Source organism: Lineus longissimus, chromosome 19 (genome assembly GCF_910592395.1).
Source record: "Lineus longissimus chromosome 19, tnLinLong1.2, whole genome shotgun sequence".
NCBI lineage: Eukaryota > Metazoa > Nemertea > Pilidiophora > Heteronemertea > Lineidae > Lineus > Lineus longissimus.
The window spans coordinates 5,740,074-5,861,969 of record NC_088326.1 but is presented as its reverse complement, the minus strand read 5'-3'; the positions used below and the strand labels follow the sequence as shown (position 1 = coordinate 5,861,969).

At 41.3% G+C, this 121,896-nt stretch overlaps 2 protein-coding genes across 2 annotated transcripts; one reads left to right on the top strand and one right to left on the bottom strand.

Moving 5' to 3' along the window:
* Nucleotides 1-909: 909 nt before the first annotated feature.
* Nucleotides 910-92,475, top strand: LOC135502846 (ionotropic receptor 25a-like). Its single transcript, XM_064795960.1, has 5 exons — nucleotides 910-1,150; nucleotides 78,586-78,680; nucleotides 80,283-80,492; nucleotides 81,796-81,902; nucleotides 83,333-92,475. Exons 1-5 carry the CDS (start codon nucleotides 1,114-1,116, stop codon nucleotides 83,910-83,912), a joined length of 1,029 nt encoding a protein of 342 aa, XP_064652030.1. The 5' UTR covers nucleotides 910-1,113; the 3' UTR covers nucleotides 83,913-92,475.
* On the bottom strand, nucleotides 35,472-37,609 carry LOC135503377 (uncharacterized). The gene is made up of 5 exons (XM_064796936.1): nucleotides 37,110-37,609; nucleotides 36,674-36,759; nucleotides 36,351-36,461; nucleotides 35,947-36,042; nucleotides 35,472-35,675 (listed from the first exon to the last, which is right to left on the bottom strand). Exons 1-5 carry the CDS (start codon nucleotides 37,537-37,539, stop codon nucleotides 35,472-35,474), a joined length of 927 nt encoding a protein of 308 aa, XP_064653006.1. The 5' UTR covers nucleotides 37,540-37,609.
* Nucleotides 92,476-121,896: the final 29,421 nt, after the last annotated feature.

Sequence of the window (121,896 nt, the reverse complement as noted above, 5' to 3'; positions counted from 1 at the left end):
CCGCTTGCACCTCACAGCTGGCTTTCTTTATCAACACAAATACCCCATCAAGATGGCCTAGTTATCTAGGACACCGAGGTGCATGTACTCCAGGAGAGTGCATCCTTTGATTGAAAATCCCAAGGGGAAAAGGACGCTTTGAAAAGAATGATGACAAGTTAGAGGATTCTCGGGGGTTTCCCCATGTTAGGTGCTTAATTCTTAGCACCTTTAATCAGCTTAAATATTCAATTTAGACATCGAGTAATTGAACAAATTTCAACAGAAATTTGTATTTGAGAAGCTTCTGTTGTGAGTACTTTTGACCTCATACCCGGACTATGGCTGACAAGGCCTTAATCAAGCCTCTCCATTCACTATTACCCTACCCTTGCTGTGCCTATTCAACTTGGTAATCCATTTGCCGAGAATAAAATCAGGTTTCACAATTTATTCATAATATGCAGGAAGTTCACAATTAAATGGTTTTCCTCTCAATTTTTCTAAGTCCAATTCAAGACCCACCAAGGGGTTTGTCAGTTTGCCAAATCTGCACCATCCCTGATGACCTTCAGGAAAAACGCCCATCTTCTTCAAATAATGCCACATTGTTACATTACATTGATTAGCTGATAGTAAGCAACTAATAATAGTATTTACAGATGATGAATTGCAAGCTTCCTCAAATTGTCTGCAACTGCTCAGAAATACTGTTGTTGAAATCAACTTGCATGAAATAGCGTGTAATGGAAGTCATCCTTTCAAATGCAAGCGGACGAAACGAGGCGAGCTTAGCAACGAGTCAACACTGTATCAGAACCTAGCGCTTGTGGCTTTCTGTTTATCGAAGTTTGTAGTGAATGGTGCCGTGGTAACGCTTCAATCAGAGTACTCTATTCTCAATGGTAAAGCGAGTCTCTGTGTCGCGCCGCGTGGAGTGTCAAGTTGCTTCACATTCATGATGCAACGTAAATCACGTTGCACTGGTTGGAGTGTACTTCGGTGAGGGCTCTGTCAGGTTACGGATCTGTCACAGCAACGCAATTCCCTGGGTACGAGATTGGTTTGTTTACGTTTTGCAGTGTCGTCAGTGGATCTACCTTCTGTGAAATTCGCGAGGAAATAAGGCAAAAAATGGATTTATTCATAGGGATATTGCTCCTTGTGCTTGGTAAGTCAACTTACGCTTATTCCAATGGTCTCTGTAGTTTTACCAATGCTGTGACAACACAGTGCCCGCGGAAATTGTGCGGGAAAACACCGTTTTGGAAACGTATGGAAAATCCGATATTAAGCAGAATATATTTTGGCAAACGTGGTCAGTTCCTGATGTCAATGAAAAGCTGGTTTGCAATTTGGATAAAATGATTAAGACATAGGCCTTACTGTATTTCGTCCTTTGAGACTGTTAGAATTCATTATGATTTTTAATGACTACGACGTAGACTGTCGCAAATGAAAATCGTGTTCTGGGCCAGCACAGTGGGTCCAGTCATTACTTACGTCTTGTTATTTTCCTGTCTGCCATGGAGTGTATGTTTATCATCTTGCATTTAATTTCGATCATATACTTGTATTACTGTTGCAATCAGTAAGTGAGCGAAGCGCATCACCAGAAATTTTATCGGATTCCGAAGAGGACCTTGAAATATTTACCCGAAGCGCAGAATGGCGCTGAAAGCGGACACTTCGCATAATTAATGGTTTGCGGCCACCGTTACAGCAATATGCAGCGCAGGTCGCTCTGACTTCCTCTCATGTCAATAGCGAGCTGAGCGTATTAATCACTCCCGGAGTATTACAGCTGAATCTAATCGTGCCGGCGATGTATACTCGGTTATCAAAGTGCAAGACAACGAGAGCAAAGAACCCCATGATGCTTCTATGCTAAGCAACTGTAAAAAAGGCATAAATAGGAGGGGAGGGGGCGGGGATAACAAAAACTGTAAAAATTGTGGAAATAGTAATGCAGTGCTCAGTAGAAAACAAAAGTGTGAGTGTGAAAGTAGAGCATGTCCCCCTGGAAAAGTGGCTTACACTATTCTATTTTGATAGACTGTGGTATATGGTGAGAGGCCATGAAATTTAAGTGCGTGATATATAATCCTTATATAAGGCCTGCAACAGTGAAAACCCAATGGAAAATATTGCATAGTTTCAAATCAACGTGGGTTAAAAGAGGCAAGAAGCTAAGGCGTAATTTCTCCTGTGCCATTACAACATGGTTAGCATCGTCATTGCTTGCACTCTGAGAAGTTCTCCTTGAATGTTTCATAATCCAACCAGGCATGTCCTAATGCCGCATTTCAACCTCGAGTGCATGCACACCTAATTATGCATGTGATCGGGAACACGGTTAGCCTTTCTCCCATTTAATGATGATGAGCAGGGATGATGAGATATAAGTAAAGCGTCATGCAGCGAGATCGGAAGAGCATCTAATTGTTCAATAATTGTTCGAATTTGTTGCATTCATTGTTTTCGGTCAAACATGCTAGATGCAAAAGTATTTGGTTGGCTCTCACCAAGCACTGTTCGCAATCGATGATGGTTCTGGGGCCGAAGAGCGATGAAAGATCTAGGGACATCTTCAGAGCAAACTCCAATGCGACCTGTTCTATTTGGCAAAGCCTGTCCAACATTGTTGATTGCAGGGTTATTTTGGGAAAAGAAGATTACTTTTCACTTCTCTTTTCTGGATCGACACAGACTCCTCAAAACACGTGCTTCTGCTCGTATGATGACTGCTTCGTCTTAGCAAACTCTGCCCTTCTGCGATCTACATGAAAAGGCATTAATTGTGTTGTTGAGAAAGGTCAGGGTCGTTGTCCTTTTAATCTGTACCATTCTTTCTTTGATCGTTTCCAGTGGTCAGATTATGCTTCTCTTGTTGTGCCTTTAATCGATTAACAGCTGCAAGTGTCACACGATGTATGGTTGCTAGGTCGATCGGGAGTGTCCCTTTGGCAGTTGCTGGAAATGAGCTCATTTTCTGATGCTAATTACTGATCAAGGGAGACAGTTTTCATGTTGTTACATTTTGTCCGTAATAGCAAAACAGACATTACCAGTGCTTCAAGAATGCTACTGAAACTGCAGTTTGTAGTATGTGTGAATTTGTGTCAGCAGTGCATTATCCAATGTACATTCATACAGGTCGTCAGGGTGCAGATATTAAGGCTTGCTAGAAAAGTGGCATGTTTGACAGAAAACGACCGAGTTGTGCCTGAGCTTCAAATCGTTCACTGTAAAAACTGAGAACGGCTAGAACATGTTCCAAATCAGAACATTTCGATTTGAACCCGTTTTTTTTAAAACGTTCTGAGAACGCGTTCTTCAAATTCCTGGTGTTCTAGTCACAGAACATGTTCACAGCCAAAGACGTTCTACCATGGAACATGTTCTACCATGGAACACGTTCTACCATGGAACATGTTCTACCATGGAACATGTTCTACCATGGAACACGTTCTACCATGGAACATGTTCTACCATGGAACATGTTCTACCATGGAACATGTTCAAGAACACGTTCTTCTGCCGAGATTTGAACCCATTTTTTGAACATGTTCCTTAAAACATGGAGTTCTTTGAATGATACACAAATTGAAAACAAAAATCATATCTCCAAAAATTACAAACTTTATTACAGAAATAGAATAATGTTGAAGATTCTTCTCCCTACTGAGTACAGTGCAATTAACCCATCCACTCTGTCTGTGCCTTGTTTGTCACATGACGCAAAACCACAAATTGTTCGAAATTAACAATAATTCTACCAGAGATTACACCATCGTGACACTGAAAACACTTGGTTCAGAAAGAAAAAACTTGTCGTATTTGGGCGTTTTGTCAAATTTATCATCAAGACCAAAACAGACCTCCTGAATTTGCGAGATACACGAGGGATAAGAACAATCCAGTACGTAGAAAAGAGCAATAAAGGAATAAACTTCATGCTCAACGGTTTCCACCCCAAGGTCAATCCAAGTGCTCCCGATGACAATGAAGGCATTGTTGATAACGGAGCCAGCGACATCTGTAACAATGTAGAGGACTGGATAGGGCTGGTTTCTTCTTTTGCATCACCTGCTTGAGTTTCTTAGGCTGGAAGAATGCAGCAGCAGTTCAATATGACACTGACAGCGATAATAATGGCGGGTGGCGTTGACTTGTGATGGTCTCAGAACATGTGCGGCGTGCCGGGAGGAACACCGGACGCGTTCCCAATATTCCATTTTCAGCTTGCACATGATCACAGAAAATGACGTGTTCTGCGCCTACTCTGAACACGTTCCGAACACGTCGCCTCCAAATTCCTTTTCAGCGCGTGTAGGGAACGTGTTCGGTATGTGTTCTGAATTTGTTCCAAGTGTTCTCACGTTTTAGAGTGTTGCCAGTTATCCTTCCTACAACCATCAAAGAGTTGGTTGCTCGGGTAACTTCCCTCTCCTGTGGCATGCCAAAGCGGAATTTATTCAGGACAAATTTTTTACATCAGGACTGTATTCTCACCCCAGAATCAGGCTACAAATTGCGAAATTGTACAATAATTTATCTCAGGACAAAGATTTTACAACACCAGGTAAAATATTCATATCAATTTTCTTTTCCTTTCAGAATAATTTATTTTCACGTTTTAAAAAAAATTGTCTAGACGAAAAATACGGCAGGACTCTTTTTCCTTCAGAATTTTTTCGACGCCAGGACTCACGTGACTCCTGGCAGAACGCACGTGACCACTTAAACCGATGACGTCATATATTATATTTTTCGCAACTCACGAACTTTTCTGAAGTTTGGCGATTTTGCTATATGCAGCAATGGACAAAAGAGGTATCATATTATTTCTCTTAACCGTAATGTGTAATCAAATCGGCATTAAACCCTAGTCCTTAATTACTTTTAATGATAAAACACCACCAAACTCAGCCAAGCCACTGCATATTGGATAATACATATTGCATTGGAATTGGGGTTTCCCCGGTAACCTGGAGCTCAGTGAAAAATCATTGATACCAGGGCGCCGAGTATCAACATGCATGAACATGCAATATCGTTCGTCCACTGTAAATCAACGAGGCGTCCTCGACCCCCCGCTGCGCGGCGGATAGGGTCGAGATTACCTGGACTAAGCGAATTGGCAAAACACAGAAATGGCAAATGGAAACGCAGCGATGATGCGCGACTTCATCGTTTTCGCGGTCACGTGATTTTTGTCAGGAGTCACGTGAATTTTGCGAGAATTTTTCGTTCTGCCCGCAAAACGTCCTGACGTCGAAAAAATTCTGTAGGAAAAAAGTCCTGCCGTATTTTTCGTCCTGACAATTTTTTTCAAAACGTGAAAATAAATTATTCTGAAGGGAAAAAAATACACGGATTGGAATATTTTACCTGGTGTTGCAAAATATTTGTCCTGAGATAAATTCTTTTACTATTTCGCAATTTGTAGCGTGATTCTGGCGTAAAAATTCAGTCCTGATGTAAAAAATTTGTCCTGAATAAATTCCGCTTTGGCATGCCATACTCTCCACATGCACACCCTCGATCACAACTGCGAAGAATTATGTGGTTTAGCATAATTTCAATAATAAAGGACATCACGAGTTCAACTGCACATGTATCGACATATATCATGGGAATAGTTTGAACCCCTCGGACTCCGCAACGCAACAGATAAACAAGAATGGGGTTTGTCGCCACACCGAAAGAGAGGATTCAACTGACTGGGTCTCAATCTGCAGCCGATATTCAATACATCGTTCGTGTCATTGCAAACATGGAACCTTTCCAAAATTAGCAGGCAGGCCTGGCCGTACTCAATAAATTCAGCATCATGCGTATACGTGGCATAAGCGAGTTTGCCGCCCTGTCATGCATTGCATTCGTAGGTTGAGTATACCTTGTTACCCATGACGCCAACTGATCTTTATCCTCGATAATTCGAGTACCGATCATGAACTGCAACAAGAGGTCATGAAGTAAATTTTGAAGTCAAATGGTTTGTCCGGATTTGAGTCTGGCGAGGTCTGATAGCGTAGGGAATTCTGATGGTCTGGCTGGTCTGCAGACCATGGACAAGACCGATAAATTTTGAAAATAATTGTACACACGGGCATGACGGTTGTACTTGCAGGCTTTGTAGTAAATACTTTATTCTGAATTCAAATTTCAAGAATAGTTAATTATCAATTATTAATTTGACGAGTCCTTTGTATATGGAAATCGAGTTCTAAATGACCCATACCTGCTGCTTCGGGACTCGACCTACCTTGTGGGCACAAATGTATAATGTGACAATAAAAATTCGCTACGTGTGACTGTGAAGTAGAAAAGCTACATGTCATATTTCTGAACGTGCTGAAATTTACTCCTGTGGAGGCCATGACTGTCAAAACATGCGAGATCAAAATCGCACAATAGAATCCCTTGTTCCCCTGACATTTTGTCCTAGGTCATTTCAAACTTCTTACGGAATCTTTTCAGATATGATTCACTAATCCAACGCATATCTTTAAAAAAGGCGCACTGCCCCCAATGAACGGACAAAATGGTAGTTGCACCAATATTCCGATTTGAAATTTGACGTGGCATACTTGTCTTGTCGTTGTTGTTCTTTCTTCTCTTATATTACCCTGAAAAGACGGCGTCAACGTTTTAATAAAACGTGCGTAAGATAATGCAAAATCGCCATATATAGCCGTTGACAAAGAGTAATTGAGCTGGTTGCAAGAATCTTATTGGAAACAATAAGACTGTGTTCTTTATTGCAAACAAGAATGGACCACTCTATTTGCTTGCCAACCCTCAACAAGGCATACATGCTATTCTACTATATGAACAGTCCCCTGTTTCGCGTCAATGAAGATTGTGTTCAAAAGAAAGCCTCTTAAGGCCTCGTCTCTCATTTATATCAGCTATACTGTTACATTTGTCGTCACTCGATGCCAGTTAATTAGGAAGGAGATTTGAGAACTGAGTCTGAGTATTGATCTTGGACATTCACCCCGTTAATAACATAAGTGAGCAGTCGCGCTGTGATCAGCTATGAGTCATGTTAATGGGCCATTCCATTTCTACCACCAGTTTAAAACAGTCCGGAGCATTTTTGATCGGGCAGGCCATCCTAGAAATGTCAAAAAAGTGATTCGTCAAAGCTGGGCATCAGGAAACTAAAGTGAACTTTCCTCCTGCGAAATATTTATTATAAAGGAATGGGCGGCTTTTTACTGCATTATGTTTGTTCCAGTCAACTATTTTTCTGAACGTGTTTAGTGCTTTTCCAATTTCGTTTCAGCTCTTAGATAATAACGAATAAGGCGATTTTCTACTATTAGTACGCACAAGTCCTGGCGCGAAATACCTTTCTTGCCACGTGAGTGCACGCCGAGATCCGCGTTCACGTCATCCCGCCATAGCGACGCAACGTCATTTCCATTATATCGGGGTAATCAAGCGCCATCAGCGTGAGTCCGAAAATTCGATATACTCTAGACTCACCGATCTAAGACCGTTTTGGAATAATGCAAGCCAAGCCCCATAGTTGTAATGCCTGTTGTCGTTCGATGCCATTCAACATTGTTCAATCAAGATAGCCAATAAAGGGAGCAACACCAAGTTGTCTAACATTTCTGATGGTCATAACATCATGTCCTACCATTGACATTTTTTTGGGTCGATTTCACGGCAAGGGTTCAGAATGACAGGCAGATAGGCCCTGAGTCAATTAGGTGTGAAGGGGCTTTGCGCATTGTGCTGAGGGTGGTCATGCCTCGAGATAATGAACCGGAGTTAGATAGGTGAGTCTATAGTTGTGACGGAGCGGGGATTTAGGCTATTGCACGGGCCTGGTCACAAATTAGAAAAAGACGGCTGAATGTATAATTATTTACATGTATTAAAAATTAACAAGAACAAGAAAAATATATTTATAAAATTAACATTTCACCGCTCAAATCCAACAACTAAAAGTCTGTTTACACATTACCAAAGTCCAAAGCTCCCTCCACTCCGGCTCAACTCCCTGGGCGCGGTCAATTCCCAACAACAGCTCCTTCACCTACCACCGGTCTCCCAACACGTAACACACGCAACACACGTCTCTCCGAACTCCTCTCCCGTTACCACACGACAACACACGACACAAAAGTGTCCGTCCCGACACGCAGTCGGTCCAAGGCTACTCCAGTAGCCACCAAGCACGTAGCTGGTTTACAAATTAACGGTCTGGCGACACCTTGGCCGCAAAACCAACTCACGGTTCGCCGACACGATGGCAGCAATGCCAAGGCGCTCCAACCCGCGGCTGGACGCAAATAACAGGTGAGAACACCACGACTCTCCGACACACAGCCGGTTCACATTCCACCAGGAATGACGACCACGTTGGTCAAACGGAATTGAGTTCGGCACGTACGATGTACAACTTCTCCTTACAGAGGCCAGCCAGGAACTGCCCACACCCAGTCCAGCTCCAACTAATGAACCCAAGAGTTATATAAGTCTATGTCCATGAGTAATCACACAACGTCCTGAAGTTACCAATGTCCTATTCAACACACTCAAGCCAAAGGTCTAAATTAACATGTAATAATATGACTGAAATACCAGTTACACATTCAGCCTAACCAGGGACAAATTATGAATAAATAAAACTATTAAGGCCAACAACTCAGGCCTAACACAAAGGCCTGTGATGCCATTCATCACATTCCTTCCCCCTTTAAAAGAAAAACCTGTAATGAAAATACAGTTTTTCCAACCAAAAGCAAACAATAAAATGTCCATCAATCACAAGATGACGTAACCCACACATTCAAACACAGACAAACTCCAACTTCCACACGAAAAATATCCACTCACACACGAGATAAACAATCCGGCGCAACATTATCTGAACCTTTCTTGTGAACTATGGTCAAATCATACTCTTGTAGGGCTAAACTCCACCTAAGGAGCTTCTGGTTCGAATCCTTGACCCGGTCTAACCAAACTAAAGGGTTATGATCCGTTTCCAGAATTGTCTCATGTCCGAGTAAGTAAGGTCGTAGCAACCTTACAGCCCACACTATTCCTAAGCATTCCTTCTCGATTGTCGCAAGATGCGCCTCACGGTCCAGAAGCTTCCTGCTCAAGTAGGCGATGGGATGTTCCAACTGATCGTCTCCGACTTGTGCCAACACCGCGCCCAACCCTCGCTCGCTTCCATCAACCTGCAATAGAAATGGTTTAGAGTAGTTTGGGGGTGATAACACCGGGTGCATCTGCAGAGCTTGTTTCAGATTCTGAAATGAAGTTTCACACTCCTCTGACCACCGGACCTTATTGGACCTCTCTTTCTTTGTCAGGTCAGTCAGGGGGGCTGCTAACTCTGAAAAACAAGGGATGAATCTACGGTAGTACCCTGCCATGCCCAAAAATCGTCTCACCTCCTTCTTGGTCTCTGGGATCTTGAACAGGGCAATTGCTTCAACTTTGGCTTTTATCGGTTCAATCTTCCCTGAACCAACAACATGTCCTAAATAATCTAGTGAAGCATGCCCAAGGAACACCTTGCTAGGCTTTGCTTTCAAATTCGCCTTTTTGAGGCGCTTGAAAACCTCCTCAAGATGTTTCAAGTGATCCGGGAACGAGTCAGAAAATATTGCCACATCATCAATGTACACGACAACATAGTCTTCAGTACCATCTAAGACTTCATTCATCATTCTCGTGAAGGTCATGGGAGCATTTTTCATACCGAAAGGCATTACTCTAAAGGACCATGAACCAAACGGACTCACAAAAGTTGAAGCCAATTTTGCTGCATCCGTCAAGGGTATAGCGTAATAGCCCTTGCAAACATCGATTACTGAAACGAATTTTGCCCTACTGACCTTCTCAATCAGCTCTTCAATACGGGGTAAGTTCCCGCCGCTATCGGTCTCAGTTACCCGGTTCAAGGCTCTAAAATCAACACACATTCGGATGCTACCATCCTTTTTAGGAACTATCACCAAACCAGAACCCCAAGGGCCAGGCTTTGCTTGCTCCAGTATCTGGGCCTGCGCCAACTCTTTGATGTGTTGCCACAGACCAGCCTTCTGAGATTCAGGACAACGATAGGCTCGGGTTCTCACAGGCCTTGCACCTTCCACTAACTTCACATCATGGACTGCGGCATTAGTGGCCGAAGGGACATCTGAAAAAATAGCAGAGTATTTAATCACAAGTTGCTTAATTTGCTTGTTCTCTGTAGCAGACAAGCCTTCAGATATATGGACGTCTTTCCAAGTCTGAGTGGGCGTTTGCTTTGGAAGATAATTATCAACGTCAATTTCACTCTCCCCAAAGATATACGCCTGTGCATAAAATGCAACCTTGTCTCTATCCTTCCACTTCCTGAGCAGGTTCACATGGAATATACGAAGTTTCTTCCTGCGTTTCCCAGTGTCGACCTCAAAATCAACAGGAGAAACCTTTCGGACAATGGGATAGGGTCCCTGCCATGTTGACTTCAATTTACTTGCAGCTGAAGGGAGCATGACCAGCACCTCTTCTCCAACTTCATAAGTTTTTTTCCGTGCATTACGATCATAGTATGTCTTCTGTTTTTTCTGACTCTTTGTCACGTTTTCCTGTACCAAATCTGTCATAGCCGCCAGGCGATTCCTCGCAGACAGAACATATTCTACAATGTTCTCATCTTGCGGGGTCTCCTCAGTCCAGCTTTCCTTTAGAACCGCTAATGGCCCCCGTACTGCGCGACCATACAGCAACTCGAAAGGACTGAACCCGGTACTCTCTTCCGGCACCTCCCTGTATGCGAACATGAGATACGGAAGAACCTTGTCCCATTCTTTCGGTTCTTCAGAAACAAATTTCCGTAACATACCTTTTAGAGTGGAGTGAAAACGTTCCACCAAACCATTTGCCATTGGATGGTAACACGAGGTCTTCATCTTCTTAATCCCAAGCCGTGGAAGCAATTGAGTCATCAGTTCGCTCACAAAGTTGGAACCCTGGTCGCTGAGTAACTCGTCGGGTATGCCATATCTGGAAAACATTTCTATTAACCCATCCGCTACCGAAGCGGCCGTCGTGTCCTTAAGAGGGATGGCATCAGGAAATCTAGTGCCATAATCCACCAGAGTCAACAAGTATTTGTTGCCTTTTGAGCTGCGTTCCACCGGGCCAACTATGTCGATAGCTACCTTGTAAAAAGGTCGCCCGACAACTGGAACACTTACCAAGGGAGCCTTTTCAGAGGCCAGTTTTTTTGAACACTTCTGGCAATTGGGACAAGTGCTGCAGTACTTCTCAACGTCCTTGTGTAGACCAGGCCAGAAATAATGCTCAACCAGTCGACCTTTGGTTTTAGTTACACCTAAATGACCTGCCAATGGAATACTATGAGCCAAGTCTAACAAATCTAACCGATACTCCTGAGGAACTAACAACTGGTCAAAGTATTGTTGTCGGCCTTCCATAAAAGAGCGTCGATATGCCAAACCATCCCTCCAGAAGTATCCAATGGAGTCCTTCGGCAACGACCTCTCACATTTTTGCAAAACTTTCTGAAGTTTTACGTCAGCTTTTTGCCGCTTGGCTAACTCTGTGGGGCCCAATCTCCACATATCTAAATGAGGCAAGTCTACAGGGACATTACTCTCCCCCTCCGCTATCTGTACATCACTCAAGAACTCGGCGCTCAAAATATCATCAGGACTTTCAACATCTCCTGACGAATCTGCAACGGGAGTTGAGTCTAGTGACTCTGATTTTACATTACCCTGAACCAAGTCTCCAACAGCCTTTGGCTTCGCTTGTGGCTGTCTACTCTCCCATTCTGCTACTGCTTCCTGTTCTTTCTGTCTGGCCCTGGTGGTCACGGCAAAAGCTGGAACACCATCCAAGTCGCGAGCATCTGAAACTAGAGACATAGGTGAGAACGGTTCTTCATTTAAATCACCAATGACAACGAAATCCTGCTGAGACAACAAGACATCCACAGGTAACCGCTCAAGCACTCCTACGATGCACTCCTTCTTGCCCCGCGTACCAGACAGTACCACCTTGGCTGTGAGGACCTTTTCCGTCGTACCATTGGCCAACAGAACTTCGAAGCTATTCCCATCATATGAGTCGTCTGAAACCAAACAGGATTTAACTAGAGTATTAGAGCAACCTGTATCCAGCAACATCAAGACAGGGATCTCACCAACATACCCTCGAAGTTCAAACTGCTTGTGATTGACAAACCCCGGTCTTGATGGACTCAGGCAAAGATACCCTTTCTTAGGTTTCCTTCCTTGCGTGTTAGCACCAGCGCCACTACCGCTGGCATTCTCCTTCTTATCAGGGCAGTCCGAAGCATAGTGCCCCTTTAAGTTGCAAGAAAAACAGGTAACATTATCTTTGGAGGGCTTACCCGCACTGCCTGGACACTCTGCAGCATAGTGCCCCTTTAGATTGCAAGAAAAACAGGTAACATTGTCTTTGGAGGGCTTACCTGCATTGCCGTTTCTAACTTTCTTGAAAGACTTACCACCCGACCCCTTGGCTGGCTCAGTGAACTTAGCGATGTGAGATTTCTTTCTTGAATTGACATACAACTCTGCCCACTCTGTGAGCCTCTCTACAGTCTCAGGCTTTCTGTCTTTCATCCAAACCTGCAAATCTGGAGACAACATGTTAGTTATTTGTTCCATGATCATATGCTCTCTAAGTTTTTCGAAGGTTTTAACTTCGTTTATTTCTAACCATCTATCAAAATAGCGGGACACTCTAGTTCCCCATTCCTGAAACCTCTCTTTGGCTTCCTTGTTTGAGGTTCTGAAGTTTTCACGGTACGCTTCAGACCCAAGCTGGTACTTTTTTAGAATGGCGAGCTTCACCTTATCAAAATCACCGATGTCCTCAGTTGGCATGAGCGCATAAGCTTCCCTGGCTTTACCGGTGACTACAGCCGCCAACCTAGGTGCCCATGAGTCTCGGTCCCACTCATTTGCTGTAGCGAGGCGTTCGAACGTACCTAAGTAGGCCTCGATGTCCTCCCCAGCTGCCAGCTTTGGGATCTTTGGCCCATACTTGCCATACCTTCCAGCCATGTCCGACCGGGAATGATCAGCCGCTCTCTGTGTTATTTCTTGCTCGCGCATTCTGGAGATTTCAAGTTCCATTTTTAACCTTTCTTTTTCTAATTCCAACCTTTCCCTGTCTAGCGCCCTAGCAGCCTCCTGCTGCTCGCGTTCAAATCTCTGTCTCTCACGCTCAATCTCCACGTCACGCTCTCGTCTCTCACGCTCAATCACGGCGTCGCGCTCTGCTTTTTCCCGCTCAATTTGTGCCATGCGAATGGCATGAGCCATTTTCTCACGCTCCAATTCATACAGCCTTACATCCATACTACCATTTACCTTGTTCTCTTTTACAGGAGATAAAGCGACACCGCCACCCTTTGTAGGCGTGGACTTGGCTTGAGGACTGGCCATTACCTTGGCCTCATGAAAACTCTGTATAAATGCCTTTACCCGAGTCTCTTCTTGTTCTTCATGCTCTTTCAGCATGTCTATAACCTGTGACTTAATCAACCCAGAATAAATTATCCCTCGTTCGTCACACAGCACACGCAACTCAGCAACCGTCAGCTTGGTTAAGTTTTCAGGCAACATCTTTCATGCAGCTGTAAGATTCACACTCAACATATACAGTAATTCAACAGGTTACACATATTGTGACCAAATTCGTCTCAAGTTTGCTTACTACCAAAATACAATTAAAAAAACTACAATTTAGCAAATTTGCTACATATATGTGACCAGACCCCACTTCTGGTACCAATGTGACGGAGCGGGGATTTAGGCTATTGCACGGGCCTGGTCACAAATTAGAAAAAGACGGCTGAATGTATAATTATTTACATGTATTAAAAATTAACAAGAACAAGAAAAATATATTTATAAAATTAACATTTCACCGCTCAAATCCAACAACTAAAAGTCTGTTTACACATTACCAAAGTCCAAAGCTCCCTCCACTCCGGCTCAACTCCCTGGGCGCGGTCAATTCCCAACAACGGCTCCTTCACCTACCACCGGTCTCCCAACACGTAACACACGCAACACACGTCTCTCCGAACTCCTCTCCCGTTACCACACGACAACACACGACACAAAAGTGTCCGTCCCGACACGCAGTCGGTCCAAGGCTACTCCAGTAGCCACCAAGCACGTAGCTGGTTTACAAATTAACGGTCTGGCGACACCTTGGCCGCAAAGCCAACTCACGGTTCGCCGACACGATGGCAGCAATGCCGAGGCGCTCCAACCCGCGGCTGGACGCAAATAACAGGTGAGAACACCACGACTCTCCGACACACAGCCGGTTCACATTCCACCAGGAATGACGACCACGTTGGTCAAACGGAATTGAGTTCGGCACGTACGATGTACAACTTCTCCTTACAGAGGCCAGCCAGGAACTGCCCACACCCAGTCCAGCTCCAACTAATGAACCCAAGAGTTATATAAGTCTATGTCCATGAGTAATCACACAACGTCCTGAAGTTACCAAAGTCCTATTCAACACACTCAAGCCAAAGGTCTAAATTAACATGTAAGAATATGACTGAAATACCAGTTACACATTCAGCCTAACCAGGGACAAATTATGAATAAATAAAACTATTAAGGCCAACAACTCAGGCCTAACACAAAGGCCTGTGATGCCATTCATCACAATAGTATACACCAAGTCGACACAGGGTCGATCAATGGCTCCAGGAAACGCCTTATATACTAGTGTATCGTCGCACATGGAAAGGATCAACGCATGAAGAGGTATCACGTCAAATCGGAGTCAACATCAGAAAAGCATGATAATCAGTCAGATTTAGAAATTGTGACCCGCTCTACCAAAACTAGGCGCTTGTCACATCTGAACTTGACAGGTTGATACGGACTTGTTGTTCATTTCCCTATTGTAGACCTTTTGTGAAATCTATTACAAACTGATTTGGTCACATTTCACAAAAGGTCTACAATAGGGAAATGAACAACAAGTCCGTATCAACCTGTCAAGTTCAGATGCGACAAGCGCCTAGTTTTGGTAGAGCGGGTCACAATTTTCCTTTTTTGTCCAATTTGTTGATTTTATCTAATTATGTAGAATAGGAGGTGACTGGGCAGCCGACAGCTTGGTAATATTGCCTTTAATAATATCGATGGTCAATCAAGGATATCGGGTGGCTCCAAAAAGAAAATGTATCGATGACTAAAATCGTTTTCCACCAAATGATGAACTTATCATTTTAGACAAAGTTATCAGTTAATGTGCACTATATACAACATACATATTATATAATATACGACTATGCAACACATGTGAGGTCCTCACAGAAATACAGTATCAGCGATTGATTTATATCTGAAGCTAGTAGACTGTTACTGATGTTGGGTTGCTTGCAAAAGAAAGGACAAAAGCAAACATAGATATATATATAATAGAGAAAACGCCGGGTTATTCTCTGGATACACGCCATCATTGTACGGTATATACTGGGTGTGAAAAACAGATACAGTTCTCGTTGCTCATTTTCGATGTATGAAATACTAAAAACGACAAAAGCGAAGATGTTTTACAACGCCAACAGAGTTGATAGGCTGAACATTATTTACATAACGTTGTACACAATGTTTGCTTAAACAGCAACTTATGTCATGTGATAAACGCAAACAAGAGCAAACGAATAAGGCATAGTTCTCACCGTTCACACACAGACTCCAGACTATTGTCTGTATTTGTATAAAAAAGTCGTCTCTTTTTGTCTTACATTGTGATCACTTCTACGTATATCAGGTGACCCAATAACATTGCATCATCTTCTGGCGCGTTATAACGTGAGAGGCGTTAAACCGACGGCTATCGAGGCGACTGGGCAAGGCTCTTGTCTATCAGTGGTACAGTTATGAAGTGTCCATCTGTACCTACTAAGGGAAAAACAAGATGACATGCAAGCAATGATTTGCCAGGAAGACGCTTTTCTTTCAAATGCCGATCAACTGATATAATTGTAAGTCCCTTACACTGATCATGAAAAAAACAACAACACATACGTTATCAATACTATGTAAAGACCAATTAAATGAAGTACATGTATTTGTGCATTCTTGATGTAATGTATACCAGCACCGCATTACAACTACCAAATATCTAAGTTAGTTTTTCGTCCAATCAGGCAAGATGAAACACTGGCATTTGTTTGGCTGCCATCAGTATGTCATGAAATAACTTCCTGATTGCAGCAAGGAGCAGCGTGCCTGGTGTTTGACTCTGGCGTTGGTGATTGACCTGCATGCCCTACTCTGTTTTCTATTCCTATTTAGTATGTGACGATTCTATTATTCATGTTAGTTGCTGTCCAAAAAGAAACAAAAAATCAAAGAAAGAGAAACGAACATATGTGCTGGGGGCTTGTGTCATGGTAGCACAATGTTACTGTTTTCTTTTTGCCGGAGTTAAGCTAGGCACGTGCATGCTTTTTTGGCCAGGACAACAATTTGTTTTTATGAACAGAGGCATGGGTTATCTTGAAGCGAGCTCGAGGGTAAATGGCATTCCTTAATCATGTTCTGTTTGAGTAAGAAAAGGATTATCACCTTCCTTGGACACTGAGCGTTTTTTCTCATTTTCGCCCGTTTGCTGAGGTTACGCCCCTTTTCATCTTTTTTCAGATAATTGATAAAAATAGAAATAATAAAGATTTCTACCTGTAATTTCTGTGTTGTTTTCCCTGTCCTTAGTCAACCTGGGTCAAAATCATTTTTTTTTACAAAGAGTTTATTCGGTTTATATTGTACATGTATTTTACAGTTAAAAGCCGAAGGCTTAAACTACTGCAAAATAAAAATATATGCAAATAGTTACGTTAGTTTATGAAGATACGAATAGTGACATAAGTTTTTTAAAGATAATTTGAAGAGATATACAGAATATATAATTGAGAAACATGTGAAGTTGATATGTAGTGAATTTCGCAAAAAAGAGAAAAAAAAGGTCAAAATCATTACTAACCTGCTCGTCTTCTTCATCACTATAACTCTGATCTAAATCACTCAAATCCGAATCCGAATCTGCTACCAATACTTGACTTGCCAAACTCAGCTCGACGCCGAACTGCAGCGCCACTCGCGGACAAAGATAGAACAACTCGACATTTTTTTCACCGGTTTTCTCGCTGCGCATGCGTACCAGCGGAAATCAACAAAAGATGACGCTGGTACGCATGTGCAGCAAGGAAACCGGTGAAAAAATGTCGAGTTGTTCTATCTTTGTCCGCGAGTGGCGCTGCAGTTCGGCGTCGAGCTGAGTTTGGCAAGTCAAGTATTCGACTGACGAACTGCTGAAAAGCGCGACCGAAATTGAAACGTGTGATTGTTCGCAATCGGATCGTCTGCGAGGCTAAAAATAACCCCGACCTAACTGTGCGATCTTGGTTGAATCGGTAAACGTAGCAGACGATTTCGTCGAGGGAAGATTGCTTCGTCATCACTGGTGGCAAATTTAAATTCATGACGGAGATCTCCATCGTTTAGCACACTAGCGTATACGTCATGGAGTGGCACCGAAAGTGTGTTCATAGATCAGCACCTAGAACATGTAAAACTATATTTCGCGATGAATTGAGAACTGTGTTTCTGATAACTCTCCCCTTTTTTTGCGAATGGCTTTGTTATGTTCATAGTCCTTGTCAATGTTTTTGTCCGGATCGTTTTGGGTTTTAAAGCACGAGCTACTGATCTGATGTATTTATGACTCCAGCTCTCGAGCCGGAGTCAGTGTTGTTGTTGCGCAGCTGAGTCGAAAGTTTCTCGTACAATCTAGTGACCTCCAGCGCTCAGAAATGCACTCGTTTTCGCCAACGTTTTAGGTCAATCTTTGGCTTGGACATAAAATCTAATAAGCTCAGTACTTTACTATTTAGTATCTATTTAAAAATCATATGTTTCTCTTGCCTTGAAAACATTCCTGGCTAATATCCATGGAAATTAGCGGTGTTAATCAACTTTTGCCGTGGACATAAATCGCACCCACTGAATTCTAAACGTTTAACATTGTGGCGGTGTGGTTCCCATTGTGTGCCCTCCCACTTCAACGGACTCTAAATAATCAAACTGAATAAGAAATAAATGCGTTGCAGATCTTCCCTTAATCTGAATGCAAGCATTTAAATCACGAGAAATAATGGTTTCTTGCACTACAAGGCAATTTTATGCGACTTTATAGAACGTTTCCCATTGTGTTTAATGACCCGATCGACTGTACGTGACTGTCTGTGACTCTGCAGACAACTAACTAGGCTAGACCTAACGAATAATCTAGAACAAGAGAAAACTGAAATCACAACGGTTTATGCCTGTTTCGCCTATTCCTGTTTCGCCTATTCCTGTTTCGCCTACAAAATTCCTGTTTCGTCTATTCCTGTTTCGCCTATTCCTGTTTCGCCTACTTTCCAGTACCCCTACAATAAATCGACTCTCCCACGGGGAACCTTAGGGATGCATGTCCATTTTATGGGGAAAATGTGAGGGGACAATTGGATGATGTTAACGATGTGATGACAATTTGACTAATCAAATGCCATCAACTTTGTTATGCCATGACCGTTTTGAAAGAGTCACCTTGAAAGCGGGGACAGTCCGGGACTTATTTGACCATAGGACCATAGGACCATACTGACACACAGTAAAAACTAATAGATTAAGTAGAGTAAAGCAGTCGTTTATTTTATGAAAACTGAATTCATGAGTTTTTGATAAAAATACATAATATTGTACATTCTCATAATTATTTGATCAAAATCAGCTGTAAAACCCATGTCATAATATACATGTAGGTACAGCACATATAAAGTCAAACAAGGTGGAAAATACATATCATGATATTATGTCAGACAGGGTAACTGATGGCATCAACGTAACTCATTATGTCCCTCTCTCCATTGACGTATTGTTTCAATGCGTACATATGTGGCTCTCCTCGGGTTTGGTCGGTCAGTAAGGGACGGTTCATATTCCTACGTCTGTGGGGAGGTTAGCAATACATTTGAATAGGCGAAACAGGAATTAGGCGAAACAGGAATAGGCGAAACAGGAATAGGCGGAACAGGAATAGGCGAAACAGGAATACACCATCACAACAGTAAAATTTGTGTTTATAGACTTTCAATAATGACCAGCAGCTCAAATTCCTCAATCTATCACGTGCCACCTCCATTTCCCCGTGGCGCAGTTGGTATCTTTAGCTTTCAGTTGCCACTAACAAGACCAATGAATTCTCAGTTCTAGTTTAAGTTTGGCTTTTATTGACTGTGGGTTCAAATGCAAGCTGGATTTCTTAGTTTTAGTAGCCATATTTTTTCGTAGCGCAATGCATTTGTAATTTTTCCGCTTAGTAAGGGTTATTTTTCAACCAATTTTGGTTCAGGTAATAATCGTTTTATGTCCATCTACTCATGCGTCAAGAATGAAAGTGAAACAGCCAGAAACAAAATATGGCCTATTCATGTGGCCCTAAAAATGATCATGAGGCTCATCTAAAGAATTTGTTTCCGAACTGACAATCCTTTACCTCAAACATCTTGTTTGGTTTCGGACCATAGATCAATAAAACACATACTTGTATACACATACAAATGGCTGTTTGACGTGTTCTATTTGCATTCTCAGCTGACAAGGCTCCTATAATGGAAAAAAAATATCTTATGGAGCGAATCCACTAGAGCCCAAAGCTGCCGTAGTTCGCCGTTGCGACGAAATTTGAAATGCAAAAACAGCAGACTCTGGCGCAAAACCGCTCTGGTTTTATGCTTATAAGGCGCAACAATCGACTTTGATGTCGGTTTAACATATGTGTGGTTGTTCCCAAGATTTCATTTCTTCCATAAAATAGACAGCCAGAGAGGCCATGACTTCCTATTACCGGTAGCAGGAGACGCTGAAAAACATGTCAATCTGTCTCTCAGCGTTACCAAACTACATGTATAAGGGGAAAACACTCATAATCATGTTAAAAGGAAAGGAAACGTTCAAAATGTATTACCGGCACAGCCTGTATGGATGATGTATATGAATATCTCTCGTTTTTGCAAGCAACTTTAGTGATAGTGATATTTCTTACGATTACGTCAACGTTACCCTTTAAATATAAACTGTCAGTTAGTTTCCCATGATGTTAACTGTCATTTTCTCATAATGAAATTGTGAACCGTCGGTTTCTACGGCTTTTCTGCGCAAATGCCTCGACTGAAAACTACAAGGACTACACTTCAATCTTCTTGCATCGTCTCCAGGTGCGGAGTGTACTTGGTCGTCACCTTGCTAGTGGGTGCCATCAGGCTGATGGCCTGTGTCTGTTGATGATGTGAGCTTTTTCTCTCAATAAATGCCTGAGCCATTTCAATTTCCCGGCCGCGATTTGTGTGAGATCCTGCGGTCTCCTATTGTGGTCATCCCAAATTTTTATTTTTATCATAATGTAGGCATCCGTTTCCTTAAAACTTTTGATGTATGCATCATCGTGTATCACCACTCCTCCTTTCATAACTAGTATTTTGGTAGATTATTTTCACTTAGATGTTAGACGTTACGGTTAACATTTTTTTATTGTTTTACGCGGCTGGGTTGCCCCACTCTCATTTCCCAAACCTGATGAAGGATCGGGAATCTGGCGCCATCCTGTTGTATCATGTGGCATGGTCAGACCTGCTGGGAGAACTCCCGCTAGTAAGCTCTCAATGTCAGCGAGGTACAAAAGCTGCTCACAAACAAGGTCACTGACTCGGGTTGTAGCAGGCTTACATAATTTTTACTTTCTCTAGATTCCCTACAATACAAACATCTATAAAGATTTATATTATCCTCTAAAAAAAGTATATCAACAAAACTCTGGCAGAATTACAAACAAGATCAAACGTTCTCCGACGGGATTGGATTTGTCACGTTCTCATTACGTCATAGAATAACATGTAATTATACGGGACACCACCGTTTACTCGAGGCTTGTTGTGCCGTGAAAAGACTTACAAAATCTATAGATATATCATAATCATTGGTAATTCCAACTCTTGCCAATACCTCCCCTTGGCGACATTTATTGATTTCGACATATCAAGTTTTGTTTTAACTTTGATAAGAGTTTTGCTGCGGGCGACATACTATTAAACTGATGCAGCAAGATCTAATTCCTAATTACGAGACATTATTTTTGGTATGCGATATCTTTATCGCCATGTCATGTACCTTTTTTTCTGTAGTGTTGGAATGATGGAAAGGAGTAGCATAATAGGTTTTGCTTAAATCCGGCCCAGGGGCAAAGTTGTTTTTTTAAACCCTAGTCTCCGGAAGTCATCACAAGCACCTGCGATAGCTCGGTCAACACTGCGACTGTTTGATGTTATCGCAGATCATTGCGATGATTAATGTCGCCCGAAGACAAGCAATCATGTTTACGGCACGATTCAGGCCCGGATTGCATTTTCACAAATGCTGTGCTGATCTACTTCATAACATTAATTACTCTTATATAAGTGTGAGAATGTCATGCAAGGCCTGAATCATTCACTCCTGACCTTGGACCAAGATCTTGCAAGAGAGGTTTAAGGAAGTTTACTAGAATGAGGACGACTTGAGCTTCAAATGGCTGTCCAAGAATACTTTCACTGGATGCTTTTTTTATTTTGCGAAAATATACAGATGAAGAACTCCACTGAATTTGTAAATTCGTGTTTGAAAATTTGATTACGAAGAGCCAACGAGCAGTCGGGAAATTATAACGACATGTTAGTCGACCATGACACTAAGACGACTTCTTTGGCACGTTACTTTTCTTTCATTTAAAATCTTTGTGGGCAGATATATGTATTCTCACTTTGGATATGATCACAAATTAAACGTTAGAGCCGAACCTTGTGCGACTGTGGCGCCACTGCCAGTTCAAGTCGTTCTCGTTCTTGTCGTTAGTCCCTTAACATCCATAACATTTAACGCCTGCACGGTATGAGAAAGACAACAGTAAGTTTTCGCAAATTCCCCGAAAGGCCAACGCGAACGCCCGTCCCATCGTGATGATCAGGAGCTTGAACAATGGAATAGGCGTTTGCGTTTGCAGTTGGGGAGAAAAAACTCAAAACACGCCCCCTATTACCCAATTAGCAAAATTCGAAATTAATTTTTTCAGCAAATAATTTCTTTATATCTGTAGACTTGCCACAGCAAATATTTTTTCAATACCTCTCCAAATATGTACTTGAGAGTAAAAAACATGCACTCGTCTAATTGATAGGCCTCGACCCTCCAACCTATGAATATTCATTAGTGGTCTTGTCTCGTATCGTGCTGGAAGTTGCTGTCAAAGGGTATTGATGCTATGCACTTTCTGCTATAGGTGGCGTAAGATATATACATGTATATGATACAGCGTGAGGTTAGCCTAGTCAATCGCTCATCTATAGTAGGAAGTTCACTCAGCATAATTACCCTTTAACAGCAATTTCCAGCAAGATACCGCTAATGATACATCCTGAGGTCAGTCTAGTCAAGCGCCACCTTTCGCAGGAACTTCACAGCATCATTACCCTTTAATAACAACTTCCAGCAAGATACGCCTTTAAATGATACAGCGTGAGGTCAGCCTAGTCAAGCGCTGGAGGTCACCACAGTCAAGCGCCACGTAGGACGAAGTTCCCTGCAACATAAGCAGTCAAACAGCACATACAGTTGGCACACACTCCACCCAGGCTGATTTATAACCTTTAAAACAAGATTCCAATCAAGCTCTTTTCTGCAATTCAGGTTTTATACCTAACTTGGTTACCTAACTCATTTCTCATTTTACAAGAATTCATTTCTTGATTTCTTGATTTCTCGTTTTACAGCCACCTCTATTTTCGAAAAACATATTTGCGTTGGGAACTAGTCTCATTAAAGAAGGCATTGACGTATACTATGAATTAGTCAATAATTTTGAAAAATGCTTTCATGCTGATTATCTTTGATGTGACGAGGAAGGACTAAGCGAAGTATCTATTTCAAGCAAACAATTGGACATCTATTCATATTCTGCACCTTTGCTACATCATGTTTAACACCTTGGCTGCCAAGCCACGTAAATCTTTGGAAGAGAACTAACTTGTTCAAAAGTGAAAGATACATGTGCCTTCGTTTTTCGATAGCTTACCCTGTTTAGGAGATACTGTAAGAAGCTTTCAAAGTAGTTGGCATTTTCCACCAAATATGACTCTACCTAACAGTGAACCAAGATTATCATCACCCTACCGCTACTACGGGCCACTTTCAATAGCTGTGCAGACTGTCCATGCATGAAAGAAGTTGACATGCTGGCCGTGTTTTGAATACATGCCGGCCTAATTTGATTGATTTCTGGCCCAGCTATAGCATTTCTTGCAAATGACACCATAAATTAGGTCCAAGACGAAGTACCCAACCAAAACACCTTAGCCAGAGAACAAGGTGTTAGCTCTCTTTGATGTAGACAGTAACTCAGAGGAGCCAAATTGCTGGGACATGAGTCTGTCGAAATCCAAGTAGTGGTCGTGACAGTGGGATAACAGTTAGTTGTGTGGTTTAGTTAACTCAAAGGGATATTTCAGTGTATCACCAAAGTATGTTTTACGCCATCGACACATCACACACCATGGCTTGGCTATGGTATAATTATGAAGTGCACTTTAGATTAGTTATGTTAAAAGTAACTTTTATAAGAAGCCCTAAAAACATGGCTGAACTAAAGCCATGAAATGTATCTTCCTTACTGATACATGCCTCACTACTACATGCAGTCGAATCAACAAAGTTCGTTGATTAAGAAAATGAGAGAAACCTTTTATCTCGACTACGCTCAGTGCTTCAGCATGTCAAAGAATGTCAACTCAGATAATCGTTCGACTCAATCACAAAAAATCTAAACATGCCTACGGCAACCTCGCGCGGCAGAAAAACAACACAAGCATTTCAGAAAAATATCAGGCCCCCCGGCGCTGTGCAAATACTTATCAATGACAGTAGCATGAACATGCTTAAAAATGATCAAGCTACTGAATAAATGATAACTTTTGTCAACGATTGTGGTGCAAACTAAAAGCATATTTTCAGGATAAATTGTCAATAATGTATTCGTTGGTTTTCAAAAGAATTTCTCTACCAATGGCAAGAGTAATAATAGATCTGACGAGTTTATAGGCTCAATACCGCATTTCGATACTTTTCACAAATATAAGAGACCTTGTTATTGTTAATTCTATAGATTTTGATACTCGGATTTGCTTAAAGTATGATGTTTTTAAGTAAAGTTGTATTTTCTATTTCCTTTTCAACAATTTAACAAAATGAACATAAGTGGAATCCTATTCATCGTATACGTAGGGTCTCTTTTCACATACACTTAAAGACCTCGACATTATAATCATATGTACTTTAGGGCTATGTGTAGTATGTATAGCAATATCACTAAAAAGGATATTTGAATAGACCGAGTAGATTCTGGATATACCTGGAAATGGATTTCATAACTTTTCCAAAATCATTTATTACTAACACCGCTCCTCAATTTGTCAGTAGTGTTAAAACGAATGTTTTGTTTGCGTGAGCCTCGTCTGCAGGCCACATACATCTCCCGGACAATAACTTTGGATATGTAATGTAGCGTTAACTTCACCAGGCAAATCATCAAATCGCACAAAACTTGACCGACCAAAATAAGATGGATCGCCAAACAGGCGATGCAATGATGTCCTCATAAACAGTTAAAAATAAGAAAAAATATTTGTTATGAAAATATATTCGTTGATGAACTTTGCTTCCTTAAAAGCATCACAGGAGAATGTTTTACCTCAGTCTCCTTTTAGCGGGTATAAAATATTCCCCAAACACACAAACTGAACGGGCAATCCCAGGGTCACCAAGACACACGATTTGCAGGCGCTCTTAGGCCTGAAGGCCTTGCCACATTATACGACTCGAGCCCGACGCGATTGCTTAAGACTCTGCCGATCGGGTGGGATAATGCGGAAAAAAATATACGACCTACCGTAGGCAGTAGTCAGCAGTCGATCACACGAACCAGTCTTACAAGACTGAATTGATCCAGTCTTATGAGGCCGAGTCGCAGTCAGTCATGAAGTGCGAATACCCCTGCGATGCGGCCCGATCTTCAGGTCATGAAGTTGGGGAAGGTTTCCGACGCGATTCACCTGCGATAGCCAATCAATACATTTCATTTCGTCACATGGTTACAGTAATCATGGCAGACTTCTGGACTGATGAAGGTGAAGATCGTCCCATTGAAATTAAGAAACTTTATACCTGTCGATCATGCATTCACGAAACTTTGAAATTTGTAGTTTTGCACATTCTAACGATCCATGTCATCAGCAACCTCTCAACAGTAATGAATAATCACTAGCAGGAGACTATTTTCGGTTTCTCTAACTTTTTCCTGATTTATCCGACAAAAGTTCGACGCTGTCCAACTTTTCCCTGAAAGGTCGGATTTCTAAAAAACCTGTGAAAAATACCAAGTCTTCCCTGGTATATAGGGCAAGGGCAATAAAGATTAAAGCCCTTTGTTGAATTGGGTAAATGAGGTGACCTTATTGAGTGAGCTAATTAGTATTCACACTCAGGGTCACTCTGAGCTCACACCTCATTAACCCCATTCAACATAGGCCTTAACATAATGTCATATTTTGGGAAGCCCTCTAGTATTTTTCGCAGGTTTTCTTGAATGTTGACCTTTCCGGAAAAAGTCGGACAATGTCGGACTTTAGCCGGATAAATCAGGAAAAAGTTAGAGAAACCGTTAAGTAGTCGGAAAAAGCCTCCAACTAGTGAATATTCTCTGTCTTTCAAACGTGTACATGTAGTCAAAAAAAGGGTTTGTTCATATATACCGTATATTTACAAAGATAACAAAATCATTTATCGGCTCAAACATATTCAACGATCCTAAATCATTATGATTAGAATACTTTGCAAGAGGCCACACAGCGAAGATAATCCTTCACCGCTTTAGATGCCTTGAATGGATGACAAATAGTCTGCGCATGTATTCGTAATATTGGGCATTATCAGGGCCTGTAATTTTCCTTTGCATCCTGCAGTTTCCAATCTCAATCTTCAATATTGGTTAATGCGTTTCAGCATCCTATCGATGCTGTGCTATAGACACGTACCTATGTTCCCTCAGTCCTGTACGGTCCCCGGTTCTATGCGCCCCGTTTATTCCTCGAGCTCTATGTTGCCCAATCCGCTGTCAATGTTCCACAGGTGCCTAAAATTCTGTAAATAAACTTTGAAGGGCTGACTATTCATCACTAGCAAATAATAAATGAAATAACTCTGACCCTGACAATACCCCATATGTGCTAGTTCCAGCTTCTATAACCATGACCAGCCCTGGCCCTTTTCCTCATCATAACTCAAACTTGCTATATATAAGCCTATGTATGTAACCAATGCCCAACGCCATCTCTGTCATTTTTAATTGGAGATATTTCTACCAATACCATTAATCTTGTATTCTCTCGTGATGGGCGAACATAGACGGATACATAGAAAACGGAGAGCATAGAACATAGTGAACAGGGCCCCGGAATGTAGGGATTACGCACGAAACACACCCACCCACCTACGATAAGAAACGATTAGGGGGGGGGGGGGGGTCTTAGTATATAAATCTGTTCATATTTGCTTGGTTCCAGTTTGGTCGTATTTACAGGGTAGTGATGGCGCATCATTCGCTGGGCTACAGAAAGAACCTAAACAATCTCAGTCACTTCAGAACTGATCTGATAGTTCTTACGCGAAGGTATAGGCCTCCTAGTTTTCATGGAATACTCGAATTTCCACAAAACATCAAGGAACAATGATGAAATACCATGGCACACACATGACATGTAAGAAAACCCATTTGTAGCCATGTCACGTCCATTGCTTTGATCAGAGCATCAGTCCTATCCCAAAGGTACTATTTCCGTCGCTACCGTAATGCACGGGGAGGTAAGCTGAAAGCAGGAAGTCATACTGGCGAAAGATCAGGTGACATTCTGCTAGCAATAATTGCTTTGAATGGATGATTTGGTTGGGGGGTCGAGACCCGCATTAGCAGTCTTTTCATACCTTGATTAGGGAGGTTTGGCAAGCCTTGATTGCGAAACCCTCCTTACTGTACAATGGGTGATATCAAAGTTAGTTTTGGTTTTATTGTTGGATGTTAGTGTCAGATTTATTCTTAATTTCTACCCCTAAAAACCTATGTCTTGATAAGACCAATTCGAGGTTTTTGTTTAACACCAACACTTGGTTTTATCTAAACACCTAAAACCTTGGCTGAAACTAAGAAGAGGTTTTATTCTGCAGGTAAAACTGACACCAAGATGGACAGAGATAAAACCTTGGAAAAACCAAACATGCATGATGTTGTCATTGTTACTGTTGTTTCCCTATTGTAACCACTTCTGATCTTGCCTGACAAGAATTTTAGCAGACGCCTGAAATAAAAATTGTCAAACATTGAAAACATTTGTCAGAAATACAAATTTGGTGGTCTTCTTTCATGTCCATCATCATTCCCATCAGCGTTCAAAATACCAGCAACTACTCCTTGAAATGGTACGAACAACATGATTTTTTCCCTTCTTAACACCAACACCAACTTTGAAATCCACTTGGTGTTAATGCCTAAGGTGTTAGTTTTATTGGTGATACAAAATGCACTAAATATCTTCCAAATATAACACCGAGCTGGGATTAAGATCAGAACATGTTGTTCCAACTGGTTTCAGTGTGAAACTAAAACCTAATTTGAAATAGGATAATGCTAAAACTAACACCAGAACTGATTTCATTTCTGGTGTTGTGGAGAGTTTTAGTTTTAGTCCCGGTGTTTGTTTTTGACACTAAAACCATCCCTTAGCTTTAAGCTAAAACCGGACATAATGCTAAAACCAACAAACACCGACTTTGAATTAGGATGAAACTTAAACCCACTTCATTTCAATGCTGGTTTAATCAAGGGTTTTAGTGTTCCATTTAGTTTTAAAACTAAATATAAAAACTGACTTTGAAATCGCCCAATGTGTATAATATGTTCTCCACTCCGTAGAATCAAAACCCTGAACTCTGGCATTGTGCGCCAAGTCCAGGTTCTGAGTCATCTGGTAATCCTAAATTTCGAGGCCCACAATGGTCGTTTTTAACTGACGCGTACATTCGGACTCTGAGTTACTGGGCCTGCTATGGACTGATTTCAAGCATCATATATCTGCTTGATAGTAGGTAAAACCTGGACACATATTTGGACGGTGGACGCTGGACGCTAAGTTTTGTATTATTGGATTGCACTGCCTGGATTCCATGAACCTCGCCTGCAGTTCAAGATGAATCGTTTATTTGATTTGGTAACCTCAACATGTGAACAGACTTCCAACGACACAGAATCAACCAAGGTTTGTAGCGTTGGCTTCAATAACTTGCACTGTAACGGAGACGACCATCCTTCAATGAACTTCCTCAGTATGAGACAAGACCACTAATGAATATTCATAGGTTGGAGGGTCAAGGCCCATCAATTAGACTAGTGCATGTTTTTAACTCTCAAGTACATATTTGGTGAGGTATTGAAAAAAAAATTGTTGTGGCAAGTCTACAGATATAAAGAAATTATTTGATGAAAAAATTAATTTCGAATTTTCCTAATTTGGTAATAGGGGGCGTGGTTTGAGATTTTTCTGCCAGTTGGCTGAAAAGAGTGGAAATATCAATGTCTGTCTAATTTGTCGATTATCAAAAAATTTCCACCATTTACTTGCCCGACTGTCCGGAATATCATATCAAAATTTCAGATTCGCAACCCCACGCAGTATTTGATGCGTCGCGGTCAAACATTGACAATTTAACTGTTAAAAGGCTTAAAAAATCAATTGTGGTCTTGTCTCGTATTCGTCTAGACTATAGTGCACTGACATCAAAGGGACACAAGTGGCCCGACGGAGTATCATCGATTTCACGGAACAAACCTGACTGGAATAGCTAGGATATCAAACTTTCAGTGCGTTTGATGATGGGACCGTACTTATCCGAACGCGACTTACTGATAATAGATTGAACACGTCTATTTGTTGATGAGCTGAGCAATGTCTTACACATTGTTGCTGGCTAGTGGTGCAGTGTTTTGTTGAGGTTCGACTCACTTGGATTTTTTAATTCCTGTACACGTTGGGTGACCAACGCGTTCATCACGCTGACCCGTTCGGGTCAACTGCTATGTGACACTTGAGATTTATTCAAGGCTGGATTCTTCGGTTCCACTCTGTGATAAATGCCCTAAGGTCAGCCCCACCACCTACCACAGTCATAACACCAGGTTTAATGCTCCAGCGGCCCACCTGGTAATCGATCCCGCTGTGCACTAAAAGTCCAAAACCGTTCCAGTCGAGTCCGTTCCGTCAATTCAATAAGGCCTACTTCAATTCATATAACTGGAGGCGAGATTTATTTAATGCAGGTGATGCGATCCAAAGTTGCAACACTTAGCGTCCAGCGTCCAAAATCTGTGTCCAGGTTTTACCAACTAAACTGTACCTCTCTATTTGGGCGGCGTGACGAAGCAAAATATCGTAAAGCAAGCATAAACAAAAAAAAGCTTTTCACAAATTGTGCCTATCGGTACCTTCAATGTGAAACTTCATCGATCGTGTCCACCGAAATCCCCAGATACGAATGCATTAGTTGAATCAGAACTTCAAGGAAGCCTCAAGGAAGCCTCAAGGAAGCGCTGTTTCCCTGGACGCATGATCGAGGGAATCGGAATTCAGGAATACGAGATGACTTGAAACCTGGATTTGGCACGTATAATGCCCGGAGGGCTGGGATCACTATTAACTGTTCAGTAGTACCATGGGACAAATGTGATGAAATTTAAAAAAAGGCCCTGTCATGCCTAAATACTGCCTGGAATGTTAGTTATTTGGTTTGCAAACATCATTTTAGTCTTTTTTGATTTTGAATGATATCAACTAACATGATTCAGGTCGCTTTTGAAATACGAACTCCTTTTTCTAGATTTTACGGGGTCGGAAAGATCTTATCTCACAGACAGTAAACACGGCCCCGCATCGTGTCATATTCTCGCAGGTCTCACGAAAAAGCTTATAAAACAATTTGTTATCATTGACATTTTCTAAAATTCACATTGACACGATATAGGACTACATTTCTGCAAAGTTTGATGAAAATCGAAGCGTCGATTTTTTTTTTAAATCACGAAAATGTATGTACACAAAATGTACACAGATCCTATAGCAGATTTAATAGTCTACTGAGCCCCGGAGTTGATCAGGATTGTGATTCTCCCGGTAGTCCTCTATCTCCGTGTTTTACACCTTAGTTTTGTTTAACAAATTGAGTGAGCATTAGCCGGTCAAAATCAGTTGTTAAAAACGAAACCATTCTTAATTAAAGGGAATTTTATTTGATAGATCTTCCGACGTTTTTGGTTTGACTTATAACTTGTTAAAAAACAGGCGGCGCCACCAATTCGATCATACGACACTGACAGACACTAATTGCCCTCTCTACGCTCTTGATATTAAAGAGTTATCATAACTATCTAATAGTTGTATTGTACTACTCTGCTAGTTGCTATTCCACCGACTGTGAAATTAGTTTAAATATCAAAATAGTAATTCTTAACCATCTTAATGGTAGTTTTTACTGCATGTACTTTTATAGTTGGAACAACTAATTGATTGTTAGCTTTTTTTCTAATTTCACAGTTGGTGCAGTAACAACTACCAAATTAGTTGTTTTACTAAAATAGTTTAAGAGTGTATTAAAGGATATTGTTAAAAAAAACAAAAATCTAAAGAAATCTAAAAACGTACTGTTTACGACATTATCCGCATCCGTATCCCGTGTCCCAAGGAGGCAAAACACCTGCGCGGTTTCCAATATGTTTCAGAATTTCATTGCAACCGGTATTGAAATGTCACTTGACCCTGACGACAACGGCAAGAATAACATCATCACGGAATATAGTTGAAATCATTACACACGTCACATGTATATCAAAACCGTTTGAAATTTGACTTATTGACATATATTCAACAATGGAAAAATCTACTTGGGATCGAGGTTACAAAGTTTTCGAGAAATCAGCATGAGAACTTGACGATGAAAGCTAACAAAACCATAAAGAGCCTGGAAAAAACCCACCTGGGATCGGACCATTCCCCAAAAATCAGCACAAGGAGTTGTCGATGAACAATCTGTGTGGCATAAAAACGCAATGCAAAAAAACGGAAGAACACACAGGCTCAGCGCGAATCGGTCAACGCGAATAGCACAAGTTCATTTATCAGCAAACTCAATTTAATTACCTTTGGGGGTTAGTAGTAATTGACCGGTCCTCATCTTGCTTCTTATCAACATAACCTCCCTTTTTAACCAAAAATGTAGATTCCATTGTAAGCCGCTCTCTGATTTCATTGCAAAAGTTGCTGTTCCATTAATCATAAGGCAGTTAGTTATTCAAAAGTTTTCGACTTTTCAACTTTTGTTCTAAAAAACCCTTGAACATGTTGAAAGCAGAAAAACATGATGTTTGTTATTTTCAGCACGCACGAGATGCGTTAAATCTCAGCACGCCATTATAAACAAACTTGTCTCGACATTGGTAATGGTTGCTTTGCGGTACTTGCATCGTATACTGACTCTGACCCAGATTGGCTAGCTACTGCTCCGAAGTAAATGCTAGGTTGACTCTTATTCGGAGATTGGTAATCCTAGTGCTTTAATGCAACTCATATAGCATCGGTGTCGTCTTTTTCCGGAGGATATATATATGGTAGCCGTGTTCTCGCCAGTTAGCCATCTTGCCATGACGTCATTATTGTGAGGTGATATTAACGAGCTCTGCAGTGCATTCTATGCAGTTTGTGTACGGAGACATTAACGTCATCCTGAGTAGATTATCTCCTGCACAATAAATAAATTATTAACGGTAGTTCCACTGACATGACATTTGGAATTTAAACATTTTTTTTATGTTGAGCTAATGCTTCCCCGGTCTAATCTGTGGTATTTCGCATCACGTTTGAATGGTATGATCAAGTTTGATTATATTTAAAAACAGGTATTCTATGTTTGACAATCCTTACCTTTATTTGGAAAGGAATAAAACGGAAAAGCTCATTTGAAGTAAAGCCGCGCCGAGTTAATCGAGGCTTTGGTATTTTAAATTCTTTCCGTTTAGGTGTTTATTATTAAGTAGATTTTAGAAGATGATTTTAGAGCATAATGCCCGCAAAAAGATCATTTGAGTACGCAGTACCCATGTCAGTTTACATTTTTACCTTTGGTGTATGGCCAGAGTCCTCTATTAAAACATGTGTACATTACGTGTACATTGTTGTGCATAGGTTTTGGTAAAAAAAGTAATCATTGGACCAATCAATCTGCACAAAATTTTATATGTGTCAAGAAGAACCCTTTGCCAATAGCATAATAAAGTTTTAAAAAATTCCAATACCGATTGCCTGAGAAAAAAAGATTTCCGTACACCATGTCCATCAAAACGTCACTGGCGCATTGATATGGCCCTGTCAAAGTACAAGTTCTAAACTGACCAGTGAGACCACATTTTCTTAAATATATTATCAAAAAGCATATTTCTGTGATGGCCTGACTCTGTAGATTAAGAATCAACCACAGATTGAGAATTAATTCCACTTTGGTCCATCCCAGCCATGTATTTACCACAACTTGACATTTTGATAAGCTCTATGTGACTTCCGGTCGTGGATGAATACAGGTCTCTGCCCGTATGTTGGTGTATGTTGGTGCATACAAGCTGATAATCCAGCTGTCAGTACGCCTGGGTTAAACTTAAAGTCGGCTGGTCATCCTGCCGGAGCTTATCCCGGTTTCCGTAGCATTAAGCATTAAGTGATAAGGAGTATTACTCCCTCTGGATAGGATGCTGGTCTATCGCAGGCAACTTCCCATGCAAGACTGGTACCCATTTACTCCTGGCTAGAGAGAAGCAAGTAGGGTTAAGAGCCTAAGAACACAAAGATGAAAGAGTGCTGATCCGTCCGAGTATACCTACCACCTCCCGGTCGTAAGCCCGGCACTCCATAACCACTCTGCCACTATTGATCCCACGTATTCATGGTTTCTTCTCAGTACAATGCAACTGGCTGTTGGTAAACGAGAGTTGGCATGCTAAGCGGGCTTACATGTCGAGTCGATATGTCATCTCGGGGATAGTCAAATGTGATTTTCTGGCAGCATGCCTAGCTGTGCTTTGAGTGCTTTCTTCTTTAATCAACACACATGGTATATACTTTTTTCCGATGGTCCTTGATCTGGTATGGTTCATTAACAACGTTCTGGGGTAAAAAAAATATGTGACCCACTCTGGCCAAAGGAGGCGGAAGTCACTTATAGAGCAAAGGGAGAAAACGTGAAAAAGGGAAGAAGTTTTTTTGAAAGTCATTTCAACTATGTCTGGAGGTGTTTCGAGGCCACTAAAGCCATGAAATACAGCAAATAAGTTGCTCCTTCAAATGCTTGTCCATAAATAACCTATGTTTGGACAAGGTTCTCTCACCATTTTACTTTAGAGATTAAGTGTCAGTCCATGATACCACCATGCAGAGGGTGGCAAGGTGGGGGTCAACCGTTTTTAACGAGATTAGGTATGCAAGATCCTTCCACTAAGACATCATTACACAGCAATTGATGACTCTCAAAAATCACTAGCAACCGAGTTGGGGGCAGGCCTAGTTAGGGGGCTTGTTTTAGCTTTTTTCCCCCTATTTTTTGTGTATTTTTGGGTCAATGTTGGGCACTCCTGCAGAGACTAAAAAAAATAGCTGGATTTTCCCCCTTTGTATGATGGAAGTATTTGATGAGATCTTCCATTCTGCAACAGGTCATTGAGTAACACTTCATACTTTGGTCGTGCTAGGCCTAGTAATTATGCATACCTAGGGGTAGTGCTTAGGAAGAGCTCTCTATCGACGCTCATATCTCCAACACTGCAGGTCTTTGAATGCTGTGGCTTGCACATGATAAAGGTAATGATACCTACTTTCAAAATCAGAAATAAAATTTCCGGCCGCTTTTACTGTTTTCCCAGGATAAACCAAGGAAAAAGTGCTATTTTCCACCAAAATGACACTCATTGGCTAGTGCTGCCACCTTTTGTACACTTGATGAATTATAAAATAAATGCATAATGAACACATAATTTATGCTTGGTGCTGGCCATGAGGATTAGTAGTTACTGTCAACCACCATGATCATCCCCCCCCCCCCATGCCTAGGCCTACTAACCTATTTTAAGTAGGCCTACCGGTAAATAACTCCACTTGCATTTTTCCCCCCAAAAAAGAACAAGCTCATCACTACAAATTTGCCCTTGATGAAAGCCCTTTGGGGAATTGGGCCCCATAGGTCCTGAAATGCTGATTTGAATTTCAAATAACATTTCGGCCTTGGCCTACCTGATGGCAACGTAATTGAATAAGCTACATGTAGGCCTTCTTACAGTCCGAAAACCTAAAGAAACCCCCCTGTTGGTGAGGATGCTAATGTTGACCCATTCATTAGCCTGTGTCATGCTGCCAGAGCATGTTGTAAGGGTTGGACCCCCCCCCCCCCCCCATGGCTAAGGCACCTGAAGGGCATGTGGTATGACCTACTAATACATCTTTATCAACCCATGCAGGGATCATCCTGTTCCTAAGAACCTTGCAGAAGTGCTCATTTCACATACTAGTAACACCTTCCATTGCTAAGGAGCCAATTGACCAAAGGTGCAGTTCCTACTGTAATTACTGTTTGATGAGGACAACCCTGCAGTTGGCTGCACCGTCAGAGTACTGCTATTGGAAGTTTTTATCTCCTTGGTTGGCGGTGAAATGTTCTCCTGGAGTTGCTCTAGCATTGGCTAAATTGTACATATACATGTACTGGAATGGAGAAGTTTTTCATGAACTGAGTTACGGTACTGTCCAGTCCCTTAGGAGAGATCACAACTTTCCACATGCTACACTTGTACCTGTCTGCAGAGGACAGTGCTGCCACCTAAGAAGCAGGGACACTTTTTTTTACAAATGGGTGATTTATTTACAAGCTAATATAATGATACATAGCAAAAAGGCTATTTTGCAGACAATAGCCAAACCACTACTAACCACTACTAGGGAGGGACCAATACTAGTAACACCTCATTTACGGTACTACATGTCAGGCCCAAGTGCAGGATAGTATCAGGAGAGAGTCCCACTTTCCAGTAGCAGGCTTGGTTGTTCAAAACTGACATAAGCGCTACTAAGTATACTGACATTAAAAATCTATCTTGGCATTTACAATTGTTTACTGAAAGCCAAAGTTCAAATTTATCCCAAGATATCGCTATAAAATCATTTTTTAACCAATTGCAGTTTGGAGCTGGCCTTCTACTGGTGCACATCCTCCCTGCTGCAGAAACCTATTCAGTGTGGCAAGCTCAAAATTCTTTGGCGCTGGGGTTGGGGCCCACGTGATGTCTAGTATATCACGAGCATCATTATTCCCACTAGTGGTCTCTGTGCTAGGGCTCGAGCCACCATTCCCTGGTAAAAAGTGGCGACCCTGAAAAAAACAGATAATACATTTTATAAGATAATATTTTTTGGAAAGGCCGCTGTATAGAGGGTGGCCTCTCTGCAAAGAGTCAACATAGGTCTTCAAATGGCAATCATGCACTATGAAGTTCTCATTAACAGAGCTTCTGATACTGTTCATTTACCAATTACGTAAAAAGTGACACACCTCATCTCGTAAAGTGGTCACGAAACTTTAGAAGCAGAAAGGATAATTTTACCACCCTATCAGACTGTGCTCTCAGTAGTTCATATCTCACCTTGATAAGCAAATCTGTTTCAGAGGAAGATCCATCACCTTCACCACCACTTGCTGATTGAATCTTAATTGGATACTGAACATCTCCAACTCCTCCCTGAAAATATCAGCATAGTATTTGGCAAGTATGTGTATGATATATAACAAACTCAGAAATGCAGCGCCTCTCGCGGACAAAGATAGAACAAATCGACATTTTTTGCACCGGTTTTCGCTGCTCTTGCGTACCAGCATCATCTTTTGTTGATTTCCGCTTTTCGTTCGGCTGGCTGTGAGTATTGGGATGTGTACCTAACCAATTTTCAGTTTCAGGCCACCCTGTATAGTACTTGGTGGTCCAGTCAAATCAGCTCGAAATGCTTGCAGTAAAAAACTTCATTAACCATGCGATGACTGAACACTTACCTCATGGCCTACATTTACATGTATATCTGACTTGAGAGATTGCCCTTCTGTCCCGTCTGCTGGGTTTTCTAAGGCGTCGGCTGGTTGAACAGAGGAAGAGGCAACAGCGGACTGAAAAAAGATATTGATGGAGAATCAGGTTTAGCTTAGAATCCCTCATTGCCAAGGAGATGGGAGCCAGAATGGCATCAAGGTTTTCAGCTTAGTCCCTCCTCTCTCATCAGTGACCTTCTTACATGTAAGTCAGTCGCTGCAGGCAGAATTAACCAATATGCACTTTGGCTTGCCCTGAATCTTCTCCCCTTTTTTTTCATTCAACTCACCTCTGTATCCATGGGTGCTGGTTCTACTTCTGGTTCTACATTTGCCACAGATACTCGATGTTTAGCCTCACATCCTTTACACAGAGCTGAAAAGGCACCAGATTATGGGGGTAATGATAATATGATGACTGATGTGCAATATAATAGTGTGAGGACATGATGATGATGATAGACTTGTTTTGATAATGCGACCGGCCATGCTGATTTTGTACGGCAGTGAAGCATCACCTCCAGTGGCACTGGCAGGGAATCATAACTGGGACTTCCTGATCATTAAGCCAAGGCTCCAATCAACTTTCTAGGAAGAACACAAGTGAAGTGGTAAATCGTTATCACTCAGTTGGTTTTGCACCAAAGTTAGGTTTAGTCAGAGTGGGTATCATTACAGGCCTACTGCTTCTTTTCTACTTCAGTGATTTTGAGACTGATCCCTTACCTGAGCCAACTGGGACAAAAACTCCCCACTTGATGTATATTTCCCGAGACATCACTCGATGAACTGAACCACCATCTTTTCTGGGCTTCCGACTTGTTTTAGAGGGTTGATGAAGTGGGTGCTGGCATCTCCTTTGCTGATTCCATGATAAACTCAACTTGTATCGGTGGTTCGGGCATATTGTGGTGTCCAGAACTGGAGAACTCATATCAAACACGCCAGCACGAAGTGCTATGAGCTCCCATTCACTTTTGACTTGACTGGCTTTCCTGGAGGACATCCAACGCATCAAATGGGAGTGCACGTCCTTCTTACATTGTTTCAAGGGGATCACACTCTTGTCATTGGGGTATGAAGCGTCAGTACCACACTCGATATCCTTGGATATGACAGCAAATCCACATTTCAACTGTGATTTTTCAGGTTCCATTTTCAATAGACTATCACACAATGTACACGTGCATGTACACAATGCATTGTAACTGTAACTGTTGTTGTTGTTGTCGTTGCTGGAGTTCGTTTCCGCCTAGACCGCTAAGCCTCCACAGGGGTAATAAAGGCCTCTAGGTTGTTTGAGGGAGTGTGTGGGAGGGGCAAGGGAGAGGGGGGTTCACTAACATCTAAAAATGTAATTTCATTTGGAAAGCATGTGTATTTCGTCAGTTATCTGAGGGAATGGGCAAAAAATGGGCACCAGTGAGAAGGGCGCGACTCGACCCCCTCACCGGAAAACCGTAAGGGCGGCCGGATCTTTTTCTTTTGCAAATTAAAAAACAGCATTCTGACTTCCTTACCTGGAAGTGGCATCACCTAAAAAACTGCAGTGTTGGAGCTAAAGGAGAGTTAAAATTGCCTTTTTACTGAAATTTGAGATTGCATTGTTTTTGGGACGTACTGTACCTGTCATTAAATGTACCTGGGGCAAAACAAAAGGCATGAAAACGTAGTTCAGATCATGTACTTTCAATTTCAATAGGCGGTGTTAGTGATAATTCTGTTTGATGCACGAAAATTGACAAAAGACTTAGCCTATTTTGAGGGATAATGCATGTTTTTTTAAAAGGAAAATGAATAGGAAATGGTTAACAGCCGTACCCCAAAACTGTGGGGTTATTTTCGAAACCAATCCACCAGCCTTCATAGTACCCTAGGACAGGTCTGCGGTAGAAATTACAACTAGATCTGTTGACCCCCCACCTTGCCACCATTTGCATGATTCTGCATGGTGGTATCATGGACTGACACTTAATATATTCTGAAGTCCATATCTCAGCCTGTCCTCAGGAGTTCCTTATGTATCAGACATCATTGTAAATATAACTTTTTGCCAAATAAGCCAGTAACAATAACTCATTTTCAAATACTTTTACCCATCAGCCTCATTTGACCAGAGTGGGTCACATATGAAAAATAGCAATCTATCGAGGAAGCATGTGGGCGAAACGAAAACCAGCGAATCAATGTAAAGCCATGCTTTGAGATGCCTTTTTACTGGGAAAGGCTGTATTAATCGACTGTCGATTTGTTTTGATTATGATCTCAAAATACCTTTGATATGATATTGAATGACAACGTGAGATCGGAGCCCAAGGCGCAGAATTATTCTGCTGAAAGAGTATCATTGATGAATCGAGTCGTATAGACTGTAAATGGATGATATTATAATGTCCTGGGGTTGCGGCTGATTCGCATGCCACTGGCATTTGGTAACTTAAACTGCCATGCATAGCTTTGACAATTCCATTTGAAACTGAGAGGCAATCCATACATTTTTGATGTTTTGGTCCCGTCGTCGTTGATACACTTCGGTAAACAATCTTCGAATCAGATATTTTTTATACTATTCATTACTTGGCTTTGAAAACTGGTTTAAAAAGTACATATTATATACTCAAATTATCGTTGCCATGGCTGGAAAGGACATCATGACATTGCTTTTTACCAGTGTATCTCGGAATTCTAACTTTTTATCTTTTTGGATTTTCTGACGTTTTCGGTCTGGTTATAGAACTCCAAGGGTTTGTTAAAAAGAATCCTGCGATAAAAGGTCCGAATTCCGAGATTAATCCATAAAACAATTACCTGATTCCTTTCCAGCGGCCGTACTGTCTTGGCGTCATACCAAAATCCAATGAGTTGCTTTAACTATCAAGATTGTTTGGTGCATCGTTTTCTAGCTGGTTTTTGACAACTACAGAATATTTAATCGGTTTTGTATTATCATGCCTTATACGCCACAAGTGAGGCTTTATCTCTTTTGTTAAAAAATAGGGGCCATTTATAGAGCTAATTTTAAAAGTTGAGGTTGATGTGAAACGCAAATGATCTCAATTTCTTTTTTAACGAAAAGCTTTAAAACGAATGGAAGATTCTGGTCATTGTACAAGTCTATGCTGCTGAGCAGGTTAAGACAACAGATATTGCCAGTAAGTTCGAATCACGCGATACACCATCCCTCGTCATTTTCAGCGCTTGTTTTCAAAGCTACAGGTAATAATCGTATTGAAACGGTTTGCTGATTGAAACTGTCTTTGTTGTTTTTATCATGTCTAAACAATCTCAAATTAGGTTTAGATAAAACATCGATTATAGAATACCGGTATGTTAATTAGCTTTGCTGACACGATGAACCAGTGTTATACACGTACCTAATTATCCAACAAGATGCGCACCTGCATATCGTACTAGTATCGTTTAGTATATCTGTGTACCGGTTTCACCAGTCTTAACATGATAAGTATTGTCCTACGCTGTGTATTATGTTGTTTTTTATATGGGATCGAGCAATACAACTTTAACTTACTTGCTTACCTACAAGACATACATTTGACCTATCGGCGTTGCCGCGAGCCAAACAACTGACGTATTATATAAGTCCGAATAAAAATGAACAAACAAAAAGCACGTGAATCATTATCCGGATAGAATTCAGACACTTTATTTAGCTTTTATAATGTTTATGGTAACAACATCAGAATGTCGAACGGAGTCAGATTGTCGCATTTCCAACCTCATCATCTGACATGCAATTACTTTGATATGCGCTGATGACAATTCGATCCGGCGATTTTTTTGGATATAATTCTATGTTATTTTCGTCGTTATATTGACTTGAAATTCTAATCTATAAGGTGATTAGTTATAAAAGCTATATTGACTCTGGCTTTGATAATTTTGACTTGATCATGGGCTATTGCACTGAAGAACAGAACATTTTCGCGGTTTTCAAACGATAGACATATTCGCAGCGGCATATTTTTGCGAGTCAAGACAATTATTTTTCAATGAAATTGATATTGTCTGTTTTGAAATAGAACTCTTAGTTTATTGGCGCTGTAGTGTAGATGTCTATATACTCATAACTATCTACGGTGGCTGGGAAAGGACATGGCGATTTCTTTAAATTTAATGACGACATTTATCTCAGGCGCCTGGCTTACGAAAAAGAGGCTGGTGAGTTCAAGATGGATGCCATCGTAAGTCAGTCGTTTGAGTTAGTAGGTCAGGCGCCTGGGTTACTATGTCAGGCGTCTCAGATAAAAGATCAATGTCGTCACTTAAGAAAAAAACCGACCATGTCCTTTCCCGCCCACCGTACATTTATCAAGTGTCAACAGGTCTCAGTGTGTCGAGTAATTAAGCACACAGCGCACAAAGATGGGCATTGATTAGGCAAAAGTCATTTAAGAGATGTGGAATGTGTGTTATAGTGAGATGTAATAAGGATACACGCTTATTGTGTCAGCTTCTTCGAATGGTTTACCATGCTGAGACCGACATGAGCATAGCAAGACTACAAAAACTTCAAATGCCTATAATTGTCGTCAAGCCGATAGACACTATTTCACGATGGGCAAGGAACAAGAGGATGGTAAATAGAAAAAATCCTGTTTATAGCGAAGTACTAACTTCCTATAATATATGATAGCTGCCTTTGTCATGTAAACGAAAATCTAAAGTTATTTCAAATTATAGATTATGGTTTACACTGGGACCCCTATAATCAACCTTCTGGCTCCAAGGGCGGTTGCAGTACGTAGCTTACCGGCTAGAGCTCTCACGCAAGAGACGCAGGCAGGAGACATTTGCCAACTATTCGTTGTACCGCCGTTCCGCCGTCCAGCCCGTCTTCCTCCAGTTCAATTAACTATTTAACATATCCTTAGTTCACTTTAATTTTCATCTTTCAAACAAACAGAAGTTATAATGGATAAGATACGTGTTTGTGTTCTTAGCAGTCAGATGACCAGATACCATGTGATACGTCAACAAACTGTGTTGCTCATCTAAAGTTGTTGGAAAACGAGTGAGAGATATACTCATCATATAATAGTGGCAAGGCAATATTCACACCACGTATAGAACGTGCAACTGCGCATGCCAATCCAACGTCGTTGTGCGTATATCCATTCTTTACCGCCGATAACTCCCCCCTGATCGGCCGTTACTTTATCGGTAGTCTCCCTGCATTACCTTCCTTTCACACGCGTCCTATGTCGCGACAACACTAACATTACACTCACTCGTGATTGTCGCACGAGACACGCACTGAAAGCCATCATAATTGAAGACCAGGTGTTCAATGATCGAGTAACGGTTCCAGGGATGCTGACCTGACCCAAATGCACAGTGCGTGTTGTATAGGAGAAGGGTAACCTAATCCGGAGGTTGGCAAGGGTAGTTGTAAAGTAAGAAACACAGAAACACAGAAACACAGAAACGCAGGAACGAAACACAGAAACGCAGGAACCGCCACTCCTATTGCCATGGTTGTTGCCGCGAAAGCGGTTGTAACAAAAACAGGTACTCAGTCGGAATAGAAAAAGGTGCTCATTTTCCAATGTCGCTTCTAGCCTCCGCAAGGCAGCAATAGCGGCGCTCCGAAGTTCATACATTATGCAAATGAGTAAACCTCCCTAAAAATGTTTTTTTCCGGATTTCCCAAAATCGCGAGCTGCTCCAACAAGAAATTGAACCCGCTCTTTCTGGCAGTTTTATAAGGAGACCAAATAGGATGACGCGATGGGCTGCACAGGGAGTCTATAACTACCCATGACAAAAGCAAACACCCGACACAAAAGCACCGCAGACGGGCTTAAAAACCAAAGTACCACACCACAATCTCAAGGGTAGGAATCGAACCCATGACCAAAACACGACACCACTATCTCTAGGCTGAACTTCGACCCTACTTTGCATATGTTAATGAAGGCGATCCCTTGAACCTCATTATCGTAAACCAGATCTCTAAAGACAGACTCTAAGAATTGAACCCATGAACGAACACTGAACCACCAAGACATTGCACTACACCACCATTTGAAACAACAGGCTGTAGGAATCGAACCTACTAAAGCTCTACACCATCATCTCAAGAAGACTGCACCCCTTCGTGCCCCTGATGGAGTCATCCACTCAGAGTTTACTTTAACGACGATAACAACGACGTGATCATGGAAAGAATCGAGGTGCCGCCTATGCCTGCGCCACAATTCAAACTTTTATGAAAACCCGTTGCATTTTCGTTTCTGTGTTTCGTTCCTGCGTTTCTGCGTTTCTGGTTTCGTTTCTGTGTTTCTCGATTTACAACTACCCGGTTTGCACTATAAATTCAGGCTGTCATTCAATTACTATGTGTCGAGAAATTTGATTGGCCACCCGTTTATGATGGTGCGTCCGACAAATTACCTGGCGGGAGTTATCGGCGGTGAAAGGAGGGGACTTTAGAACTGATATTCACCGCCGATAAGTTAGCATGCAACTGAGCTGTTACCATTGCTCTTCGTCACCCAAGATTGAAATATGACAAGATGCAATAAACTGTAACGAATAAATGTGTTTTGCATGCGATTATTAGCTTCATTGTGCAGCGTATTTTTGGCTCACCGTAAGGAAGTCTATACACACACCGCTGTGTCCGTCGTCGTCGTCATTGTCTGTATCTTGTTTCGAAAACAGTGGCAAGATTCTTAACCGCTAGAGCTATAAACTTGAAACTTTGTACACATGACGTCCCAGGTCAAATGGCGTAAATTGGCTGTTTGCGTGTAACTATGGCACGTTTCTTAACCGAAAAAACTATGAACTTGAAATTTGGTACGCATGATTTCCTACGGCTTATAACATCTGACAATGAATTTCGGTCTGATCTGATTCTCGACTTGGCCACCAGGGGGCCAAAACTAAAAAAGGTAAAAAGTGCAATATCTCGCTTATACGTGACTTGTTTTTGATTATGTTTTTATGGTGGATACTCCGAGTAAGGATGCATCACATATTTTACCGGTTTTCGATTTGACCCAGGTCACAGAGGTCAAATGGCGTACATTAGCTGTTTCAGTGTAACTATGGTACGTTTCTTAACCGCTAAAGTTGTGAACTTAAAATCTAGTACATATGACTCTCTATGTCATGTAACCTCTATCTGACACTGAAATTTGGTCCGATCTGATTCCTAATCTTGGCCACCAGTGGAAACCTAAAAAGTGTGCGATAAACTTTTGTGGTAGGTTACAAGGATACATCACAAATCGTACGGGTTTTTGATGTGATCTAATTTTCAAGGTTACAGAGTTCAAATGGATTGAATTTGCCAATTGAGTGTGACTATGGCACGTTTCTTAACCGCTAAAGTTATGAACTTGAAATTTGGTACACATGACTCCCTACGTCATGTTCCCTCTGACGCTGAATTGCGGTCTGATCTGATTCTCGACTTGGCGAACATGAGGCCATAACTAAAAAAGGTAAAAAGTGCAATACCACGCTTTTTAGTGACTTGTTTTCGATGATATTTTTATGGTAGGTACCAAGCAGGGATAAATCACATATCATCCCGACTTTGGTTTGACCTATACTATACATGTAGCATGCTTCTTAACCAGGATTAATTCCTAACCACCAAAATATATATTCGGTGAGCACAATGGTCCCTGGCCGTTTCATTTCTGCTCACGATATCCAGGTGAGACGATGCGGAGCGTTTACATTGTAAATGAATGCCAAACGGAGACTCCAAGTTGCAAATATAAAGTATAGTAGAACCTCCCTTAGCGGACACCTCTCTAATAAGGACACCCACTATATTAAGGACACTGGTTTTGGTACCAAATTGGTTGTTACCATTCAATTTTACCTCTCTGATCAGGACACCTCTTTATTAAGGACAGTACTTTTCAGTCCCAAGGGTGTCCTTACTAGAGAGGTTCTACTGTACACTAATCGTCTAATAGATGTTGGCGACAATCATACCAATACCAGTCCTCGCATTCTTTTCTGGACCTTCTTGAAGGTCAGGGAATCACTCACTACCAGTTGGCGACACAGTGACTATTAAATGTTAATGCATTGGCTGATGCATTCGAGAACTTAATTCGATGACGTGACTATTTTGTGCAAAGACAACAAAAATCAAGCAGAGCATATGTTGACGTGGTCAAATAGTGGGAACTCTTTCCTGGGCTTCAAAGTCTTCTAGGAATATAGCATGCTTCTCTTGCATTAAGGGAATATTTCTACAATTTGGCTTGAATCATCCAACGATGCTTAATAGTTTACGTCGGCCGTTATTTGAATCATAACGCAAGTTAGCCAAAAGATAAACGACTCATCATCCTCTTGCAATCGTTTACTGATCATCACAATGCACTTTGGCAAGCTGCTGCTGATCCATCCACTCACCAAGGTCGTTCGGCACACGTGCATCAGACCCAGTACAAATTTATGTCGAGACAGCGGCGCCCGCTTTCTCCGTGACACCTTGTTGATCAAGATGGTATGCAATATGAGGAGATGTACAACCATGTAGCCTGCAGGGCATATAAATGCAATGAGACGATGGCTCTATTGTACAGCGTCTTCGCATTATCAGCTTGAGCTACTGAAAGCTGAAAATGTGAGACTCGCTCACTGATGAAGTGGTACAGGAACCTAAAATATTGAGACATTGGTATATTTGAAATATACAGGGTGATCCAAAACGATTCCGAGCCATTATATTTATAGATGGTAAATAAAATAGTTAACAGATTATATTGCCATTATACATTTGTACCATATGGTATTTAAGTTCTTCTGTTCAAAATATCTAGTCTTTATCACCGTTCCAAAGTAATCTCAAAATAAGGGTCTCTGTTCAGCACTTTAACTTTGAATGTTATTCTTATAGTACATGTCTCATATCATCATGTAGTCACTCCTTTATTCTTGTGCAACGCTATTTTAAACATGAAATGTGATATGTACAAGCAAATATAAATATATATTTTTAACAACGATGTCATAACAACTGAAATGCCCAAGATGGCTCACACAGCGTTGTCACAAGTCAGTTTCAAGACTGTAGTGACAGAGAGCCGTCTCCTCCAAGGAGAATGTATCTACAAGAGCGTGTACGCCGATGTTTTCTATATGTACACATGCGCAATCACGCCCGTCGTTCTCATAGGAATGTTTCTGAACATCTTAAACCTGGTCATTCTACGTACGATGCAAAATGTCGCCAAGACATCAGTTTTCCTTCTGAGGGTCCTTGCCGTATGCGATCTAATATTTTTGACCATTTGTTCCATATATTTTTTCATACGTCACATGATCGTGTATTTCACAAACAGGATCGAACTTTTCGCGAGGCCTGACAGCCGTATTGGATCAGTGATATCTTTCACGACAACTCCACTGTATTACGCCTCTCTCATGAACCGGAACTGGCTGGTTGTCCTGATCACGTCAGAGAGATTTGTAAACATTGTGTTTCCACTCTGGGCAAGAAGGTATTGCGACGAGAGCAAGCTAGGCAAGATAGCAGTCGGAATTGGTTGCTTGTCTCTTGCATGCTATGGCCCGCGCTACTGGTACGGTTTTCTAACCGTCGGAATCAACCCGTGTACCGGTCTAACTGAAAAGATCGTGTCTTGGCGAAAAATTTCGCAGTTACTTGACACAATAACCTACATGGTGGGACTATATTTCACGCCAATGGTCCTTATTTACTCAATGAACATTATCCTCATCATCTCCGTAAGAAAATCGATGCATCGGCGACTAAAAATGGCGGAAAACCGGGACCATGCAGAAAAGAGCCAAACCCAGGCCACCGTCACCATCATCGCGTTGGTAGGTTTATTCACAATATGTGAGACCTTACCTATTCTTGATCGCCTGATGAGTATAGCTGGTGTCAAGTTCGAAGATGACAGTTTATTTCACAACTACGGCAGAAAGATCGGCTTGGTACTCATTGTGTGCGATTCAGCCCTAAACTTCGTCGCCTACTGTATTTCTAATCGAATATTTCGAGAGAATTTCGTTACAATTTTTTCTCCTTGCAAGTAGTTTGCTGTGCCACGCCTATACGGATATACGCCACGGTGGAATATCTCCCAATATTATATCAGTCGTTCTCTTGTTCATACTGGGATGATTTGTCAATCACCTGCTTATATTTCTGCGAGCAATAACAAGGAAAATAACTTGTTGCTTGCCGATACGCTTCTTAAAGGTTTGCCGGTGAAGAAGCTCGATCGGCATTTGCCAATCAGGTCTGCACTACATAAGCTGGTCAATTTGGCAAATTAAAGTTGAATCAAAGTTGGTCAAGGACATATGTCGTATTGACTACGAAATTAGTTAGATCACAAATTCACTTACCACTGGACCAACTGGCTTGAACTTGTTATTCATGATTTTATTGCCGAGGTTATTTACTACGATTATTTGGGGCACCCTGTAATTTGACAATGCTTGTAACTTCTCTGTATGATTATTAGTATATCTGTCGTTCTGTTGGTCCTCCGCGAATCTCGGTTAACTGGTGCACGAATGCAAACTATCAAGAAAAGTCAAGATGAAAAAATACCATTTAAACAGGTTTAAATGTGTCAATAAAAAACAAAAAAAACATAGTCTAATAGTTATCTTGAGTATAACCAAACATGTATTTACAAAGGATATTTTCACATAATTCATGATTGCTTCGGATAATTCACTTCTTGCACTGCTGCAATGGCGCAATGCGTTCGATACCGATACGCGCATCCTGTGAAAAGGGAGACCATGACAATTTAGTGCCCAGGGGAAAATGTGGAATCTGCGGAAACTGGGCAGAAATGGCCTGAATTCCGCATAGGAAATATCGGTGTCATATTTATAATATTCGTCATGTATGGTCTTCTCCCCACCGCGGCCGATGTAAAAATAGTTTCAGAAAAAATCTGACTATTTATTTCATCATGCATGTTCGGAATTTTCCAAGTGCTTGATAATATTGCGGAATAACTTGATACTTATGGAATTGAATGTTAGTATTCATCTAATAAATAAGATCAACATTTTCATGCTGATTTTGGTGGCTGCTTCCGCCAAAAATGTCTGCATAGTTCGCAGTTTTTGTAAATTCACCCGAATCGCCATGGCCGAAAACGGATGCATGAGGATATGATGTGTTTCCCTCTCCCTAAAGGACCAATGGCATTATCAAGGGCAATATTACGCAGCTGTCAGATGCACAATCACCTCCTGTCCTACATACATGTAAGTAATGGCCTTCAACAAATTGCACAGAAAAAGGGGAAAAAAATCGAAACTGAATGATCACGCTTTTCTGATGTTGAATCCGATTTGACTCGAGTTGGCTCTCCATGCGTCGATCCTTTCCATGTGGAACGATGCCGTAGTAAAGTGCTTCCTGGAGCCATCGATTTACCCTGTGACGACTTTGTGTAGATACCGTATTTTCAGACGTCACGCTGATGGTGCTTGATTACCCCGTTACTGCGACGATAATGGAAATGTCGTTGCGTCGTAGTAGCGGCTGACTTGAACTCCGAACTCGGCGTGCACTCACGTGGCGGGAAAAGCCTTCCGCGCCAGGACTTGTGCGTACTAAAAATAACGAAACGATAACGCGTTTTTCTACTATCTGAGGGCTGAAACAAAATTGGAAAAGCATCAAACACGTTCAGAAAAATGGTTTACTGATGATCATGAACCAGAAGAAGAACAAGTATACTGCAGTAAAAAGCCGCCCATTCCTTTAAACACAGATATTTCGGACACTGGCCGATTTCTGGGGTGAAAATGAAAACTCTCCCCTCAACAAGTAGCTTCAGAAACCATGTACTGCCGTATCTAGTTAAGAAATACCCTGCTCAATTTGGAACAAACTAAGCAGTTGTTAGTGCAGCCGGCCGTTATAGCGGATGTTGGGGCCGTGGTTTATCAGGAGTCCAAACGGGAGTGAAACCCTCTCCATGCGAGGGTCAATAACTGCGGTCAGTGTTAGTACAAATATTTAACTAGTATGAATGACTTATCAATAAACTTACATGAGTATGGTTTATTTAGTTCATATATCTGTTGTACTTGGATGCACCTAATTCCATCCCTTCGCTATGTTACAAATATTTTTAAAAAAGGTCAAAAAATCACTTGTTTTATTTCCTGTGCCTTTTCAAAAATTCAAATGAGCCCATGAACTGTGCTTTATGACAATCATTTTTTGGCAATGGCAATTCCATATAGTGTGTTCGATAGTCATGACAGATGCACATTTTTGCTTAGAATATTTATGCTATTTTTTCAATCTCTTCCATAACCTTTGATAAAGACCCCCAATCCTTCATGTATGAGCTGAGTTAGCCTTAAAGACCCTGACTGACTGCATATTGCTGACCATGAGGGTTGTTCTCAAAGGTCACCAGATGTCTGCAAAAACAATCACCTGTATAGTAGCGAGCAAAAACTAATCTTCAAAATGAAAGAATTTAGTAGGAATTTTCTAGTAATGAAAGCAAAAAACCTTTGTTGCATCGTAGTTCAACTTATACATTGTGAAAAAGACCGAACATAAAATAAAATAAAAAAGTTACTTTTTGGACATTTTAAAAATTGCCTGTTACATGATGAAGAGACAGGATTAATTGGGTCCAAATACAACATATACATATATATATAATGACGAACTCAATATACATGACGAACTAGATATACCATTCTCTGCTGATAACCACATTCAATTAACTTATTCATCTCTGTGATATTAAAAAAACCGTGGACATTTACTTTCTGTAGGACTGTACCTCTACATCCTGCTCTTTAGCCAAAATGACCAAACCCCCAAGCTGACGAATACAAAATCAATGTTTGAAAAATAGTCCCTTGTTTTTGCGATTTACCAAAAACACATACTTTGTATGGTATCAGCAACTTCTTAATTCCTCCTTTGCCAATCCAAGAACTATAATTTGAGGCTTAAAGTATAGCAACACATACTGTAGTTTCATGAAAATAACACCACTTCGGGATATTCAAGGCCCGGCCTCTTCTCTCGAGTCTATTCACCAGAGGTAACCAATGAGTGACTTCGCTGGCCCTTGTGATGGCTCAGCCGAGCTGTCACGGTTGCGCTAAACCACTTATTACCGCAGCCCTATTGCTTCGAAGTGTTGTGGGCCTACTGGTCGATGAGTGCGCATGTGGAATGACGTAAATGGTAAGGCCACTCGCCGACCGTTTATACAGGTTGTCTCATAAAACTGAAGCACCTTTTAGATTGATCCAAACCCCCCCAAAACAAAAAAAGTCCTTTTTGAAACTCTGAAGAAAAATCTACAAATGCTTGCATTAGTAAAGCAAAGTGATATTCAGGCAATGATAGTAGTCACGAAATTCCGAAGAAAAACGAGGAGCTCATCCTCTGTTTTTCTACAACCCTCTTTTTTGATTTAGACTCCCTAGGCCTACGTGGGAGAAAACAGAATCGAAGTTTCTAGGATGTGTGGTTTTCTTGAGGAATTCTAGGGCCTCCTAGGCCTATAAATGAAGCCCCACTGAGGGTACCCACATTGCAGACAACCTGTGCGACAATGGATGCTGTAGAGCTGCTGAGAAAACGACGCCGGCGCTACACCGTTACAGAAAATCTTGCCTACCTGAGAGACCAGAAGGAGGCACTGGTGAACGGTACGGTGCGCAGTATGAGAGAGTTCTCCGCCCACTATAACATCCCCTGGGAGACGTTCAGAAGGTGGAATCTCGAGGACCTCGAGCAGAAGCAAGAAGGGCATGGCCGGAAGAAGACGATGATGGAGCCCCGTGATCCGTTATGGCCACAGGTTGAGGGCCAGCTTTACCAATGGCTGCAGCAGATGAGAGAGCGTCGCCTCGCAGTCTCCGTTCTCGACATTCAAGATAAGGCGTTGGTAGTGTGGAAAAGCTGGTGGAAAGCAAAGCTGGTGGAATGAGTTAGCCCAAGATGTCAGAGAAGAGATTCAGCATTGTCGCCCTCAGCTATGGGATTTCAACGCATCCATAGGCTGGGTGGAGTGCTTGATGAAGAGACGCCACGTGTCCCTACGGAAGGTGACCAAGGATACAACGACCATCCCCGCTGATGCTGCTGCAAGGATCCAGACCTTCCGAGATGCGGTTACTGGGAGAATCGATCGTCTTGATATACAGATGCGGTTCTTCTTTAACATGGACCAAACCTTTGTCCTGTTTGATATGAGAACCATGTACACGGCCAACATCACGGGGGAGAAGGCATTAGACGTCTGATCATCCAGGTCCAATACTAAGCTGGGATGCACCGTCACCCTCTGCATCGCAGCCTCTGGAGCAAAGTTGCCGGCGCACATCACCTTCCCCAGAAGAGGTTTCGTCCGGGTGTTTGCAGCCCTCCAAGACAACCCACCAGCAGATGTAAAGATTACCCTATCGGAAACTGGTTGGATGAGTGAGGAAACGGCGTACAACTGGTTAGATGAAGTCCTATCACCCTACGTCACCGACAACGAGACCGACCAGTTCCTGTTAATCGTCGATCATTATCAGGTCCACCGGACAGAGAACTTCCGGAAGAGAGTCCGCGACATGAGAGGCAGCCTGGATTATGTACCTGCTGGTTGCACATCCCTCGTACAACCGTTAGACGTTGCAGTCATGAAGTCCTTCAAATGTCACGTACGGCGACAATGGAAATCGTGGAAGAAGGAGGACCACACGGACGAAAGAGGAGACTGCCCTCACATCGGCCTGAGAGACGTGACCAACATCATCAGAGATGCCTGGGATGGTGTTGATGAGGACGTTATCGTCAACTGATTTGAAGCATCGTTTCGACCAAGGCCAATCGAAGCTGGACCACATGCTATCTTGGAGGAAGAAGAGGAGACTGCTGTGGATGGACCAGAGTTCGTGAATGTAGTCGAGGAGGACATTGTGATGGACTTGAATTGACTGTGGGTGTTGTGAATGATTGTGGGTACGATTCTGAAAGCTGGACAATCTAATAATGTGTATCTTTAGCTTTGAAAATAAATTGAATCGGGATTTGCATCGTTCTTTTTTATTCCTTCACTGATCACTTCGGACAAGACTGTACATTCAGAGGGATGTTCGTTTTGTTCTCCAGATATGTGACGGACAACTTCTCATTCTTACCAATTTCGCACTGCAAAGTATATTTGAAAGCCCGAAGCTGGTAAGGAATGATGAGACCCGAAGACATGCTTCATTACCTCCCTGAGCAGTGCCTCACTTTGAAAGGGCAGGTCAGTCCCTAAAACCAGCAGAAGCCAATATGTCAGTTGGACTTTTTTCATGGACACCCTGTACACTATCAGCCATTAGCACTGGGACACCCTTTACACTACCAATGACGATTAGTTGAAAATGTTCTGGGACACTCAGTACAATGGCCGAAGGCCCGATCCCATTATCCCATTCATAGGAGACCTACGAATCGGTTTCAACAACCCAAACAATAAGGATTGGACTCGAAACTGAAGTATATTGGATATGAGGCCTGGACAACCCTCTCTGGAATACCAGCCAATGATCGGCCTTCTCAACAGCTCTGTTCGCCACCCTATGCGTCAGGGGCGGCGACACCGGCTGTTAATGAAGTGGTGTTATTTTCATGAAACTACAGTATGTTTATACGCTCTTCTGGGTAAAAATTATCTTCGGTAAGCGTGGGCGCAACTTAAAATCATCGGTCCAAAACGAGAGCGCTCTTCACTCTCTCAGAGTTATTTTTATAGTTCATGTATCATATCATCAGGTTAAACACTCCTTTATTTTTGGACTTGTAAAGTAATGCACAATAGCAAATATAACTATTTATCTTTAACAACGATGTCATAACAACTAAAATGCCCAAGATGGCTCACACAGCGTTGTCACAAGTCAGTTTCAAGACTGTTGTGACAGAGAGCCGTCTCCTCCAAGGAGAATGTATCTACAAGAGCGTGTACGCCGATGTTTTCTATATGTACACATGCGCAATAACCCCTGTTGTTTTCATTGGAATGATTCTGAACATCTTAAACCTAATAGTTCTAGGTAAGATGCAAACTGTCGCTAAGACATCAGTTTTCCTTCTGAGGGTTCTTGCCGTATGCGATCTAATATTTTTGACTATTTGTTTCATATATTTCTTCATGCGTCACATGGTCATGTATTTCTCAAACAGGATTGAACTTTTCACGAGGCCAGACAGTCGTATCGGCTCTGTGATATCTTTTGCAACGACTCCACTGTATTACGCCTCTCTCATGAACCGAAACTGGCTGGTCGTCCTGATCACAACAGAAAGATTTCTGAACATTGTGTTTCCACTTTGGGCGAGAAGGTATTGCGACGAGGGCAAGCTAGGCAAGATAGCTGTCGGAATTGGTTGCTTCTCTCTCGCATGCTATGGCCCCCGCTACTGGTATGGTTTTCTAAGCGTCGGAATCAACCCGTGTACCGGTTTAACTGAAAAGATCGTGCACTGGCGACAAATTTCGCACTTGATCCACACGGTAACCTACATGGTGGGACTATATTTTACGCCAATGGTCCTTATTTACTCGATGAACATTATCCTCATCATCTCCGTAAGGAAATCGATGCATAGGCGACTAAAAATGGCGGAAAACCGGGACCAGGCAGAAAAGAGCCAAACCCAGGCCACCGTCACCATCATCGCGTTGGTTGGTTTATTCACAATATGTGAGACCTTACCTGTTCTTGATCGCCTAATGAATATAGCTGGCGTCAAGTTCGCCGCTGACAGTTTATTTCTCAACTACGCCAGAAAGATCGGCTTGGTACTCATTGTGTGCGATTCAGCCCTAAACTTCGTCGCTTACTGCATTTCGAATCGAATATTTCGAGAGAATTTCGTGACATTTCTTTTTCGTCACAAGTAGCTTGCTGTACCGCGCCTATAATACGGATATACGCCACGGCGGAATATCTTCCAAAATGAATCGTGCCCACATGAATTATGTGGTTTGTCCTTCAACTGATATTTTTCTCTCGAGCAATACAACGCAAATCGCCTGTTGTTTTTGCTGAAGCGCTTTGTATTTGTCAATTCGCAATTATGCCTGCACTACAATCATAGATGTGGTCAATTTGGCCAATCTAAGTTGGTCAAGGACATATCGTATTGACTACGAAATAAGTAAGTTCACAAATTCATTTACCAACTGGACCAACTAGCTTGGACTGGTTATTCATGATTTTAATGCCTAGGTTATGCGCTGCGATTATTTGGGGCGCCCTGTATTTTTGTTTTAAAAATTTGACAATGCTTGTAATTTCTTTGTATGATTACTAGTGTATCTGTCGTTTTGTTGGTCCTCCGCTAATTTCCGTCATCTTTAAATGTGTCAATAAAAAAACCCAACATAGTCTCATATTTATCATGAGTATAAAGATTTCTTTTCACCGATAATGTGTTATCAAAAATCGTACCATATTTACAAAGGATTTTTTCCCATCATTTATGATTGCTTCAGAGAATTCACTTCTTACATGGCTGCAATGGCGCAAAGCGTTCGATACCGATACGCGTATCCTTTGAAAAGGGAGGCCACATGGTAATTCAGTGTCCAAGACATGCCAGAGGAATATGCAGAATCTGCGGAAACTGGGCAGAAACAGCCTGAATTTCGCATGGGGAATATCAATGTCATGATTATAATATTCGCCATGTATGGTCTTCTCTCCACCACGGCCTATGTGAAAATAGTTCGAGAAAAAAATCAGACTATTTCATCATGCATGTTCGGGATTTTCCAAATGCTTGATAATATTACGGAATAACTGGATTCTTATGGAATTGAATGTTACAATAGTATTGTCATTATATTAATATGATCAACATTTTCATGCTGTTTTCGGCTGCTTCAGCCAAGTGTCTGCATATTTCGCAGTTTCTTCAAATTCAGCCGAATCGCCTTGGCCGAAAGTGGATGCATGAGGACTGGATGTGATGTGTATCGCTCTCCTCAAAGTAAAAGGACCAATGGCATTATTAAGGACAATATTACCCAACTGTCGGATGCCCAGTCACCTCCTATAGCATTCCGCGAAGTTACTTTTTATAGCTCACAAGGTCATTTGCATAAGACATTGATGACGTTTTAGTCACGTGACAGTCGGACATCGACACTTATTTCTACGCATTTGAGCTTATTTCAAAGTCAATTATCTATGACCCTGCATTGTTTTTAGCATGAATGATACCATAGAGTCAGAGAGAGAAATATTCAGAACAATTATGTAGTGTTTCCAACACTCGGACATGTGCCAGATTGAATCTAACTGCCCTAGTTAGGAAGCCTGAATCCATTACGAAACCGCATGTTCGTCCGACATTGCCTGTAATTCAGCGATGGGGAAATAGAGGGCAGCAGCTGCAGTGACCTCATCTTCGCGGAGTGCTATTCCACATAACTAATTTCCATCAACAAATTGCACAAAAAATTGAGAGAAAAAATATAAATCTGACTGATTTATCACGCTTTTCCGATGTTGTCTCCTATTGGACCCGAGGTAGCTCTTCATGCGTGGATCCTTTCCATGTGGAACGAAGGCACTTCCTGGAGCCATGGATCTACCCTGTGACGAATTGGTGCAGATATAGATTTTTTTCCGACGTCACGCTTATGGAGGGCATGGCGATTTAGCAGATCCTGCGGATTCTGCGGATTCTGCGGAATCTGGGCTGCAGCGGATTGGTATCCGGTCGTTTCGCTTCCTGACGTTTTCGCCCCCAGCATTTTCGCCCCAAACTTAGCCTAATACCATTAGGCCCCACGTGGTGGCACTGAAGGTGGCCGCTGCCGTGATGTAATGTAATCAAGCTAAATCAAGAGAGTGTCTGAGAGTCACTCTACCCAAAAATTAGTCATTTCGCCTCCTGGGACTTGGTGTGGTTTAAGGATCGTTGCCAGGATCTCGGGCTTGTCACCTGTCATCGCATGATCTTGCTGGCTGTTTGGTCATCAAGAGTGGGATGATTGACTCGGGTGGACGTTTTAGTAGAAAAATCTTTATTTATTTATTTATTATCATGAGAGTGGGAAATTCTCTGTTTAAACTGATTTGTCATCTGGGAGTCCTGGACATCATCAGTCATCATGTGACTTGAATATCTTAATGATGGATCATCAAGGCAATCGTATGTTGCTCGTGCACAATTTTGCGATGTTGTAAAATAAAGAGAGACGTGTCAACCAGGCCAGTGTAGAAGTTTGAAATGTCCCCTGGAAAAAGTGTCCGTCCCTATTGTATTCTGCACGATATTAACAAATTAACGAATGAGCGAAAATGACGTGTGTTTTTCAGGTGCGTAACGACTTACACGATTACGGGCCAACTCGGCGGCCTATTGCCAACTCGGTCTGGGTCTCATTAGGGAGGGTTTTTTTTATTCATGCGCGGCCCGTAGTTCCTAAAATCATTGATTTCTCGGTCCTTACAGTATGTCAGTGTTGATTCAGCAGTTGTTTTGGCAAAGACATGTTTTTTTGGAGTTTCTGAAACATAGAGCGCTACTCAATAGGCGGCTAACAAGAAACTACGCATTTATACTGTTGTTGCCGACGTATGTGTACACTGAACTTGGGATGTGCGTCGGCCCCGTGTTGAAATGCCGTCCAGTGCCAGTTGGTGCGTTTTTCGCTGATTTATGCAAAATTCAACATATCTCAAAAGTTCAATGGTTGACCCTCGATTTTTTTTGATTTTTGTGTAGCGTAAGCAACTGTCTTTCATGGGAGAATGGTCACTGTAAGAATTATTCAGGAAGAAATGTATAATATTTGGGGTTTTTCGTGATTGTCCGGCCCAATTGGCAATATTGCCATTTAGGATGGTGAACAGAGCTAGGAGCAAATGTGACGCTTATGATTTATTTAAAGAAATAAAATGCCCGATTTAACATCCTGCAGAATCAGGGGAATCGGGCGTTTCCAGTGATATACGACACAAATGGGTTGTCCTCATGCATTCACTTTGGAAACGCATTTTAAAATAGATGTTACGTCCTGTTAATGGGCACGTCATCATCGCGTACATTTGGGAAAAACTCCCTAACGAGACCAATGTGGAAATCGTCCGATAATAGAATGCGGACATTTTTTTCATGCATGTTGGGGTTTTTCCGAAATGCTTGATAATCTTAGCGGTTTAGACAATTTAACAGTTATGGAATATTACAAATATTTATTATAAGGATAATTTATCATAATATCGATATTCTCGAGCTGTTTTTATGCTGATTCCGCCCAGATTCCGCAGGTTCCGCAGAATCCGCAGGATCCGCTAAATCGCCATGCCCGCTTATGGATGGCCCTTGATTACCCAGCTGCGACAATAAATGGAAATGACGTTGCGTCGTAATAGCGGGTGACGTGAACTCAAATCTCGGAGTACACCCACGTAATGGGGAAGGTCTTTCGCGCCCGGACGTGTGCGTACTAAAAAGACTGGTTATAAACCGCGAGACGATCGAGAAATCATTATTTTCTGCCACAAGATTTTCGACTTCCCTGGACAATGACAATCACCATTTCTGATGCTGTTGTCCACTTCTCCATTCAATGATAGTAGGGCTGAAGACAATACACAAAGGTTTTTGCAACTAATCAAGGTATACTGTGAGTATAATACCACGAGGTTCAGGATGCTGCATGTATCAAGATAATTTTCCTCTTACGCCTGGCGGTACAAGGCACCATATGATTGACCGATAACACAGGGCATGCACTAAGTGAACGTCTGGTCATCCCTAAAAATAGCACGGGATAGTCTGACCACCGAAACTAGGCTATAAATTAGGTTAAATTCCACACATCGCACATGCAGCGAAGTCTATTTCAATGGGCCAATCAAAACAAGGATAGCTCCCTACTACAGACTCGGTTTAATGAATGTTCGCCTTTTCAGTTTCCATATTTGCAATACATCATGTGGCACATGGTACCCTCACCGAGGTTGGCATCTCGTGATTTCGCATTCAGCATCTCGCGGTTTACAATAAATCTACTAAATATAACGAATAACGCGTTTTTCTACTCTCTATACGAGCTGAAACAAAATTGGAAAAGCATCAAACACGTTCAGAAAAATGGTTTACTGATGATCATGAACCAGAAGAAGAACAAATGTACTGCACTAAAAAGCCGTCCATTCCTTTAACCACAGATATTGCGGACACGAGTGGACTTTAGGGGTGGAAATTAAAACTCTCTGCTTAGCAAGTAGCTTCACAAACCATGTACTGTCGTATCTAGTTAGGAAATACCCTGCTCAGTTTCGAACAATCTATCCAGTTGTTGGTGCAGCCGGCCCGTTATGTAGGGGCCATGGTTTATCAGGAGTCCAAACGGAGGTGAGACCCTCTCCATGCGATGGACAAATTGCGGCATTGTTAGTGCAAGGATTTAACTAGTGTGAACAACTTATCAACGAACTTACATTTGACCCTTTGCACATTAGTAAAATTTCCGCCTCATCAATACATTTACCTCTATGTCTTGCTATTTAGCCAAAATGACCAAACCCCCAGTCCGACGAATACAAAATCAATGTTTGAAAAGTGGTCCCTTGTTTTTTGCGAAATACAAAAAAACACCAAACTTTGGATAGATATCTGCAAATTCTTTTGCCAATCCAAGAACTATGGCTCAAAGCATTTGTTTATTTACTCTGGGTAAAAATTATCTTCGGTAAGCGTGGGCGCAACTTAAAATCATCGGTCTCAAACGACAGCGCTTTTTACTCTTAAAGTTATTTTTATAGTACATGTATCATATGATCAGGTTTAACACTCCTTTATCTCTGTGCATGGCTATTTTGGACTTGTAGTGTAATACACAGTAGCAAATATAACTATGTATCTTTAACAACGATGTCATAACAACTGAAATAGCCAAGATGGCTCACACAGCGTTGTCACAAGTCAGTCTCAAGACTGTTGTGACAGAGAGCAGTCTCCTCCAAGGAGAATGTATCTACAAGAGCGTGTACGCCGATGTTTTCTATCTGTACACCTGCGCAATAACCCCTGTTGTTCTCATAGGAATGATTCTGAACTTCTTAAACCTAATAGTTCTACGTAAGATGATAACTATCGCCAAGACATCAGTTTTCCTTCTGAGGGTCCTTGCCGTTTGCGATCTAATATTTTTGACTATTTGTTTCATATATTTCTTTATGCGTCACATGATCGTGTATTTCTCAAACAGGATCGAACTTTTCGCGAGGCCAGACAGTCGTATCGGCTCTGTGATATCTTTTGCAACGACCCCACTGTATTACGCCTCTCTCATGAACCGAAACTGGCTGGTCGTCTTGATCACAACGGAAAGATTTCTGAACATTGTGTTTCCACTTTGGGCGAGAAGGTATTGCGACGAGGGCAAGCTAGGCAAGATAGCTGTCGGAATTGGTTGCTTCTCTCTCGCATGCTATGGCCCCCGCTACTGGTATGGTTTTCTAAGCGTCGGAATCAACCCGTGTACCGGTTTAACTGAAGAGATCGTGTCTTGGCGACAAATTTCGCACTTGATCCACACAATAACCTACATGGTGGGACTATATTTTACGCCAATGGTCCTTATTTACTCGATGAACATTATCCTCATCATCTCCGTAAGGAAATCGATGCATAGGCGACTAAAAATGGCGGAAAACCGGGACCAGGCAGAAAAGAGCCAAACCCAGGCCACCGTCACCATCATCGCGTTGGTAGGTCTATTCACAATATGTGAGACCTTACCCGTTCTTGATCGCCTAATGAGTATAGCTGGCGTCAAGTTCGCCGCTGACAGTTTATTTCACAACTACGGCAGAAAGATCGGCTTGGTACTCATTGTGTGCGATTCAGCCCTAAACTTCGTCGCCTACTGTATTTCGAATCGAATATTTCGAGAGAATTTCGTGGCATTTCTTTCTCGTCACAAGTAGTTTGCTGTACCGCGTCTCGGCGGAATATATTCTAATATGGATCATGCTCACATGGATGCTGTAGTTTGCCCTTCAACTGATTGTTTTTTGAGCAATTAAACGAAAATAGCTTGTTGTTTTTGCTGATGTGCTTCTAAAAGGCAGTAGAATGGAGATGCTTGGTATTTACCGATGAGGCCTGCACCTCAATCATAGGTTGGTCAATTTGGCCAATCTAAGTTGGCAAAAGACTTATGTGGTTTTGACTACGAAAATTGGTCTGTTGACAAATTCTGTTGCCAAAGTCAGACTTCGGCTTGATCTGTTTTTTTACGATTCTATTGCCTAGGTAATGCGCTGTGATCATTTAGTTTATCCAAAGTAGTTTAAAAACTTTTGATCACAGCTTATAATAGTCAAAAAATAGTCCAGAAATTCTCGAATCAATCTGGATTCTTCGTCAGCTAAAGTCTGATGTCACTGATCGGAAGTGACGTCAGAGCGCACATGAGAGCTTGGTGTAAATCTGAGGCAGCTGGCGGGTTATCTCCCCTCGTCTCTGTTCAGGATCGGCTGTAGGTCACGGATATAAATGGCCTCTTTAATGCCCCTCTCGAACCACCTATACATCGTTGATACATCTACACAGCAATATAAATAAAACATAACATAATCGGTACAATAAGTAAAATGCGCTTTTAAAAATACACGTTGGTAAAAAATGCATGCACCACTGGTAACTATACAGTTCATAATGATTTTGGGTCACCCTAAATTTTTGTTTTAGAATTTGACAATTTAAATTGTAATTTCTATAGGCGTTTGTGTAAGTCGTTGCGTTAATTGGTCTTCGGTCAACTTCACTGACTAATTTGTTTCGCTGAAACAGTAGTGGTGAAAATACATTTTTATTTCTTTTCGTGTTCAAATTTGGCGCCTAGTTTAATTCGCGCATTAAATTGGATTTTCATTGTATTCTTTAAGCTCTCGCGATTTCTCGTTGGTGGAGCGCATTTCTTCACTTTGCCGCGAAGCGTTAGTTTAGTTTGGCGTCCCGGTGTAGATGGAATGGACGTCCTAGGAATGCAGGAGCCCAAACAATAGCTGTGTATTGTCAACGAATGTGGTTAATGGTTTGGTAAGGGTTAGCTATATAATCTTCAACAAAGGAACTCGGCGACTTTTACTCTATTCACTTTAACAAAAGATCCGGACTTAGATTCCGGGGGGACTGGCATTACACCGGTTATGTGCTCAGTCATCTTATTTCGGACTGTAGCCTGATGTTCGTAAGTTTTTAATACGCTTTGAAATTATCGATTGAATTCATGATTATAATTATAATTGCTCATTTTAGCACGTAAATTACTGAGACAAGACCACAATTGATTTTTTAAGCCTTTTAGCAGTTAAATTGTCAATGTTTGACCGCGACGCATCAAAGAATGCGTGGAGTTGTGAAACTGAAATTCGGATGTGATATACGGATTAGTCTTGCGAGTAACTGGTGCGATTTAAATTGGTGATTGACCACGGAAATTTTTTTATAATCGACAAATTAGACAGACTTTGATATTTCCACTCTTTTCAGCCAACTGGCAGAAAAAACTCAAAACACGCCCCCTATTACCCAATTAGCAAAATTCGAAATTAATTTTTTCATCAAATAATTTCTTTATATCTGTAGACTTGCCACAGCAAATATTTTTTCAATACCTCTCCAGATATGTACTTGAGAGTTAAAAACATGCACTCGTCTAATTGATAGGCCTCGGCCCTCCAACCTATGAATATTCATTAGTGGTTTTGTCTCTACTTGTGTAAATGTTGAGCGAAAAGCACTACGCCTTAAATCAAATGGACAATCAAAACTGGCCAAAAAAGGTTATTGTTTGTATTGCACTAATTCTAAAGCGTAAATTAACACGATTTATTCAAGTTGCAATTAGTTCTGTTTTGTCTTGATAACTTATGATTTATATTTGGTGCAAAATGTCATGTATTTTTACAGGTTTCAAATAAAAATATCCAACTTTATGAAACGGAATCAGTTTTTTCTGTGCCCAGACACCGGGCACAACACCATTTAGTTTATTGTTGATAGCTCAACCAAAAATACCCGGACGACGGTGTTTTGTGGTTCAATATCAAAGCTTCCCGACAAGAAAGAAGACCAGATGAAAAAAATCCATTTAGCGTGTGAATGAAAAAAACGTAGTCTCATATATTTGTCGTGAGTATAAGGATTTACCGATAATGTGGTATCTATGAAGTATCTATGAAGTCGTATCATGTTTACAAAGGGTATCTTCCCATCATCTGATTTAGAGAATCCATTTCTTACATTGCCGCCGCTGATGATGCGATGCGTTTGATACCGACAAGCGCATCATCTGAAAAACGACGCCTTGGCGATTCAGTGGAATCTGCGAAAAATTCGTAATCTACCGAAATGGGCAATATATATAAAACAGTCCAAAGTCAGTAGGGGAACATCGATATCATAGTTGGACACTTTATGACCTGATAACTCTGGATAATATTGGTCTCATTAGGGAGGGTTTTTTTTATTCATGCCCCCCCCCCCCCCACCGTAGTTCCTAAAATCATTGATTTCTCGGTCCTTACAGTATGTCAGTGTTAATTCAGCAGTTGTTTTGGCAAATACATGTTGTTTTTGAGTTACTGAAACCTAGAGCGCTACTCAATAGGTGGCTAACAAGAAACTACGCATTTATACTGTTGTTGCCGACGTATGTGTACACTGAACTTGGGATGTACGTCGGCCCCGTGTTGAAATGCCGTCCAGTGCCAGTTGGTGCGTTTTTCGCTGATTTGTGCAAAATTCAACATATCTCAAAAGTTCAATGGCTGACCCTCGATTTTTTTTGATTTTTGTGTAGCGTAAGCAACTGTCTTTCATGGGAGAATGGTTTCTGTAAGAATTATTCAGGAAGAAATGTATAATATTTGGGGTTTTTCGTGATTGTCCGGCCCAATTGGCAATATTGCCATTTGGGATGGTGAACAGAGCTAGGAGCAAATGCGACGCTTATGATTTATTTAAAGAAATAAAATGCCCGATTTAACATCCTGCAGAATCAGGGGAATCGGGCGTTTCCAGTGATATACGACACAAATGGGTTGTCCTCATGCATTCACTTTGGAAACGCATTTTAAAATAGATGTTACGTCATGTTAATGGGGCACGTCATCATCGCGTTCATTTGGGAAAAACTCCCTAACGAGACCATTGACTTACATTTCATAAGCTTTCGGACTCAGCTGAGTCCTTGGTCACATGATCACTTGTGACGTCATCGGGCGTAGTGATCGGCGGGGATCCCGAATTCGACTGTGCCCCCCTCCTGACTCTGGTCCTCAAGATGTTACTCCAGCAGATTGGAGAGAGATTGTGTCGGCCGCCGTCCTTGTTAAGAGTGGGTTGCAACGTACGAATGTGAATCGCCTCCTTCACTCCTCGTTCGTACCACCTCGGTTCAACCTCCAACACTTTGGCGCTTTCAATGTCAATGTTATGTCCTGGTTCCGCGGTGGAGTAACAATCTGGAGTAACATCTTGAGGACCAGAGTCAGGAGGGGGCACAGTCGAATTCGGGATCCCCGCCGATCACTACGCCCGATGACGTCACGAGTGATCATGTGACAAAATACTCAGCTGAGTCCGAAAGCTTATGAAATGTAAGTCAATATTATCCAGAGTTATCAGGTTATAAAGTGTCCAACTATCAATCTACCTGGATAGATGAGTCTCCATAGTGATAATCGATATCATACTTGTAATATTCGTCATGTTTTGTCCTCCCCACCTCGGCCGATGTGTAAATAGTTCGAGAAAAAATGCAGGCCATTTTATCATGCATGTTTGCGCTTGATTTAGGACCATTGGTATTATTGAGGAAATATTACTAAGCTGTGGGCTGCCAGGTCGCCTCCTATTCTATATAAGTAGTTACCATAAAAAAATGGCAAAAAAAGGGATATGCATGAGACATGTAAGAACAAGCATAGATTGATCTTGTCTATGCTTGATAAAAAGTATACACTCTTTGCTAATACTTTAACTTGTTACTACTTTATACTACTATATTTTTACTCTTTGCTTCTACTATATAGCTAAAACACACGGCCAGTTGATAGCGTGTCAAATCACAATTTTTTAAAGATTTTAAGATGCCAACGAAAGATCCCTCTGAAGTCTTTGAATACCATATAAATGTACTAAATTTGTTACATGTAATGGGTTGAACAGATGTGGATCCAATGATCCCTGTGATAAGTGCGATTCCGTGCATATGATTGGCCAATACACGTCACGTGACCGTGTGATATTCGCAATGTTGCCCGCTCCTGCCGGTCGCATTTGCCATGTCTCCCTGCTTGACGACATTCGGCATGTTACAATATCTGTATAAAATGCCAAGAGTGTGTCGTTTCTCGTGGCAAAATTGACAATCATACGATACTGCCAAATACACACCGACATCATGAGCTTTTCTGTCGAGTTTTGATCGCATAGTCGATATGGTTTACTTGTGCCGCGACCAGTGTTTTCTCCGACGTCGGCATCTCTACGTAAATAGTCGATTCTTTTTTAGCTCACCTCTTAGCAGAGGTGAGCTTATCCCATACCGCGGCGTCCGTCGTCCGTCGTCGTCGTCGTCGTCGTCGTCGTCGTCGTCGTCGTCGTCGTCGTCGTCGTCGTCCGTCGTCCGTTAGCAGGGCACGTTTCGTAACTGTTAGAGCTATTGAGTTGAAACTTGGTACACATGTACCCTTATGTGATGACACCTTGGAGACCAAGTTTCGGTCCGATTCGTTTCATGGTTTGGCCACCAGGGGGCCAAACGTTAAAAGTGAAAATATGCAATATCTCCCTTAATAGTATTCGGGAAATTTTGAAAAAAATATGGTAGGTACTTCTAGCAAAGGTGCATCATATATCCTCCGGGTTTTTGATTTGACCTCCTTTTCAAGGTCACAGAGGTCAAATGGTGTAAATTGGCCGTTAGGATGTAACGATGGCACATTTCTAAACTGCAATGACTATTGATACCAAATTTAGTACACATTTACCCCTTAGTCAGGTGATCTCAGGGACCGAAGTTTGGTCCAATATGATTCACCACTTGACCACCAGGGGGCAAAATCCAAAAACCTTAAAAATGTGATTATTCCTTAACTTCTTGCCCGATTGCCACCAATTTGATATCATGGGTACATCTAACCACCATACAGTATATGTCACACAGGTTTTTAATTTGACCTTCTTGTCAAGGTCACAGAGGTCAAATGGCGTAAATTCGTCGTCAGGCCGTAACTATGGCACGTTTCTTAACTGCAATGACTATTGATCACAAATTAAGTACACATGTACCCCTTGGTCAGGTGATCTCAGGTACCGAAGTTTGGTGCGATCTGATTTGCCGTTTGGCCTCCAGGGAGGGGGCCAAATCCTAAATTCTTCAAAATGCCATTATTCCTAGTAATGACTTGCCCGATTGGCACCAATTTTATATCATAGGTACATCTAATTCTAACAACCATTCAATGTGTCACCCGGGTCTTCTTTGATTTGACCTACTTTTCAAGGTCACAGAGGTCGAATGTACTGTAAATTGGCCATTTTGGGGAAATTGTAATTGCTTGGACCTACATCAAACCTAACACTACATGACACAATACCATGCTCTTTATCCATCTTTCCTCCACATGAGGTGAGCACAATGGCCCTGGCCATTTCATTACCTTTTTCTTTTTTCACTTGGAATTTAAAAAGAAGGTCACCTGATTTCATCGGAATATCTCGTTTAACATGATTGGAAGTTATAAAATACATCAAAGGCTTCGGAATAGGTCAAAAGTCTTGACTGCGCCAAAAGTATCTTTCATGAAATCCATCAAAGGCTACGAACAGTTCGATCAACTGCCTTGATGGTGCCCAAAACATTTTTAAGTAGGTCAACGGCTGCGACTGATGTACAAACAATCTTTTCTCTGGGATAAACTTGCTTTATTGTAGTTATCATCAGACCGGGGAGCGGTTCCAACATCCAAATAGGCAAACTAAGCGGTGTTACTAAGGACAAGGGGGAAAACTACTGCTGCATATACATGTATATAGTGCATACCAGTATCAAATACAAAGCCTCAACGAATCAAAAGTTACCACAGAAATGTTTTGGTGAAGTACGGTTTGGATTGGACACATTGGTTTTGTCATCACACACTCACCATGTGATCGAAAGTGACATTGTAAAAAAAGTAGCGAAAGAAGAAACTCTCATGAGAGGAATTGCTATCGAATCGTACAGGGAGGTACGCTAAAACCGTCAGATCTTCGATTATTAATCTTGATGACTTACTTGCAAACCTACATGTAGATTAATTATTAATTATTCTTTTCAATGGAAAACAAAGAAAAACTTCATAATTCACCGAAATTAATACTAACTGTGAACAATTTTGTCTTAGAAGTTTTTTCGAATCGTAGTAAGTAAGTCATGGGCGCGAATACTTTGAGGCGGCCGTATAACATGTGGTATAAGGTAGAATGGGGGTAATTGTACTTAGCCCCGGTTTAATTGTAGCCCCTGCCTATGATACTGATTGATATCCCCATGCATCAAACATTGCAGGGGCTATTAATAAACCGGGGCTACAATTATCCCACTCTACCTTACTTTTTTAGTACATCATCCAATGCTGTTGGCTCTGTGTGTTGGTTAAACTATGTGATCAGTTGACATTCACCAGCTGTTGCCGTTCAACCAGAATAACTGAACTGAAGTTCAAGATTTGTGTTGTGATAACACAATAATGACATGCGCGCCTGTGTATCGTTTTGGCTGTCCCCAATTCTAGTGTTTTCATGCAATTTAATAGGCATCTAGAGAGACCATGAGTTTTTAGTAGGGAAAATAGTGAAAAACGTTTTATCTGACTCTGTGTTCCAAAACAATGAGGTGAATCGAAAAGACTCAAAAACTTTACACCGGTGAGTTTAAGAAATCGACATTCTATAACCTGGGTAACTTTCTGCTAAGACCCTTCGATGGTTAGTTACAAAAAGGGGGCTAGTATTGTCAATTAAATGAGAGTGCTGGTTACTCAGCGTCGTATACTTTTTGTCAGTCGATCTGCGGAGGCGTCTTATTTGATCAACAATCTTTTGTTAGTGAATACAGAAATATCGGGTACCAGATAAAACGTTACACCGGTCCGCGCCACTTGGTTCAGCCGACTTATGTTTTCGAGAAACATGTGGATAAGTAAGAACTTTGGTTAGATCAATAGAGCTATATGTATTGTACATAACAGTCAAGAACATAAGACGTTTATGTAGTGAAAGAAGCGAATTATTCTTCCGAAAGTAAACAAGTATAAAGTGAACAAAAGCTATTGAACTCTGAATGTTAATGGTATATCAGGATATGTATACACAGTACATCCATGATGTATATCTTGCATTCTGTTTTAAAAGCAAGGAACACTTTTCTAGAGCTAAAGTCGGTCTGCATTGTATTCATACCCTGCACGCGGAAAGTAAAATGTCACGAGATTTAACAGGATATCTTGGAAGATGTTTGATATTTCTCGCTCATAACTGCTTTTAACAGCTTGTTTTAACGATCCCGTTCCGAAATAATAGCATGTATTTGTGTAGCGGGTTCCAATAGCATTCCGCGAAGATGAGGTCACTGCAGCTGCTGCCCTCTATTTCCCCATCGCTGAATTACAGGCAATGTCGGACAAACATGCGGTTTCGTAATGGATTCAGGCTTTCTAACTAGGGCAGTTAGATTCAATCTGGCACATGTCCGAGTGTTGGAAATACTACATAATTGTTCTGAATATTTCTCTCTCTGACTCTATGGTATCATTCATGCTAAAAGCAATGCAGGGTCAAAGATAATTGACTTTGAAATAAGCTCAAATGCGTAGAAATAAGTGTCGATGTCCGACTGTCACGTGACTAAAACGTCATCAATATCTTGTGCAAATGACCTTGTGAGCTATAAATAGTAACTTCGCGGAATGCTATTTGAACCTAAGGGAATGTATCATAGATGGCTTTTATGTACTGGATGACTGCTACTATAAATAGTCCAGCCGTGGTCTTCTAGTGTATGTTCGAGATTCTATTTCAGTTAAATGAAGATGTGACTTGGAAAGGGGTGTTTATGGTTAGACGAGTCAAAAAAACTACATTATTATTTGGTGGTGTTTATCGCTCTCACAAAAGACGGAAGCAAGGATAAACTTCTTTCGGCAGTTTGATAATTGTAATGAATTAGCTCTTAAGTCCAAGGTTGATGCTGTAGTATGTGGTGGTGATTTTAATGCTAGGAATAAATCATGGTGGAATGGCGATATCCGGTCCGTACTCGTGAAGGTGGTATGTTGTATGAATTGTTTGTAAAACATTCTCTGTCGCAGTTTATTCACCAACTCACCAACTTTGCAATCAGAATGTAGTTTCTCTGATATCATGAATTAAATTTGTTTCTGGGAACATTACGATGAACTTTGAGCATCATATGTTCACCGGCGTAGATTTGGGGATCCAATTAAACCCGCTGAGCCGTGAAACGTGCTGGACGCGTGAAATTAAGACAAAAACGACCCCAAAAACTTCAGACCCCCTAAACCCTGAAATTATCATGGTCATGACCTGTCAAAAATGCTATGGATGCATGCCCTGGGTGAGGTCTTTCTGCCCTGCAAATATTAGGTTCGAGTTTGACAGTTGATGTCTGAAGAAAATGGCTTAAAACCTTTTGTTGGTGTGTAGCCCACTATAGTGCTTCATTGGCGAGCAACTCACGCGTGCGTCGCGCGTCACTGACGCGAAGCGGGACGGATATCAGTTGTGATAGAGAATTTGTTTTGCGACTAGCGGTTTTTATCGGAATCCGACTGTGTCATCGTCAATCACATTTTATCGATCCAGCAGTCCAAGCCAATTATAAGCCATTCCATCATCTGCCTTGGGTTAGTAAATCGTTTTCTGTTAAAGAATGTAATTGAAAAGTGGAATAAAGCAAATATCGCTGAATATCCCTATTGAAAAAACTTCAAAAACTGCGGAAAATATTTGAATAAAGTAAAGTTCGACGCAGTAAGAGATATGAACAGAATTTCATCCTGGATTATAGTTATTGATATCAACCTTTATAATTATCTACATCAGAAGTATTTGGAGAAAAGTAAGAATAAAAATATTCAGATTGGTTGCTGTAACTATGACGATATCAAAACAAAGCTGAATTACCCTCACCTGCTGAGCTTTTAGTAGAACATGCGTATCACATGTTTCCATCGCGTGTAGTCACGCGAATTGATATAAAGTGCAACCAATAATTTGAATTTTAGTGCCTTAACTGTTCTTATAATTCCTCACAAGTAAAAAAAAGTGTACATTATTGGTACATTTTTACAGCCTAAAAACTTGCACTTCTGAGGAATGTGTGAATGGGGGCGGGGGATAAAGATGCTTTAGGAGTGTTGATTATGAAATGTATTGTTGGAGGGGATGGTTTTTGGCTACGTTCTGCCACTGAACAGCGATTTCGGCAAATGAAGGTTTCGTTTAGATTTCAGAACATTTTGCATGCGAATCAATTTTGCATGCGAATCAATTTTGTGAACCCCATTCCACTTCGTCGTGCAATCACACGCCCATGAATAACCTATCACCAGCGACTACATATTAGCCAAAAGCAAGATCCTTCCTCCAGAGAAATGTTTAATAAAATGTTTCCTGGTTGCTATGGCAACTTCTAAGATCCTGTCCTTCTTGTATTGTGGGTTTTAGTAAGATTCGTCCACGGCGAAATGCGTATCGTCTCAGATCTGCCGTGTGAAAGGAAAGGAAATGATGATATGTTGCATCGGGTGGGTTTAAATTAATAAAATTGAACGATAGTGTTGGTTCCTTTGTTGCTATTCACACGTCCGTCAGTCGAACAAGCCTGCCTACAACTCACGGTCCCAGGTACGGCGATGATAATGTTATGAGTCTGCTATGAGTAGGTGGCTACCTGGAGATAAGCGATGCAATCCTATAGGTAGCTATATGCAGTAGTGGTCTGACGTCACTGGCGCGAATAAACCACATGGCTATCATAGCATAAAATGTAAAAGGTTGTAGTTAGTAACAAAGGGCTTGGGATTTTTCTCACACTATTTTTGTTCTTGACCACCTACTAGGCCAGGGTTCAGGGCCAGATTGATGAGTTGCACATATGTTGTTACACAAGAATTGGGTTCAACATGGTTTGCTGAAACCTCTGTATATCAAACAGAGTCAGATATACAATGCTCTCTGTCAACTTTTGGGTGAAGTAAACTTGGAAGATGAAATTAGCTGATGGGTCACTACACCACCAGTCAGTACCTAGCACAGATACCAGGAAGTACTTCATAACTGCGATAAACCATGATATAATCAGTTCCAAAGTTAATTTTCAAACGCAAACATGAATCCAGAAAATGTCCCTCAGTTGGTGAGACTCAAAGATTTAAATAGATCACAGAATCCGCGAAAAAAACGTCCGTCCGATAGCCCAAGCAAGCAGGCACTAAAGAGGGAGAGGAGAAAACAGGAGAGTTCAAGAAAGAAACGAGGACAGATCGAATTTACTTGTGAAAAAGATGAGGAGAAAGCCATATTGATGAACAAACTCGATCACATCAAACTTGAACTTGGAGGAGGTCTCATTTCCAAAGTCACTAACTATGCATTGCTTTCTCAAGTCATGGATTATTACATTGAAAATAATTTGATGAGGAAGGAGGAAGGCAAGGTGGATGATAAGGAGGAAGATGTTGTCTATTCCGGTTCATACCAGTATTGTCCCAAGAGTGCAACAACGGAACCCATATTCCTTTGTACTCAATCGGCTGTAGACAATTTGGTCACCAGATTGCAGGAGCATAGTGCAGCTTGCCAAGAACGCCTGACTGTGAAGGAATTATGTCGTGATGGTGGGCACACGGGTATCTTTGACGTTATATGTGGGGACAAACGTCATTCGTTCCATTGGTATTCCTCCCCACGAATTGAGGGTGGAAAGTTTCTTGTAGACGCTAGGATGGCGCATGGACATATTGCTGCTGGGATTCAGCCAATCCAATATCAAAGGCTCTGTGACAGTTCTGGTATCGGGAAAATTGGGGACACATCTCTTGATAGTTTTACTGAAACCTATTGTAAAGCTGTCCACCAGTGTGCCGAAGAATCCCAGAAGGATGCCCCCCAGGAGGAGATTGCTTCAAATGAAGTTTTGGATGATGGCATCAGCATCATGACTGATGCAAGACACAATTGGCGCAAGAATGCACGCTTCTCTGATGTAGTTTGCCTGGGGGACATTTCACATAAAGTCCTGAGAGTTGAGACGGTTTCAAAGATTACCGATGATCCATGCACACAACGTCATGAGATCCTTGGGACTAAGAGGATCTACGAGTATTTTGACAATGAAACTGTCCCGATAAACGTACACTCACATGACAACAATGCCTCTGTCATCAAATTTGTACGAGAAGAGAGGAAACCTACTCGTAATGGAAATGATACATGGCATGCCTGCAAGAGTCTTGCAAAACAATTCAAAAAGCTCATGACCGACAAAAAGAAGGTGGCTGGTGTTTCCCAATTCAAGGACAAGGCTGCTTCCATCAGGACACATGTGTACTGGGCTATGAAGACATGCGAGGATTCACCAGAAAAATTAAGAGCTAATATTGGTAGCATCATCCCTCATTATAAGAATGATCACCAACATTGTCACCCAGATTCAAGATGTCGCAGCGACCCTATGTATGAAGCGAGCAAGGAGAAGATAACATCAGATTCTGCAGAGGAAGTACTTGCCAAATTCCTCAAAGGAATACCGATGTACAAAGATGCCCAGAACTATTGCGCATTCAAAAACACGCATTACGTAGAGTCATTTAACAATGCCTTGTTGATTTATCAAGACAAACGGATTGGTGGAATTGGTCAACAGAGGTACCGGATGAATGCTGAACTTGCGATTCTTGATTGGAATGAACACATCGATAGGCCACGTACTTCAGTCACTCTGATTGATGATGCAGCACATCCAAGGAGGCAAACAGGCAGGCCGGTTCATTCCAAAAAGGAGTACAGTTTTAGAAATATCATTTGGGACAGGTGGATGTGTAACTTTTATCCCTCTGATGCATAGACCTAAATTGGAACAGCCTATTAGAGAATTTTTATTTGAGATGTTACTGGTGCCCACCTGCACAATAGTTATCAACTAGCCATGGAGGAAGCAAGGCACAAATGGACATAAGTCTTGGTTCCACTACAGGGTTTAGATCCGTTTCTATCGCATCCGCATCAGGTCCGAACTTAGCTCAGTCCGGACTAACGAATGTGGTGCAGTTCGACTACAGGATTGGTAAGTTAACAGGTACGGCTACAGGCGGCGCCACTCTATTTGTAGTCCGATTTAAATCGTTTTATTTTGGTGTTTACTTGGTCCTTGGTCTTTGGGTGACCAAGTTCAGTCAATTCTTTTGCTATTTTAGCATATACTTTCGTGTCTTTACAGGTCCCATTTAGTTGGGCCTGAATGTCCTCACGCTCCCAAATGGTTAGAATCGCGAGGGTTTCCACCTCTGTCCATGAACAGCGAGCCATAGTTATGAAAAAGCACTAGAATTTACTTAAATTAAGAATTGAATAATGAAATGAGAAATGAGAACGAATCAGAGTTGACCTGTTGACAGAAATACCGCGTGTTGTTTTGACAGAACCAACACTTCCGCTCATGCGCAATACGTTCACATTGACACGCCACCTGTAGCCGTACTTAGTAACTTGATCTTAATCCGGACTAATGCGGTTCCATTACAGGTAATTTCTGCTTTAGATCCGGGTCTATTCTAAGTTCGGCTTAAATCCGCTTGTCCTATCCGCACTTAATAAGACCGCTCTTAGTGAGAGCCGGACTTGTTTAGTCCGGACTAGCTGTAATGGAATCACAACTAATTCGGATGTAGTCCGCACTTTCCTGTAGTGGAACCGCAACTATTGATGGTCACAGATCTACAGAAAGAGACCATTAGAGCATTGTTTGGACATTGGGATTGGGAAATTGTTGAGATCAACGCTGCTGATGTCCCTCAAGATGATGAAGTTCCTGCACCAGATTTTCCAGAAGGCGTTGGGTTGTTTGAACATTGTGATTTGGATCCAGTTGATGGTGGTGTCATTGTTAACCCCCCAGAGGATGTTAACCCTACTGTACCAGTGGACAATGATCCTATACCAGAAGCTGCAGATGCTGAGGAGGCACCTCCACTTCCAATCCCAGCTATTCAGCCAGTCCCAGGAGTGTTGGAATGTCCAGACTGCCTATGTTCACCATGTGTGCTGCAGCATCCACAGCATTGGTTTGGTAGAGGACAGGCGCCACGTGCTGGGAACAGGAATATGAGAAAGGTTAAATATAAACTATTTTGGAAAATGCTAGATGGAGGATGGAGGAGCATGGTATGACCACCAATACATTGCAAAAAAGGAACAGAGGAGGAGAGATGACAACTTTACTGTTCGGAGCAGAAGGGAGATTATGCCCGATTGTGTTGTGAACTTTGTCCGTGGGTTATTCCCAAATTTGCCAAATATGCCATATATGGGCCATAAGTGGAGCTAAAATACTCTGCCATATACCAATATAAACAATGGAATATGTAGTGATTGTAAATAGAATTGGATAACATAGAACGCATCTTAGTGGATTAGATAATTTCATGGATTATTGTGTGTTAGGATTTAGGCAACTTTTATTGGATACCGATATATACTGATAGAGAACACTTTCAAGATCATAGATTGATATCAAAACCCATCCTGATACCAGCAAAGAGGTAGGACTGCTATGACAAATGCATGTTTAGCAACTAACACTGCCATCACTGACTCAGGTATCTTAGCAACCCAACAACAGTAAACATGGTCACATGACCACTTCATGTCAATCATTTCTCTAACTGAAACTTTTCTTCTACACTTTAAATTTTTTAGGAGCAAATATGACAAATTCCAGGAACAATTTTGGTGTTTTTTCATTAAAACGCATATATGAGATATTCATAATGACATTCTTAGCCAAATAATTGCCCATCGAATCCTAAATCCGTTGAATGATGGGAAAACATGAAAAATTTCATTGGAGCTCTGAATTTAAATTTCCCTGGCAGCCATTTGAATAAATTAACTCACCCCCTCCTTTTATACCGTGTGAAATCCAGAGTTGGCCAAGAATGCTAATCGGTTGCTGCCAAGTTTCCGCCATTTCTCACAACATGTAAGCAATTATACCAATCATACACCTCTATCTTGGAGTGATAAAAATTTTCGTATTAGAATGTTTAAGCGTTTTTTTTTCTCAAAAAATTGATATTTGGACCAAGGCCGAACGTAATTATCGCATCTTGCAATTCGCCCACATAAAATCTCTTTTCTTTGAAGCTGAATTCCCGCCTTTTAGTTTCAAGGCGAGATAATCAAATGAAGCTTTGTGTCGATCATGACAATCATCTCCATGGAGAAGGGCTCACAACATTAGACCTCGAAACTGGCGGCGTACTAGTGGCGTGCTGGTGGTGTGTTGGTTGCGGCGTCCGTCTCCGTCTCCCAATTCAAGGATCATGGCTTAGAAACCTAGTTTGGTGTCCTCTTTGTCCTCATATATCGAGCTCATCAGGTGTGCGCTGGAGCGACGGCTTCTGCCACTGTGCGGAGAAATGTAAAATTGATAGCAGTTATGAAGCGCTTTGGTGGAGACCCTGGTCAGTGCAAATCGTTGTATAAACAAACCGCATTAATTTATGTTACCTCTAGACAATCGTACAGTCGCAACAAAATGCACGTAAGAAATGGCACTGTTTGGCTTCGTATACAGATTGAGGTGTCTGTACTCCTCTAATCTGTCCAGTCCCTTCTGTAATGCACAACAGAGTAAATGCACGAGCTAAATAGAGGGGCGGTGCTTGAATGCATAAGAAATGAAGCCATTAATTCAATCATATTCCCATCAAATATCTTATAACGTGTCTTGTCGTAGCAATCATAGCGTGCAATGGATCCTGGTGGCCAGTTTTATCTTAATGGCACTCATAATTTCATTACTTATGCATTATTGGGTAATGTTGTGGGTGTCATCTCGATCATGCATGACAGGGTGTCATGGAGGCTGTATAATCCTCATGTTGGCTATACTAATGGCGACTGCGCCGATTGAAGCGAAGAAACGAGACTGGCACACACACATCTCGGTTCTCTCTATGTGCAAGAAATAAGATGCACTTACTCACTAGCGTTTATCAAGAGCCGCGGTGACGGTATGAGTTTTCTTAAGTACGATGTATTTGTCTATATTGTTAGTCAGGTAATGGTGTCTTCCGTGAAAATTTCTGTGAGAAAGATTGACTCAAGCAGTATGGTCGACAGCCCTGTACCGCATTCGGTCATTTCGTCGATGACATTTAGAAGTGACCAATCAGCATATTTCTCCTGTTGGGAAAACTCAACTCCAAGATTCCGTATAGTTTGAATGACTCCGTGCATTATATATGAAAAAGTATAATGGCACGAAATTCATGAATATAGGGTAAAAGAGTTATGACATTGGCTTTGAATATCACCATTATAATTGGTGTGGAAGTAGACACGGCTAGTACAACTCAGATAGCGCTGTTATCTCAATTTCAGAAAAGATGCAGACGATCACTTGAATTCTTGAAATCATCGACGATTTCGCCACAAATTGACTGGCTGCCTCAATAAATGTTTTCATCCGAGACTAATATGTGAATATGCATACCCACGACTGTGGCCTGTCCTGCATGTAAGCGTTACTAGGGAAATACAACAATATTTGTCACGAAGGTAGCAAGAAATCGAAGGTCCCTATTAGTGCATTGATTTTGGCATGAGCTACTAATAGAAAATCAATATTTCAGCTGACACTTTCTTATTTTGATAGTAGCGAATGGCAATTTTGTTCCAAAATAAGACGTGGCTACGATAGCGTTGTTTTTGTACACGAAACAAAGGTTATGAAGTGTTTCGTAGTTCTCAGACCTGAGTGCACGTATACTAGGTGCTTCTTTACTTCTGTCAGTCAAATGCGCATAGTTTTTCTGCTGGAACAGAACCAGGAAATGACCACAATAAATTTAATCGCGCAGATGAACCCAGCTTAGAAGTGTGAAATGTCCTATACATAGGAGAGAATGCCCGGCTCTATTTTGCGCTTCACTTTCTAAGCTGTTGACGGTGATGGCCTCTCATGAACCATATACTACAGTTCATCAGAATATAACATAACAGGGCCGGAGTCTTTACCCAGGGGACATTTTTTACTTCTTCACCTGCTACCCTACACATGCAAAACAAACTTTAAGTATTGTTATTCAATCTTCGGTCGAAAGATAGAGAGACAGTTTAGAAATAACTGAATGGCTTGATTCGTGACATGCAAACCTGGCGTCAATACCATCTTGACGGTTGGTAAACGGCTGCGCGGCAGTAATAGCACCGGAGCAGCGTCTTTTTTCGAAGACTATCTATGGAAGACATTGGATCTCGGCGAATAGGTGTGGTTTACACCCACAGGTCCCGTTTTTGTCCGTAAACCTTGTTTTAAACCAGTCTATAACAATTACGTAAATCTGGTTAAATTATTGACTAAGTGTACAGTCATAAGCTTATTTCTCCAGCAGCACGCTTTAGAAAAAATGTCATCAACCGTACAAATAGTACTGATAGCTGACCAATAGTCGCTCACGTTTTTTTTTAAAGGCCAGTGACAAAATGTCCTACATTCTGATCAATTTTCGGAATCTGTATTACTTTCAAAAGCAATTCTCTGGGCTTACTTTGCGGCAGCAACGTACATGTACAATGACGTTTGAGCCTATCGATCGAGTGACAATATGCAGGGCAGGAAGACTTTATTCAGGGCAGAAAGCCACTAAAATTTCGACAGGCCAGGACCATGGTAGTTTCAGGGTTTAGGGGCAGTGTAAGTGTATTTATCCGTGGACGAGGTTGACATCATCTGCGTAGAAAAGCTAATTGCCTCATCCATACATTAAATGACAGTAAAGAACACCATAATGTGTCGCGAGCGTCTTCTGCTGCTCTTATGCCGACTAAAATAGGTTTGCAACACGATTAACAGCATGATGCAGATGTAATGGTACATGGTATACTGGCCTGGGTTATTTGATAAATAAGTGTAACCTGTATACGATAGGTAAGTTTATTATGAATAATTAGGGAATTATAAAGTCATTAGAGCGATAACTAATCAAACTTAGGAATGATATCGGGGTTTTGGAAAACTATGGATTACAAAACTATGGATGCCACTGGGAAAGTCTGGACTGACAGTCATCACTCTAGATCGCCTAGAATTAATGAGCTGGTGCCCTGTCCCAACGTACATGTACAATGACCTTTGAGCCTATCGATCGAGTGGCAATGCGCAGGGCAGGAAGACTTTATTCAGGGCAGAAAGCCAATACCCCGTCGGTTGTCCATTATACAGTTGTCGGTTGGCCTTTCTTGCCATTTCTTTTCTGTTCAATAAAGTTGTTTTTAGTACAAGATCCACACCTCACATTTCGTGACCTTTCTGCCAAGTGCCTTGCCCAAGGACCTACACCTCACACTTGGTGACCCTTCTGCATGCCAAGTGCCTTACCCAAGGATTCACACCACTACCGTTGTGACCCTTCTGCCAAGTGTCTTGTCCAAGGATCCACACCTTACACTTAGTGACCCTTCTGCATGGCAAGTGTCTTGCCCAAGGACCCTGTCCCCAACTACCAACATTAACACAATATTCTCAGCTCCAAATTCCCACAAGGATATCAGAATGTTGACAGCACACGAGCGGCGGAGAGCGATGACTGTCAGTCCAGACTTTCCCAGTCCAATCCATAGTTTCGTAATCCATAGTTTTCGAATAACCATGATATCGTGTCATAAACACCTGCTTTGCACAAATAACGTCCAATGTTAAATTCTTATAAACAATGGCTTAAGCTATAGAACTGTGGCAGTCGTGGTCAAGTTATTGACATCGCATGCCTGCTTATGAGGAAATTTGGGATAAAAGCGTAAATTTCGAATATTTTTCTCGTGTCTCCCGTTATATACGAGTTTCATGGTTGGATTTACAGTTTTTAGCGTTTTTGGAATTCAAATCTGCAGAAATTCTAGATTCTTTAGAATGTGCGTCCCTTTATCAGATATACAACTTGTAAAGACTAGGGGGTTAAAACCATTAATATCACTGGATGGGTAATCTCTCTAGGAGAGAAATAATACCAAGATCGCCCGATTTGGTTCAGTAGTTTTTTGTTTTAGAGTCTATTTTGTGAAGCATAGAACTTCATTCGCGCAAAGGAAAAATCGAACTGGGCCGGTAAATTGAACTTAGTAAGTAGGTGGATTAAATGTTAGGTAATAATTCTGATATGAGATAATGTCGACAAGGTTCCTAGTGACCATTTGCAACTGAGTAAAGGTCGTGTTAGCATGGCCAGGCCTCAGCACACCACCAACGTTTTGGTAACCTACAACAGAAGTGTTCTGTTTTTCTGCATTGAACCTGGCCAATTGACTCCAACCTTGCTTCAAAAAAACAGCTCTACAATAAACCGAATCGGACAATCTTGGTACCATTCGTTTTGTAGAAAGATTCCCCATCAACTGGTATCAATTGTTCTAACTCCATGGTAGTGGATGTATCTGATTGCGTTTTTTTCTAGACTACCCTGTATATTATAATAGACGTCGTTGGACTATCATATCATTAGCTCATATTAGTGTTAGTAAACTTCACTGCCTGTCAAAGTTAACAATCTTTCGACCACAAAATCGTTATCAATGCTATCAGTATTTACCCCTACTCTTCACCTAGGGCTGTTACGGCAATGAAACGTGTCAAGAGACATCCCATTCTAATCAATTAGATAAAATCTCAATGGTGATTCAAATTTCCACTCGCTGTTTTTTTGCTGGCAACAGCTATCGGTGGGTTCCGGGATCTGCGCGACCAACAATGTCGGTGACATGCTACGTGTAATGTACGTGTAATGTACTTCAAACGACACGCATGGTGAGCTTGACATCTTGTTCATTGATGTATTCTATGGTATCCCGTTTCAGGTCTTGTGAAGTCAGCGTCCGTTGATACAACCCCGTCCCCGACACCTACTCCATCGTCATCTCCCAAGCCAAAACTATTGATAACATCAGTCGTGGTAAGTCGTGTAATTTATACAACAATTTGTAGAGAGATTGGTATTACGCAAATACACTCATCTGTATGATACAATTATGTGTAGAATGTGGTGACATAGCAGTGAGGGGACCGTTATCAGGAGTTAATTTATTCTTCCGCTTATTTCAACAAACTTTACCTCCAGTAAATATGACGGTACCAATGGCAAAACAGATTGTGTCTGGAAGTATTTTTGATCGATCATGCCGACAAACAGAGAGCACTGTCTCCTTCGAGGTGCGCACTGCAGCCTCGATTCTGAGAGTTCTCAGTGCGGCTTTCATTCTTCATACAAATCAGAGAAGTACGGTACTAGAACCAAGGTTGATAGTTTAATCTCAATGCTGACTCAAAGGTGATGTACGTCCGTACCGATGAAATGATGTGGGGGAATGTCTCAGGGCCGGAGAAGCGAACATTAAAGCCCTGATTTCCTCAGGATGTTATGCAGGTACATTCGTAACAAAACTGTAAGAAGATTGTAAAGATTGTACACGTACATGTACAAAGCTGAAAATAAGGTCTAAACTAAGAATCTTATATGGATTTCGCGCTGGGTAAATCTTAGATAATGGGCTAATAGGGAGGTTGAGAACAGGGACTTGTCAAATATCCTGTTACGTATATGGATACACTCTGTAGAAAGAGGACGAAATTTCTACACATTTCTATCTGTATACGTATAAGGACCCCTGATAAGTCCCCGATCTCAACCTGCCTATTTTCCCTGTTGAAAAATTGATACACATGACCTTATCGCAAGAAGTATCAAGTCACATTATTCATTTGTCGAATCAGAATTGTTGCCGTGTCATGTGACTCGCTGCAAAAATGGCAGACAGGGAAGAGATAAGCGGCTAAAAATTCTGAGGTGCATGGAATCCTGCAATATTGCTGTCACAAAATACTAAATTCAAAATTGAATTCATTGTTGATGGGTATTTACCTATAACAAAATCCTAATGTACCAGAAAGTATAGCTGTACTGTACATAGGCTGCAGTATTGGTTTTCACTAGAAATAGTCATTCTTTTGCAGGTAGTGCAAAAAGGAAAACTGACCCTCATGTCAATATCTCTATGTCTCTTATCACTGAAGCATTTTTTGTCACTTTAACCTGTTTAACTTTGCCTCTTGGGGAGAGTGACTAAACCACTCACTTGATTACATAACAGAGAGTGGCCCGGAACTGGTCAATAGTGGTTACGTTACACACTGGCCACCTGGTGGGAGCGTAGGGACAACGTATATAGCAGAAGTTGGTCGTCGATTTTCAAACATGGAATATTTTATTGAATTAGATCTGCTTGTCCATAATAACAATCAAATGTGTGTAATTCATGACTGAAACAGACAACTCGTATAAAAAAACAACTGTTTTAATTTTTTGGCGTCGTCAAAAAACACTTAAACTTATTCCTAGCCGGAGATCCTTCTTTTCCAAAATTCTGGTCAAGGATTACAAAAATAAAATTGTTCAGAATTAGGCCACTGGCAGCAGCCGCCTCAGCGTCACCACGCGGGGCCTAATGGTATTTGGCTACCTCTTGAGCAGCCAGTTTGCATACTGTTTTCTCTTTAGGAGCCGCCGTTCCTTGACATGGAAGATGACTTCTGGAAAAAAATGGGCAACGACCGATACCGAGGCTTCATCGTCGATCTGCTGAACGAAATGACGTCACGAAAAGAGATCGATCAGCCTTTCGAGATCGTGACGTCAAATGATGGGAAATACGGCAACAAAGACAACAATGGCAATTGGAACGGAATGATCCGCATGCTGATAGATGAGGTATTTATCGACGTCATCAAACTCGATGTGTAGCAAAAGCTAAGGCAGGAATGGCATCAAAGTAAAGCTACAATCTCGTTATAAACTTTTAAACGGTCCGACCCCCTTTTTCAGATTTGGGTTTGTTTTCGAGCTCGTCTGTAGGGGGCGCTTGTACTGCGTATATCATTAGAGAAATGGTGCCCGCGATGGAGGACGCCGATATCATAAAAATGGAACCCCGCCGTGGAGGGCGCCCACTGGCATACCGAATGTCACCAAGTGATCAAAGCTTGCAGTTGAGCAGAAAATAAGTGGGAAAATGGGGGTTCGTTCCGCAGGATTGTCGAATTCTATTACCTCGGTTCGCACAATTTATACGAGTCCTAGCAGACGCCTCACGTGGGGTGGATAAATTTCTACTTGCGGACATCGGCGAAGAAGGAGATGTAATTGGCGAATTGGTATAAGCGCGATAAATGTATATGTGGGATGCTGAAATAAAGGAATATGGCGTTTCGAGTTCTCGGTTTCAATTGTGGCAGTCGTTGACAGCAAACATTGTTTCACACAGCCACGTAGTCAAGTTTGTTATGTTAAGAGCTAACGTAACGTCTTGGAACGAAATGCTGCGCCATGACATATCAGATTGTTTGAAGTTCATTCCTCTGTTTTAGGACTGACTTTTTTATCAATCAAATTGAGCACATTTAGGCCCAACCTTACGCCGTTCTCTCAAAATTTTTAATTTGTAATTGAATTTCAAAATGTTCAATTGCAGAAATACGTGCTAAATATAAATTTCAACATTGCCGTTGTGTAGACAGATATACAAATACTATGAGTACAAGGTTTCAACAAATTTGTATTCACAATATCTGCATTACGGCATTGTGTAGTAGTGGATTTCTATTTAACTGGACCACAAGTAATCACGAACGGCGCACCCCTTTAGCATTTGAATCTTGTTTGATTAAAACACGACGATGTGATTTGGATATTTTTTTGTCATACATTTTCTGTCTTTTTTTATATCTCTGTCAAAACCGTGAGACTATGACATTCCACTTTTTCGTTTACCCGATGCGCTCATGTGCAGGACACTTCACTCGTTCCCAGTGTGTAATTAGTAACGCAAAATACCCTCTGGCGTGATTGGTGGAGAACAAAAGTACATGTATCTTCAAACGACGCCAAGCGCACGAGTGGATAATTTCTAGCTATTACGAAATAGCCGCTGGGGCCTAGCATAGTTTTCCCGTGGTGGCGGCCACTAAGGGTAATCCTGTTGATTCATTCTTCACGACTCTATCCATCTTTTCAGCAAGTTCATGTTGCCGCCGCCGCAATTGTTCCAACAGATGACACGAAAGAAGTGGTCGACTTCGGGGATTTCTTCATCTCCGGTGGACTAACTGCTGTGATGTACAGGTCAGTGACGATGGTTTTGTCTAACCCTGAAAGGAAGCTAATACCACTGTAAGCTTATCGAGATTGGTGCAGATACTAGTTGTATTGGCAATGTATATATACTAAGACGTGAGTGGTAACCATACGGACACGTGATATTTTAACTAATAGTTCAGGTTCTTCGAAAGTAGATTAACAGACGTCTTAGAACTCGGGCTTAGAAGGTTTCAGCGGAAGACTACAATACTTTTCCTCCCGGCGCGGTAACATTTTCTTAAATACTATTACCTTGGTGTTCACGTTTCTTGGTACTGGTGACTTTAAAAGTTTGACTTGGGCGAATATCGGCTAGCATCTGTGTCTCCCATGGTCTGTTTCTGCTTCGACGTGTTCGAGTATCCAGCCCAAAACTACCCTTTGCTTACAAATGATATACAGGCTGGCCCAGTAAACGTTTCCCTTGCACAACAGAATTCGATTGTGTATCCATTGTGTGAGGGAAATGTTTTCTGGGCCACCCTATAATACATGAACAACAGTCTGCATCGTCCATGCTCTGAGATATGAAGAATCATTCGGAAATTATTGTATTTTACCTCGGGCTACTCTTGGTTGCCCAGTCGTTCTGTGCAGAATCAGTAGACAGGAAGAAAACATAAACATCAAAATCAAACCTCCTCCAAAGTATGGCTTCCCATGATCAGATAAGACAAACGGAAGGGATATCAGTGGCTCGCTTGCAAGAGCACCGTGTTCATTGTCGAGGGGTCTTGGATTCCGCCCTTGAAGGAACAGTTGAATATTAACTAAATATGTACTAAAAGCAAGGAACATTACCTCCATGCTAAAAGAAAGGGTTTTCCTCTAGTAAATGTAAAACGTTAAGTGGTTCATCGTTAAAAGGGCTTTTGCAAGCATTTAAATGATCTTCCGCTGTTTTGCCTCTATCCTTGTACATGTGTCTGTCTTGCTCAGAACGAGACGTAAAACACTGATTAGTTGTGCCTCCTGCATATTCAAGGGCAAGCCAAATACTCAAACCAAGTGGAAAGTATCGTTAGGCGGGCTACTTTCCCATGTAGAAGGTGGAATAAATGGGCCATGATGGCTATATTTCATGATGGTTTCAACCACGGCGCCATCTGATTAAGGGAACCCATAACTAAGAAGTAGATGGTGAACACCTTTGATACTTGATATTATCAATATTTCATCTGTCTGCTGACTTTTACCAAAGAAACGACTTGTTTTGTTTCATCCTCATCCCCAGAAACCATAACACGAACGGCATCTACGCATGGCTTTTAACGTCATGTCATGAAATGTCCATTTCGAATTTCATTTACACCATAAACCAAATGCAAAATTGTTTTTAAATTAGTTCCGAGATCTAGAGCCACTGAGCTACTGAGCCACTAGAGCCACTGACTTCATTTTCTTCATAATTTCAGAGAAGAGAATAGCCAAGAACCTCCTTTCAACAAGACGCTTAGCGACATCGCGAACAACCCGGATATAACCCCTGGCTATGTCCAATGGAGTCCAACCCAAGCCTTCTTCAAGAAGAAGGGTAACAAAGATATTGAAAAAATCCAAAGCCGGATCATTTCCAAGATGGGTGTGCCGTCCCCCTACGTGATGACGGTCAAAGAAGGCATCGAGACCGTCCGGAGATGGCAGGGCAAATACGTGTTGTTCACGGATTACAATTTCGGAGACTATTACGCTGCTCGGCAGCCCTGTAACCTTGTATTATCAGGGAATTTAAACAGCCAGGGTTATGCGCTTGCGTTTCAAAAGGGATCCAGTCTAGTTGGTAAATTTAATGATGCTTTGAACGCAATGAGGGTGGATGGAAAACTACAAGAGATTGTTGATAAGTGGTACAAAGTGCCAAAAGACAAAGCGTGTGAAAGTTATTCATTTGATACTCCTGCACGGAGCCTACGGGTAAGCGGAAGTTTCGCCATATTAGCCTCGGTTTGGACTCTTATACCAACGTTTGTGGTTTTTATTTTCACCATCCAGTAGATATCAAATTGTGTATTGTGCAGTAGACCAGAGATGACGTCTCCTCCCGTTGCACATCGCATTCCCAGGGATATTTCCTAAATAACGGTGGGCTCTGCGCATGGGCTGTTATAATGTCAGGCCGCTAGATTAGAATATATTACTATGCATTGACGTGCGATCTTAGCACAGTATACACAACGTGATGTCCACAAGCTTTGACAAGGGAATTTGGTAAAATATTGTTCTGGTGCTAGAAAAGAACAAGCACATTCGCGCAGTTAGGAACAGCTCTTGAGGTCACGCGAATGTATGCCGGGCTGCTCTGTATGCTTGTTTAAGTATACATGGAGTGAGTTGACGTCAATGCCCAAGATAAGAATGGAGAAAAATATGGCTTCAGGACACAGCTAGAGGGGTCTGGTCTACTGCATTTACTGGTTTGTATTCAACAACAGATGAGAGATTCGGTTTATCAGTGCTGTCGGCAAACATTACCAAGGAAGTACATGTATCGCCTTTGGGGTAATTCGATACTTGCAATGAACTATCATTTATCATGGCCAAGCGAGCACATCCTACAAGGATCAATGGAATAACAATGGAGGAATAGAAATGAGATCATGATGAAATAATGCTGCGCAGATTAAGCCACCAGGTTGCAAGATACCGAGTGTTCAGCGGGACAGATATTAGTATGATTAAATGGTAGGCATATATCTGTCAAAGGAACAAGCCATTCATCAATGTCCAGCATTAATACTGACTGACTCTTGAAATATAAACATTCGAGTGAGCAGCCTACTATAATTACTAATCAAGTAATTATCATCTGAGAATTAAACTCAGGTAAAATTAAAACAACCGCAGCTCTTTCGTTCAACAACGCGGCGAACCCATTGTAACGTCACACTATTGCGTTACACAAATCCCGCAGAAAATATGCCATCCAATGTGCCATTCTTCATCATTTTGAATATCAAAATTGAATATTCATGTCTACCGTATTTCTAATTTGCATAATGTACATTTACTATTCTACTGATCATAAACTTCTAATCGTGGTTTTGGTTCACACAGTACATCTGATTGTTTACATCAGGTAAAACGTGTTCGCCAAGTTCTGAAAATCTGTAATATGTTCTTGTAATAAGAAATCACGTGCTCATTTTTAAAAAAATGAGCAAATCATTTTTGAATGTTAACCAAGGTGTCTCCTAGTAGGCCCCATTTGCATTTATTAGTCGAAACAGTTATAAAATTGCCTATAACAAACAATTTGTATCGCATATGGTATATAGGTTTCCGCTACGGCAGAGGTTGATATTACTACCGCATAGTCTTTGCAAGAAAACGACAACCAAAATATAGCTATCATATGTTTTGGGTTTTATGTCTGGTATCATCTGGTGTTTGTCGTTTATTTCATGTCCCTGTCATATTTTAGTGACAATTGTATTCCAAAACACCCTAGATACACTTTACAAACATAAGCGTTTCTTTTTGATGACTTTAATTAGTTAATTGTATAACATGATGATCATATACGTTCATTTGTTACTGACAACCTGACAATGTAAAGGACCCTTGGGATTATTATTGCAGTATGTTTGTTCTTCTGTTGGTCCATCTGTAAACTATTTTTCTGAACCGTTTGATGATTTTTTAAATTTGTTTCAGCTCTTAATTAGATAGTAGAAAAACGCGGTATTCGTTATTTTCAATACAAGTCCTGGCGCGAAAGACCATTGCCGCCGGGTGAGTGCACGCCGAGATCCGAGTTCACGTCACCCCGCTATTAAGACGCAACGTCATTTCCATTTATCGTCGCAGTTACGGGAAATCTCCCGGGCGCCGGGCCAAATAATGTCCAATTTACATGCACCCGCTGAAATTGTCACATAGTCCGATCCCTCTGCCACATTTTGATCGTCCACACACTGATCCAGTGTGTATAGTGCGCTGCTTATAACATGGATTGAAAGACCTTCTTGATATTTTTCGATAAAGACACCTTTTAAGGATGTCGTGATAGTATTTTCATAACACCGTGAAGTTTATTTGTGTCAAACAGATGCGTAATAAAAATATAAATTTTAACAATGAATGGCGCTGTCACGGGCGCTCAGTGTTGCTGTGATATGTGATCAGGTGACAGCACGACTGATCACCGCGCCTTTTCGCCTCACTTCAAACAGGATTTGTGCATTTATGCAGGTTTCTCGCATCTCAGGTATGTGACCTTCCTCGGCGTCGCTCAGGTTATGAAAATCCTCTTTTTGATTTGTTTTTAGTTTTATGAATGGATCGTATTCTGACAAAATTCGATTGAAAAAAGCCGTTTCGCGATCCCTCGTCCTACATTTTGAAAAGAAGCAGAACGCGCAGTGATATTGCGCGCATGCTTATCCAAACTTGGATAGGTCCATTGTGACATCTGTTGGTCATCCATTGTTCCCATTGTGGAGAGGTGACTGGTGAGCTAACTGTGGCAGAGACAGTAGGTCGAGTGAGACTTGGCAAAGATGATAACCATTGACGACGCTTGGAGAATGAGTTACGGGGTTATAAAGCGCCATCAGCGTGACGTCGGAAAAATCGATACCAGCACCATGACGTCAAGGGGTAGTTCCTAGCTCCAGGCAAAGCCTTACTAGTGCATCGTTCCACGTGAAAAAAGTCGATGCGTGGAGAGCTAATTCGTTTCAAATCGGAGTCAACGTCGGAAAAGCGCGATGATTCAGTCAGATTTCGAATATTTCCTTTTTTTGTGCAATTTGTTGATCAGAACTATGTCAGAATAGGAGGTGCCTGGGCAACCGATAGCTGGGTAACATTGCCCTTAATAATGCTAATGGTCATTTAAGTTTATTTGATATTACATGTATAATTATAACCTTACTGGTAGCACTTACTTTTAATGCGCGCCTTTCGAAGGCGAAACTATTGAGAGGCGGAGTGATGAATTATACAACGCACGTTCGAAGATGTGCCTCTTTTCTTTTCATGGCGTTTAAGGCTTTATTTATGTATATATCTCCGATTGCACGATTCTGCTCTCTTCAAAGCGGAATGTAGCAGTCGAAATGGTCGAAAATGTCCGCCTTGTGTCTGACCCTCTGATAGGCGACGGATCATGCTACATTATGACCCTAGGACTGTCATTACCAATGAAATTCAACGCGAATACATGTAATTGACATTCATTAGCCCACCAGACATTCTATCCTGATGAGGCATTCATACGTCCACAAAAGACCGATTTGGGGTATTAAAATTATAATGAAATATCACGGGAATCTCTCTCAACAATGTTTTGATAGGACGATTTGTTTATAAGTTGGACTTATTACAAGTATTAGAACGGGAAATAGGAGATACATTTTCACAGCCCCAAAATGGACTTTTTATATATAATAAATATTACATGGCGGAAAAAATATCACTTTGAGTCAGAGGAGTAGATCGGAATTGTTTGTGCCAAAGCGAAAGAAGCGGAATAGTCTAACCGTGCGTTGTTCTGGGAAGGACGTGGTATAAGGGCACTAACATTTTCGTCACACCAGAATAAAGACAAGCACGAATAGTTCGAATCAACTGTGGTAGTGTGCATCAAGAAGATTGCATTATTTTAGCCCGTTCAACAGTATAAAATTTGGTTCTTTATTGAAGAACAGTCATTGGCCCATGTTGTTATTGTACGCAGCGAGAGAAGTCAGTTCATTATTTCCAAATGAACCCATTTTGACTGTTGTCCTAGTAGCTTATTAGTTCGGATTTCGTTCACAAGGTTGTTCGACCTTTTTTTGTCGCAAACAACTAAAATATTGGTGATTCTGTAATTGAATGTTTAACGTTGACTATTTGACGCTCATTCTGCACTAGTTTGCAACACGCTAACTTATACCTTAGAATAAGTTGTGTTCTGACAGTATTTCTCTACACATGAAATATCATCGATGATTTCACAAAGTTGTCAATCAGCAAAATATTTATTTTGAGAATGAAAAATCGAATGACTCTGGATTGGACGCACAGCCCTATATTTTAATATGAAAACTACTTTCAATATCACCATGATAATTGGTATGTAGTAGACATGGGTAGTAGGACACAGATGGCGCTGTTATCTCAAATTCACCAAAACAATGGCAGATTGGTCACTTTGTGAAGTCATCGACGATATGGTGGATACAAAATCTGCAAGGCAGCGCACTGGAGCTGTAATTAGTTCCAGACATACATATTGTAGTGTATATGTGCACGCTGCAGTGGCATCACTGAAATATGTCTGTCTAAGTATAGAACGAATTCATAAAGACTGAGAATCTTGAACTTCAGAAATTAAAAAAATAATCTTTTTTTTTTCAAAAGGGTGGGTAAAAGTTTCCAGAACTCAGATGCTATGTTATTGATTCATTGTAAAGATATTACCAAGACGAACAAAATGATACCTTATTCAGCTCAGAGATATAGAGCATTTCGTCTATAAGAGACAACATTGATTTTAATTTCCCGTGCAATGGCGTGATGTCGGGCATTCTCTGTCTTAAAGGGATTTTAGAACCTCTTTAAAATACGTACCATTTCCTAATCAGTCCGATAATCGATACTAAAGGTGTTACACTATTTGAGGCTTGTATTTTGTAACAAAAACCAAGCAACAACAGGGCAATAGTAGTGATCGCCATTGAATTGAAGGCGGATTATCTTGCAAAAGCCCCCTATTGTCAATATTGAAACCTAATGCCAGTTAAGATGTCGTAGTATTGGTTCCAAAGTCTTTATGAATTCTTGAGTATAGTGACATGTTATTTCAGAATCCTGTTTAATCATATGTATCATAGGATGGAAACTAATGTACCAGAAAGAGAGCACAACATCGCAATACTATGAGTATCGTTAAGGTTTTATATTTTTTGAATTGATAAGCATAATCTCTAGATATTGTTTTACCAGAAAAAAACTTACGTGCACGTTGCAGAAGCATCAAGTAAATGTATGTTGTGTTTCTAAATGTAATTTAACACTTCTTCATAATTTCATCTATCTGTACATGTACTCGTATCTCCTACGGGACTGTGTGCAATTAAACATTGGACGTTTGACACTTCTCGACTTAGGAAGAGGAAGGGATGGAAGTCTTGCGAGGGAAGTAAGCTAGTTATAAAGTAAAGAAATGTCACCATATAATGCTGCCTGACTTCCAACTATAGGGTAGCACGAAAATCAAAATCTTACCTCATTTCAAATTTCAATCAGCAAATTATTGTCCAATTGTAGAGGATTTTAGATTTTTCTCTTCTAATTGCAGAAATGTCTCGTCCATAGAACACAATTATCCAAATTCCGTCAAACCAAGACATAATTCATGCTCAAGAGCAAAATGACATATATTAAAAGTGTTGCACAAATTATTTGATGTAATTAGCCAAGTTCAAAAACGTGCCGTTTTTTCTATATTGAATCGTCACTTATTATCGATCATTTGCAATGATTGTGTTGTAAGCAAACATAGCTGAACTGTTAATCAATGTACATGTAATTATTGAACACGGTAAATACAGTTTAGCATTCGAACAACATTACGGCAAGTCTGCGTTAGAGCAACTTTCAGCAATTGGAAACCATCTCCAATGTCCTCCCTACTGTGATTTGTTCACAATCCTTATTACCTTGATTGCTGAGGGAAGTATTCTGTGGTAATCTTACGTAATCTACCTTTGGCCATGGAGTGAGGGACCTTGCTAGCTGCATGCTGCTGTGCTGGCACTGCCAAGATGCAATTATCTACCTGAATCAACAGACCACATTCTGTCAACTGATAGAATGACCCGAGGAAATGTGAAGGATCAGACGAGGTAATAAGTTTTACCTCTCTTAGCGCAGATTTGCGGTAATGAAGATGTCGATTTTTTATGCTGGATGCCTGCAGATAATTTAAAAGGATTATTTGCTATACACGATGTTTTTAAATGAAAAATTGTGAACACTTTTAAAACTCGATTCGATTAGCTGTTTGCCACTGCTTCGCTTTGTATTGAAGAATGTTACAAATAAGGGAAAGTATCGGCCTACTGCGGCGCAATCTCATGTAGAATTGTCAAATTATAGGTAATAAATAACTGAGAGGATGATAACATGAAACTAAACGATAAACGACAACAGTACCGACAATGACGTAGAGATATTTTATTTTGCTTGAGACCTGCAGATGATTTGAAAGGAATATTTGCTATACACGTTGTTATTTGAACAGAAAATTGTGAACACTTTTTAAACTCGATTCGATTACAACCTATGGATATCTATTTGCGACTGCTTCGGTTAGTATTTCGGACGTTACAATGAAGGCCTACTGCATGCTGCGCCATCGCATGTAGTATTGCCAGATGCTAGGTTATATTAGATACATATAGGATGAGGGAAAATGCACCAACGGTAACCTCAACGTCAAAGATCTATAAACCCTTATAGCATTGGCACGATCGTTTCGGCGCGACCGAAAATCACGGCCAAGATCAAATGTTAAATGTTAATCTACTAGGCCTGCCAGGCCGTCATGGTGTCATGAAAATTACACCGAGACTTGCAATAGTTTGCTGACGATTTGGATGTTGAAGGTAGGTCTTTAAGCTCCATGCGATTACTGGTAGTGCGATAAAATCACACGCTCCTGCGATGAAAAAGGCTGAGGCGACCCATTGAATATTTTAATCTTATTCCATCCCTGCCAGCCTCTCTCAGTCCAAAGGTCGCAGCGGTAGCCCTCCGCGTACTTTAGATAATATTAGATTTAGTGTTGTCGATCATCGTTATATCCTTTTTAGTACTCTCTAATGATTGGTGAATTTGAACGATATTTTATCGTGTTTAGTTAATGAATATAGTGATAAAAAGTAAATGCTTATCGTGGTGGCTGTTTGAATGGGGCGTGATAGCCGTGATAAATTATCTCGGGTCGCCAACTCAAGTTGTGGTTTAATTAGGATTTTATTTGAAAGTAGGTTGAATATTATCAACTTGAATTTTTAGATGATGAAGAAACCTCTGTAATTATACTTGCGTGTCGGTTACACGTTTAACGATGTGATTTTTTATATCTGAGACCATCGTTATTTTTTTATGAATCAAATCGTTTCTACGACACAACCTATGTAGTTTTTTGGGCTGTCCGTTATTTAGAGAAAATGTAAGCAAAGCTGTAGGTATATTTTGTGAACGAAAACAATAATGCTTGCACTTCTTATTCTTTATTTGTTTTTCAATTGTAACGACCTCTTAACACATATATGCCCTCTTACAAATAAAGGTGTTTTAGCTTTTGATAAACTTTTTAAGGTTTTTCGACCAACACAAATATGCACCCCGTAGAGGTTTTTTCATCGAAATGACAAACATTCTAATGTTTTTCACAGTCTCGAATAATATAAACCCATCTGGGGTTTTTCATTTACCCCCAAAAAATCGACGGGTGCATATTGGTGTTTACCTATCTTCGATAAAAGTTTTTTAGAAGTAAAAAATACTTCATTTCTAAGAGTGTGTCTTCACACTATCTCTGCTGCTATGTTTCATCCTTTATAGCTGTTACTTATCAATGTTTATGTACATACTTTCATTTTTATATCATTCAAATAATTGTACCGATAGATCTAGAAATAAACAGTTTCCAATGGGAATACCGAGTCGTTCATCCAGGAAACTGCTGCAGCTTTTGATGTTTTTGCATTTCATCGTTGTGTGTAGAATTTGTGCATTCTGACTCAGTTTTGTAAAGTTATTTAGAGATGATGACATTTGATATGCTATTATTCAAAAAGGCCGGGTATCTGTGGCCAGTTCCACAGTTCCGTAAATCCCATGCAAAATGCTAAATTTGATGCTCGGAGTTACTTGAATGCATGTTATGTTCATGGATGATAATACATGTAACACACGTCCCATCACGTTAGATACATACTACGAGTGTTGTTTTAGGTCGCATTCAGTTTCCTATACGATATTGACCTTCCGCGTCGCTTACGTCTACGATTACGGATTATTTTATTAAAATTGAACAGATGAATAGGAATACCATGTACTAGAATTCGTATTTTTCGTGAGTTAATTGTGGAACCTCGATCAGTGCTTGTTTAAAAGAAGCCTTTGATGCAATGGTTTACAAGAGCAAAATTCAAACCGAAACCATACGACAGAAAATTAATATTTTTAGAAACCTGGCGCCAGTTTTTTCAAATGGCCACGTTGACCGCCTCGATCTTCCGTAAATGAAATAAAACAACTAGCTATATCGTTCCTAACAAATGAATGTATCATTGACATTGTCTAATTATTGTTAACCCCCGACTTGTTATATTATAATGTTGACTTTTTATTTCAGACTAAAAATGCACCTTTCAAAGCCCTATATGTGGCACGGGAAGTGTTAGTCATGATATGTTGTTGGGTTTTTTGATGGGAAGAGCCCGTTGCCTACTTCCATGGTATCTATCTGTACTCTATTTTAATCTGTAATCTTGTTATATTTCAAAATGTTAATCGCTGTTAAAATAAAAATCGTTGCCGTTGTCGTGGTTCACTAGTTAAGATGTTGTGTTATTTTATGCTATCACGACATAAACAACACCACAAAGGCAGAGCATAGGAATTAAAACAACCGTACATGTTGACTTCCAACAGAGCCGCATAGATACATATTATCAATTGCTAAGTGTGCTCTGTTTTTAAGACTGCTGACTGAGATGTACTTGTCCCACAAGATGTGGACATATATTTGGAGTAATCTGTGATTGTAACTTTATCTTTGATGACGACTTGACCGCTCAGGACAGGTTTACCGCTGCTGTATTGTAAAGTTCACAGCTATTTAGAGTATCGACCATCCACAAATGCACCACGCCTTCTACCCAGGTAGATATTCGTGATTAGAACGTATATATTTTTGATTTTAACATGTATTTTCATTGGCAATACGGAGATTTTCCTTGACATTAATTGCAAACATTGCAGGACAAGGCGATGTATTCAACGGTTCTATCAAAGTCGTAGAAATACAAGAATTCTCGATATCGTGAAAATAACCCGAGGATATATACGATTCCATTCCGAATAATAGCGATAATTAGCAATCGAAAAACGAGATTGTTCGACCATCGAATTATGCCACCTGTGGATTAAACAGGTACTATACGGCTTAAATCCCAGTAATGCGACACCTATAACCTATTGCAGAATTGAAACCTTGGGCATAACTGGAATAGTCTCGTATTCTGATCGGATTCGATCGAATTTACTTCATCTTTATAAAGGATTAAATGTACGAGAATTCACGATGATTCTTGATATCTTACTATGGGGATTATAGCGCTTATACCATGGTTCTATACTTAGATAGAATTCGTGAATTTTCTCTGCATGACTTCCCAATCAATGCTTATTATACGAGATGAATTCGATGTACAGATTTGGCACTACTGTGTATTTACGAGAGATAACGATGCTGATACAGAATACGATCAAAATACGAGATCTGGGGTTCATAGGTCGTCTTTACGACGGATTGAAATGGTGAGGTAAGTCTGCTCTGTTGTCGAACGTAATGAGAAAATTCTATGCATAGACCAGATTCTTTCTATACATTGTATATATATTGCGGCTGTTATAAAACGCGGAATCTGCGGAAATCCGCGGAAAAATCACAAAGTCGCCAGTAAATACGCGCATAATATTTAATGATAATTATATTATACAAATAACAACATAAATCATAAATCGGAGGAAAGAACTACCAGTTATCTGCATATTTCATCGGTCATATTTTAATCCTCTGGAGCGCCATTCATGCCATTCCGATCGACTCTTCCCTCTTTTTTTCTTGGTGTTGATAAACTTTGCATGTTATCTTCGACACCACCGTGGTTCCTGATTCCCAGGAACATATTACGAGGCTGCTTTCAAGTGTGATTGATGCCCGGATTGATGTACGTTACGGTATGCCTCCTTCAAATAGGGTCGATGACGAACTGAATTCTGGTCTACGAAAATGTTTTAGGACAATCTCCTTGCAGCTCGAACCTAACCAACCATATATGCGACTGCACATCGGAGTCTATTTTTAGCAATCACAAAAACTTACTTCGCGGCCCGTCCTAGAGTATAAGTTTATTTCGAACTACTGTACAAGGTGCTTATGATTTACGGCGCATACAGCGCACCATATAACGGGGATTCCCAAAGACCTTGTCACCAGGAGTACTTCATGCGCACAACAATGCACACTATTAATATGAAAAACTCTCACCTGCGGTTCAGGTAGCCCCCCTGTAGCCAAGTTAGATTTTTCCGCGGATTTCCGCGGAATCCGCGTTTTATAACAGCCGTATATATTGTAGAAAGACTCTGCATAGACCGAGTCGAAATGGTACGCATTGCCTGAAGTGTTGTGTAAAATGTTTGCCGTCGACCTTATCGTTGAAGATCGTGAACAAAACTGTATATATCCGGACGCCCTGGACTATGTCCGTATATCGCTTTAGGGGTGGCCATGCGTGATCGAATATAGTTTCACCATCAGAGTAGTAATTCTTAACCATGTGGTGGTATTTTTTTGGTGGTTCGATTGCGAAACAGCATCTGTGCTTGGTTATTCGTTTTGTATGCATCTGCGTGAACAAATTAGTTCTCATGTTTGTAACGTCCGAAAAGACAATGCTATTCTGCTTAGATCCCTCAGATTAATCTTAGCTTGATTCGCCCACTTGAATTTGCTAATAGCCGCTATAACCTGCTGAATAAATGATTTATTTAATACCAATTTTGTTCCATACATCGCCGATGTATAGCGTAGTAATCTTATATTGAGTCGGTTGTCTGCTTGTGGAGGTCAAGCTGTCAATACGCGATGTGAATGTACACATTTTAGCTTGCTGGCGCCATCAAATGCTACACTTTTTCACAGCAGCATCGCATTAACAGTGATATTCGCCTTTCACCCTGATTTGGTGGATTAGCAACTTGATTTTTGCGGATATTCAACATTTAGTCGCCAAAAAATCCGCGCCGTCTGAAATGTTGGTGCTGCCGCCTATCAAAAGCCATTTCAATGCATACAGTATGTGTGTCGATAATTTCTCCTGAACGCAGCTACCTATAACGATTTACAATGAAAACAACTATGACAGGTTCCTCTGATCATACCACATCACATTTCAACAACTCCTGCCCAGATTGCCCCAATCATGCGCAAAAACCTCAGTCCCTGCCCTGCCCACAATTCGAACCATCCCTTCAGTCTTTTTTAAAGACTGCTTGTTTAACTTCATTTTATTGGTGTGACAACTAAATCATGGTTAATGCTTGTTAATTTCACAGTTGGAACAATAGGTACTACCAAATCATGAATGCGTGGGTGTACGAGGATATGAATGTATACATGATTCCCTGGCTGACCTCCATATTTTGTCGCCATGGCAATTTGATATGGGTGGCTAATTTCGACATTTGACGTCATGGAATAAACCACCCCACCTGGTTACCTTCTCTGTCTGTGTTTATGTTACGTATTTCAGCCATATCTATCCTCACGGTGGGTAAAGGGACAGGTTTACCTTAGCAACACAATAGATACAAGGCCTTTCATTACAGGGTTTAAGGGTACATTCGGATAAAGATAATAAATGTGAGCCGTACGCCCCGCAATATGTTTTGTATGTTTCTTTTGTGTCGTCATTTCCTCTCAAGGTCAGCAAGTCTTTCATTGAAGCAAACAGATGCATTTAGCCGCCCTGATCCTTGGAATTATCTATCGACGTGTTAAACCAGTGTACTAGTTGATATTACGCCCTAGCGAGACGACTTAGAACTACTCTACTAAAAAACACTTATTCTCTTTGCCATATGCTTTCACTTCGGAAAGTGTTAATTTCTATCACATTTGATAAAACACTGCTATATTAACAATGTCAAACGCCAGAAATCGGTACCCACAGAAGTAGTAGTACTCAAGACGTCAGTAAAGTTATGTATATCGAGGAGGTAACATTTCTTAATGTTGTTGTCATGGACAAACGCGCTACATTCAAAGCGCCTAAAACAATGGAATGCACAGTCAAAACAGCTGGCAAGAAGCGTGGTATTAGTTGTCTTTATGATTTTGCCTATAGGCAGTGGAGGGCTGAAACAAAAGGCCTCTTACAGGTTGTTGGCCTTCCACTGCAGACAATTCTGACGGCCATTAGAAGATCGTGAAAAGATATGGCTTGGAGTGTTTGTTGCAGTATGGTGATGAGATCAACCCATACGATGTCATTACCGATGTTGATAAGTTGTCGGAGAGGTCCTGACCTCCGAACAGGTCCTGGCTAAGTTTTACGCTGCATCCCAGGAGCCTGACGAGGGTGTCATCGCCTGGGGATGCAGACTACGCGCAATTTTGTCTCGGTGTCCTGATTGATGAGGAATATAATACGGGAAGATATGCTGCGGCTATTTTACGTCAACAATGCTTTGCAAGACTCAAGCAGGACTTAAAGTGTTAATCTCTATCACATAACACAGATTCACAATGTAAGACGCCAGAAGTCGTTACCCCCAAAAGAAGTAGTACTCAAGACGTCAGTAAACTTAAGTATATCGAAGAGGTAACATTTCTTATTGTTGTTGTCACGGACAAACGCGCTACAATCAAAGCGCCTAAAACAACTGAATGCACAGTCAAAACAGCTGGCAAGAAGCGTGTAACTAGTTGTCTTTATCATTCTGCCGGTAGAAGGCGTCCTCCTGACAGCGAATATCGCACGGTTGGACATATCTGCGTAAAATAAAACAAAACACAAGGAAGACAAGCTACATGATTTGGGCTTTTTTTACATCGGACTTTATCACTTTCCGAATTACAACTACTAACATGAGCTTGAATGATGTCAAAATGGCATGGTCATCATTGGAAGAGTTAGAGTGGTAGCCCTTCATCCAAGACGTGATGTACACTTTCTTGCATCGTCGTTATTGCATTATTCTGACGTCATTCAAATTGAAGTGAGAATAATGTCACAATGACAGCATACATTGTACGACACTTTTTTTAAATAACTGATGTCAAACGGATTTTTGTGTTTTAGCCCGGCATACATTCGAATAACTGTCAATATGACACCATTTTCATGAGACATCACATTAACTTTCCTTGTTTACAGGTCATATCTAGTTCCTACCAATTCGTTTATACATATTTCGTTCTGGGCTGCCACGGAACGTGACAGTATCACAGGACTTCAATTTCAACGCGCATGCATGCTTTGGTGAAAATTGCAACGCACGACATTTTGAGCATTTGTTGCACAGGGCAATGCACAGGATAAACGACACACGATTAAGATGGACGGCGTAAAAATCATTCCCGCGACAGTCACCCTGACGATGTGTATAGCCAGCGGGAACAGAGAACAGATCTGTAATGATCGGATGAACTTACATTCTGGCTAATCAGATCTGCCTTCTGACGGGCGACTGCCATTCCGACGCTCTGCCCGAGCCAACATATACATACACCCTACGGGAAATATTCTACAAAGTCTCATAAAATCGTCTTGTACTTCAGGAAATCATTATATATCGTAATTTAAATGCTTGCATTTGGATCTAAGGGAAGATTTTGAATGCATTCATTCTTTATCCAGCCTATTTAATGGGAAGATTTTGCTTAATTAGAGTCATTCAAATGACCGTGGATTGTGCCGATTCAAAAGTAAGCAGCCTTATCGATCTTTGAATGCGAGCATGCTGTTTGCTTAAATCTACCATATTACTGAATCAAATGTTATGTGCAAGATGTCAATCTCTTGGTTAATGTTCGAAGATCCGAGGGGAAGCATTAATGTTTCGTGATCAGGCGATTTCTTGACGTCAAAATTTCTGGTGCTATATTGAAAAGTCTTCGCAGGGTGCATATCAAATCTGGAATCGGCAGCTCGTCAGAATGGGAATTGCCCATCAGTTTGAAGGTCTGATTAGCTGGGGTGACTAAGTACAGGAAAAAAGTTTCCAGACTTTTTCTCGTCTGAGCCTTTTCTCAAAATAACTGCACGATAGCCTTTCCATTTCGAACCATAATTAAGCTATAACTGCCAGCGCCGAGATAAGATTCATAGTTAAAGGAGAAACTTCCCTTAATGTGCAAATGATAGCGCCGTGAAATAATCTTTTAGAATGTACCAACAACTTTGATCAATGGTCAACCATGAAATGAAAAATCAAATTCTCTGCGAACCTCCCAAAGTCATCAGCTCGACGAAACTCGGGAGCATCTCGATTCATCAGCGCTGCAGTATAACTCTAACTGAATACGTCACGAAGTCATTCTGAACACGGTAATTGGAGATAAGATAACCCCGGGTTCCTGAGCTCATCCCGTTTCAACTCTTATACATGTATAGTAGAAAATGCGTTATTCGTTATTAATAGCACGCACATGTCAAACCGCAAAAAAGCTTTCCCGCCACGTGAGTGCAGGGCGAGTTCGGTAAAAAGTCACCCCGCTATGTTCGTCTCCGCGCTGATGATCTCTGACGCACTCTACCATGAAGCCCCACTCGGTTCCAGCAAGGACTCAAACTCGAGTTAATTTTGTCCCTTTCGATTGCATTTGGTTCAGAGTAATAAACAATACTTACAATTGGCCCCTTTCACAGTAGCGGTCATTGCACAGAAAACAAAAAAGAGCTGCAAAAACAGCATACTTGTCGTGTGGTTCAAATAATTTACTTTTTGGAAGTTGGGCAACGATCGTGCACTTGGCTCACTCTCAACGTCGTTCAAAGGTGGACCCACTGACCCAAGCTATCGACGCTGTCACCGATGCTCCAAACTGATTAAAGGTGAAACCTCAATGCATTTTTATTCGTTGACTAGACCCCCATGAATCAATATCAGTTAAACTAAAGCGCAGAAAAAATATTGCAATATATTTCATGGATTGATTGATTTTAGGAATAATCATTTCGATCTACGAACGGCTTGTGACGGTCAGCCAAAAGAAACATTTCGTTTTGGAATGTTTAATTCTTATAACAAATTTCAAGAAACATGTGTTTGTGTTCAGCATGGTTTTTTTGCGTAACCGAGCGAGTATCACAACGAAATTATGTATTAGTCACTGACCAAGGCCCCGGTTAAATCTTTAAGATGCCAGATATTTTATTATGGAAACCATTTTTCCGACAAGGCTGATGAAATAATGATTATCGGCCAGCAGATTGGGGAATTTGATGCTTAGAGCGATCAGTGGGGGAAGGGCTATATGAGCGCTCTGTAATACTTTACACGTATATTTTATCAAAGTCTTTCAGTAAGACACTGATTATACACACAAGTACATTTTAGACAGAATCGAGTGATGATTTTACATTGGCGCTATGAATAAGTTTGAATATATATTCTTTCTATTCCAGTTGGGTTATTCTCAGCCAAGAGCTCTGTCACAGCCCGGGGAACTGCTCCGGTTGGGTTGTCCTCAGCCAAGAGCTCTGTCACAGCCGGGTGAGCCGCTTCAGTTGGTTTGTTCTCAGCAAAGAGCTCTGTCACAGCCCGGGGAACTGCTCCAGTTTGGTTGTTCTCAGCCAAGAGCTCTGTCGCTGCCCGGGAAACTGCTCCAGCTAGGTTGTTCTCAGCCAAGAGCTCTGTCATAGCCCGGGGAACTGCTGCAGTTGTTCCTGACTATTCAAATTACCTCAGTGAAACCTGGGCAGTAGGCGATGTCTAAGATGGTTCTTTTATCCTATATAATAACTTCGATCCTTGCAGAAAGAAACGGCACCATTTCAGAATTCAAATGGCATGCAGGTTGCATGTGATCTGCATTTCTTCATGATCAACATTTACGCTCGATCAATGCAGGTCTGCTATGCTACTCACAATTGTGGCAGTGTTGTTGTACTTTTGCAATTGATCGAAGATTGACAAAGTGACTGAAATTGATCAAAAGCAAGCCGATAACATATGCGTAACATGAGATACGCGGATGTGACGGAGTCTGGTATCCTCCGATCATGGCTGGTATACATGTAAAAATGTACTTTTGATTATCGGGTGATCAATATCGGATTTTCTCAAACCTGAAAATTACATTCTACATTACATTTTGGTTTCATTGGCTTGTTTGGCGTCCAACTTTTTAAAAACATATTCGTAAAGTTTCAGGTCTATGATCGACGGCGTGGGTGTTTCGCCACTCTTATTCCTGCCAAAATTATTAACCCACCCAATATTGCCATGTTCTAAAACATGTTGTATATCTAATTCGGATGCAGCGTGAAAGAATCGCATAAAAATAGTCAATTTTAACTCTCTTTCTGAAGTAATCAAATTCATCAAGTTGATAATGATAATCATAGCAGCACTAAATATGGATAAAGGATTGGGTTTTGAAATCACTATATGTCTGTCTCGAAGCGAGTCACTATTCCTCTGCCCTATACTGTCCGGAGTCGCCAATCTAATTGACGGCACAATCGAGGATCGCTGACCTTGACATATTGATCGACACTGGTGCCGGAATCTCCATCATCTCTTCTTCGTTCTGTCATTCGAATGAACTGCTCCGGCTCCAACCTAGGAAGCCCCCTAGCATAAGGTCGGTTAAGGCCGTTAATTGAAATGAAGTTATTTTAAGACTAGGGTGAAGAAATACCCTCTGGTGAGGAGATTGACTACTGCACCTGACAATAATATTGATGGCGGAAGATGCCGGCTTTGCAATTTTCTCGTCAATAATGTCCAAACATGACTTTATTTCTTAGTTGATTTCGAATTTGGTGCATATAAACACTGTACAGCTACATAAAGAATACATTAATTTGGTAGATTATGTAGATACATGTAGATACTTTTTATAAATTTTTCTAATAGTCGTAGCGTTTTTTCCGGGGTTTTTTATGCAAATGTACATTTCCACGTGCTTTTATCTACGCAGTTTTGCTGATATCCATGCATCGACGTATATACGGTGTTAATCCGATTGTCTCAGCCAATAAACGTCGATGGTTCATTCGACTAGCCTACCTCGGACTTTGTCATTATGTTGCCCTGTTCGGGAGTAGGACAGGTAAATGGAAAATAGAGTAAGTACTAATAAAAGGAGCTGCAGTTGGCACCAACTTTGATGGAGTTTGCACCAACTTTGATGCGAGATCTGACTGATCCGACAATAAGCGGTCAGAAATTGGAAAATAAATATTCGTGTTAATAATAGGAAACTGCATGCAAGACACTAAGACTTTCCTAAATTTTGCCCTAGAATCCTTCCTAAATCTTCACCCAAAAAGTGGTTATAATTAAAATTCCACCCAAAAAGTCGCTAGTAATAAGATTTATCCGTTAGCAATACAACATGTTGACATATGACTTCTTTAACTTCTATGTTTATGTTAAAGTTAATAATTGTTTTCAGTGTAAACGAATTAAACATAACTCCCGGGTTATTAAGTTTTAGAAATAGAAAGGACTGCCTAGCTAAGACTTATGAAAAACCCACTATCATTTTACCAGAATCACTTTAACATGGCTGTATGCATGGTTTGCAACAACTAACTGGTTGTGGTGTATCCGTTTAAGATCATTTAAACCACAATGATTAAATCATCAGATCATTTTACAGATTTCATGCTTACTATCAAATAAGAAAAAAAAATGAAAAATTTACAGATACCAGCACGAGGTGAAACAAATTTGAATGAATTAATAACATAAATCGTGAGAAACTTCGACAGTTACTTAGTGAGTTTAAACTAAATGATGAATATGATTTCTCAGTGGGTTGGACTTCCTGGAGTGTACCGTATTTACGACTCCATCTTTTCCGGAAGTGCTTCCATAGCTTCTGCGCATGCGTGACATGAACTCAGTTACAAATTGGCGGGAGATTCAAATATCACCACAGAGTGTACCGGATAACAACCCGAACATAGTCGTTACAAGTTATTACGTAAAAAAATCACAAAAAATGCTAACTTCTTCGATGGGGTATCCACCGACCATGTCAACTTGTTTAAAAAAATGTAATTGATGTTGTCAAACAGAAACCATGTCAAACATACCAACAGTTCATGATACTATTACAGAACTGAAACCTTGGACCTACCTGGAAGAGTATCGTATTCTGATCGGATTCGATCGAATTTACTTCATCTTTATAAAGGATTAAATTTACGGGAATTCATGATAATTCTCGATATCTTACTATGGGGATTATAGCGCCAATACCATGGTTCTATCTTTTCGATAGGATTCTTGAATTTTCTCTGCACGACTTCCCAGTCTAGATTTATTATACGAGATGAATTCGATGTACAGATTAGGCACCACTGTGTATTTACGAAAGATAACGATGCTGAACAGAATACGATCGAAATACGAGAAAAATACGAGATCAGGGTTTCATATGTCGTCTATACGACGGATTGAAATGGTGAGGTATGTCTGCTTTGTTTTCGAACTAAATGGGAAAATTCTATGCATAGACCGAGTCGAAATGATACGCATTGCCTGAAGTGTTGTGTAAAATGCTTGCCGTCGACCTTATCGTTGAGGATCGTGAAAAAAACTGTATATATCCGGACGCCCTGGACTATGTCCGTATATCGCTTTAGGGATGACCATGCGTGATCGAATATAGCTGCACCATCAGAGTATTAATTATTAACCATTTTGATGTTATTTTTTACTTCGTTTTATTGGTGTGTCAACTAATTCATGGTTAATGCTTGTTAATTTCACAGTCGGAGCAATAAGTACTACCAAATCATGAATGCGTGGGTGTACGAGGACATGAATGTATACATGATTCCCTGGCTGACCTCCATATTTTGTCGCTATGACAATTTGATATGGGTGGCTAATTTCGACATTTTGACGTCATGGAATCAACCACCCCACCTGGTTACCTTCTCTGTCTGTGTTTATGTTACGTACTTCAGCCATATCTATCCTCACGGTGTGTAAAGGTACAGGTTTACCTTAGCAACACAATAGATACAAGGCCTTTCATTACAGGGTTTAAGGGTACATTCGGATAAAGATAATAAATGTGAGCCGTACGCCCCGCAATATGTTTTGTATGTTTCTTTTGTGTCGTCATTTCTTCTCAAGGTCAGCACGTATTTCATTGAAGCAAACAGATGCATTTAGCCGCCGTGATCCTTGGAATTATCTATCGACACGTTAAACCAGTGAACTAGTTGATATTATGCCCTAGCGAGACGACTTAGAACTACTCAACTAAAAAACACTTATTATCCTTACATATGCTTTCACTTTGGAAAGTGTTAATTTCTATCATATTTGATAAAATACTGCTATATTCACAATGTCAGGCGCAAGAAGTCGTTACCCCTAAAAGTAGTAGTACTCAAGACGTCAGTAAACTTAAGTATATCGAGGAGGTAACATTTCTTAATGTTGTCGTCACGGACAAAGGCGCTACAATCAAAGCGCCTAAAACAATGGAATGCACAGTCAAAACAGCTGGCAAGAAGCGTGGTACTAGTTGTCTTTATAATTCTGCCGGTAGAAGTCGTCCTCCTGACAGCGAATATCGCACGGTTGGACATATCTGCGTAAAACAAAACAAAACACAAGGAATACAAGCTATATGATTTGGGCTTTTTTTACATCGGACTTTATCACTTTCCGAATTACAACTACTAACATGAGCTTGAATGATGTCAAAATGGCATCGTCACCATTGGAAGGGATAGAGTGGTAGCCCTTCATCCAAGAAGTGATGTACACTTTCTTGCATTGTCGTTCTGGCATTATTCTGACATCATTCAAATTGAAGTCAGAATAATGTCACAATGGCAGCATACAATGTATGACACTTTTTTTAAATTAACTGATGTCAAGCGGATTTTTGTGTTTTAGCCCGGCATACATTCGAATAACTGTCAATATGACACCATTTTCATGAGACATCACATTAACTTTCCTTGTTTACAGGTCATATCTAGTTCTTACCAATTCGTTTATACATATTTCGTTCTGGGCTGCCACGGAACGTGACAGTATCACAGGACTTCAATTTCAACGTGCATGAATGCTTTGGTGAAAATTGCAACGCACGACATTTCGAGCATTTGTTGCACAGGCCAATGCAGAGGATAAACGACACACGATTAAGAAAGACGGTGTAAAAATCATTCCCGTGACAGTCACCCTGACGATGTGTATAGCCAGCGGGAACAGAGAACAGATCTGTAATGGTCGAATGCAATAACACCCTGGCTAATCAGATCTGCATTCTAATCGGCGACTGCAGCCATTCCGACGCTCTGCCCGAGCCAAGGCGTCACCCAATGGAAAAAAAACCCAATGGAAAATTTGCTATAAAGTCTCATAAAACCGTATTGTACTTCAAGAAACCATTATGCATCGTAATTTAAATGTTTACATTCGATCTAAGGGAAGATTTGGAATGCATTCATTTTTATCCAGGCTATTTAATGGAACATTTTGCTAAATTAGAGTCATTCAAATGACCATGGATGTGCCGATTCAAAAGTAAATGAAGCAGCCCTATCGATATTTGAAAGCGAGCATGCTTTTCGCTTTAATCTACCATATTACTGAATCAAATGTTATGGGCGAGATGAAAATCGCTTGGTTAATGTGAGAAGATCCGATGGGCTGGAGGCATTAATCTTTCGGGATCAGGCGATTTCTTGACGTTGAAAGGGATTTTCTCTTGCTATATTATTGAAAAATCTTCGCTGGGTGCATACAAAATCTGGAATCGGCAGCTCGTCAGAATGGGAATTGCCCATCATTTTGCAGGTCTGAATAGCCGGGGTGACTAAATACATGAAAAAGTTTCCAGACTTTTCTCGTCTGAGCCTTTTCTCAAAATAACTGCACGATAGCCTTTCCATTTCGAACCAGAATTAAGCCATAACTGCCAGCGCCGAGATAAGATTCATAGTTAAAGGAGAAACTTCCGTTAATGTGCATATGATAGCGCCGCGAAATAATCTTTTAGAATGTACCAACAACTTTGATCAATGGTCAATCATGAAATGAAAAATCAAATTCCCTGCGAATCTCCCAAAGTCAGCAGCTCGCCGAAAACTCGGGAGCATCTCGATTCTTCAGCACTGCAGTATAACTCTAACTGAATACGTCACGAAGTCATTCTGAACACGGTCATTGGAGATAAGATAACCCCGGGCTACTTAGCTCACCCCGTTTCAACTCTTATCACTGAACAGCAAAAGTTAAAAATCTTTTGTAACAATCTCACTAATCCTCAGTCAGTAGGAAAATGTTGGAAACTTGCTCATCCCCTCGTAGTAAAATGTTTGAACATGTAGGAATGAGACGAAGTTCACTCAACCTTGTTGGTTTAAGACATTTTCATACATCGCAAAATGTTGGAAAATGACGGGATTATTTATCCCTCCTTTGTTAAAGGATTTTCACCCATTTTCCAACATTCTAGCGAAGAATTCTTTCATTTGAGTTCAGCACTACTGTATAGGTGTATCACTGTCATTATTACATGTCCTTACAGAATAACGTCGAAATGCGTAGAGAAATGTTGGAATATGTTGAATGGAAACAAAAGATTAACTTTCTAAAGCAATTCGTTACTTTCTTAAATATAACTACATCGGTTGGTATCAAAGCACATGAATTGGTGGACGTCGAGAGAGGTAGAGAAATGTTGGAATCCATCGAAAGAAGATAAAAGTGCGAACTGTGTAAGGAATTTTGTTGTAATCCTACTTGTTACAACATCGATTGGTATAAAAGCTTTACGTCGAAAAATTTTGAAACATGTTGGAAATGGGATGGAAGAGGATAAATAGCCAACATTTCCTACATCGACAATTATAGTCCACTTTTCTGAAGCAGACGAAAAACGACAAAGCATGTCGCGATTTTTGAATTGCAAGCAAACATGTCAACATTATAGACGAGTCTCATCCAGAAGGCCTTCTCCGTATTGCCTTACTTTGCTGACAGGGTAATTTCATGCGATTGAACTTGAAGAATCGTTAGAGGATATTTTGTACGAACAACGTTTAGGCCTACTTTTTACATTATCTCGGTCGGTGAAAATGAACAATTTCCTGTTTATAAGACCTGGCAGATCAGTAAGCTAGACTCAGACTGATGAACATGAGGACATTAGGGCCTGCAATGAGGTTACATTCTAAAACTCGCGCTTTACCTGTGATTGCTTGTGCGAGATTCGCTTTTACCGCTGTTCCACACACCTATCAAATAGCAACTGTATATGACAATATTATGACTGTTGTCAAGTCTGTCGGCCTAATTCGCGCAGTTAATGTCCTGGTATCCATGTTATGAAAATGTTTTTGAATTACCAACGCGTGCATCTGGAAGTTAACTCTTGACCATCACTTTTTTGTATCTAGGTGTCCTTTTGACTTTATTGAGGGTCGTTACCCTTAGGTTGTTTCCATAGCAGACTGTTGTACCAATCAATGATCATAATTTCAGGACAAAAGGCGCGTGTTGTCGAAACATTCTCTTCCACACATGGTTCGTGACGCTTTTTCAATAAACCACACCAGTCAATCAACTATCCTAATGTCCATAACACAATATATGACAATGTAGAGGAATTCGTTTACATCAATTTTGGGATAATCACAGATCCCCAGGGTACAAAATATGCCTTACATATTTAAACAAGGCAGCTGATTGCCTATTCAGGTTTGTTGAGTGGACCAAGTTTGGACTTTGGGTCTACAGTTATTCCTTACTTGCAATTGGAGAGACAATCATAACATGTTCTTCCTCAACTGTAAGATGCGACACTTACATTACTAATGGGGGACTGTCGCAAATTAACACAGGTCTGCAGAGGTCTGATATAACTGATTATTCCTAATAAACAGTCACATCCCGTCTTTCCATGTATGTTGAGATGTGACAATGTTAGAAACTACCGCAGCACAACGCTGGCTTAAAGACATTGAATAATTGCGGACCATTCCTGGAAAGGCCATCACGTACCATATTTCAAAGTCAGTTGAGATGGAACAGTAGGCAACTGTCAGATAATAACGTAGGACTTAAGGCATGTAAGTTACGGGGCTAATAACCGAGTCTTCCTTTAAATACAGTAACACTCCGTCTAACATTGTATGTTGAGATGTGACACTAATCCCAGATGTCGCAGCATAACAAACGCCTAACATGCCTAAATGTGTGGGAATATAGTTGAATGATTCTAGAGAGACAGTCAGACACCGTCTTCTCATGCTTAATAAGATGTTACATTTATAGTAGGCTGTCGCAGCATAACGCAGTGCGCTGGTGATACAAAGAAACTCTTCCGTGTGTAGTCAATTCATTATGCAAGCAGGATACAATGCTTCCTGCTCATGATGACCCAGTAGAACTTACCAACCGATTTGGTGAGTTTTTCATTAGGTCGGTTGACACCATCAAGGAGAAGATCCGTGCAGTTACTGTCGAACCACCAGTGGTTATCGTTCCTCCGCCGAAAGAAAAACTTGAAGCATTCTCAAATGTGTCAAGTGATCAAGTGGCTAATCTGATTAAGCGTTCCTCCAATGCGTCATGCAAACTTGACCCTATTCCAACGTGGCTTCTGAAGCAATGCTCCGCTACCCTCCTCCCAATCATCACAAGGATGATAAACCTCTCGCTTGATTCTGGCTCTGTGCCGAGTCAGTGGAAATGTGTACTTGTGTCGCCTCTTCTGAAAAGCCAGGTCTTGACCTGGTTTTTCCCAACTACAGACCAGTGAGCAATCTGTCGTTCGTGTCGAAGTTGACAAAAAAGGCTGTTGTCGGACAACTCATGTCACACAGCGCCTTGCATTCTCCACTGCCTATATCACAATCGGCCTATCGGCAGTACCACTCAACTGAGACAGCGTTGGGTAAAGTGCAGATTGACATTCTGATGGGGATGGATAAGCAGGAAGTGTGCTTGCTTGTGATGCTTGACCTCAGTGCGGATTTGATAATGTTGATACCACGATTCTCCTTGAAACCGTGAACATGGATTTCGGAATATCTGGGTCTTGCCTCGAATGGCTGGATTCATATATCAACAGTCGGAAACAACGGATTGTTATCAATGACTCAGTCTCTAGTAACTTTGACCTCAAATGTGGTGTTCCTCAAGGGAGCTGCCTTGGGCCAATTTTATTCTTGTTCTACGTTTCGCGCCTCTATCATGTGATATCCCGACATCTACCGGAGCTCATGGATATTCTGATGATAATCAGTCATATCTATCTTTTCGCCCCCTTTCGAGGTCAGTTGAATGTGACGCGGTGAAGGAGATCGAGAACTGCGTTCGTGATGTGAGGGCTTGGCTTATCACCAACCAACTGTTGATCAACGATGTGAAAACTGAGCTTAACATCATTGGTTCCCGCCAACAATTGCTCAGAGTCAACATTTACTCAATTGAAGTTGGTGTGACTGATGTGAGCCCTGTCAAATGTGTGAGAAATCTCAGCGTATGGTTTGATTCCAATATGAATATGGAAACCCATGTGGGCAAAGTGTGCTCAAAGCCTTTCGCGGACTTTATAACATCAGACAAATTCGGAAATTTCTTACTGAGGACACCACCAAGATTCGTGTACATGCTTTCGTAACTGCCCATCTTGACTATTGTAATGCTGTTCTATATGGCGTCACTGACAAGCAGTGTACTCGGATGAAGAGGGTTTTAAATGCTGCTGCGAGGGTTGTATGTCTTGTGCCTCGCTTTGACCTTATCACCCCGGTGCTGGCGCATCTACATTGGCTTCCTGTTAAGTACAGGATAACCTTCAAGTTCCTCCTTCTACTATTTAAGGCCCTCCAGGGTAATGCCCTTCAGTACCTGGTTGATATGGTCAAAGTCAGGCAAGCATCGTCTCCTGGCACACTCCGTAGCGAATCAGATTTACTACTTGTGGTACCAGCTACGCGCTGCGTAACTTTTGGGGACCGGGCGTTTTGCTCGGCTGCCCCCAAGCTATGGAACAATCTTCCATGTAACATACGGTTGGCAAGTAACATCGGCCAGTTCAAAGCACTCCTTAAGTGTCATCTTTGTAGGGAGTGTTTTGCATTGTAAAGTGCTCGAGAATATGCCTTGCATAATACGAGCGCTAAGAAATTCTCTCATATAAATATTAATATTAACACAGGTCAAAAGGCGTGGGAAATAAAGCGGATTGTTCCTTAAGCGACCTTCTGTCTTTCCATGTCGTCTAAGATATGATAGCAACATAAGACTTCTTTGCATAACTTCAGCCTAAATGGTGGTTTTAGTTGTTGATTGTTTATTTGAAAACATCACTTAATCCCTATCGTTCCAAGTCTGTGGACTCGGAGACTAGAGTGTCAAAGCATAATGTATAGTATTTTAAAGTAACGTTGAGTATGCGACAATCACATCGTATTTTTCATATTAGATTTGATGTTGGGGCACTGAAACGAGACAGTCATAGTCATAGCTTAACGCAGGAACCTCGTGGTTAAAAGTTCTTTTTGATTGTCGTAAGAGATACAGCTACGTCCATCCGTGGCCCATTAATGCTTAGATGTGACAGTCACAACATGACGCATGCGGATTTTTTTCTTGCTACCCGCACGGATCAGAGGCAGCCTCCCTTTATCTGAATTTACCACACGATATTTCTTCACTCTGGCCTTTCTTTGTCTCTTCCTCCACGAAAACAGAGGCAATCTTCCTTTATCTGAATCTAACACACGAATTTCTTCACTCTGATCTTTCCTTGTTTCTTCCTCCACGGAACCAGAAGCAACCTTCCTTTTATACGAATTTCACACACGAATTTCTTCACTTTGGCCTTTCCATGTCTCTTCCTCAACGAAACCAGAGGCAACCTCCCTTTATCTGAATTTACCCCAGGAATTTTTTTGACTCTGACCTTTCCTTATCTCTTCCTCCACGGAATCAGGCGCAACCTCCTTTAATCTGAATTTACTAAGGCAACCTCCCATTATCTAAATTTACCACACTATATTTCTCACTCTGGCCTTTCCTTATCTCTTCCCCAACGGAACCAGAGGCAACCTCCTTTAATCTGAATTTACTAAGGCAACCTCCCATTATCTAAATTTACCACACGACATTTCTTCACTCTGGCCTTTCCTTGTCCCTTCCCCCACGGAACCAGAGGCAACCTCCCTTTATCTGAATTTACCACACGACATTTCTTTACTCTGACATTTCCTTGTCTCTTCCTCCACGGAATCAGAGGTAACCTCCCATTATCTGAATTTACCACACGACATTTCTTCACTCTGACCTTTCCTTTTCTCTTCCTCCACGAAACCAGAGGCAACCTCCCGTTATCTGAATTCACCAAGGCAACCTCCCTTTATCTGAATTTACCACACGACATTTCTTCACCCTGACCTTTCCTTGTCTCTTCCTCCACGGAATCAGAGGTAACCTCCCTCTATCTGAATTTACCACACGACATTTCTTCACTCTGACCTTTCCTTTTCTCTTCCTCCACGAAACCATAGGCAACCTCCTGTTATCTGAATTTACCAAGGCAACCTCCCTTTATCTGAATCTAACACACGAATTTTTTTACTCTGACCTTTCCTTGTCTCTTTCCCCGCGGAACCAGAGGCAACCTTCCTTTATCTGAATTTACCACACGTAATATCTTCACTCTTGCCTTTCCTTGTCCCCTTCTTTCACGTAACCAGAGGCAACCTTCCTTTATCTGAATTTACCACACGACATTTCTTCACTCTGACCTTTCCTTGTCTCTTCCTCCACGGAATCAGAGGTAACCTCCCTATATCTAAATTTACCACACGCCATTTCTTCACCCTGACCTTTCCTTGTCTCTTCCTCCACGGAACCAGAGGCAACCTCCCTTTATCTGAATCTAACACACGAATTTCTTCACTCTGGCCTTTCCTTTTCTCTTTCCCCGCGGAACCAGAGGCAACCTCCCTTTATCTGAATTTACCACACGTAATTTCTTCACTCTGGCCTTTCCTTGTATCTTCCTCCACGGACCCCGAGGCAACCTCCCTTTATCTGAATTTACCACACGATATTTCTTCACTCTGACCTTTCCTTGTCTCTTCCTCCACGGAACCAGAGGCAACCTCCCTCTATCTGAATCTAACACACGAATTTCTTCACTCTGGCCTTTCCTTTTCTCTTCCCCCATGGACCCCGAGGCAACCTCCCTTTATCTGAATTTACCACACGACATTTCTTCACCCTGACCTTTCCTTGTCTCTTCCTCCACGGAATCAGAGGCAACCTCCCTTTATCTGAATTTACCACACGATATTTCTTCACTCTGACCTTTCCTTGTCTCTTCCTCCACGGAACCAGAGGCAACCTCCCTTTATCTGAATTTACCACACGCCATTTCTTCACTCTGGCCTTTCCTTGTCTCTTCCCCCACGAAACTAGAGGCAACCCTCCTTTATCTGAATTTACCACACGTAATTTCTTCACTCTGGCCTTTCCTTTTCTCTTCCCCCACGGACCCCGAGGCAACCTCCCTTTATCTGAATTTACCACACGTAATTTCTTCACTCTGGCCTTTCCTTTTCTCTTCCCCCACGGACCCCGAGGCAACCTCCCTTTATCTGAATTTACCACACGTAATTTCTTCACTCTGGCCTTTCCTTGTCTCTTCCCCCACGAAACCAGAGGCAACCCTCCTTTATCTGAATTTACCACACGTAATTTCTTCACTCTGGCCTTTCCTTGTCACTTCCCCCACGGTACAGTGGACATTCAATCCAGTCGCCGGAGATCATGTGAATCTATGTCTGACTGTGCTGACCATCTGTTATGGCACAAGGATGGTCGATTTGCCAATCATCATTACTTAAAGTTCATTGTTCGTAATATGATTATGAGACGACGAGCCCTTGATAATTCCAGTTACATTGTCAAACAGCAGCTCGATGACCAGCATCTCACGACCGGTGATCTGAAAGAGAAAATTGCAAGGGGTGACAAGACAATTCTGTACTTTGGAGCGACTTTAAGGGGGACATCCCAGAACTGGGCATAACGCTCGAGAAGGAGTTAAACTCGCTCATTCAGTTCACGGTTAATGAAGATCATGGTTTACCATCGTTGTTTACCATTGGAAGTTGTGCAGAATTTCACTTCAAACCCCTTCGGCGACTGTTACAAATGTATATCAAGGAAACATCGAGCAAAGATGCAGATCTGAGTAACAGGAACCAGCTTTTTTCTGCTTTACAGAGCGATTCTCACATCGTCGGCCAGTATTTTAATTTATGAACCATGTTTTACTTCGAAAATGTTATGAGGCCAGTTTTCAGAGTGGACGCCTTCTGGTACAGACAGGAATTTGCGAAGTCAAGGGGGCATGATACACTGGCACGGTCTTTGTTGGCACAAATATCGTGAACCTCATAACATTCTTTTTGGAAACGGTACAAAAAGGCCTATCAGCGACCAAACCGCTAAAAACTTATCAGATTGGGCCAAATCCATTTTTGGCATGACAGCTTCACATCCGACTGGAAAAGACGAAGATGGCAATTCTAGAAAAGATATATGGGCTTTTCCAGAAGGAGCTTCACCTCCTCCACCAGAAGAGAACGATCCACTTCTCAAACTCCTCATGGATGTGAGTAAAACTCCTCATTGATTCTTGAATATCATTTTCTCTTGACCAACAGAATAATTCAATATCGTTGCTCAGATGGATATTGCCTCAAAAAAACCAGAACAAAAGCTGCTGAAAAGGAGTGCAGGATGGAATTCGGGACAGCATCCAATCCCGGGAAGGAACTGCGGGGAAAACCAGCAATTATCCTGGACAAACACAAGTACCTCCGTCTAGAAATGGAAAGAGATCACCAAATGCTTGTTCAGCATTCCAAATACCATACCCAGGCATGGAGAGCAAACATTGATATTTCCATCATCTTATCAAAAAGTGACCCTAAGGATCCATCCGTCAATGAAATCATGGCTGTACAGAAGTATGTCAGTGGTTATGCCTGCAAAGGCAAAGAGTCCACTGGTGTGATAGGTGTGTGATGTCAAATCGCAGACACTTACCATTCTCTTGGTTGGGACTACTATTGGACCCGATAATGGATGGACCTGTCTGGTTGCTGTTAGCCTGGAGTGGAGGCGACTTTTCTTATTTTCTAACACATGGTTGAGGCGAGTGCTTGATGTTAAATCGCTGACCTTACCATTCTCTTTGGCTGGGACTACTATTGGACCTGATAATGGATGGACCTGCCTGGTTGCTGTTAGCCTGGAATGGAGGCGACTTTTCTTATTTTCTAACACATGGTTGAGGCGAGTGTTTGATGTTAAATCGCTGACCTTACCATTCTCTTTGGCTGGGACTACTATTGGACCTGATAATGGATGGACCTGCCTGGTTGCTGTTAGCCTGGAGTGGATGCGACTTTTCTCATTTTCTATCACATTTTACCATTACATAAAAGTCATGTTTTAAATCAAATCATCACCAAAAGCATTCAAAATATCATGAACATTGAAAGGCATGGTCCACAGTGATATGATATCTATGACGTCTAAGAGAGAATGATAATAAAGTGCTGAAAGTTTGTCGGCTCGAATCTGGAATAGTGAAATTTGAGCAACTTCAACAGGCAGACAGTGCATTGAAAATATCCAAAAACTATTCTATACCAAGTTACTAACTCTCAAATTACTCCTCATGTATCCATTGTTCTCCAAATCGGATCACAAATAATCATCAAAAGCGCACAAAAAACCCAACCACCCAACGAGCACCACTGATGTGACAAAGTGGCGAAAACCTATATCATCCTGTAAGATCCGACGTGAACACAGCCTGCTATGACGTCACAATAACCAAAATATAGACACCCAACACCCTAACGCTAACGGCCAAACAGTAAACTTATTGCAACACTAGACATTGACCATATTCGAAATGTCCTGCCGGTGTGGAGTTTACTACAAATACCGAAAGAGAGCGTTCAATATCTATATTTGGTTGATTGTGTCGTCACAGCAGGCTGTGTTCTCGTCGGATCTTACATGATGAAAAAGCTTTTCGCCATTTTTTCACACCAGCACTAGTGTGCAGTGCCAAATCGTCGGAGCCAATCAGATTGCTGGGTTAGGGGTTAGGGTTAGGGTCAGGGTTAGGGTTAGGTTTTAGTTTAGGGTTAGTGTAAGACATAGTATATATCATACATGCAATACCCGTCCGACGATTTGGCACGCGACGGACCTCCCAGTGGTGCGCGTTGGGTGGTTGGGTTTTTGTGCGCTTTTAATGACTATATGTCGATTTGGAAAACATTGGATACATGAGGAGTAACTTGAGAGTAAGTAACGTGGTATAGAATAGTTTTTAGAGTATTTCAATGCACTGTCTGCCTGTTGAAGTCGCTCAAATTTCACCATTTCAGAGTCGAGCCGACCAACTTTCACCACTTCATTAACGTTCTCTTTAAGACGTCATAGATATCATATCACTGTGCATGGACAACTTGAAGTAAATTGCTTGAATAAGCTTGCATATTTTTACTTTTATGCCATGGTAAACAAACGTTGCCTGTGAAAAGGGTCGTTTCAAAATGGCCGAAGTTTATTTTCGCAGGGTGTCTATTACTATTTTGAGAGACTGGCAAAACATAATGAAGTTACGAAATCGGTATATAAGCTATGATCCCCATGCTCCCACTAGTTCCCGCTAACATTTCTTTTCAATGCATTGCAGTTGCACGGAACGATTGTATGCATGCAGTTTCCACGTGTGTCACACACACTTCACACTTCCGGCTTAAAAATTTGACCACTCAGCTCAAAAACGATGACACCTCTTCCAATCTATGAAAATGTATTCAATTATGTTTGCAACATGTCTACTTACCCTTTAAAGAGAAGGATCAATTGTTTTTGACGCTTTTTGTACAAGTTTGAGTCGACTTCAACAGCTGCATGTGGAAAGAACGCAAAGCACAGCGCGCGCCGGCCGTGTCAACACTGTGCCACGTTGTTTACTGACCTTGACCTAGATTTCTCGTTGCGTGATTTATGATAATTTCTAGGAACATTTCTTGGAACATCACCAGAAAATGTAAGCACTGCGTAGAAACTAGCACGGGACCATACCCCAATCATCCTTTGAGGAAATCGGGGCTTAAAAATTCAAATTCAAATTATTTTATTGACTTCAAACATGCTATTGGGCTACACAATGCTCACTTCTCCGGCTCTTTTTGGTGCAGGGCCGAAGGAGCCAGCTTTAAAGGAAACCAATAGCCAATACGCCTATCAGAACCTCCAGCCCGCCGCACACTAGCCGCAAACTTTGGCGACAAGAAGCGTTCAGCTGACGCCGCTCTACGCCAAAGTTGGCGGCCAGTGGATCTCGGTCAGAGCACACCTGCCCAGAATCGGCGTCCAGTAGCGTCTTTTCCGCCACTTTAGGCTGCCATTTTGAAATAATGTGACATCAAAACGCAAGCTGATTGGCCATAGCCTCGCCGCCGACGCCAATTCAGGCGGCCATCCGTAGCAAACCTGGCTTCTTCTTGCGTTCAAACGCGGCGACACGCGTCAAAAATCAAACATGTTAGATATTTGGCGTTTAGTTGCGGCAAGTGGCGGCAAGTCGCGTTCGCCGACGCCGTTCGTAGCAGACTAGGGATTTTTCAGGTGTTCAGGACTCTTGCGGCAAAAAACGCCAGTGAACGCCGAAGTTGGCGTTTAGTGTTCTGCGGGCTTAAGGCGGAAAAACCTAAGGCGGAAAAACGCTTTCATTCATAAATCTAGGCAGTTTCGAGGACACCAGACAGTGTCACAGTATTGTTAATATCCCATGAATAGCATCGATCACCATTTAGCTTTCAGAATGTATTGTATCAAACAATCGAAATCAGACAATCAACCACTATCGTGGCTGCCGTATATTCTGTAGTATTTGTTGCATAACTTCTCATTCAAACCGCTGCTTAGCTTCTTTTGTTGGGTTCCCAATTGGGCCCCTTTAACCCCCAATTTCCCCAGGATACAATCCAACGTCTCAAGATGACTCGTGGCATGGTTGGTTTACGCGAAACTGCTGCATCTTCATTATCAGTTACTTTTTTCAGGCACAACAATACAATTGTAAAAAGTGTACATTTCCTGTGTAGTGGTGGCACGTGTAGTGGTGGCATCATTCCTACTAGCCTAAAGGGGAAATTCCCTTTAGCTCAGTCTGTAGAGTGATGGCCTTATAAGCGAGGGGTCCCGGGTTCAATCCCCGGTTGGATCTTGGATCTTGGATCTTGAATCCCCGGTTGGATCTTGGATCTTTTTCATCTGTTACATTTGGTCCCGTTGGACCTCTCATGAATGCTGGTGTGTCTTTGGACAATGAATTAATCCTTTGTATCACGGAAGAACCCGGTTGTGAGGACGCAACTTTCCCGAACAGGGGGAGTACGAGAGGTGGCATCATTCCTACTAGCCCAGTCGGTAGAGTTGGACCTTGATGTTTTTCCTCTGTTACATTTGGCGCCCAACATGTGGTAAAAGGGTGCTGGTGTGTATCACGGAAGAACCCGGTTGTGAGGACACAACTTTCCCGAACAGGGGAGTATGTAGTGGTGGCATCAACCCAGGCTAAATGGGAAATTCCCTTCGCGAGAGGTCCCGGGTTCAATCCCACACACCTCTCTGTTACACACGCACGTGCTGACTGATGATGATGATGATTCAGTTCAGATGATGATGAAGATTGAAATGGCGGCCAAATGTAGTCATTGAAAAATCAAAGGTAGGCAGGCTTCAATAGGTTCAGAAAACTAAGGATGATCTTTTTCTTAGAATTGACCGTAGGCAATCTGAACGCCAACCTACACAATCTTCATGGGTAAATACAGTCATGTATTTGTGTACAAAAGAACTTCGCTGAGCAGCCCTTGTCTATTTCCATCCCATTAGATCAAGGGCAACAAAGGGGTCCCCTCGCTCCATCAATATACCCCTATAAAAGTATACAATGTGTGTGTTTTACTTCTTATTCAGGCATAAGACTAAAGTTACCGTGTAAATGCATACTTGGTTGTCGTTATCAAAAGTTCGATGAAGAGCTGAGAAAGCTGCAAATGCAGATAAGGGTCTGTGAAGTGAGTAATATACTATCCTGTCTATAATTTTTAATTTAATTCAATTTTAATTTAATTCAATTTAAATAACTTTATTATCAAAAAATATAGATAAATGGATAATAAAACAGTTCGCTAAGACCTCTTATATTATGTCATAAAATAACATTAGTTCAGAATAAAACACAATATCTACATGATGATGAAGACACAAAACGGGCGATTACCATGGATACAGATGGGCCTATTCTATCTCTATTGCTACTTGTTCAAATGTAAATGTCCGAGGTATTTTGTGAAGGGGTAGCTCTGACGATTATTTGAGGAAAATTCCAACTTGTTCTGTGCACTTACGCGGTTAGCAGGCTCCGAATGCTATTTGTAGCTCAACAGGAAGTTGACAGAGACTGGTTCCTGTGAGATTGCACATGCCGAAACGACACCCCATTTTTATGATATGGGGAAGGCTCAGGCACTGATAGGGCTTGTGAGCGAGAAGACTCTGGTGGTGGTGGTGGTGGTGGTGGTGGTGTTGGTGGGGGGGGGGGGGGTATATAGTTAGGATGATGCCATCATGGCAGTTGACCGAAGATGCAGTTGGCTAGCACACAATGTCAATGATGGCGAGTAGTTGGTGGTGGTGGTGGTGGGGGGGATATAGTTAGGATGATGCCATCATGGCAGTTGACCCAATAGACGCTGACGCAGTATAGAAAATAGATGGGGAGAATGTGGGAAGAAAACTAAACACAACAGGAGAAGGATAGGTACTTGTGCCCGGAGATGAGCATAATGATCCCAAGACCCAAGTGTAGGATTTGTCTAATAAGCGTGAATAGTTTGAGGGCAGCAAGTGCGTTTGAGTTAGTGCGCATGCGCTTTCTACGGAAAATTGAAATGGCTTGTGTTGTGGACGAGTGGTTTCAGGTTTCACGGTGGGATTTTGTCATGGAAACGGGGAAATAAACATTGAGACCAATGTACTTTCAAGATTATTGCATTATAAATGGGACCAAGCCGTCAACATACTCCCACGCCCTTTGACATTGACGAAATCGTCGTCGAAACTAGCAGCCCCGGACCGATCATGTTGGTGCGCATGCGCACTACGGAAAAGTTAGCAGACTCGAAATCTTTTGCGGACTTTTGCAAGTTCAAAGCACGATTTCTTCGCGGAAAGAGAAAAATAATCTCTGGCAGCGATGCAGAGTGTTGTTTAATGCATTTCGATTCGCACCAGGGTAGCGTCACACTTTGATTCGCCCTGTTTTGACGAAATCTCCAACCGAACAGCGGCTACTCCGCGTAAAAATCATCGGTCCCGCTGCATGGTTTATGAAAAGAAAATCTCTCCGCAGGTAAATTGCTGTGCATCGGCGTATACGACTCGCGCGCAAAAATTTCACCTGGGCGAGGAGGTTTTCTGGTTCCGGGTCAACTTTTTTTCATTGACGGTATACACACACACACTCTAACCAGATAGCTCGCTTAAGAGCTACCTATGAAATATTGAAATAGTTGACAGTTGGCTTTCTAAAGGTAGTGATCATGAGTAGATGTGCATGACCTTTTTTTTCACCATCCTCGATAATCATGGAGTTATAAAGCATAAAGGTGAAATTTTTCAAATTTGCGTTAACATACAGGGTATATCATGCATTGTGTTGCATCTATATATGCATGACTGTATGTCTAGGCGACGTTGAAACTAGGCCAGATGTATTTTAGAAGTGACAAGCTGTTAAGAAATGTGTGAGAGTAAGGTACTGCCAAGTCTACAGCCCCTGGAACTGGGGTATGCATGAAATGACGTCGCGTCATTTTTGGAGGCAGGTAGGCCTGCCCTCCGCACTGGCTAGTGAGACCTTATACGAGTTTTTTTCTGGGAATCCCCATTCTCCTGTCAGAACATATCAGTGTGTTTGGTCATAGATTTCCCCCGATTTTCAGGTAAATAGAGAAGGTTTGTATGATAAAGAGATACTGAAATTTTCTCTAAAATCCACAGCAAGCTTAACGCAGGATATTAATAGTTAGTTTCAACAGTTTCTGTTATATTTTCCCTTGAAACAGGCCGATTAGGTTCAATCATGATGTGATGTAGTCTTAGAACTTAAGACGATAAAAGAAAAAATACTTCAAAGAAGCTTCTTTTACCGTCTTAAATCTCTCAACAGCGGCCATTAGTCAGAAAAGACGTAGTCGAACCGAGTACGTAATAAACACACTGCATGCGCTTAAACCATAACATGAATTGCTTTTAAAACACTACCATGTTAACAAGTACCCTTTGCGGTTGATGAAAAACATGAATGACCCTATTGAGAAATTTGATGTAATTTTTGTTTCTATACAAAACAGTGAACTCTTCACTGTCTCCATTTTTCCGCTTACAGTGGACAGTTCACAGTTGGCCAGATGCTTTCGCCGTCTATTATCCGCTTCTTGAACTAACAATGAGTGGGCCCATACGTGAGACAAAAAGTCACCAGATTGTGACTTACGGCTGGGAATGATGGGACCCCGACCCATGACCACTGCCAAACTTTATATGTGAGACAAAAAGTTACCAGATTGTGACTCGTGGCTGTGAATGATAGGACCCCGACCCATGATCACTGCCAAACTTCATACTTGAGACAAAAAGTTACCAGATTGTGACTCGTGGCTGTGAATGATAGGACCCCGACCCATGATCATTGCCAAAATTCATACTTGAGACAAAAATTTACCAGATTGTGACTGGCGGCTGTGAATGATAGGACCCCGACCCATGATCACTGCCAAACTTCATACGTGAGACAAAAAGTTACCAGATTGTGACTCGTGGCTGTGAATGATAGGACCCCGACCCATGATCACTGCCAAACTTTATATGTGAGACAAAACGTTACCAGATTGTGACTCGTGGCTGTGAATGATGGGACCCCGACCCATGATCACTGCCAAACTTTATATGTGAGACAAAAAGTTACCAGATTGTGACTGGCGGCTGGGAATGATAGGACCCCGACCCATGATCACTGCCAAACTTCATACGTGAGACAAAAAGTTACCAGATTGTGACTCGTGGCTGTGAATGATAGGACCCCGACCCATGATCATTGCCAAAATTCATACTTGAGACAAAAGTTTACCAGATTATGACTGGCGGCTTGGAATGAGAGAACCTAACCGCCCCAACCTCTCATACTCCTGGCACATAGGGGACAAAGGTCTCTTATTGTGACATGTTGTTGGAAATGATACCGCCTGCAGCCGCCCATCCTCACTGCTAAAATGAAATCAAAGAGTCAACATTTCAAATTCAAATTGATTTATTGATTGATCATCTATTCGGCTACAGTCAAAAACTGTATATATAGTACAAATTAAAAACACGTGATCATTCAACAGTATTCCAGAATATTCAATGGTATTCTTCGTTGCGCAGAGAATGTGCGCAAAGCAAACACACAGTAGAATGTTCACTGTTTAATGCGATATCGACAACAGTGAAATGATCTACTGTTGTATAGTAGAGAGTACGTTGGAGGGGAGGGCCAGGGGCCTGCCTGTTTTGACTGAACAGGTGGGGAGGGGATGAGAACAACTTTTTTTGTCCTTGGCCTGAAACTTGATAATAATATGGCCATCTCCTCCCAATGATGAAAGGCATAAAAGGCATAATGTACAGGTCCCTTTTAATGGCTTTGTCTGAATCATTATATGCCTATTTACATTTCAGATTGTAACCTGAAAAGGTGGATTGATTTGTCATGGCTGCCTGCATGTATGATGAAGAGGTTTTTCCTTGTTTGTTCTTGACTATTGTTCTGTCAATGTCTGTTAAATTAAAGAGATGTAGGGTCCACTGCAAAAAAATACTTGTTGATAAAAAGTGTTCTTCTTCCTTGGCCTTGTGGACATTGTTCATCAACATCCTATTATGATATGGTTAGAGGACAATTCATTCCCGCACTATTCATCCCATGGACAATTCATCCAATGATGTTGAATGCTAGGAGACAAATTTTCCTGTGGGACGAATTGTGCGGGGACGAATTGTCCAGGAGCTTCATCCGTTTTATGGCCATGTTCAACTAATGATATTGAAGGACTTGCTATCAAGTCCACCAGGATCTGCAAGATCTCCTCCGCCACCACACATACAGGAAAAGTAACTCATTTTGTGTTATTTTTTAATTTTAAAATAAAAGATTTTTAACAATGTACTAAATGAATGTATCTGTAAATGTTAACATAGAGTCAGCCTGTCAGTGCTACCTTTGTCTTTCTGACCAAATGGTAAATTATAGAACACAATAAACAATTCTTCGAATCATTTCTATACTATCATCATTTGTTGTTCCTATACAGGAAAGGTGCCTCATTTGGTGCTATTTGTAATGTATATGTAATTTTATCATAGTGTCAGCCTGTCAGTGCTACCTTTGTCTGTCTGACCAAGTGGTAAATTATAATACACATTAAACAAGTTATTTCTTTAATTATTTCTATATTTCTATACCAATACCATTTGTTGCTCATTTTTTTGGCCGCCCACCTTTAAAAGGTTTTTGCATCAACATGATCAAAACCAGCGAAATCGTCTGCCATCTCGTGAAAGACCTTGAACCAATCGGGTATTTCCCCTAACGGGATTCCCCGCAGTATAACCCCCCCCCCCCCCCCCCCCCCCCCACCACCTCCACCACCGATACATATACAAGGATGGAACCAGGTTGTATCGGTTACAGACCAGTTTCCGTTGATTCCGTCGATTTCGTTAAGTAAAAATCGACATGGCCCTCCGCGCAGATGATCTCTGTCACACTCTACCATGAAGCCCAACTCGGTTCCAGCTAGGACTC

Bases quoted from the DNA above. Each gene is read 5' to 3' on its own strand.
- LOC135503377 (XM_064796936.1), bottom strand. From the start codon at position 37,539: ATGGAACCTGAAAAATCACAGTTGAAATGTGGATTTGCTGTCATATCC. The intron at 36,462-36,673 runs GTGAGTTGAATG...ATCTTTTTTCAG, and splicing joins CAGCACCCATGGATACAGAG to TCCGCTGTTGCCTCTTCCTC. The intron at 36,043-36,350 runs GTAAGTGTTCAG...TGATATTTTCAG, and splicing joins ATGTAAATGTAGGCCATGAG to GGAGGAGTTGGAGATGTTCA.
- LOC135502846 (XM_064795960.1), top strand. From the start codon at position 1,114: ATGGATTTATTCATAGGGATATTGCTCCTTGTGCTTG. The intron at 1,151-78,585 runs GTAAGTCAACTT...ATCCCGTTTCAG, and splicing joins GATATTGCTCCTTGTGCTTG to GTCTTGTGAAGTCAGCGTCC. The intron at 78,681-80,282 runs GTAAGTCGTGTA...TTTTCTCTTTAG, and splicing joins TATTGATAACATCAGTCGTG to GAGCCGCCGTTCCTTGACAT.